We start from the raw sequence: 144179 nt of genomic DNA on the forward strand, positions 1-144179 counted from the left end.
TGCTATTGGTACCAATGTTGAATGCCTCTCCAAATAACTGGGTGGGTAGTTTACTCTGGATAATTTAGACAGGGCCCTGGGATGAACAATGATCCTCAGGTGCTTTAGCCCAACTGCTTCCCATCTGACTATGGAAATCTCCCTCATTCTCACAGAGTGAATCCTCCTAGCGCCCATGATCTTCCGATGATTGATCTGGTGGCAATGTCGTGATGGGTCAAATTTGTAGAAAGTTATCTTGGAGAGAAACAGTCCACAAAGGTCATTGACAAACAGCAATAGTTCATTGGTGGATCAAGTGACCATGGGGTAAACGGTAAATGATAGGGAGGGAGAGGAGGTGGACAGTGGCAATCCGACATTTAAATCAAGCTATTCCTTAGTTTAGGGTAGGCCTGCACTACCTATTTCTCCTCTGTTCAGAAAGGCAATTGTTTGACTTGAAGGGAGCTGCACCATGAGCTGTTGAGTTTCCTAGTGACGTCATGAATCTGTTTGCAACCGATGACCTTATATTAGTACTGTAATTTTGAAAGTATAAAAAGTTCTGATGTGATTTTGTTTTTTCTGCAAAAAAATGGTGTCCCAGGTATTTATTATTCATTCATGGGATGTGGGCTTCGCTGGCTGGGCCAGCATTTATTGCCCATCCCTAATTGCCCTTGAGAAGGTGGTGGTGAGCTGCCTTCTTGAACTGCTGCAGCCCACGTGGTGTAGGTACACCCACAGTGCTGTTAGAGAGGGAGTTCCAGGATTTTGACTATGCGACAGTGAAGGAACGCTGATATATTTCCAAGCCAGGATGGTGTGTGGCTTGGAAGGGAACTTCCAGGTGGTGGTGTTCCCATGTACCTGCTGCCCTTGTCCTTCTAGACGGTAGTGGTAATGGGTTTGGAAGGTGCTGTCTTGGTGCATTCCTGCAGTGCATCTTGTAGATAGTACATACTGCTGCTACTGTGTGTCAGTGGTGGAGGGAGTGAATGTTTGTGGATGAGGTGCCAATCAAGCGGGCTGCTTTGGCCTGGATGGTGTCAAGCTTCTTGAGTGTTGTTAGAGCTGCACTCATCCAGGCAAGTGGGGAGCATTCCATCACACTCCTGACTTGTGTCTTGTAGATGGTGGACAGGCTTTGGGGACTCAGGAGGTGAGTTACTCACTGCAGGATTCCTAGCCTCTGACCTTAAGTTAGACAAATTCAATCCAGCACTGACTGAATGAATAAATGAAGTAAAAAATACCTGTATTTAGTTGTTAACATTTTAACTCAGACTAAATTCACAACCGATCACATTGAACAAACCCAGGTGGAGAAAGGACTTCATAACACCTTGTTAGAAAAAAACTTAAGCACAACATTAATCACCACATAATAAAAACAGAATGTGCTAGAAATACTCAGCGGGACTGGCAGCATCTGTGGAGAAAGAAACAGAAGAACTGAAGAAGAGTCATATTTGACTCAAAATGTTAATTGTTTCTCTCTCCACAGATACTGCCAGTCCTGTTGAGTATTTCTAGCACATTCTGTTTTTATTACATGCACTTTTTGTCTTCACTTCAGATTTCCAACATCTGCAGTATTTTGCTGTTATACTAATCACCATGTGACTGAGTGAGAAACTTTAGTTTATTGGAAGAACAATACAATAAAAATTCTGCAACCGAACCAATCACAAATAAATACAACACATGACACAAGGATAGTTTTTAATCAGTGCATTCACTTATACTTGTCGATACTTTACAGAAAATCCAAATAAAGATACAAGACGAGGAATAAATTAAACAGTAAAATAATCAAAACAAATGTAAAAAGCAGCAATATGTAAACTAATTTTCACCCAGAACTAAAATGCTGTAAACTGGTTTTGCTAAGGGAGATAGAATCAGGAGTTTCAGGAGTTGCATTATGGTGTTACACCTGACAGATCCCCTCTTTAAATATTCAGATAAGCATATTAATGATGATCTTTCAATCTGACTTGAATGGATTTTTAAAAATGGATTAATCTTTTCTCAACGCTAGTCTGCAGTTAGTAAAAAAGAGTGCTTGGCCCAGTCTTTTAGGTTTGCCCAGAGCCAAGCTAATTACTTTTAATGAGCTCTGGTCAGTGGTCTTTGTAGAATCTCCAATGTAGAAGTCATGGCTTTCAATCCCATCTTTACTGGGTATGTGAAATTGTAGGACTAGTTCTGTAATATGCTGGGGCTCTCTGCTGTAGATGCCACTCCAGCTAGATTGCAGGACAGAATCCACAACACTGATGGCTACAGAGAAACACAGCTTAAAAACTATGACTAGCACAGATGGACTGAGGGCATGCCTACCCAGTGCCACAGATGGACTGAGGGCATGCCTACCCAGTGCCACAGATGGACTGAGGGCATGCCTACCCAGTGCCTAGAGAAAACAACAGCTGGCACTGCAGGGGCTGAACTAGCAAAGCTGCATCGAGAAACCAACCCCCCCCCCTCCGCCTCTGAGCTAGTTCTCCACGGCTTAGGCAGCAGAAGCCGTATTAGAAGATACTGCCATTGGAGCCCAGGTTGCTATTGATGGTAGTACTGGGATATAATATAATACAGCTTTCAGAAATACTTGAGTTGTCTAACTGATTATTCAGTCGACTAAATTTATTACATATAAAAAATGCTCAATCCTTGAAACATCTGTGCTTCCCCTAAACCTTTGACCTACTTATAAATCTAAAAGATGGTTAGAAAATGCCATGCAAGTCAGACGCAACCATCCTTACTGGACACTGTGGGTCAATTTTTATTGTTCTCAAGTTTCATAAGGACATTTGACAGCATTTCACACTATAGTTACCATTATAATAAAAACAGAATTTTCTTTTAAGAATGAATTGTTACATTTGCCTCAACACGACTGCCCAGAATCAGTGGAAACAATCCCGCTTAAGTGCTGTGGGATCTACCCAATTCCACTTCCAGTGATTCAGGGCTATAATATTGTACAATTCTACTTTTAATAGTTGGTTTGTGCCATAATTCCTGTTTTGGGCTGGTGATGTAGCCATCACAATTATCTCTTCACAGCTCAAGGCTCATGTTAGGCAGGAATGTCTGCATTTCTGGCTGGAACCTCCTTATGTCAGACATGGAGTCGCATGCTAATGAAACAATACATCAAGATCATTCCAACTCTGGGTGTTACCTCATGGACTGCTCTTCTGTGCATGAGGCTGGGGAATGAACCTTCCAGCTGATGGATCTTCACAACACATACGAAGCAAGCAAACATTTCATGTCAACTTGCCCCAGCAAGGTTTCGCTCCATCTGGTTAGTGTCTTCAATATACACAACGACATTAATAGTGATAACCCAAAAGATTACGACTGCCATTATAGGCAATGCGCACACATGCTCCTCTACCAGTTAGAAAAGACACACGGCCTACTTTTCCCCTTCCTACAAGGTGGCATTTGCAGTGAAGACAAAACGAATTCAATGCCAATTTTTTCTACATGTTTAAACAGATTGCAGATCCGCACTTTGTGAAATGCCAGTTCCTGGATGAGGTAACACAGCTGTTGTACCACTTAACAGAAGTCGCACTCTGACAACTATTCGTGAGTTAGTGAAGAAGTGTGTGCTGTTAATACACAAGAAATTCCAAGTTGAAAATCATTAAACGCCCCTCCATTTTAAAAAGAGGGAACAATGAGATCTGAGGTATGGCTACATAGCTACAATCTACTTGTGGAGGTAGCTACAATGCATTTTTTCATTATACACTTAAAAAGGTACATTATTGCTTCTGACATACTAAAACCCTTTTACAACAATACAGTTTGCAGAGAAATTGGGAAGTAGAGAAAGTTGTAGTATCCATTTTGACCACTTTAGAAGATTTCTTTTTTGTTTTCCTAAAAGTGCTGGTATTGACTTTAATACTTTAAAACCGTGCACATGTCGGGTTAACCTGACTGAGTTCGCCACAGTATCTAAGAAAAGTTCAGCTTTAAAAGAGACAGTATCCACCTTACTTATTCTATGGATTATGTCAAACTTAGAGATGGTTTCAAAAATTGTTCTTCTTTGAAAAAAAACTACAGCAATGAGTCAATGTTGACTTTCCGATTAATCATGGGTTGAACTTTTACTCTGAAAGTTCAAGACTGTCTGCCTATCGCCTGTGCTTGTTGCCTAATTAAAATATATTAAAAAAAATACGAGAATTTACTCCAATTTCTGTAGTTTCTCGTTGCTGTCATTATTGTTTGTAGGTCATAAAAATAGCGAGCCCTGTCTTAATTCACTTTTCATGGCTCAATAGTATAATAGGGCACCAATATAGGAGGTTTCTTGATTCAGTTCCACAAGAGGGCTCTGGTTGACCTCCAAATGAACGGTTTTTAAGAAGTGCAACAAGAGAATATGCAGCTTTGTCGAACAAGTGCACCTTCCAAGCTATGTAAAAGTCTGTCTCAATAAGGGACAGTAAGCCGATAAACCATAGCTTTTGAGTACAGTTTTCAGATTGCAGCTTTTTTTTCCCCAAAGAACAGATTAAGAGTTTATAACAACATACAACAGAATGTAAACTAACAGGGTACAGAGTTTCAGAGGAAGCATTTTTCAGCTATCAACAGGGCTTGCCCTTTGAGATTCAACTTTAAAAATTAATTTTGTTCATCTTCGCACTGGGCTTAATGCAATTTCCCAGTCTGCATTCAGGTCGACTCTACTTCTTATTTTGCCACAGATAATCTTGAATATTTGGGAGAAGGATTTTTTTTTTTTTCCTTTGATCTTCAAACTGGACTTCTCACCTTTCCTTTAACCCATGCCGTGAGTAACTTGTGGATCTCCTCATGACCTTCAACAAACTCAGTCACCAACCTATTTAAAAGAGATAAATGACATCTTGAGAGGTGATAGACAACATTTCTTTTAGACTGTGATATGTACCTTAGTGGTTTATTATCTCCGTTTCAGGGATCAGAACCTCTTTAAATTGCCATTCTGAGGTGGGGTTAGACCAGTTGTCTGTTAAAGCTGTGGAGATTGCTATTTCTGTCTTTTGAATTGAACCTGTGTAACTTCCTGCCACAACTTGTTGTGTATTTCCATCAAACCCAGTGTGGAGTCACATTTATTTGTGTAAAAATCCATAAATATAACCCCTTTTCACCACATTTTCCTTTCCTCTAGGTACTCTCCTCCTTCAGGCACTGGCCACCATGGACTTCCATTGGATTAGTCCATGATTATGCTTGGCAAAGTACTGCAGTGGTTTACTGTTGCCTTCTGCAGTATGGCTGACCAGGAAACTCTATGACTCTCACCACTTGCTGTCAGGCATACTGGAAGGATTTACAGGCTGATATTCAAACTGTTTAGCCGCATTATGAACACACATCCCACAGCCCTCAAGTGGGGCTTGAACTAGGGCCTTCTAGCCCAGAGATAGGGACGCTACCACTGCACCACAAGACCTCCCCTAGATACTCTACCTAAATGTAATGGTAAACAGAAGTCATTGATAACTTTACAACTGACCATTTTTGAATATTTGACCATCTTGAGGTATCAATAACTTAATTTGGGGTTAAAGTTACTGCAGGTTGGAATTCCAAAGATTGCAGCATCGAGGGAGAATTGCTAGGCTCAAAGTCACACACAAACCTATTTCCAGTTACTCCTTACACTTTGGATAATTATTATGGGAGAACACATTTTACAGTCAACTAATTGCTTTAATTCCTCAGTCTATAATGAAAGGTCCCATGTTGGAACAAAAACAGGATTTGTTGCAGCTTATTTTTAAAAAATAAGACAATGTACTGAGGATTAAGTAATCTTTAATCATGGTTTCCCACTTCAGAAGGATGGCTTAAATATCCTTAAAGATTTCCAGACTCTGACAAAAGCACCTCTCTTAACAGAAAATGATAACAGCGTGTGTGGGCTTTAAGTAACAAATTGCTTTTTCAGAGAAAGAGTTCGGAGTGAAAACTCTATTATTCAGGAAACTACATTTACTAAATCTTCACACTAAAAGTAGCCATCCTTCTGCAAAGACCTGCAATGTCCTATTGTCCTTATAGTGCACATCTACAACAAATTGTCGAAGCGTATGCATGAAGTGCAGTTTTGAAAGTGCCAGAACGCGCCTCAGCATCCTCATCAGTATTCAAAGAAATCTGTACTTTCACATCACTTTCTCTCAGGAGTAATTCCTCAGGAAGGATTTTTGTTTTGGGGTCAGGTATGCTGGTATCAAATGCAGGTCCCGACTACAGTCTGCGTCAGAAACAGTCACCTGACATGCTTTTCCAAGGAACAGCCAACTAATGGTTAGAGGCTACGCTCGCCATCTAATTAATGATGGTGAGCGGCCTCCCAACGTGGGGTGCCAAAATGAGAGCGGCAGCCTGCTGCTGGGGGAGAGAGGGTGTCTCAAGATGGAGGCACCCTTTCAGCACCTTCAAAAATATTGTAAATAAAAATGGCCACGACTGCCAGACTTCCCTCGTGGAGGGTGAACTCCCCCCCAACAGAGTGGCCTGCAGTTGCAGCTGTAGCCATCTTCCTGTACTGGCAACAGGGTGGGGAGTGGTGGGAGGGGGGAAGTGATTTTAAAATATTTGGGAGAGTTAGGACTACTGGGTCTGCTTCTGAAGGATTCCTCCCTTTGCTGGCCATGTTTTGGCTAAATTGAGTGGCCTGTCTGCCGACTAGAAACTTTCAGTTGGCATGGGTAAACGCTTAAATTAGCTACTTGTTGGCAGGTAACTATTGCCCCTTGACCCGGCCTCCTTGAAAATGGCTTGGAGGTGGGAAAATGCCTGCAAACTGACACACTGCTCTCTCACGGGATTTTCCTGGCCCTCAATTCTCAACTTAAAAACTTGCCTGAGCCCATCGACTACAGTTAAATGAAAGTGGAAGGATAGGCATGTGAGTAGATAGAAAGGACCCACTTGCCTTGAATGCATATGCATAATAAATATGTTAAGCAGCGTAATTTAATAAGACAGCGTCTAAGCTCCACAATTGAAGTCATTCATTTCATCGTTAATACCTTTCCATTTATTTAAATCATGCTATTTTACGATGACAAAACTCATCAAATTCTGTTTTTTGTTTATCTACTTGGAATTTCAGGATGGCTAGGCAATTTGAGAGCTGGTGCATTCCACAACTGGTCAATAATTTCGCCAACCTCAATCTGTTTTTGATCCCTTAGCTCCTCTAATTTGGGCCATTTGAATTTCCGTGACATCTTCTGTTTACTTCCCAGAGCTATAAACCAACAGCAATTACCGTGATAAGCATTCAATTTTACATCAGTTTCATTAAAGTAATGGAAACTGCTGGGTGGGCGGGTGGGATAGCAATCATTGGATACAATCTAGGATTATACAATCTACTCAAATAAAATGTCCTCAGGAGTTCACGAGGCCTAAAAATTGATCATGGAACTCTTTGCTCAAGGGGATAAGAAAATAACGGACACCCAGTGCTAGAAATTAAATGGAGAAACAAGCAAGCTTTAGAACAAAAGTAATAATGACTTCAGCGCTGACTTGCTACTTCCTTTAAGAGACCTGACATTTTCAAAAGACTGCAAAGATTCTGCGTCCGTGCTATGAATGTTTAGTTTAGAAATTATCTTCATATCCCGCTGGACATAAATAATAGATTTCTCTGTGTTTTTCTTTTCATGTTCATGGCTCAAGACTAATGCTGGCAATGGTTGAATAGTTGAAACCAGTCTGCAAAATGATATTCAGCCTGGAAAAGCAATGTCCTTTCTATCAATTTGGATATGATGATGCTGTAGTGATTACATTACTGCACTAGAATTCCAGACGCGGGCTGAATTTCCGCACGTAGATGGGGTTGGAAGCGGGACAGCCGGGAAAATAGGGTGGAGTCACGTCAGGATGGCTCCCTCACCACACATTCCTGCCTCTGGAGGAGCTTCCCACATTGGGAAGGGAAGAAATTTGGCAGCCCACTCCAGTGAGACAAACAATTACGCCACTTAAGGGCCCAATTTGAGGCCATTTTCTGATAGAGAATAGATCTTCCCGTCTTGCAACCCACCCCTGCCTCCCCACCCCAGCTGTGTGCAAAGCCCACCAGCTCTCTAGAAGCGGCCTCCTAGTCGTCAGAGCTGGTGGCTCCATATCTCAATAAAGTTGCCACCAAGACACAAGGCCAAAACCGGACGTGGAAGATTTTCCTCTCCACACCAATGGCCTTACCTGCTATGGGCATCTTCAGAACAAACCAGATGTGCTCTCAAGGTTTCCTACCTGTCTCACCAGCGCCCACCTTTCCTGATGGGGCTGCTGGCCAGACATCGCTGCAGGCCCCCTCATTTGGTCTCCTGCTTCCTTAATCCAGCTGCCATCCTTAATTGGATGGGGCTCCTGGAGGCAGTTTCTTAGTTGATTGCCTCTAGGAACATCACAAGCCATGTCTCGTCACAGCCACTTCTGGGTTCCCGACCTGGAATTGAAGCTGACGTTGGTCAGATTATGAACTAAGTGGGGAAAAGCCAGCCCAATTAGTTCAAGCTTATTTTATTCTTTCACAGGTTGTGGGCGTCTCTGGCTAGGCCAGCATTTGTTGCTCATCCCTAATTGTCCGCAGTTTGGCAAATTTTTATGCAAAGGTTTATTAGAATATAGGATGCATTACCACCATTGGCCACTAGAGCTGAATCAATTGCAAAGTTCATGGTCAGGATCTTCAGGTCGGCGAGTGGGGGCGGGGCCCGCTCACCGACGCATAAAATGATGCGGGATGACGGGCAGAACCCCTGACGTCACCCCGCATCATTTCCATTTTCAGGTTGGCGGGGGCGCAGCCGAATCAGCTGTGCGCCCGCCGACCTGTCAACGGCCTGTTGAGGCCATTTAAAAAGTACTTAATGTAATTAATGGACCTGCCCATCCAACCTTAGGGTTGGCGGGTAGGCCGGGAGCCCTGGCGGGCTTCAGAAAAAGCATGAAACCTCATCCACGGGCAGGATGAGGTTTCATGAGGGTTTTTAAATATTTAATAAAGGTTTCACTAAAAGTGATGGGCATGTCCCAACTCATGTAACAGTGTCACATGAGGGGGCATGCCAGGGAAATTTTGTTTTTGTCTCTTTAACATTTTAAAATTTGGAGCCGATCTCCCTGAGGCAGCACTTAGCCTCAGGGAGATGAGAGCGCTCTTCCGCGTGCATGCGCGAAAGAGTGCACTCTCGGCTGAGGGAATCTCCTCCCACCTGCACAGGGAGTGCATAGAGTTTCCTGGTGGACGTCACGATGGGCAGGCCTTAATTGGCCCGCCCATGTAAAATGGCAGTGTGACCCAATCGAGGGCACCGATCAGAGGCACGCCCGTTCCTGCATTTCCCCCCCGATGGAGGGAAAATTCTTCCCAGGAGGGCAAAACCGTTGAAGAGGAAACATAGCAAAAGAAATGGGAAACAGCTGGGAGATGAAATCTGATGTGTAGACAGCATTGACAAAGGTGCAGAGCATGAATCATTTCTATGATTCCCAACCTACTGTAAATTACAAAGTAAGACACGCAATACTTGTCTGGTCAGATAAGTATTGTCAAGAGTTTAAAGCTTTAGCATTTCCACAGCATAGAGAGGCAACTTTTAAGAAACCACTTCCTTAATGAAGTAACAAACTGGCACACAAGACCCCACAAAACATGGTTAGTGCAGGTTGAATTTGACCAGGATATCCAGCTACTTCCCTTCCATAACATCATTGGGACGTTTAGCAGTCGCCTAAGCAGCTGGATTAATGTCTCATCCGAAGGACTTCCTCAGTACTGCACAGAAATCTTAGCTTAGCTCGTAGAATCATAAAATTATACAGCACAGAGGGAGGTCAATCTGCCCATCATGCCAGTGTGGCTCTTTCAAAGAGCTATCCAATTAGTCTCAAGTCCCTGCTCTTTCCTCACAGCCCTACAATCTTATTCTTCTTCAAGTATTTATCCAATTCCCTTTTGAAATCTATTACTGAATTTGCTTCCACCACCCTTTCAGAGAGTGAATGTTAGACCCTAAAAAGTCACTACATACATGACTTTTTGTACCTCTGGTCACCTCTGGTGCGTCTGCCAATCACCTGAAATCTAGATCCTCTGGTTACTGACCCTTCTGCCATTTGGAACATTTTCTCCTTATTTACTCTATGGCCAGAATTTTACATTGATTTTACAGCGTGTGCCTGCCCCGAACGCACGTGAAATTGTGCGAAATTGCGTCGGCCGTGTGTCCTGACGTCATCGCGCACGTGAGCAATATTGAGGTTGACGGGTGTACGCAGGAGTTGGAGTCACACCCGCTGACAATTAAAGGGCCAATTAAGGCCATTAAAAACCCAATTGTCCACAGTTTTACGTTGCCCATGTGTTTTTGCGCTTGTCGCACGGGCAAAACAGGCAAGCGGGCAGCCCATTTTTAATAAAACCTCATCCAAGGGCAGGATGAAATGTCTGGGGTGAAATATAATTAAAAAAGATATCTGGGGACTGATGTTTTTTGCAGTTCTGCTGTCAGGTGCCTGAATGTGTTGCAAAGACACAGTATGGTGCATTTTTTTCCTGTTATTTAATCTGTCCAGGTCTGCAGCTCCTTGAGGCAGCTCCACAGCAGCTGTCTGCCTTCAGGGAGCTCGCTAGAAGCGCCCACCCGCACCCTCACTTTTGTCAGTGCCCGCCCTCTTCTTGCCCCCACCCTCCTTGGCAGCGCTGAGGCTTTCTCAGCACGTGTTTCACACTGGCTGGCTGTTAATTGGCCTGAAATGATGTTCGGGAGCCAATCGCAGGAGGAAGCGCATTTCACATCCGCTTCCAGGCCTGCTGACTTGGCGCACATGCTGAGCGTGAAATTCAGGGCTCTGAAAACCTTTCAAAATTTTGAACGTCTCCTTCAAATCTCCACTTAACCTTCTCTGCTCCAAGGGGAACAATCCCAGCTTCTCTAATCTCTCCACATAAAAGCTGAAGTCCTGCATCCCTGCTACCATTCTAGTAAATCTCCTTTGTTTCCTCTCCGAAGCCTTGACTTCCTTCCTCCAGTGTTGCCCAGGATTGAACACAATACTCCAGCTGGAACCTAATCAATTGGTTCAGCTCAACTTTCTTGCTTTAGTACTCTATGCCTCTATTTATAAACCCACAGATCCCATACACCAAACTTTTGTACACAGCCTCCTCAGCTTGTCCTGCCCTCTTCAAAGACGAGTGAACATGCAGATCCCAGGTCTGTATGTTCCTGCACTTAAAATTATACCATTTAGTTTATATTGTTTGTCCTCCTTCTCCCTGCTAAACTGAATTACTTAACACTTCTCTGCATCAAAATTCATCTGCCATGTGTCTGCCCATTTCACCATTCTGTTTATACCCACTTGAAGTCTGTTACTATCCTTCTAACTATTTATGATATTTTAGAGGCTATGGGCTGCATCTTCCGTTTGGCAAGCGGGGGGCAGGGGTCCGCGTAAAGTGACGTGGGGTCACGTCGGGCGGGCATCCCGCTGTCACCCCGCATCATTTCCATTTTCAGGTTGGCGGGGGCGCAGCCGAATCAGCTGTGCGCCCGCCGACCTGTCAACGGCCTGTTGAGGCCATTTAAAAAGTACTTAATGTAATTAATTGACCTGCCCATCCAACCTTAGGGTTGGCGGGTAGGCCGGGAGCCCTGGCGGGCTTCAGAAAAAGCATGAAACCTCATCCACGGGCAGGATGAGGTTTCATGAGGGTTTTTAAATATTTAATAAAGGTTTCACTAAAAGTGATGGGCATGTCCCAACTCATGTAACAGTGTCACATGAGAGGGCATGCCAGGGAAATTTTGTTTTTGTCTCTTTAACATTTTAAAATTTGGAGCCGATCTCCCTGAGGCAGCACTTAGCCTCAGGGAGATGAGAGCGCTCTTCCGCGTGCATGCGCGAAAGAGTGCACTCTCGGCTGAGGGAATCTCCTCCCACCTGCACAGGGAGTGCATAGACGTCACGATGGGCGGGCCTTAATTGGCCCGCCCATGTAAAATGGCAGTGTGCCCCCAATCGAGGGCACCGATCAGAGGCGCGCCCGTTCCTGCATTTCCCCCCCGATGGAGGGAAAATTCTTCCCAGGAGGGCAAAACCGTTGAAGAGGAAACATAGCAAAAGAAATGGGAAACAGCTGGGAGATGAAATCTGATGTGTAGTCAGCATTGACAAAGGTGCAGAGCATGAATCATTTCTATGATTCCCAACCTACTGTAAATTACAAAGTAAGACACGCAATACTTGTCTGGTCAGATAAGTATTGTCAAGAGTTTAAAGCTTTAGCATTTCCACAGCATAGAGAGGCAACTTTTAAGAAACCACTTCCTTAATGAAGTAACAAACTGGCACACAAGACCCCACAAAACATGGTTAGTGCAGGTTGAATTTGACCAGGATATCCAGCTACTTCCCTTCCATAACGTCATTGGGACGTTTAGCAGTCGCCTAAGCAGCTGGATTAATGTCTCATCCGAAGGACTTCCTCAGTACTGCACAGAAATCTTAGCTTAGCTCGTAGAATCATAAAATTATACAGCACAGAGGGAGGTCAATCTGCCCATCATGCCAGTGTGGCTCTTTCAAAGAGCTATCCAATTAGTCTCAAGTCCCTGCTCTTTCCTCACAGCCCTACAATCTTATTCTTCTTCAAGTATTTATCCAATTCCCTTTTGAAATCTATTACTGAATTTGCTTCCACCACCCTTTCAGAGAGTGAATGTTAGACCCTAAAAAGTCACTACATACATGACTTTTTGTACCTCTGTTCACCTCTGGTGCGTCTGCCAATCACCTGAAATCTAGATCCTCTGGTTACTGACCCTTCTGCCATTTGGAACATTTTCTCCTTATTTACTCTATGGCCAGAATTTTACATTGATTTTACAGCGTGTGCCTGCCCCGAACGCACGTGAAATTGTGCGAAATTGCGTCGGCCGTGTGTCCTGACGTCATCGCGCACGTGAGCAATATTGAGGTTGACGGGTGTACGCAGGAGTTGGAGTCACACCCGCTGACAATTAAAGGGCCAATTAAGGCCATTAAAAACCCAATTGTCCACAGTTTTACGTTGCCCATGTGTTTTTGCGCTTGTCGCACGGGCAAAACAGGCAAGCGGGCAGCCCATTTTTAATAAAACCTCATCCAAGGGCAGGATGAAATGTCTGGGGTGAAATATAATTAAAAAAGATATCTGGGGACTGATGTTTTTTGCAGTTCTGCTGTCAGGTGCCTGAATGTGTTGCAAAGACACAGTATGGTGCATTTTTTTCCTGTTATTTAATCTGTCCAGGTCTGCAGCTCCTTGAGGCAGCTCCACAGCAGCTGTCTGCCTTCAGGGAGCTCGCTAGAAGCGCCCACCCGCACCCTCACTTTTGTCAGTGCCCGCCCTCTTCTTGCCCCCACCCTCCTTGGCAGCGCTGAGGCTTTCTCAGCACGTGTTTCACACTGGCTGGCTGTTAATTGGCCTGAAATGATGTTCGGGAGCCAATCGCAGGAGGAAGCGCATTTCACATCCGCTTCCAGGCCTGCTGACTTGGCGCACATGCTGAGCGTGAAATTCAGGGCTCTGAAAACCTTTCAAAATTTTGAACGTCTCCTTCAAATCTCCACTTAACCTTCTCTGCTCCAAGGGGAACAATCCCAGCTTCTCTAATCTCTCCACATAAAAGCTGAAGTCCTGCATCCCTGCTACCATTCTAGTAAATCTCCTTTGTTTCCTCTCCGAAGCCTTGACTTCCTTCCTCCAGTGTTGCCCAGGATTGAACACAATACTCCAGCTGGAACCTAATCAATTGGTTCAGCTCAACTTTCTTGCTTTAGTACTCTATGCCTCTATTTATAAACCCACAGATCCCATACACCAAACTTTTGTACACAGCCTCCTCAGCTTGTCCTGCCCTCTTCAAAGACGAGTGAACATGCAGATCCCAGGTCTGTATGTTCCTGCACTTAAAATTATACCATTTAGTTTATATTGTTTGTCCTCCTTCTCCCTGCTAAACTGAATTACTTAACACTTTTCTGCATCAAAATTCATCTGCCATGTGTCTGCCCATTTCACCATTCTGTTTATACCCACTTGAAGTCTGTTACTATCCTTCTAACTATTTATGATATTTTAGAGGCTATGGGCTGCATCTTCCGTTTGGCAAGCGGGGGGCAGGGGTCCGCGTAAAGTGACGTGGGGTCACGTCGGGCGGGCATCCCGCTGTCACCCCGCGTCATTTACATTTTCAGGTTAAACTGTCAACAGCCACTTAAAAAAGAACAATAAAGGTGGGGAGGCCAGGCAGCCTTTAGAAAAAACATGAAACCACATCCACGGGTGGGATGAGGTTTCATGAGAAATTTAAAATGTTTATGAAAGTGTTGAAATTGGCATGTCACATGAGGAGACATGTCAGGAATTTTTTTCCCCACTTCCACAAATTTTTTAAAACTTCCAGTGATCTCCCTGAGGCAGCACTTTGCCTCAGCGAGGCCTGTGCGCTCTTTCGCAACACACTCCCAGCTCAGAGAATTCCTCCCCCCGCCCCCCTCGCTCGCACAGGGAGCGCATAGCGCTTCCTGGCGGACGTTACGCTGGGCGGGCCTTAATTGGCCCATCCACATAAAGTGGCATCGTGCCCCCAATCGGGAACCCGCCCGCCCATGCCCGCTCCCCCCCCCCACCCCCCCCCCCCCCACTACCCCACTGACAGGGGGAGAATGTTGCCCTATATGCTTAAGTCCTAGAGCCTTCTAATTCATAGACTTCCCTTAAACAGCTCTTTTAAACATTCTTCCCAATTAACATTTCCATTATTTCTGAACAATATCCACCCCCCCCAAAATGAGGAAATTGTGCAAATGGGCACTACTTAATTTCCAATTTTAGTACACTGAATATAACACTTGGGAGAAGACACAAAAATGATCACAGGACAGTTCAGAGCCCCTGTTTGGATTGTTTATAACTATTCCATTGATCATCATTGAATCTCCCGCTATCAACATCCTGGGGGTTACCATTGACCAGAAGCTTAACTGAGCCAGCCATATAAATACTGTGGCTACAAGAGCGAATCAGAGGTTTGGAATCCTGCAACACATAGCACACAAAGCCTGTTCACAATCTACAAGGCACAAATCAAGAGCGTGATGGGATGCTCTCCATTTGTCTGGATGAGTGCAGCTCCAAACACTCAAGAAGCTCAACATCATCCAGGACAAAGCAGCACACTTGATCAGGACCCCATCCACCACTTTAAATATTCACATCCTCCATTACCAGTGGCAGCAGCATGTACAAACTACAAGATGCTCGCCTTACAGCAGCTTGCAAAGGCTCCTTCAACAACATCTTCCAAACCCAAACCTCTACCTCCTAGAAGAACAAGGGCAGCAGACTCATGCGAACACCACCACCTGCGGGTTCCCCTCCAAGTCACAAACCATCCTGACTTCAAAATATATCGACGTTCCTTCATGGTCACTAGGTCGAAATCCTCGACACCACATGGACTGCAGCGGTTCATGGCTGTGGCTCACCAACACCTTCTCAAGGGCAATTAGGGATTGGCAATAAATGCTGACCTTGCCAGCAATGCTCACATCCAAAAGAACGAATAAGAAACACCTCCCAAAATATCTTTGAATCTTTCAAGGTGACAGTAGCCCTCGGTATGTAACATGGGGCAGAGATTTTCACTTAGCGGGCAGGCACGCGCCCGACCTGCTCAAACGTGAAATGGCACACATTGACGTTGGCCGAGTGTGCCGACATCAACGCGCAGTTGCGCGATAATTCAGTTGGCGGGCACACACCGGAGCCGGCAACGCGCCTGCCGGCAATTAAAAGGCCATTAAGTAATCGTTTAAATTAAATTTTTCGCTGCCCGTCCAACTTAACGGTTGGAGGCCAGGCGGCCTTTGCATTTTTTTGGAAACCTCATCCATGGGCGGAATGAGGTTTCCAAAAGCAAATTAAAAATAAAATAAAAGGTTTAATTTTTCATTAATAACATGTCCCTGCTCATTCGGACAGCCCTTGCATACATGATGGGCTGAACGGCCTCCTTCTGTGCATTAACAATTCCGTGATTTCATGAATTCTGTGACTGTGTGTGTGATGTGCGGCTAACGTACAAACTACCTTGAATCAGCTGAATTATTAATTCAGTTCCTTCAAAGGTAATTAAGAAGCCAAATCAGTCCTGTCCAGATCAATTTGTGATACTCACTGTTCGACTGAGTTAAGTAAAGTCTCACGGTTTTGAACATAGGCATTTTGACTCTGAACGACCACAATGGGCCATATTTCACAGAATCACAGAGTGCAGAAGAGGCCCTTCGGCCCATCGAGTCTGCACCGACACGTGAGAAACACCTGACCTACCTACCTAATCCCATTTACCAGCACTTGGCCCATAGCTTTGAATGTTATGACGTGCCAAGTGCTCATCCAGGTACTTTTTAAAGGATGTGAGGCAACCTGCCTCCACCACCCTCCCAGGCAGTGCATCCCAGACCGTCACCACCCTCTGGGTAAAAAAGTTTTTCCTCACATCCCCCCTAAACCCCTGCCCCTCACCTTGATCTTATGTCACCTCATGACTGACCCTTCAACTAAGGGGAACAGCTGCTCCCTATCCAACCTGTCCATGCCCCTCATAATCTTGTACACCTTAATCAGGTCACCCCTCAGTCTTCTCTGCTCCAACAAAAACAACTCAAGTTTATCCAACCTCTCTTCATAACTTAAATGTTTCATCCCAGGCAACATCCTGGTGAATCTCCTCTGCACCCCCTCAATTGCAATCACATCCTTCCCATAATGTGGTGACCAGAACTGCACACAGTACCCCAGCTGTGGCCTCACCAAGGTTCTATACAACTCCAACATGACCTCCCTACTTTTGCAATGGACAAGCTCAGTGAAGAACTCCTTCATTGGAAAGTCTACTGGGGTTAGTGGTGTAGATCAAGCAGGTCACTCCTTTAGATTGCTTGCATATCCCCTGTTTGCTAATGGCAGCCACCCATGCCTCTTGGGGCTCATCCAGAGCACCCACGTAACCAATGGAAGTCAGGAGGACAAGATGGCTTGGGGAATAGTGAGAAACCAGTGGGGGAATCCAGGACAAGGGGGTAAAACCTTAAAATTAGAGCTAGGCTTTTCAGAATTTATCCACTTCTTCACACAAAAGCTAGTGAAAATATAGGACTCTCCCATCAAAAAAGCAGTTGAGAATGGGCCAATTGAAAATGTCAAATCTCAGATTGATAGCTTGTTGTTAGGCAACAGTAATAAGGGCTATTGAACCAAGGTAGGCACGTGGAGTTAAAATACAGATTACGCATGATGCATCTGAATGGCGGAACAGACTCGAGAGGCTGTGGCCTCTTCCTGCTCCTGCATCCCCATCCATGTTCTTTGTTTATTTGCAACTGATGGACAATAAACAGCAATACAAGCCCTTAACGAACAAGTGGGTGAAGAGCTGTACTAAGTTGATATTACAGAAATGGACCCAGACATGATGGAGTTGTACATCTGGTCCAGACATGAAAGTCAAATACCCCAGTGTTTCTCTCTTCTTACCTCTTGCTGATTGGCTGAGTATTTTGGGCATTTTATCGAAATACTGCCCAGCAGGGATTTACGACCCACCTGCTCATCACAGGTAGTTTCCATCGAATCAGTGTCCTTTAACTCAGGCAGAATTTTTTCATCAATTAAATTCTGTTTCTGCTCAGGAATTTGAGCGACACGAAACCTGGTACAGTAAAAAAAAAAATTGAAAATTTGGAAACTGTGTTATGTTGAACCATGACCTGATGTCAGAAGTACCACTTTGAATTAGGGCTATTTTATTATGATTCTATTAGTCAGAAATTCAAATGATGTAGACAAATGCACTGTTATAATTTATATATTACACAAAAAAATCTTCAAGCACCTTTTACTGGAAACATATAAATAACGTTTTCTATAAGTATACACAGAAAGTGACCTAATTCCAATCAGTAGCTGAAAAACCTTATTACCTTCTGGGTGGTGGGGGGGAGGGGGGAGAGAGTGGGGGGTGAACAGAGCTTCCAGTCAGCATATTTCCTGCATTTAAATGCCCTGAGGAATTAGCTGGTTGCTGATGATGAATTAATGTACTCAGTCCAAAGTGAAACATATGGGACAAAGGATTTTGGAAAATAATTTCCAGTCCACAGCTATAGGACAAAAGGAGTGCTACAGTCCTGTCTGGTTTCAAGACAAGACTGCAGACATTAAAGAAAATGACTGTTTTGTGTATTCTGTGTAGTGCCACAGTTACTTTGGGCTGTCTCCACGATAGTGTGGAAAATCAGTGACTGGACATCATGAACAATCTCTACAACAGAACTATAAAGAAAATGACATGTTGAAGATGGCCACTCACTCCCTGAGAGACATGGGTTGAATTATACAGGGCGCCCTGGTCCCTGCGCACCCTTCCCCCACCACTTTAATGTTGGGGACTGGGGGGGCACGGGGGCCGCCCAGGGGAAGAACAGTTGCCTCACAGTCATTTAATGGCCAATTGTCCGTTAATGGATTTAAGTCAGCATTTCCACTCCTCAGGGACAGGAAGTCCCGCCTCAGCCAGCTGTCGGTCAATCGACATATCGGTAGTGCCATCGGGAGCGGTGGCCACTGCCAGTACTGCACTCAGGCGATGAGGCAGCAGGCTGCGACGGATCGGCATTTTGTAAGCGTTTGGGGGTCATCAAGGGGATGGGGATCAGGGTTTGAGAGGTCATGGGAGGGCAGCAACCTGAGTGTTGGTTACACCTTGGGATTTCTTTGATGGGCCCAGGGGGCCAGTTAAGGAAGGACCACCCCAACCACCAGCGCATGCAGGGAATCTTGTCGGGTTGGCCCTTGGCATGGGTCTCTCATGCTGCCAGTTATATGCCGGCATTAATTGCCCACTTAAGGGCCTCAATTGTCCCACTGGCAGGTGGGATGTCCAAAGCCACCTCTGCCGCTGGTATATTTGCAGTGGGGGGAGGGGTGGGTGGGTAGATGGCAGGCAGGCCACCCGCTGGATTTAGCGTGCCCACTGCCTTCAAACCCACTGGCGGGGAGTGTTAAATCCAGCCCATGAGGTGGGAAATTTCCTGACCAGAGAAATATTAGTCCCATAATTTTCCAGAATAGAAATACAATGTGTGTTGAATCTCTACACTGAGGTCAAGTAATTATTTTTGGGGATGTGATGATGTTTTTGAAGAAGGTCCTTAATTTGAGACACCAGGTTGTGATTATTGTAAGCTGGTGCATAAGACACGGGAAGCAGGAGAAAGATTAATTCATATGTCTGCAATCAGATATGTGTACATCCAAATACTGAAATGTATTTCACACTCTGTGCTGACTAAGCGTCAAGTATTTTACTGGCAATGGGATGAAATGTTAATCTAATTTAAGTGAGAACAGTTGTCATGGTCCCACTTCTCTTGTCCTGATTGTGAAACTAATTAGCATGTCCCTTCCGACCATTGCCTAGTGATTTCTACTGGATTATGTGTGTGTGTGTGTGTGTGCGCATGCACCTCTCTCTCTAGGGCAAAACTTGGGGAAGGATTTTCCCCTCGTCGGGCAGGCCCGGGAGCAGCTGCGCAATGGTCCGCCACCCACGACCGGGCCCCAGCCGCAATTTCACACCAGTTGGCCAATTAACGGCCAGCCAGTGTAAAAGGCACGCTGAATCACTCAGCGCTGCCGGGGTGGGGACGGGAGGAGGGCAAGCGCTGAAGTGTGCGCACGCGCTGGGGGTGCGCTCAGGGAAAGCTCCCTGGAGGCACAGAGCTGCCTCAGGGAGTTGAAGGTTTTTAAACATTAAAAATAAAGACTGAGAAAAAAAGGAAAGTATGTCCCCACATGTGACTCTGTCACATGAGCAGGAACATGTGAAAAAAATGAGTTTTAAAAATTTTTATTGCTTTTTTTTAAATCACTGTTTGGAACCTCATCCCACCCGTGGATGAGGTTTTGCAAAAAAATGCAAAGGCTGCTTGGCCTATTCGCCCGCCCGCCAACCAAACAGCTAAGCGGGCAGCGAAAAACTCACTTTAATTAATTACTTAAGGACCTTAATAGGCCTCTTGTCGGCGGGCGTGCCGCCGACTCTCGCTCGCGTCCACCGACTGAAAAAAACGTGAGTGTGCGCGATGACATTGGGACGCTCGCCCGACGTCATCACGCACTATTTTACGCTCGTGCGTGTCAGGCCTCATGGCTAAATAACCTGTCGATGATCATTGCCCGGACTCACACGAGAATGATGGCACACGGGTGAAGTACTGGGAGGGTGGCTGACACCTGTGAAAACATACCTCAACCAGAATCAGTGACTTCATGGGAAGGAAGGACTGAACGAAGGAGGGGAGAGGGTGAATAAATAAATCTAATTAACAGTAACTAACAAGTCCAAATAAACATTTTTGAATGATGAACAGACTTGTGTGGAAGGTGGGGTAGTTTGGCCAAATGGACTGATTCTGCGCTGTGAATGTTATGTAAAATTCACGTCAACATGGTGGACAATTCATAGACAAATTGAATCTCTATTGTGGCATAGCGTACATTTGAATAACTTTCATGCTGTAGAGAATTCATGGATATTCTCTGAAAACAATGCAATCAGAATATACTCTGAAGAGGACTCATACGGATTCGAAACGTCAACCTCCACAGATGCTGTCAGACCTGCTGAGTTTTTCCTGTATTTTCTGTTTTCAGTCAGAATATACTGTTGAGTGCAGCTGCTTACCTGCCGATAGATAAGATAGTGATTTCACTGGGCCTGCTGTTCCGTGTTCCCACTTTGACAGGTTTTGTGATGTTCCGGGTGGTCGGATTAATCAGAAGTTCCGGCCACTTCTTTTGACTGCACCGTGTACAGCTGGATCCCAGCAGGGTTGCTGAGGTCTGCACGGTGTGAACGTGATGGTGTTTGCATAGCTTGGGAATGTTTAGCAATGGAGCAAACCTGTAGACAAGGTGAGGGAAAGGAGAAATCTGTTAGAATTTACTTTACTGGTAAAGCTAATAGCTTGGGTGCTGAACATGAGGGAAATGTAGGCAGGGTTCATGCTGACGGTAGAGAAGAGGCTTCCTGAATAGAACTTGACAGTGATATGACCATTGTCCAACAGAACATTGATATATATCTACACACACACTATATATTGGCAAACTGCTGTTGCCAAACTGTTCCAAGATCCTTGGACGAATCTCAGCCAAACTAGGTGGGATGATACCTTGGAACAAGGGGTATGTTGTTGGGGAGTTGACATCTAACCACCCCTACCGGGATGGGGGGTGGGATGGAGGCATGGTGCTTTGGCCTCCTTGCGGCCCTGCCTACACTATGGCCCCACCGGCACCGCTTTAACCAACCTTAACTATACATTGCAAGAAAGAATGCAACAAACCTATGTTGTAAATCTCCAACTTTCTTTCATATTTCATTTGGTTTTTTTTTCCCCTCCTATTTCATTTGTTTCAGGCCCGTTTATGTTCTGAGATAATTCTGCACATTATTACTTGGCAAGGGAAAGCGACAGGCAGGACACAGAGCCAGGGAAGATGAAGAGGCCAGAGCAAAAAAGGCAAGAAGTTGACAGAGAGTGACAGAATGCAAGAAAAAAACAATGCTGCAATTAAAAGACAGACTCTTTAAGGAAGCTTTCATCTCTCTGATCCTCATTATAGTAATGAGTCAGAGCCAGAATATGTTATTGGCAGTCGGTCAGAAGTATGTGAATGTTGGTGCAGAAAATGGAAAAAAGAGCCACCTTCAATGTATTGCATGAATGGTAAAGTACAATTACTGCCCTGGAGCGAACCACAGATTGTTGCTGTTCCTATAAAGAAAACAAAATCAAAACACTTTTGAAAAATTTCAGAAAATATAACAGCTGGGTAGGATTGCCAAGGAATCTCATTACTTTGGCTCAAGGTAGATAAACTCCTAATCTGGTCTATCATCAAATGTTCAATATTTCAACCAGCACTGAAAGTGCAGACAGTGACACTGAACAGATGTTACCTTTCACACTGATAATGAAATATTCAGAGGCCTGAATTTCACGCTTGGCGTCTGCGCGAAGTCGGGGAGGCCCGGAAGCAGATGTAGAATCCGCTCCCGATCAAGATCACGTTTTTAACGCGATTTCACGCCGGGTGGCCAATTAAGGCCCGTCCAGTGTGAAACGTGTCCTTTCACTGGTCGGAAAGGCCGGGCGAGGGCGGGGGCCTGTCGGGCACCGGGTCCAATGGTGACCCGGTAGGGGATTCAAAAGCAGTAGAGGCAGCTCCCTGCCAGGGGGCACAGAGGAAGCTGTCGAGTTTGAGGAAGAAAAATTTGTGTGGAATAGCAATGGCATCTGCACCTGCTGGGCACACCAGGCTGGTGGGCAAGTCCAGTGGACACTCGCTTCCCCCCACCCCCCCACCCCGGTTCTCGGATGAGTGCCTGGGAATCCTTGTGGAGGAGGTCCAGTGCCAGGCGGGACAACTTGATACCCAGGGATGGCAAGAGGAGGCCACCACACCTCACCAAGAAGCATGGGCAGAGGTGGCAGCCCAGGTCAACGACCATGAGGTTGTGCGGCGCACATGGGTGCAGTACTGCAAAAGATTCAACAATCTGCTGCACTCAGCAAGGGTGAGTACTGAGTTGGTATGGATCTGTGTGGAGAAGTGTTAAGGGCTGGCCCTCCCCCCATGGTGCTCAGGGGTGTAAGAGCCTGAATGCCGACGATCACTGACATCAGTGCCAGCCAAGGCTGTGAGGTCTGGCTGCTTGGTCTGATTGCTTTATGGGTTGAGGGCCACGACTCAGATGTGCCCTGCAAGGTGTTCCTCAGGTGGAGTTGGCCAGGCTGCAAAGGCGCTGCAGGTAGAGAGTGGACTAATCAATGCTCCTCTGTCCTTTCAGGAGAAGAGAAGCCATAACACCATCGAGAGGTTAAGAGCAGGCGGAAGCCCCCCAAACTTGATGATTCTGATGAGGTACAAGATGGATGCCCTGGAGATGGAGTGTCAACGCCCAGCTTGGTCCACTGGTCATAGAGAGGCAGGGGTCTCTGACGAAGGTAAGAGTGCAATGCAGAGATGTGAGAATGTCAGAGTGAGTAAACATTGTTGTGTTGTCTCATCTGTAATGGAAACCTCAAACCTTCAGTCCCCATTGTTCATTGAAAGAAGATGGCGTCATGATGCAGATCTCCATTGTCTCACCAGCCCGCCTAGAATGCACAGTGATGGTGTGATGACTAGTACTAATGACACATTGTTTTCGCCCCGAGAATCGCAATCCAGCAAACGATTGCAGGACCCAGTGGAGCCACCCTTGGCACCAGAGGACCAGTGCCCGTCGGATGCACCTACGTCACACCCCCTCTCTGCACCAGGCACCAGCGCAGATACCAGCACCTCGGTGGTCATTAGATTGTTGGTTACAATGTCAGCGCACAGTGGGGAGGGCACAGCACAGTCACATGAGGAACTGGTGGAGGCACATAGCGCCCAGGGCACCAGCTGTCAGAGGACTGCTGGAGACCAGGACGATGCTGAGTCCAAGGCAGATGATGATGAGCCTCTGGAGTCGTCTAATAGGTGGCCGTTGCTGGATGTCCAGCGGGATCCAAAGGAGGATCTGGCTGAGATTCCTGAGGGTATATGTGCCACGGTCTCTGTTATGGAGGAGTCCATGTGGAGCGTGAGCACTGCGTTGACCCAGAGCACACTGCTTCCTCCATTGACAGAGTGGCGACTCTCATGGAGAGGCAGCTCCAGGAACAGAGTCAGGGGTGTCTGGGGTTGCGCTCGAACCTGTAAGCCCTCACAGAGGCAATGGCCTCAGGTCACTGCCAGTGTGCGAGATGGGTGAGGCACCTAGTATCTCTGCTAGGTGCCCTTCCATCAATGGCAAGCAGGGAGGACCAGACTGACCGCATGTTGGAAGATGAGCTTCGTGCCGTCTCTGCGGGCTCCTCTCGGGGTGCTCTGGGTGGCGACAGCAGCTCCTCCGCCTCTCTGCCAGTGACCGTGTCTCTGATGAAGCCGCAGTGACTGAGGAATGCCCAGCCATGGTGCTGGATGCACTCTCACAGGTAGTGGCTGTGCAGGGTCTGCTGGCCAGAGGACGACCACCAAGGTCATCAGGGCTGACACAATTCCTGAGTCAGCAGGTTACCTCTAATGCCATTGGCAGCAAGCAGGGGCGGGGGGGTGGGGGGGGGGGCACCAAGACATAGCACTTGCAAATGTTCGTTTAAATCACCGTGAGTGCTAGAGGGACTTTTCATGGGTGATCTTCTGTTCTGTCATTATTTGTTAAGTTGTTTACTGGTGTGACTGTTAACACCTTATAATGTTATATTCATTGTCTGTAAGTGCCAAGAGCATATAAATATTGCTTTTGTGTTAATGGCCTGAGTACGCTTCACTTGTTTTCTAGGTGCAGGATATGCCAGTATTTCATACTAGACATGAGGGGCTCTAAACTTTATTGCACAGGTACCGAGTGGACTTTGAATTCAAATATCTAGTTAAGGGGCGACGCCCTTGGCATGAGGTGGAAACAGTGTCTTGGCAACCTAGCTGAAGATGCGCTGAGTCATAAGCCTTCCTGGTGTCCCTGAAGGCTCCAGAGGTCAGCCCCCACGTCCTCACCATGTTCTTCCCCAGGCTCCACTGGCCTCATCCTCTGCGGCCTGTGGAGCTGCCTTGAAATCCTCATCCTCCAGTGGGTTCCCCCTTGCCAGAGCCAGATTGTGGAGGGTGCAGCATGCAACGACTATAAAAGAGATACACGCTCTGGAGAACATTGCAGTGCTCCCCCTGAATCTCATTTTCAGAAGACCTATGGTCCTCTCTATCACCACCTTTATGGAGGCATGACTCCTGTTATAACGCTGTTCTGCCTCTGTTCTTGGGTGCTGGAGAGGCGTCATAAGCCACCTTGTCAATGGACAGTCCTTGTCACCCAGCAGCTATCCACCCAGTTGAGCTGGAGCCATGAACAGCCTTGGCACCTGGGAGTGTTGGAGGGTGTATGCATCATGGGAGCTGCCAGGGTACCTTGCATAACCTGCATCTTGTGGTCACAAAAAATCTTGCAAGTTCATGGAGTGGAAGCCCTTCTTGTTCACAAGACACCCGGCTCAGCGGCTGGCACCTTGATGGCCATGTGTGCAGTTGATGGCACACTAGACGTGGGGGAACCCAGCAATCGCTGCAAACCCTCTGGCTCACTCAGCCTGGCTGGCCTCGTTCGCCTGGAAATGAATAAATGTCATGACCCGCCTGAACAGAGCTTTTGTCACCAGCTTCAAGCGACTGTGGACAGCTGATTGGAAGGCTCCACACAGATCCCCTACTGAGCCCTGGAAAGAGTCAGAGGCATAGAAATTGAGTGCCACTGAGACCTTCAGAGCCACTGGCATGGGGTGTCCACCCACACAGTTGGAAGTGATCTCTGGCCCAATCATCTGACATATGGAGGTCATAGTCTCCCTGTAGAGGCAGAGCCTCCTTCAGCGCTGTACTTCTGATATATTGAGGTAGCTGCATCGTTACCTGTACATTCTGACAGCAGAATAGTGGCCACTTCTGCGGCCCCTTCTGCCTTGGACTCCCTGCCGGCCCTGCGCCCCCAAGCCTGCACCTCTCCTCCCACAGGTCGTTCCCTTGGATGCTGCCTGCGGACACCTAGCCTTCTCTCCCTTCAGCCTCTCTCTTCCTCAGAGGAGGAGGTGCCTCCAGTGAAGTACACAATCCCCAGTGCCAGAGAAACAGAAGGCTGTCAGGTGACCAGAAGGGTCCACACGGTATAAATCTTCCAGGGGCCTTGGAGACACCAACGAGTCCTAAAATGAAGGCTAGCAATGCAAAGACTGAAGCTAAAAACAGAGATAAAGGTGTCAAGGTTCAATAAGCAACCAGCAGCAAACTATCTCCGAACTCTTCACTACTCACAATGGCAATGCTCCAGACCCATTTTATCCCGCCCTTGGATCACAATTTGATAAAAATGTGCTGCCGGCCTGCCCGTTTTGCCTGTGCAATGAGCGCAAAATCTTGCAGGCAACGCAAAATCTCGATCAATATTCTTTTTAATGGTCTTAATTGGCCTTTTAATTGTCGACCGGCATGGCTCCGACTCCTGCACGCACGCCAACCTCAATATTGCTCGCGTGCGTGATGACATCAGGACGCATGCCCAAAGTTATTTTGCGCAATTTTACGTGAGTTCAGGTCAGGCGCGCACCCGACCTTGGAACGTAAAATTCAGGCCAGAGTACGATCGAACATTGAGGAAATAGCTGTAGATGTAGACTTTGAGCCTGAGGATTTTGAGAGTGACACTCGGGATGTAGAGAATGATTAGTAGAAACCATACAGAAAAATGGTCAATCTAATTAAACTAGAGTCAAGCCAAGTAAAGCAAATGAAAGTAAATTCATTGTGAAAAGAAATATTTTTTGTCAAATATTATTTCTGAGTATAATTAGTGTGAATTTAGGGGTGTGTGTGAAAAAAGGTAATTAAGTGAACTGCTGAATCAAAGCTGTTGGATATAAGAAATGCTTCAAATAAACTACTTCATAGAAACATGTTCGTGGTCTGAATTTCAGCTTTAAGACTCATTTCATTCAGTCCATATTCCCGCAGGGTGAATATCTCAGCTTATTACTTCATAAAAACATATTGGTTATCTTATTTTTTAAATCTTATTTTAACTTTCTTTCCCTTATTTCCCAAATGTAGGATGGGTAGCCCAGCTTATCAATTAATAATGACCAAAATTAATTTTTCAGTGAATGAGTATTTCAGTATTCTGAATACTCAATGACGAAAAAGGTGGTGATCAATAAATACGACAGACATAAGTGAAACCACGGGTAAGAACAACAAATTATAAGATTTGAATGATTCAGTATACAAGGGCCAGCCAAGAACAGGACCGTAATCTGCAGACTGGTGAGAAAGCATCGGTCAAAGATTTCACTAAATAAATAAGGAGGGCGTGTAACCATCAAGGGCCACTTTAAAATGGAATCGTCACAAAGAAATATGAATAATATTTTCCTCTCTTTGTGTAGTCAGGAAATGACTAAGTGATAACTAGTTTCTACTAAAATAAGTGGGAAAAGAATTGGATATGAATCCGGCAAATATTTGTAAGATAGGATGATCCTAAGTAAATTTGCTTTTGTAGATTAAGCAATGAGTGCTGATGACATCATTGGGTCAGTGGCTACAGGGTTTTCTAAAGTCAACTAAATACTTATTCCAGGATTTAAAGTCAATTTTCAGACTCGGGGGAAGCATTTAGACGAAACACAGCATGCTGTTATAAATAACTGAACAATAGCAGCTGGTGGAATTGGCTTTAAATTAAGAAGACACTAAGTTTACTGAGGCGTTTTTTTACAATACACACAATCACACAAAATCCTTCATCGTATTACTTAGAAAGGCCTGATAACGAATCACAATGAATGGTAATGGTGTCTATCAATGGTGCATGTTTTCACTGCTCCACCTGAGTGTGTGTGCATTCAGCAATCTATACAGGTGCCAGCCATCTGATACAATCTTCCATTCTCTTCAAGTAACCCACAGGCCTGTGCTTCTGCGCCAAGGTCACCAGAGACAGGAGGCCATCCATCTAGTCTTCAAGCATCTTGCTTGTGACTGGGTGGTTGGTGATGTGTCCAATGATTAATCACACTAAAAATATTGCTGCTGTTGACTTTACGGCCAACACCCTGTTTGAAGACGCTCTCTCAGAAAATAGGCACATAGACATTAAAAACAAACCAAGCAATCCATGAAAAAATAATTGACGAGTCGCTCATCTCTTGACTGTATTTTAAAATGTTGCAAACTTAAGCAGGGTGGTGGAGGGGGCTGGTGAGTTCACCATCGTTCTGCGTTGAATTTAGATTGAGCTAAGGTTTCAATGTTGCCAAACAGATGCTTTCTTGTCTGTTTGCATCAACTCTGCAGATTCCTGCTGAGTGTGCGACAGGATGAAATTATTCAGCTCACAAGTAGGATGTGTGCGGGTGGAGTGGGTGGGGGGGGGGGGGTGGGAGGGCAAGGTCATAATAGTTGATCATCAGCCAGTTCTACAGTTCTAATATGCCCAGCCAGCGAGGATCTGAGCTTGCAAATTGACAGGGCAGTTAAAGGTGAGAATACAGCTTTCTTTTCTGTGATTAAACTTCTTAACAGCAACGCTTGTAGTGGATTCAAAACAACCTCTTACTTTCCTACTAATGATCATTCGGTATCCAAAACCTAGAGGCCATTTATATCTTGGATTTAAAGAGAGCAGGATTTGAAATTTTGGAAATTCCCAAGCTCAAAAGTGGGCAGCATAAAATAATGAACCAAAAAAAAAAATCAATTTATTATGAATACTGCTTTTGAGGAAAGGAAGAGCTCTTTGAGAAGGCATCTAGGCCTGGCGATTATTTAGGCAGACCAACACCTAGGGCTTTTCACGCCGTATCGTCCCAAACTAATTATGCATTCCTGGGATACACTGCTCGATGGTGAGCGGGCTCCAATTCGCCTGCCACTCCGTCACCTCGCTGCTTCATCACACCAGGCACCACATTTAAAGTACAGCTGCGCTCAGTGCTTCCAGCCCAGGACTGCAGCAGAGAAGACATTGCCCGAAAGGCAAGAAGACTGCAGCCCTCTAGTGCCTTTTGGATGCCGTGGAGGCCCGCTGTGATGTCCTTTACCCCCGCTCTGGCTGCTGGAGGGGCAGCAACATTACCACTCCGGCTTGGTAGGTGATGGCAGTGGTGATCAGTGCCAATGCTGCACAGAAGAGGTTGGCCATCCGGTGCAGATAGAGGATGAATGATCTCATCCATGCAGCCAGGGAATGGCAACAACCTCATCACTCTAAACTCACACACTCAAGCTGATCACACATTCACTGGCATCTCATTCACTGCCAACTCAAGGTACATCACCACCCATTCTCACACCCTCATATCTCCATCAGCCCTCATCTCCTCTGGAGACTGCCTCCTCAGCCCTCACCATCTTGAGGCCACCTGAACAGATCAACATATGCCCCACATACACCTTGGGATACCCTCCCTCCCCATTGCAGCTCTAATCCTGCAGCCTCTTCCCTTGCCTGAGGCCACTTCTCCTCCTTCCCCAAGCAAGCCCTAGCCCTGCAGCCATTGAAAAGCCACCCATGAGCCCCCCTAAAAGTGATGTGGTGCTGTTTGTGAAGCCTGGCACTGATGACTGCGAGTGCTGACCAAAGCAAGGTAGACAAACAAACCTTAAAGTCTTGAGTGAAGTGCAGCCCGCCAAGTGCACGCCTTACATATGCTGTTGTGAAATGCATCAGTGTGTTTTCTTGCTGACATGGGCAGGCAATTCCAGCGGGCACAAATGAGCCCGGTGGGCTGGCCTTATAATGATACGCTGATGCATTACAATGAGGTTCCCAAGGTCCCATGGTGGGGAACGCGGCCCACCATTGGTAGGCGGAGTGGACGATTGCAAGGGGGCGGGGGGTGAATGTTTTTTGTGGATGTGGTGCCAATCAAGCGGCTCCTCTGTCCTGAACAGTGTCAAGCTTCTTGAGTATGTGGGAGCTGCTCTCATCCAGGCAAGTGGGGAGTATTCCAACACACTCCAGACTTGTGTCTTGTAGATGGTGGACAGGCTTTGGGGAGTCAGGAGGTGAGTTACTCGTTGTACGATTCCTAGCCTCTGACCTGCTCTTGTAGCCACAGTATTTATACGACTAGTCCAGTTCAGTTTCTGGTCAATGGTAACCCCCGGGATGTTGATCGTGGGGGATTCAGTGATGGTAATGCCATTGAACATCAAGGGGCGACGATTGGATTCTCTCTTGTTGGAGATGGTCATTGCCTGACACTTGTGTGGCGTGAATGTTACTTGCCATTTGTCAGCCCAAGCCTGGATATTGTCCAGCATTTGGGCATGGACTGCTTCCAAATCAGTGGAGCACAGCAAATACCACAAACCCAAATGGTTCAGAATCTGTAAAGTAGAGTTCCAACCTTCCAGGATTGGCCTGGAGTCTCCAGGAAGTGACAATCAATCTCCAGGACACTGCTGTGTGCAAATCATCGGGATATTAAAAAAGATTGTATTTTTTTTGCCATTTCCTTTGAACATTTCTCTTTACCAGATATAAAGATATTGAAAATGGGAACAAAATGCTGTTTGGCTGACAGGTAATGTGTCCTTTTCCTTTCCAATTGGCGTAGGAAGGCAGTGCATCAGGAGGATGGAGGCATTGGCCAACTAATGGCAAGAGCGTGGGGCAAGTCATGTGACAAAACCTCCAGGAATACATTTAATCACAGTTGGCAACCCTAAAAGGAAGCCACCCAGATGTTGCTACCCCTGGGTAATGCAGATCTAGGAAAGTCTCCCCTAACTGCTCAGCTCAGTGAGGCAGTCCGGCCACTGAACATTAAACAGAGGACGGATCTTCCATAACAGGGGGGGTGGAACACGAGGTCGAGCATAACTTGAGAAGAGCGGTTTCATTTCTATTTCCATTTCCATTTGATGTTTTATAGAACAATTGAGAAGCAGCTTGTTAAACAGCGGCATCACCAAGGCAACACAAGGCATGGTGCTTGCACATATCATCATTGAGGGATTGCACTGATCACTTCCACTAAAAGAGATTTTGATCAGCATTCTGGGAGGTACAACAGTACCTTTCAGATTAGTTGGTACCCGTGAACTAAAACTGTGTTTTACAAAAATAAACTGTGCTCAAGGCAATGGATATTAGTCGTGGGAAATCGAAAAACATTCCAATTTGAGGCCGCCATTGGGAGCATCAAACATTGCCAGGTCTGGTATAAGATACTCTACAGAAAGATGGTAAGATTTTCACTGTGTTATTTACTGTGAAACTGTAAACATGTATAGAGAATACAGTTATGAGTTTTGGAATAAGTTGTTGAAAGACCGGAATTCTCCCCTCGAGGATCCCTTAACCCAAGATCATTCCTTAATTCATCAGTGTCACATATTTTCAGATGAGCCAAGCTTCAGGTCTCTCGGGGTCATTTTGTTATGGGTTTGTGTTCACTAATACACTTTGAATCAGTCAGCAGGCAGATGAGACTTTCATCCCATCAGACTGGTCTGGATTTGAACCCAGGCCCCAGAGGCAAAAGGACAATGTGTTAAGTCATTCAATCCACAATAGGACTAGAGCACGTGCAACCACAAAGACGATCTCAGACTGATTTGGAACAAAAATAATAAGCATCAGTAGAGCCATTCCAATGAGGTTCTACAACTCTAGCACATTATTACTCTGAAACACAGCTCTCAATGACTCGTAGGCTTACCGAAAGAAGAGAAGAGAGAATTTGTTTTAAGCAGAAGTTTGTTAAGACAAGAAGTCTAAATCCCGTGGAGGGGAATCAGTCTTGGAATGTCTTATCAGAAATAATGGTGGAAGCAAAATCCATAATAGTCATTTGACAGGAAGTGGATAAACATTAGCAAAAAAAATTTAAAGGATAGGAAAGAAGGGCATGGGATTGGGATTAAGTGGAAAGCTCATGCTGAGAACTAGTATTTATGCGTTGGGATGAATATTCTTTTGCTGTGCTATAAAATTCTATAGCCTCGATTTTAATCCGATACACCTGACAGGAATTGGGTGGGTTCGGGTCAGACACCCATTGTAAACACTGCATAATTTTACCTGTCGCTGATTTCAACGGCAAGTAAAATCAAATGGGGGCACAAAACGGGCATCCAACTCAATTTTCTCCAGATAAATCCACAATAGGACTAGAGCACATGCAAAATCAGATCTTTTGACCCCAGATTTGAACGTATGTACGTGAAAGAAAACTTACTTTTCTGCCATATTCTTGTTGGTGATTTCTGCCATGTTGTTGTTGGTGATCCCTTCCTTCCTCTCATACTCCTTTAACATCTCATCCAAGGCCGCAGCATTTTCTGTCGTGAAGAAAAGAATGTAACCCTGGCTGCATATGAAGTGCATTAATAAATTATCCAATGCTATTGACTATGGAAGAAGGCCTCTAATGTGTTGCTTCTCAATGATAAAGGCAGATGGTTAAGCCCACAACAGGAAGAGATCTGTTGCACTATTTTATACTGCACTTAAAAACCATCCACAGAAATGAATGGAAACGCAAATACAATTGTTTGAAGTTGACGTTTCACAAATGAATCTGGAACCAGGTTGGGCTTTAAGTTCTTGCACACAATGAACAAAACCCGTCTACACTCAGTACTATTGGGAGTTAAATTTTATAATTAAAGATAGATTTTCCTCTGGTTGCTATTTGTAGCAATATCATTAAAGGGGTCTGAAAATTTCCTCAGTCCTGTATTTCTAAAACATTCTTTCAGGTACAGTTTGTGGTACTGAACAAGTATAATCTTCACAAACACAGAGCAATCAAGGGAAATTCTTACCAGACAGGTTACACATCTTTATTTACTGGATAAACAGGCAAAGGTTTCATCGTCTCCCTCCCATGCTCTTTACTTTGTGAAAATCAACACACAGGTGACTGTCAGATTCCCAGAGCTGGATTTTACCATGGTCTTCGGGACCCTGACATTGGGACCAAATTGTGGTCTCGATCCTGAACTTGCTGGGAGCTAGGCCGAAGGAGCTGTTCTTTCAGAGGCGGCTTCCTAATTGGTGCTTGCCATCCAATCATAGGGCTGGCCACCCTGGAGCCTCAGCCGCCTTACGGGAGTGATAGGCACTGCCCAGGCAGGTAGGAGAACTCGAGGAAGCCTCAAAATGGAGGTGCCCTCGGAAGCGAAATCAAATTAATTATGCAGCATGAGGAAGGCAGAAGGCCCCGCAGCAAGGAAGGGAAAGCCCGATGGAAGAAACCGCAGGGCTGTGGGGTCAGCCATTCTTCCTTGGGCCCCTGTTAATGGGGCTTGGAGCGTCTGGCTCCAATGGTCCTCCCGCCTGCTGTGGGGAGGCTACTTCCATTGAGGCTGTCTCCACAGGGAGCAGGAAAACTGTGTCACATAAGCATCTGGTCTGTGAGCTGCTGGCTTGTGTGGCTGTCAGAGAACGGATATCTTTATCCAATTTCCCTGAGCACTGGGCTCCAGGACAGGACATGAAGGAGTAAACAACAACAACAACAACAAATCTTTATATAGCGTCTTTAACGTAATGAAATGTCCCAAAGAGCTTCACAGAAGCATTATGAAACAAAACATAACACCAAGCCACCCAAGGGGACATTAGGTCAGGTGACCAAAACCTTAGTCAAAGAAGTAGGTTTTAAGAAAGCGAGGTAGAGAGGCAGAGAGGGAATTCCAGACTTTGGGACCTAGGCAACTAAAGGTTGGGCCACCAATGGTGGAGCAATTATGACTGAAAACGCACAATTCTGTCCAGAATTAGAGAAGTGCAAATATTGTTGTAATATGGGTTCTTTAGATCTGTGATGAGATCTTGAGACTTGTATATTTAAATGTGAACCGTTTATTGTTAACCTTTAACCATTTACAGATCCCAAGTTACTGTCATACAGGGTGCTGTTATCTCCATGCAGGTTGGTTCCAGAGTGTTCTCTCTAGCCTGGTCTCTCAATCTATTACCATGTGACTCTATACATCATCCAGTGGGCAGTGCTTTTCACCAATCCCACATTAACACTTGCTCTGCTGAGCACCTTTACATTACAATAGCATGCAGGCGCCACAACATCATACAACATTCCCCTTTCTTCTCCAAAGAAAACGTTCCTTCCCAACAAAGTGTAACTATTTATTTGCTATCCCTGCTCCACCATCTCAAGTCTCTGACTTTATAAATTCAGACGGTCTTGAGGCTTGACAGTTCTTCCACATCCCAGTCTGTCACTTTTGGAGGAATGGTGGTAGTGCTCTGTGTTTCTGGTACTTGGCTATCTCCATTTGATTCGCCTTTTGCACTCTTTTGAGCTGAGTTTCTCTTTATTAACAACTCATCTACTTTTTTCTGATACGATGGATTTTTCAGCTGTCTTCCAAAGGGAATGTGCTTTCCGTTCATGCTTACAGTGGACTCAAATTTTCTTTTTCCGTGACATCCATCATATTCGTGCTGGACGTGGATGTTTTGCATAATTTCTACCTGTTTCACAATTTCAGCAAATCCTTTGGCAAGCTTATGAATCTTTTCATTCAGCTCAGCTTTTCATTCTCCTAGTGCCTCGTGCTTCAGTGTTGGATTTACATTTTCCGATCTAATTTCTGTCTTTATTTTTTGTCTGCAACAGAACTTTGTCGTTGTCCTTCATTTTGGATTCATTGTTGGCCAGGTCAGTCTCCGGCAAAGTCTTAATTTGCCTCAGTCCTGTAATTGTATAATTCAGGGTGTCATTATCCGTTCACAGTTTGGAAAGTTCTATGGCTTTTCCTTTCAACGTCTCCTCTTTTCCATTCAACTGTTTCTTCAGCTAATCAGTCTGTTTCCTGTAGCTTTCGGCTTCCTCTTGGAATATTGAATATTGCTGAGTCTTCTCTGCCAACTGGTTCTTCGGTTTTTACAGGGTGGTGCTCAATTCATTTTGCTTCTCTTTATAATTTTCCAGAAGAGCAAACTATGTCTTAAGGGATTCTTGAAACATGTGAAGGTCTTTCAACAGGTTTTCCTTTTCTTTGCAAAGCTTGAGCTTTCCTGTAATTCATTAAAGTCTCTTCGAGCTTCTTCTGCTGTCCTTCCATTCTGCTATCTTCATTTCTTCATGTTGCTGAATGGTTATGCATTCCTTTTGCATTTGATCTTGAAGGACAATCAGTTGTTCTTTCAACTGTTTATTTCTTGTTGACCTCTTGCCAATTCACTCTGGGCTTCAGTGCATAGTTTCATTGCTACTAATAGTTCCAACGCAGCTTTTTCTGAAGTAATATTCAATATTCCTTTTAGCTCCTCATGTTTTTCCAGGGCTCCATATTGATTCTTCAAGGAGTCTTTCAGGGTTGCAACTCCTTTGCATGACTTTTTTGCCTGCGGTTTTGTCTGGCCGTACATCTGGTTGAGTTTTCCCAACTCTTGCTTTGATTTGCCAACTGTAGAACTGAGGGTCGTTATTTCCTCCTGATACCTTTGTGTCATCTCAGAGATTTGTTTGTTCAGATCTCGAACTGTTTGGTTCTTTGAAGACTTCAGTTTATCATGCGTTTTCAGAGGTATATACTCAGCTTGAATCTTACGTTTCAAAGCTTCAGTTCAGCTCTGAAATGAACATTTTCCTGTAGAACAGCTTTATTTACTTTTTGAATAGTTTGCTTCTTCTGAGTTATCTCAGATAGCTTTTCTTCATTCATACCCATCTGCTCATTCTGCACTGTCTCCCTCGCCCTGGGGTCCTTTGACTCCCTCGCTTTGGGGTCCTTTGACTCCCTCTCTCTGGGGTTTCTGTTGCCCAGCTCTAGAGTCATTTGTTTCCCCCTTCTGGGGTCTTTTGCTGTCCCTGCGCTAGAGTCTTTTGTTGCCCTCCCTCTGGGGTCTCTTATTGCCCTCAGCACTTTAATAGGAGTTTAAAAAAGCAACTGAAAATGTTGTCGAGTATGGATCTATATGTTGGCTGTGGAGATGAATAAAAAATGATCAACTTGTATTTCTTCTAATTCCTTATTTAATCTTGTATTTCTTCTGTAAATTAAAAATTGTCTTCTCCAAGATTCCCATTCTTGGGTCTGGTTTAGCCTTTTCCATAGCAAAAATGCGTTTGGTTCTTCTAACTTGCTGTCCATGGCTGTTTGTGTTTTCTTGTAGTTACAGTTTTAAATTTCATTACCCCTTTAAGAGCTGTCAATGCAGTAACCGTCTTTTCCCCCTCTCTGGTTGTTTCTGCAGCTGTCAGTTTCTCTGTGTATGTTTCCCGCACTTTCCCCAATTTTGGTGGACTCCCTGGCAATCATGGCCCTTCTTTTTTTTTTAACCCTGTTTTAAACTTCTAAGGTAGGAGCATTTCTTTTCTGGGTGATTTTTTCCTTTTTTTTATTCTGGAATGGCTTTTTTGAATGTGCCAAGCTGTGGGAGTTTTGGCAGGCTCGTGGTCCAATTGGGGTCCATTTCTTTTAAAACTTAAAGTGACAAGACTTTGTTCTTAAAATCTACAGGTTTCTTTTTTATTAAACCTGGCAGATTCTGCTTAAACCTTTGACTCTGCCAGCTGATTTTTTTTTTACAGGTTGTTTTTAAGCCTTTGTTTTTTTACTTGCAGCTGCTGCCCTGTAGATACTGCGCTCTTTAGACTGCAACCTATTCTAAAATGTATTTTTGTTCACCATCTCATGAACTGTGTCACTTGGGTTCTTGCAATTTTCTGAAATGGACTTGCACTCAATCTGGGGGACTTCTCACTTCCAAGTCTTTAGTGAAGCTTCTTTAACTGTTTCTTCAAATTTTCTTCTTAGGTGCGCGTCTCTCTAGTTAGACTTCAGTTGCTTTTAGTTTTTCGTACCTTGGGATGCTGTTCTGGGCTCATTCATTTAGCTGCCATCTTTCATTTCACCATGGGTCACCATGTTGGATTGTGTTACTATCTCTGATGTGATATCTTGGCACTGTTGCCAAGCACGTTGTGCTATGCTGGTGTTGCTGATATCCCACAGCTGCCAGCAATGTTCCATTAAGGGGTTCTTTAGATGTCTCAATGGATGAGATCTTGAGACTTGTATATTTAAACATGAACCCTTTATTGTTAACCTTTAATTATTTACAGATCCCAAGTTATTGTCATGCATGGTGCTGTTACCTCCAAGCAGGCTGGTTCCAAAGTGTTCTCTCTAGACTGTTCTCTCAGTCTATTACCATGTGAGCCTATACATCATACTGTGGGCAGTGCTATTCTCCAATCCCACGTTAACCCTTGCTCTGCTGAGCACTTTTACATTACAATGACATGCAGTCACCACAACATCAGGTAACAGATATCACAGAAGGTTATAGGATTGGAGGGGATAAAAGAGGCAGAAAAGGCAAAGAGGTATTAGTGCATCCCTCCCAGACCTTTCGCTTTGAAACACATTGGTGTCAACTGGTATATTCACTTATGTAATGATGGCAAACACTGACAGATTCAGCACCATTACCAGCATAAAATCCAGGCCATAAAGTCTAATAAATAACAGAACACAAACCGTTAAAGAAGAAACAGCAAAAATTAACAGACTTCTCCCTTCACATCTGTGCCTGAGGGTCACTGTGACAAAGTCTGAGTAGGAGGAGGTGAAACCTGTAAAAGGGACCACCCTGCATTCCGTGGACCTCACTCTGGTGCCAAGGGAATGACCTCTGTCTTGTCCATTGACCATTAGCTCGGAACTTGGAGTTGGGAATAGGGAGGCAGGTGCAGTGGCGTGGGGTATGGGGAAATGCTGGAGGCCAAGCTCTGACCAACAGAGGCCGAGATTGGAGGCTGGGGAGAGGGGGGTGCCGATGACAGGATTTAGCAAGGCTGCTATGCTGCATCCAGTAGGTAAGTGGAAAGGAATTTACCTCCTGGATCCAGCAGTCCAGCTTTCCTTTAGCTGTCGGGCTTCCCAAGGGTCGGTAAGGTGGAGTTAGTGTAGAAGATCAGCAGTGATCTTATCGAATAGCAGAACAGCCTCGAATAGCCAACCCAGATTTCTTATATTAATATTTAGAAACTATCATGTGCCTACCATGGTGGTTTGAATTGATGAGAATGAAATAATTGCATGCCAACCTTTCTTCTCTGTGATCAGCCGCACCAGGACACCAATGGTGTCTTCATTGGTTTCATCAGACTTGAAGGGATCTCCATTAATAGCAGCTGTAAAAGAGAAGAAAATGAAGAGAGTTCCTGCAGAATTGAACTGCTTTTAGCAGCAGCTAACCTGTTCACTGCAGGGTCTTTCTGACTGTCTGACTTTCTAGGGGTGATTCTCTGATTTGCTGCATTGGGTAGCTATGGGTACATAATGCCTGTAATTTCCCAATACAATATCTTAGTGTGGCTAACTGGTAGGAGCCCAAAAATCACAGATTCCTCCCTCCTACCTTTTTACTTCTTCCCCAATCCAGGCTGAATACTCCCACAGACTTTCCTGTAGCTGAGAAGATGAAGAGAGCAGTGATGCTCACTATAGAGCCTAGGGGCCAATTCCAACAGAATTTCACTTCACCTCTGGTTCTCAACAGAATTGTCATTCCTTGTGTTTCTGGGTCTGTGTTCAGAGCCTGACAAGTGACTACACTTTTTTAAAAAAGCACTTCGTTGGATTTAAAGCATTTTGGGATGTTCTGAGGCCATGAGAGATGCTACATAAATGTATGTCCTTTCTTGAATAAGACATTTCCTGTGACCATTGAAAGTGGAGAGTTTGTGTGCTTATGGTCAATAGCAATACATTGTCAAAATGGTGGATGCTCTTTGGTGAGGACTCCTCGTGTGGGGAATTCATTTTTGCATACTGTGAGAAGCAATAAGTCAGCAAACAGCTGCAGTGATGAACATTTCACACTACTCAAACAGCTAAAAGCTAACTGAAGTGATAAGGTAACCAACACCGCTCTGCAGATTTCAAATCAGCAATATTGTGCCTTCCTGTCAAAACTGCAGGGCCCCATGGGACCATGCAGGCCTTGATGAATAGTCCCATAGCCAGATGTGATTCTTTGTTTGGAGTTTCAACCATGAAGGTCAGGAACCAGATATCATGGCAACAAGCTCCTAGTAATTTAGCATCATGACCGCAACTTGGAGATACTGGAAAGAATTGTTTCAAAACTTCCATGAGCAGAAAGAGGGCATGGAAATAAATACCGCCATTGTACAAACATTGTAAATAAATGGAGGCTAGTTAAACAGGAGCATGGGTTAGAGAAAGGCGGAGAACAATACAGTCTGAATTCTTAGAAGTACTTCTCACACAACACAGACCCAACTAATAGAAAGGAATGATGCAGAGGTTTCCTTAGCTCAATGATCAGTAATTTTGCCACTAAGCATTGATGACTAGTAATGTGTTCTCTGGATTTCCCTGTAAATATAACCACTGAACAGTGGAATACTAAAACCACAGAGCGCAGAAGGTCCCATGTTCAATTCTCAGTTGGTGCTGACTTGATGGAGCTCAAAAAGGGAAAAAAAAACTTGCATTTATATAGCACCTTTCATGGCCACTGGATGCCCCAAAACTCTTTATAGCCAGTGAAGTACTCTTGAAGTGTAGTCACTGTTAAAACACTGCAATCAATTAGTGCAGCAAGGTGCCACAAACAGCAATGTGATAATGACCAGATATTCTGTTTTTGTGATGTTGGTTGAGGGATAAATATTGGCCAGGATGACAGGGATAACTCCCCTGCTCTTCTTCAAAATAGCACCACCGGATCTTTCACATCTACCCGAGAGGGCAGGCCTCAGTTTAATATCGCATCCGAAAGACAGCGCACCTGACAGTGCGGCACTTAGTACTGTACTGGAGTGTCAGCATTGATTTTTGGGCTCAAGTCCTGGAGTGGGACTTGAACACACAACTGCCTGACTCAGAGACAAGAGTGCCACCCACTGAGCCACTATTGGCTAAGGTAAGAACCACTAAAATTGATTTTAGCACATCTGGGATACAGAGGAAAATAAAATCTACAAGGATTCCTGCCCCAATCACCACTGAATGGCTTAATGTAAACTTAAGGCAAGAACAGAACCTGGCTTGACCGTGAAGTCTCCACTGTGAAATAACCTGTCAACATTTACGGTCAATGTGCACATTTGAAAAATAGTCATTGTAGCAAGATAGACTACTGGTGCCCATGGAACCATGCCTTAGTAAGAGTCAGTACCTTCAGGCAAGGACAGAATAGAAAGCACCAAATATATGGACACTAAATAGATTACGTTCAAGGCTACTACTGAGGATTATGTAAGCATTTCTGAGCTCAGTACCTTTGTAGAGTTAAGGATGTATTGAGTGCTGTTCTCTATGATCAGTCACTGAGAGGTACAATGGCATGACTAATTCTTGGCTTCTATTTTCTATTTGATCTTACGATTTAGGCAAAACTGACAAGTCGGTACTTATTGCCCATCCCTAGTTTCCTGAGGGCAATGTAACAACTATGTAGGGTGGGACTGGCATCACATGTAGGCCAGACCAGGGTGCCAGGTTCTGAAGGGTATTAGTGAGACAGTTGGGTTCTTACAGCAGTATGGCAGCTTTCATGGTAATTTTTCCGGTGCTGGGACATAATTTACCAAAGTTATTGAATTCACAACTTACCAGGGTGGAATTTCAACACTACGCCTCTGGGTCACACATCAGATCAGACTATGGATCTCTAAAAAGCATTGTCATCTTGCCTCTCTGGACAAAGAATTGCTTTGAAACACACCAAAACCTGGGTCAAACCTGAAGTAAGATATTTCCCAATTGTTTCAGAAAAAGAGGAAAGAGTCTTTCTCATACAACTCCTTAGAATGTTGACAAGTCCATAATTCTTTGTTGACTCTGCTTCTACGTTGCAGTCCATTATCAATGGATCCTGCAGCTATACACTACTTTCATACTCAGGTGACCTTAGGTCAATGTATTTGGCAAGTCATCACACTATGTCTGCTTTCCCATTATACAGAGACCGCAATCCCATAATACCCTGGAGGTTCAAAATTCTATTTGCGCCATTGTGACCTCGGATAAGACAGTAATTATTCCCCACTAGATTTTCCATTGCCTAAGAATATTTTAAGATTACACCATTGCTGGGTGGGAATTTTACAGAATTAATACTGGTTTTCACTTCTCTCAATCACATAGCAAAATGTTCTTCAATTGCATTGGCCATGTTGCATCATAGATGGATTGAGGCAGCTGTTAATATTTGTATTTTTAAAAAAACATTATTTTAACCTAAATTTTTCACCTCCTCTGTTAAAGATTCCTGATAGGTTACAGCAGCCCAAGTGACCATGATTCATTTGTGAACCTGGACAGCAGCTATTTTATCATGGTACTAAATATTACAGCAAACCATGAATTAGTCATTGATAACTATTAGGAACAGAAAACATGGTTGATAATTTTTCTCTCTCTAGCTCAGGGTTGCTGAGCTGACCTGGATCACCCTCTCTGCCGTACCATATCAACTAGTTCTTCCTAGTGCATGCGGCTCAGCATACGCTGCATTTACAAACTGAACCAGTTTGGGACCCTGCTTTGACTATGGGTGGAATCGTCCCAGATTTGCACTTAGTACGGTAGCGGGTGTGAAAAAAGTCATTTTACCCGCCTGATGCAAAATGTGGCTTTTTGCAACGTACCATTCCATTCCAGGCATGTCCCGTCTCAATAATAGTGCATTCCCGGGAAACACACCAGTCCCAGGAAACACACCAGATCGCTGGTGGGGTGGCCTCTGATTCACCCGCCCCGCCGTCAACTCAGGCCATCAGTAATCCGGGTGCCATATTTATAGGGCGCCCCTGCACAGAGCCAGCACTCTCTAAGAGATCAGAAGCTGCTGCAAAGTCATGGCTGCCAAAGGGAGGAAACATGCTGCCCCAAAATGTAATGACGCCTCCCTCGGGCACCTACTGAATGGAGTGGGGGCCCGCCGTGAAGTCCTCTAGCCCCAATCTGGTGAAGGCCAGCAAGCAAGGTCATCAATCCAGCATGGGAGGCGGTGGCAACGGCGGTCAGCACCATTGCCCTGCAAAAGAGGACAGCCACCCAGTGCCGAAAGAGGATGAATTATCTCCTCTGTTCCGTCAGGGTAAGTCATTCTGCTCATACTCTCAGCTTACACACTCACAAACCCATCATATATCCACAGCGACCTCACTTACTGCCAGTTCAAGGGACATCACCACTCGCTCTCTCACACATGCCTTCATCTGCTCTGTGGATCAGGTCCTCATCCCATCCATGGCACCACTCACCACCCACACATGCCAGGCATCCTTCTCATCTGGCCTGGCAGGTGTCCTGCTTACACTCTCTCCATCTGTGTTCATGCAGGGCAAGCTGCCACACAACAAAAGGGAGAGGTCACAGACAGTGGAGGAATGATTGACATCAAGGTCCTCACAGGCTTTGAAAATAGAGTCATCCAGCTGGCCGACGACAATCTGGACCATCCCTGTGCTGACGGTGAGGTCGGTGGTGCTCAACCAAGTGAGGATCCAACAGTGCAACATACATCAGACAACCATGCCATGAGTCACTTCTCCTGTTCAACAGTTCACTGCCATGTACTAATTATCTCTCCTTGCTTTTGCAGGCACATCTGGGAAGATGAGGGGGGGTCACAAGCCAGGTCCTTGACTCAAACCACAAAGAGACCTCAGAAGAATAATCTTGTAACACCCTAAATGAAGTCCCGTCACAGTGCTCACCCACACCCTCCACCAATGCAGAGACACACACCTCGGTGGGACCTAGTTCTAGAATAGCTTCGGAGTCACAACCTGGTGAGCACATCGCACTGTCTGCAGGAGGAGGCGGGGACTGCCTAAGTGTCCGGCACTCGGAGGATTGCTGGAGGCCAGGAATCTGCTGAATCCAAGCCAGATGAGGAGCTTCTGGACTCGGTCATACCTCAGTTGCTGGAGCTGCAAAGGCAAGCTCAGGAACATCAGGAAGGGATGTCTGCTGCACTCCTCAGATTGCAGGGCACGATGGAGGAGTCCGTCTGCCTTCAGGCTGAGGTGATAGCGCTGGCATGCCAACGCACCAAGGTCAACACTGTTAGGATGGCGACTGCCATGGAAACCTGTCCTGGTCTACTGCACGGGCTGAACTCCACCGCTGACACCATCGTTGGCCTCCAACAGTGTCAACTTGAGGGGTACAGGGCAGCATGATCTCACTCCAGCTACCCCTTTTCCTCAAGGACTCAGCCAGGGGCCCTCAAGGAACCCTCAAGGGAGGAGGATCAGCAGATGCACACCCCAGGGCCATCCACCCAGGTGACTCCAGGAGTGTCCGGTCCATCCGAATCCCTGTGACCCCAGCAGCTCCAGCTCCGCTGATAACAAGATGCTAAAATATTGAAATTAGGTTCCCGCAAATTGGGAAATGCAGCCCGCCATTGGAGGGTGGAGCAGACGATTGCAAACTGGTTTCACAATGGCATGCAACCAGTTTTTGGTCTTCTCACCATATTTCACACCCCACCCCCGCCCGTCCATCATGACAGCCGACGCCAATGGGAATGGAAAATTCCGGCCTATCACTTTACTAACTTGCAGGAACCGGAGCTAGCCTCAAACTTTCCTCTATGCTATGAGGTAAACACACATGTTTTCTGTTACTTGCTGAATCTATGTTGATCAGGTTAGAAACCTTTGATTGCAGTCTGAGTAATTGTAAAACCAAAAAGCCTGAACTTTTATGAAGTTACAACTCTGCAAGTCAATTGAAACACACACATTAGGGGGAATTTTATGACCCCACCACCAGCGCACTTAAGGCGGGCGGGGGGGGGGGGGGGGGGGGGGGGGATAAAATAAATAAATAAAAGTAAAATAAGTAAAAAGTAAAATAAAACAGGTGCCCAGCCCACTGCCTTCCTGCCCACCCCTGAGTTGTCCCCCATATTACAGTGGGTGGATAAAGCCACTGAAATATGGCCATAGTGAGGCCCTTAAGTTTCCAAGTAAAGGGCAGTTAAGGGCCTCTTTCCACCTCCAACTCCATAATACAGTGGGTGGGGAAAGGCAGAAAGAAAGTGGCCAGCACACAAATTTCCCAAATCAGGGTAAAGGTCAGAAAGGAAGGGGTGTTCCTCCTTTGGGGAGTCCCTGTGCCTGTCAGGGGAATCACCCCAAGATGGTACTCCCTTCGTACCTCCCCCCACTGACCTCTCAAATGCAATGTCCCCACCCCCCTCGCTGGGATCCCCAATCCCTCCACGACCAAAATGTCTGACCAAACTTACCTTGAAGTCTGTTATTCATGGGGCAGAATATTACGCTGGCCGTGTGGGCACGCGCCCAACACACCTGAGCGTATGACGCATGATAACATCGGAAGAGCGACTCTGGCGCGCACCCGCCGACAATTAAAAGGCCTATTAAGGCCATTAAGAAGCTAATTAAATTCAAATTTACGTTGCCTGTCCAACCTAACGGTTGGTGGGCAGGCGAAAAAGCCAAGCAGCCTTTATGTTTTTTAGGAAATCTCATCCACGGGTGGGATGAGGTTTCCTAAAGCAAAATAAACATCAAATAAAAATTTTATTTTTGAATTAAAAACATGTCCCAGTCATGTGACAGAGTCACGTGAGGGGACATATTTTATGACAATTTTATTTCTTTTATTTTTTTAAACAGCGCTTCATCTCCCTGAGGCAGCTCCATGCGTGAAGTTCGAGCTAGGCCCGCTCGCCTTCCTCCCCCCCCGCCCACACAGGCAGCGCTGAGCGCTGCCACTCACATTCCCGCGCTGAAGGGGCCTTAATTAGCCCGCCCACGTAAAATCCCCGACTGCCCGCCGAGCTCCCCCGCCAAGGGCAAAACCCTGCCCATGATTTTTCTTCACGGGACTTCTTGTAGTCCCAGCAGCGGCCACTGCGGCGCTCTGGCGCTGCTGGGGCTACTCAGCTGCCAGCCAATCAGATTGGCCTGCAGCTCTTGAGGGTGGGGCTTCCTGACCCTGAGGGGTGGGGGTCCCACTCTCACCTCATTAAGGTCACCCCTGGCAACTTATCACTGCGGGGCAGCCTGTTTTGACTATTCTTTGCATGTGAATCCATGTCAACAACAGCACTATTACAGCTAAGTGCAGCCTGACTCAGTCTTTATTTGACTTTCATCTATTTACACTGTCCAGCAGCAATCAGGAAGTTGCTTATTCTTTCCTTTCCCTGTGCCAGAGAATTTTACTGCTGCCATCATCAGCCTAACCAAGATCAGTACAGACCAGGTATTGAGTATAAGACTTCCCTGGTTCACATGTCTCATACTACACCAATGCTGAAGCTTCTGTAGATTTGATCGGACTAAGAACCAATTTTCCAGTTGATGTGCTGAGGAGATTCTTGAAGGAGTCTGCAGTCAGGTGGCGAAAGAAGATTTCTCAGTGCTGTGTCAAAATCCTGGAGCTCCCTCCCTAATAGCAATTGTGGGTGTAGCGGCACCACAGGGACTGCAGCGGTTCAAAAGGCAGCTCACCGCCAGCTTCTCAAGGGCAACTAGGGATGGGCAATAAATGCTGGCCCAGCCAGCGACACCCACATCCCGTAAACAAATTCAAAAATGAGCTCTTCACGACCCCATGCTTTGCAATGTTTACTTCATGAAAACTGCATGTTTAGCCAAAGGATCAAATAACATAAATTTTTTTTCTTCAATTGAACTTGTTTCAGTTCTGAAGATCTGTGCTGGTTAAATCATTGTAACTTTTAGGGCTGTTTTTTTTGAAGACACTAGTCACCAATTTCCAGACCTTTATTAACCCCCCTCTCTTCCTTGAATTTTCCCTGATGACCCAGGCAGGTTGCTTCCTCCGAACAATCCTGTGACGAATTGAAGGTTGTCACAGTTGCTTAATGAACAGCATCCTGTAGTGAGCAGTGAAACAGTGAGTAATCTTTGAAAAACAGCCACCAGGGATTACCAAAGTCAAATATGTTAATGTATGATTTTGTTTCTATTCAGAGTGCAATAGTTTCCACATCGTCACAGTTAAGGCTGGACTTGGGATTTTTAAAAAATACCAAACTGGTCACAACACATTCAAATGAAGAACCCTCAGAAGAAGAATAGGGGAAATGAGTATATTTATATTTTGCCTTGTGCAGTGTTACCTGGATTAAGACTGCCAGAATTTGTGCTAAACCCTCAGTTTAAGAGAGGCTCCTAATCCCCATTTTGCACCATCGTCAAAATATCGGAAATGAAACTTCAGTTTTGTAACAAATTTGGAAACATGCTGTATCAAAAGGGGAAGCAATCCAACATCAAACACTCCAGTGGAACTGGTGACAAAATTCCTGGTAACTTCCATTGTTTAGCATATAACATTTACAAATACTGCAGCCTGATTAACAAGGCAGATATTATACAAAATGTAATAAGTCTTCTTTCTAAGAATTATTGACAAAAAAAATTAACAAAATAACCCTCTAAAACTTACTATTTTGTTATTTATTTTTGTTGGGGGAGGGGGTGGAGGTAAGATTTTAACAAAGCTTTCTCCAGACGTCTGTTACTGAGCTACAGATTATTCTCTAAACAGTGATGGGCAAGGCATTGCCGAGATAGATATAGATTATTCAAGGCAAATAAAAAATATAGATTCTGTGCCACACCAACTGAACATTTCCAGACTGCCAAAGAAGATGGTAGCATAGTGGTATTGTTGTTGGACTAGTAACCTAGAGGCCAAAATTCAAATTCCACCACAGAAGCTGGGGGAATTTAAATTACATACATACAAATTAGGAACAGGAGTAGGCCATTCGGCCCCTCAAGCCTGCTCTGCCAATGGAATGGAGATTTTGGACGGCTCTTGGAGGAGTTAACAGGTAGGGAGGCGAAGGCAAGGAGATAAATAAACACTTCAGGCAGAATTTTGCCCTTGGTGTGAGGGCTTAGCGGGGGGGCGGTCAGGAAGCCGACCACCACCCACGATCGGGCCCGGAAGGCAATTTCATGCTGGCAGGCCAAATAAGGCCCGCCCAGCGTGAAACGTGTGGCAGCACTGAGCGCTGCCTGTGAGAGCCGGGTGAGAGTGACCTTCGCGCATACGCACGAGTGTGCGCTACATAATCTTCCTGGAGGGAGACAGCTACCATGGGGAGATGAACTGATTCAGATAAAAAAATGAAAGATCTTATAAATGTTATGAAACATTACCCTTTATGTGACTCTGTCACATGGGCAGGGGCATGCTTTTAATTCAAGTGTAAAATTTTAATGTGATTTTTATTTGCTTTAGGAAACCTCATCCCACCTGTGGATAAGGCTTCCTAAAAAATTTAATGGCCTTTTCGCCTGCCCGCCAACCGTAAGGTTAGGCAGGCAGCATAAATTTGAATTTAATTAACTTTTTAATGGCCTTAATAGGCCTTTTAATTGTCAATGGGCGTGCTGCCGACTACGGCGCGTGCCTGCTGAACAAAATATTGCGGAACTGCGCGAGGATATCGGGACGCTCACCCGACGTCATCACACGTCATTTTACGCTTGGCCGGGACATGCACACCCGCCCAGCGTAATTTTCTGCCCTTAATAAAGTCTGGAATTAAAACGCTAGTATCATTAATATATGGGGAAAATGTTTTATCCCGGTGGGCAGGCGCGCACCCGACCCACTCGAGGGTAAAATGATGCCCGTTGGATGTCAGGTGAACGTCCCGATGTCAACGTGCAGTCAAGCAATATTTCATTTGGTGGGCACGCATGGGAATCGGCAGCGCGTCCACCGACAATTAAAAGGCCTGTTAAGGCGATTAAAGTCTTAATTAACTTACATTTTTCGCTGCCCATCCAATCTTACGGTTGACGGGCAGGCGAAAAGGCCAAGCGGTCTTTGCACTTTTTAGGAAACCTTGTCCCTTTCTTTCATTATAAAATCACGGAAGTTGCCAGCATAGAGAAGGCCCTTGGACTCTGTGGTGGCTCTTTGCTGAAGCAAATTCCACTGCCCTTTTCCTTCGTCGCCATCTTTTTATCTTCCTTTGTTTCAAACATCAGGCCAATTTTACCTTAAAAGATGCAATGTTCTCTTCCTGAACCATTCCCTGTGGTAAAAGCACTCAAACAGCCTTCTGTGTAAACAAATCCCTATTAACCTCTCTCTAGTTTTAAAAAAAAATCTTGCTTACCTTACAGTTTTCAGTTCTGATGAAAGGTTAACATTAACTTGTCTTTCTCTAAACAGGTGTTAACTTGCAGTTCCAATATCCTATGTTTGGAATTCAATGGGATTTATAATAGGAATAGTTTTCTTTTAAATGGTAATTTTATAGTTAGTGCTCACCAATGTTTCCTCGCCACTAAGGTCAGTTTTGTGCTATTTTCAAGCACACTGCACTTACCCTATATTTCTGTCTACACTATTTTAATGTAGCCGTTAACCCCTTTAAAATAAGTAGGTTAATATAGTAACAGCATTAAAACAGAGCAGGGGTAGGAAGTTATGTGAATGCAAACCAGGATACTAATATAGGTGCAGAGGTACAATTAAACCTACAGAAGTCTCCATAGCTTGCAAATGGTACTGCAAACTGAAAGTTCATTATTGGAAAATTCACTGAAGTGGACGTGTTCTGAGCATGCATTAGAAAGAGCCTCACTAAGGTCTCTGTAGCAACAGTGTGGGTAAACAAACCACATGTTGTGGTTCTAAGCTGACATACGGCAAAGTGAAAAGATCAATACTTGGTCCCTGCTGGGTTAGCTGATCTTAGTCAAGTCGGGATTCCTGTATAATTGGCCTTAGTGCGAAGAGTGGCTTAAATCGAAAGAAAGCAAATGTCTAGCTTTAGTTCACTCAAGCTCAGCGGTAATGAAGTTTGATAGGTAGAACAGTGAAAGTCAACAAAGCAAACAGCAGAGAAGGAAGAAAAGAGAAACAACAGGGGGAATGAAAAGAGGAACACTGTCAGTAGAAAAGAATAGAATGGCAAAAGATAAAGAGAGAAAACAAGGCAGTAACCAGAAATTAAATAAATGTCCTGTGAAAACACAGGAGGCAGTTTGATTGCTCATTGTAGTTGCTTCCCACCTTAAGCACCAACTGCAGCACATAAGTTGTTCTTAACTCATTTTTTTTAAAAGTAGGCAATTTTATCGTAACTATCATTGGGACCCATTCGCACCCAACGTAAAATGACGTGCGATGGTGTCAGGCGAGCATCCCGACGTCATCACGCACTCACGCGATATTTCGGTCAGCGGGTGCATGCCTGAGTCAGCAGCACGTCCGACAATTAAAAGGCCTATTAAGGCCATTAAAGTTAGAATTGAAAGAAACTTTTCGCTGCCAGTTGGAAAGACCAAGCGGCCTATGCATTTTTTAGGAAACCTCATCCATGGGCGGGGTGAGGTTTCCAACAGCAAATAAATATAAAACAAAAATTTTAACATTTCATTAATAACATATCCCTGCTCATGTGACAGAGTCACATGGGGGGGGGGCATGTTTTATGACATTTTAAAAATCTTTATTTTTAATTTTTCATATCTTCATCTCCCTGAGGCAGCTGAAGCACGTTTCACGCTGGGCGGGCCTTAATTGGCCCACCCCAACACGAAATCAAAGTCCAGCCCCGATCACGGGCAGCAGTCAGCTTCCTGACCGCTCCCGCCTGCCCTTCCTGAGCGTCAAAACTCTGCCCAAGATTTTAAAGGCCACCTGCAGATGGAAAAGCAGTAAAATAAGATGCCATGCCATCGACAGCATATCCGACGCCTGCCCGCCCCATCCCAATGGCACAGGAGTTTCACTCCAACAAAACGTCTTTGATCTGAATGAAAATATTGAAGGTGAAGAGATGGGATTTAGTGGAAAAATGGAACGTGTGTAAAATGGTGGAATACCACATGAAGGAAAACAGGAAAGTCACCCTATTGTTTAATTTTTGACAGATACCATGGTATAGAAATTTGTTTGTGCCAGCCTGCAGCCAAGAACAAGACATTGAGAACTGCCCCTGCACTGGAGCGGATAGGCCCAGAACCCACCCGATATTGGGCCGTGAGCTTCGTTTATGGGTGGACTGCATGTAGACTTCATTTTCCTGCATGTAACTGGTGCTGGGAATATTAATTTAGCAAAACGAGGTATCAAACAGACATTAGTACTCTAGCACATGCAAAAAGAAGCCCTGAACACTTCTTTTGAAGTCTGGTGCGGAATGTGCATGCCCTCGTCACCTGTCATATTGAACATTTTGCTGCCCATTGCACGAGTGCAAAATAGGTGCAGCATCTGCAAAATTTCTTCGCCCATATCTACCATAGTCAGTGTGGTACAAACAAAAGCTACAGTCAAGATTTTTTTTTTACCAAGTTTCTCAGTGGAGCTCTCCTCATCAGCTTCTTTCTCTGAGGTGCAGCGGTATCCCTTCTTCTTCAGGAAGTTGCAGACAAGAATTCCAAGCAATCCTACAATGCAGAAGACAGGCACCAATGCAAGTACAGCGTATTCAGCATGCTTTTCCTCTTGTGCCCCCTTCTTGCTATTGCTGGAAGACTTTGAGACGTTCACTCGATCTGTAGTCTGGATATCTCTTGCCACACGCAAAAGTCGGGAATAAAAACCTAACAAGCATAAATGTTTTTAAGTGTGGATTTTGTTTTATGGCTCCTTGAGATAATAAGTTTGTACATTTAACTTTGTTCGATTATTTTGTACACAATGAACCTTTTCATTTAATCATCCCAGCATTGCTATGGTGCAAATTATAGGAAATGTTGGATGATGTATGCCTGTCACCTGCAAGGCTGTATTTGGGCAAACATATTCCCAATCTCTGGTTTAAATGGTTTTTCTCCGCTCAACATTGTGGATCTACAAGCAACAATTAGGAGAGTTACTTGTCATTTTTCAAGCAGTCTAACCATTTCCCCTTAACATTCAATGGTATTACAATTGCTGACTCCCCCGCCATCAACATACTGTGGATACCATTGAACTGAAACTGAATTGGGAATTCTGAGGCAAATAACTCACCTCATTGATTTATTCTATCAATTGCATAACATCTATTTACACACGGTAAAGAGGTGTCAAGTGCTTACAGTTTCTGTTGTTGATACTTTAAATGGTCTGGATGATTGACACTTATAGGGCTGTAGTAAAAACAGTTTTTTTTAAGAATGTAGAAAGCTATGAATGAATGATGGTTTTATTTATAGCTTTTTCACACATCATATTGTCACTATAGGGTTCATTGGTTCTGTACAAAGTTTACAGAGGGTGAATGGGCATTGAAATTCTATAATGCTGATGTTGTAATAAAAAACAGAAAATGCTGGAAGCATTCAGCAGGTCAGCAGCATGTTTGGAGAGAGAAAAGTAGGGTTACCAATTCAAGTCTGATGACCCTTCCCAAGTTTCAGACATTGAATAAAAAACTGGGCACGATACCTAAAGGCGGAGGAGGAGGTTGTATGATGAGGATATAATACTGCAATGCGTTTCCGTTGCCTTCTGCAGTATGCATAACCAGGAAACTCTCTTGCTCTTGCCACTTGCCATCAGGCGTATTAGAACGTTTTACAGGCTGATTACTGTTTGGCCACATAATGAGCCACTTTCTATGGGCCTGAATCTTACACTAGTTGGGCGATCGGCGGGCCCGGAAGCAGACGCGAAACGTGCTTCTGTCCGCAACCGGCCCCCGGACGCAATTTCACGCTGGCTGGCCAATTAACAACCAGCCTGCGTGAACCTCGCGCTGAGAAAGCCTTAGGCACTGCCGGGGTGCGGGAAGAGGGCGGGCGCTGAGAAAAAGTGAGGGTGCGGGTGGTTGCTTCTCGTGAGCTCCCTGAAGGCAGACAGTTGCTGCGGAGCTGCCTTAGGGAGCCGCAGACCTGGACAGATTAAATGAAAAGAAAAAAAATGCAGCAAACTGTGTCTATGCAACACATTCAAGCACCTGACAGCAGAACTCAAACAACATCAGTTCACAGATATCTTTTTTAAAAATTATATTTCATTCCGGACATTTCATCCCACCCCGGATCGAGGTTTCAGCGAACGTGTAAAGGCTGCCTGGCCGATTGGCCCGTCCGCCAACCGTAAAAGTGGACTGGCCACGTACAATCGATTACAATTGCCTTCTTAGTGAGCTTAATTGTCCGCTTAATTGTCAGCGGGTGCACTTCCGACTGCCACCCATGCCCACCAAGCGAAATATCATGTGAGTGCGCGATGACATCAGCCATGCACCCGGCATCTTTGCGCACGGTTTCACGCACTGTCGGGTCAGGCGCACTCCTGTACAACCAATGTAAAATTCTGGCCATGGTCATCAAGTCCTGAAGTGGGACTTGAATCCAGAGCTTCTGACCCAGAGGTAGGGACACTACCACTGTGTCACAAGACCTCCTTTCTGTGGCATTGCAACCTAATTAATGAACCCATCAGATGGGGATCACAGATCATAGCACCTTCCAAACTCATCCCTTCTAGGAGAACAAGGGCAGCTGGTGCAAGGGAACACCATCACTTGCAAGTTCCCCACCAAGTCACTCATTATCCTAACTTGGAACTATACCACCATTCCTTCATCACCACTGGGCCAAAATCCTGGAACTCCCTCCCTAAAGGCACTGTAGGTGCATATATACCAAGACTGTAGTGACTCAAGAAGGCAGCTCACCAACATCTTCCTAAGGGCAGTTAGGGATGAGCGATACCCACACCCCCTAAACGAATATAGAAAATGCACACATGCCCTACCAATTGATGGGAGTCAAATAACTGAAGCCACCCAAAACCAATGCACCAGTTTCTCTTTACTCCGGTATGAATGATCATTTCTCCCATTACTGCTCATGTTGTTTCAAAACCTTCACTTCCCTCCAAAATAGATCTCTTCTATTCACTTATCCTTTGTGTAGCACCAGCCTCATTATCCTCTTGTAGCCAGCAGAATTCAAAGCAATATTTGTATTTCTATATAGCATCACATCACATCATTGAAACATCTCAGGGTGACCGTGGTTACACAGGTAATCTAGAGAACACTCAAAAATACCCGGCCTTTGGCCTATCTATTCAAATAACTCCATCAAATAATCCAGAAGGTGTAATATATGTGCCTAGAAAAGAAAATTAAAATTTTTGTCTTGTTGTACAACAACAACTTTCATTTAAATAGCGCCTTTAAGGTAGTAAAACATCCCAAGGTCCTTCAAAAGAGAGTAATTAGACAGAAAATTGATTCCTAACCAAAGGAGACATTAGGACAGGTGACCAAAAACCTGGTCAGAAATGGAATTTAAAGGAGCAGTGCGAGATGGAGGGGTTCGCTTTTTTTATGGTGTCATGTAAGCTGATGGTGGGCATGAGCCTCTTTTTAGTTTGATTGGCACTCAACAAGTGGGCGGGAAATCTAGCGATTCCTCCAGGGAAGTGAGCTAGAAATCAGATTTTTTTCTTTTGGAAGGGGGGGTGCGGTGGCAGGTAGTGAAGCAGAAGGAGCAAGATGGGAGGTGCAAAATGATAGATTTTCACCTGACAGGTGTTCCAAATTTGAAAAGTTTAAATATTTCAGAAACTGCTGCAGAAATCTGTGCCTGGCACTAGCATGAGGCAAGGACCCTAGTGCTCCCGGAAATACCCCCAGGAACCTGCCTCCAAATGGCACTGAGCCTGACCCCACATTATCTGCAAGGTTAAGACAGAATAAAGCGCAGCAGGCAGGTGCAAAGCCCATCCCGACACTGGTGTGGCAGGATTGCCCCGGTCAGAACAGCCGGATCACTGTCACCAGCGACAGGAGTTTCAGGAGAGTTGCCTTGGCTCACTTCACCTCAGAATGAGCACACTTAATATCCTTTTAGCAAAATAAAGGATTAATGAGTTGAAAGCAGTTTGTACTTTTCAGCTTGTTTCACTCCCTAACGTGCAGCTGCACGCATTCCTGTGTGTAAAAACAAGAGTCTTTGCACCATTTACCAGTGGGGTTTGGATAATAGCTGAACTAATCCACCCTTATAAGTTTGACAGGTAGTGTTGGTTCTCAAGAAAATGCAGATTTGCTAAAAGCTGACACAATAGGCTGCTTAAATAAAACAACACACACTCCGACAGATGAATAAGCATTTGAAATATCTATAATGCACTAATAGAATCTGACATGGTCCTTTGATTGCATGTTACACTGGATGGAAGGAAGGAATTGAAGGTCTTTTGTTGTGTGTGGTCAGATCAGGCCATTGTGTCCTTTAATGCTTGGATCATTAGATACTCATCTGTGCAGTTGTGCCAAGCCAGTGAACAGCAACACAAAGTGGCAGCTGCTGTGCTGCTCCACAGTATGGCACGTCAAGTTATTTTGGGATCATGTCTGTAGGCCTTGATTACAAACATCCTAATCCTTTGTTCGTGAGTGCTAATTATTGAGAGAGGAGAAAGGTGAACCTCCTTCCAAAAACTCAGCAAGTTTATCCAGTGAACAGATGAACCACATAGACCGGAAGGGTCATGTATTTGAGTAGGCTGATCTCAGCTGGGGAGAAATGGAGGGATCATCTTTCAATATAGGACAAAATCATGAGTATTGAAGGTCAGGTACTTGTACAAGGTCCAGAAGGTAGTTAGTGCTCATGAAACCGCACCCCAGCTTGGCAAATGATGAAAGATTTCTCTACTGTCTGTGAGCCCCAGAATTTTAATGTAACAACTAAATTGAATTTTAGTTCCACTTGGTTGAATTATTTCTTATCCCTTCCATTAAGACATTAGTAGGCAGCAGATCACGAGGAAGCTAATGGGGAAATTCAGCCTAGCCCCACCTGCCTCTCCATTAGGCAAAATGAAGAGGAAACTAAAATGGGAGAAAACCCTTTGGCAATTGAGGTTCCCCCCTGGACATACTTTGTATAATTTGTGCACAGTCTCTCCCAAACATAGGCTTGAATTTTTGCTCCCGGCTCAGGAGCGCAGATTCGAGAAAATTCCTGGCTCTGCAAACCAGACTCGGGAGGAAATGCTCCAGATGGTTAGATTTTCGTTCTGAGGTGGGGGGGTGGGTGGGGTGTAGGTGTTAATGGGAGTTGGGCCCACCACCCCCAGAAACAGTTGCTGCCGGGTGTGGAGCCAGGCTGGGCAAAAGGCCGGCCTCAATGATCCGGCACTTTGTCCCAGCTGCAAAAAAAATTAAAACAAAAACAGCCCTCTAGCCCTCACCCTCTCACCGCCCACATACTCCCCATGCCCCATCCAAGCCAACTCTTGTCACCTCATGACCCCCTACCAACCCTGCATGGACTCTCACATCCTCCATGTCAACCTATACACCTCCACACACTCCCATAGCCCTTTATAGCCCCTATGCCAACTTAGTACCAACTTATGCCAAACTATGCCCCCACCCAACACCCTTTGCTCTTACACCCTCCGTGCCAACTCACCAAGTATCCACCATCAGCAGACCTCAGGACTCATGCTCAGACAAAATAGAGTTCTAAGTGTCTATTGATAAATTCACTATTTAAAAAAATACCCATTGATAAAAACCCTTTCGCTACATTTAAATTAATTCAACTACTTAATCCTTTATAAGGACAAGCATGTGTATTCAAAGAACCAAATCAAATACTTTAAAGCCAGTTGGGGCTGTCAATCAAACTGTGAATGGACAGGCACCCCAAAGTGATCATGATGGATTGTGAAATCAGTCATGCAGCACAAATCCTATCATTATTGCCCTTAGGTTTATGTCAACAGACAGTGAAATAGAAAATATGTCTTTTTTAAACTTGCATATTGCTTTTTTTTCCAAACTTAAAGACCAGGAGAATTAAATCTCTTGACAGCTTCCTTGACAGTTCCCTGAACAGCTTGACAGCCCCCTTAACCACTTGACATTTCCAATGAGCTTGACAGTTCCAATGAGTTTATCACTTTTTATGCACAGTCAAGTCTGATTTTAACAATCCCAAAGAGCACTTGACCTCTCCTGAAGGGCAACTTACTTCTCTCAAAGGTGTCCATGGACCTCTCCAAAAAGATACTCTACCTCTCCAAAGAAGTCTGCTAACTTTAAACTTTCCCCTGCTAGGTCTAAAGTGCACAAGTTGTATTTTGGACATCTGACTGAAGGCAACTACACTTTAACATTGCAGTTGTCTCCGTGAACTACGGACGTGCAAAGTACAACCGGCACCCATACTCCACCCCCTGGCCGCAAATATGGCGGGTGCCAGGTTAGGGGGAAGGATTTTCAGAATTGGGCCTTTGTCTTTGGCACCATTTTGGATAAGCTGGACCTTCTCTGTCATTGCGAAAATTCAGGCCATAATGTTCTGAGGGTGAAACGACAAGCGAAACTTCCAAAATCTCTCTAGAAAGGTAATCCATGGAAAACTCCAACATATCAGTCTAACACTATGATCCACGCTACTTAGCTCTGATCTATTGTACTCTACACATCCCTTCCTATAGTCTGTAGGTTGTTTTATAATCTTAGTTTATATTTACCATTATAACCTTTAATCACTGTCTTGAACAGATATTCATCTAGTTATGTTTTAGAAGCAGTTATCAATATAGCATTCATTTATGAACATCAATTTCATGTGTAATATCTAGTTCTGTATGATCAAACTCTTCTGATGACTAATCTTGCAATTTTATCACCATGTCCTTCCCTGCCTGACAGAACATGCAACTGTAAATGTGATCTCCACACTGATCAAATATCAACTCATTGTGGCACCAGACCCTTTATCATGTACTTTTATAGTAATCACATATCAGCTTAAAACAGCTTGCAAGTATCCTGCCAACATGCTACTGACAACAAGCAACATCACCACCAACCTCCATGCTCACTGATCTTAACAAAAACACGATAGGGACATGACAAAGTGATGGCACAAATACCCATAAACGCAATTTTTCTTGGCCTGTCCAACCTTGGTGGATGGGCCAATCGGCCAGGCGGCCTTTACATTTTTCATGAAATCTCATCCAAGGGCGGGATGAAATCTCCGTTAGGAAATAAAATAAAAATTCTGGGGACAGTATTTTGATGAGGTATGCTTTCAGGTGCTTGATTGTGCTGCATGGGCATTTTTTGCAGCTTTTTTGCGCTTTATTTTATTATTTGCAGGTCTGCAGCTCCCTGAGGCAGCTGTCTGCCTTCAGGGAGCTCTCTCGCAGTGCTCCCTGCGCACGTGGTGACATCGTCGCCCGCCCTCTTCCCACCCCCATCCAGGCAGCACTTGAGTTTTAATTGGCCAGCCAGAGTGAAATCGCGGTCGGGGGCCAATCGCAGTTGGGGGCCTGTTTCTCAACCACTCCCGGGCCCACCAATCCCGCGTGCCTGACGAGGGAAAAATTCCGGCCTGGGTGTTGCTGTGTACTCAATTGTCTTCCAGCAGCTCCGGACTAACCTGCACATTCCACAATTCCTATTGGAGCAGAAGAGCATGGAAGACATTCCACCACACCAGAGGATCCTTCAGCTATTGTGAAATGCCTGCAAAGCAGAACAAAAACATAATCAATGAAATAGTAACACACAATAAAAAAATATTGATTATTACATGCCCTGTACACTCAGATGATTCTGCAATTATATTATAATGCCAACCTATGTTTATATAATGCCTTTAACCTGATGAAATGTTTCACAGGAGCACTATAAACAAAGTATGACACTGAGCCACATAAGGTGATATTAGGTAAAATGACCAAATGCTTGGTCAAAGAGATAGGCTTTAAGAAGTGTCTTAAAAGGCGCAAAGCAAGGTAGAGAGGCATAGAGAAGGAATTCCAGAGCTTGGGACCTAGGCAACTGATGTCAAGAAATGCAAAAACATTAAAAGTATTAAATACAAAACGGGCAAGCAGAGGTAGCTGCAGCATAGCTCTTTAAGGAATCCCTGGAGTGGGACCCAAAGACACAAGCGGATATTCTCTTGGAGCTGCTTCTTCTCTGCTCCCACAGCTTCGCTGACAGAGAATCCATTTACACCTATAAACAGGGTTCCCACCGCAGTTTAAAGCTACGCCGAGAAAATCCCAGCCTGTGCCTTTGAAAGCAGCTACAGGGGAAGTCCTCACCAGAAATTTAGATTGGTAAAAAGTAAATATTAAATAAACTTTTTGACTAGAGTGTTAAAAGCCTGGAAGGGTATATTAGGCTAGGTAGGACAGGCAAAAGACAGGGGTGACAAAAATGCAACTGGATACAGTAATAGGAGTTAGGCTACTAAAAGGATGAGTTTCAAAGCTCATGGCCCTTCTTCCTCCTTGGTTTAGCTACTTATTTCTTACGAGCTATGTGAGATGGCGATGAAAAACAAGCCATCAGGAAGATAGCATCACTATCTGCAGAAAAAAAATAAGATAAGAAAAGGGGGCCACATAGTCAGACCTGACAACAGTCTGTAAAGTAGAGCCTGTGTCAAGTGGGGAGAGGGAGTCTTTATTCCATGTGTTACCTCTTTTTTTTTCTTTTCCTCTCCTCCTGCCCTTGCATTTAGATTTGTTTTTCTTAGGACTCTTATATTGCGAGAGAAAATCTCACACCCTTCCCCAGGGCTTTAGTTAAGTTAAGGACAGATTCCTATGTTTGGTAAACTCTGTCCCACCCTAAATCATAAACAGCTGCACTAAAGGTAACTCTACTAACTCTGGAATTTTTGAGGTATCTTCATGCATGGCAAAAACGCTGAAACTTTACTTACGAAAATATGAGCATTTCCTTCCTTGTTTTGAATTCTACATACTGTGAATATTATCAAATTTATATGCTAGTTACCACTTCCCCTTTGCGCATTGATGAGGTCATTTTCAGCCACACTCCTCTACCAAGACACAAAGTCATTCAATGGAAAGAGGAGAGCATCATCATCTGGACAGCAATCCTGATCTTCTTAACATTAGCCTGAATAAGGGATTCAACTGCTGTCGGAATACTAAAAGTAGTTGAGAATGAATTTCTTATAGATTCCATATAAACTACTTAAGTCAGTCAACAGCAGTGTTACATTTAAAATAAAATACTTCCCTTTTTGATATCCTGCTCCCATTTCAGAGTCCAACCCATCGGAAATCGCATTTTAATTGGTAGAAAATTAGGGACTGCACAAGCGCAATTTTCTGTTCTGTGCTCCCGGCAAATGAACCTTAACACAGTGAGTGCAGAATTGGAAAAAGTCCCAGTTATAAGACTTAAATGCAGTCTTGAGGTATTATAACATCAGGAGCTAGCTTTTCAGCAATTTGATGAACTTTCAAGTTGCTTAAAATAAAAATGTAGGTTATCACGATAACTCATCTTGGATTTAGAAGCCACCATCTGACAATGTTAGGGAGAGATCAGTTAACTGATTTTGGAATTATTGTAAATGAGAAGCATTAGATCAGGTTGTTCTAGCTGGGTCTAGACATTAAGGTTGGAAACACCTTGTGTGGGGCAGTAAGCTACTTTTGGTCATAGATTTATGCAAAAAATGCATACTTTCTGCTGACCCATTGGGCTGGATTTTATGCTACCCTGTTAGCATGTTTAAAGATGGGGGGGAGGGGGGGGCTCGTAAAATCCAGCAGGTGGACTGCCGATCACCTATCTGCCTGCCCACGCCTGTCTGAAATTTTACAGGGGGCAGGGGAGATGTCTGGCGGCCTACACACCTTGGGCCTATTGAGGCCGTTAAATGGCTAATCATTTAAGGGCCTCATCCCATCGCTTTGGTATTTTACCCATGGCAGGGGGAGGCCCACGCCATGTGGGAAGCCTGGCAGCTTTAGCTGTGCCTGCGCAAACTGCTGTCGGGCAAAGACTCGAACTTCACTAGGGGGCCCCTGGAGGCCATCAGAGGCACTTGCACCAGGTCATCTCGCCACCCCCCATCCACCCCCATTTAATCCACACCCGCCCCCAACCCCCACATCCCCCCCCGCCACGACTCCACCCCGGCCTCCTGAAATCAGCCTCTCACATCCCTCCAGCCCTCGTCAAAAGATGAGCCCAACCCTGGACCTACTTGGGCTCCCTGGTGGTCAGACTGCCTCTGGTCCCAGCAGCGGCTACGTACCCACTTGGCACTGCTAGGATTACATTCGATTAGCTGGCAACTCTCTAAGGTGGGACATCCTCCCGAAAAAAGGGCAGAAGTCTCACCTTAAAGCATTTAAGGCTGCTCCCAGCATTAAATTGTTGCAGGGAGGCAATGGCATAGTGGTAATGTCGCTGGACTAATAATCCAGAGACCCAGGATAATGCTCTGGGGACTGGGGTTCAAATCCTAACACGGCAGATGGAATTTGAATTAAATAAAAATTTGGAATTAAAAGTCTAATGATGACCATCATCAGTTGTTGTAAAAACCCATCTGGTTCATTAATGTCCTTACCTGGTCTACATGTGACTCCACAGCAACTTGAAATGGCTGACAAAGCCTCAGAAAAGGAATGAAACTGGATGGACCACCCAGCATTGACCTAGGCACCGGAAACAACAACGGCAAACTCAGCCCTGTCGATCCGGCAAAGCCCTCCTTACTGGGGGTTAGCCCCATTGGGAGTGCTTTCTCACAGACTAGTCAAGCCTGACATAGTCATCCTCACGGAATCATATCTTACAGATAATGCCACTGGTGGTGGAACAGTCGGTGGGGGAGTTGCCCTGGGAGTCCTCAACAACGGCTCTGGATGAAATTTCATGGGCAAGGAAACCACCTGCTGATTACCATGTACTGCCCTTCCTCAGCAGATGAGTCAGTAGTCCTCCATGTTGAACACCACTGAGGGTGGCAAGGGCATAAGGTGAGGGGCTTCAATGTTCATTACCAAGAGTGGCTGGGTAGCATCACAACTGACTGAGCCCTAAAGGGCTAAGATTGGGTCTGTGGTGGTGAGGGAAAAACATACTTGATCTCATCCTCACCAAGCTGCCTTCCATAGATGCATCTGTCCATTATAGTGTCGGTAGGAGTGACCACAGCACAGTCCTTGTGGAAACAAAGTCTCACCTTCACATTGAAGATACCCTCCATCGTGTTGTGTGGCACTACCACCTGGCTGAATGGGATAGATTTTGAACAGATCTAGCAACTCAAGGCTGGGCATCCATGAGGCAGTGTGGGCCATCAACAGCAGCAGACTTGTACTCTTAACACAATCTGTAACCTCATGGCCTGGCATATCCCCCACTCTACCATTATCATCAAGCCAGGGGATCAACTCGGGTTAGATGAACAGTGCAGGAGGGCTTGCCAGGAGCACACCTAAAAATGAGGTGTCAACCTGGTGAAGCTAGAACACAGGACTACTTGCATGTCAAATAGCATAAGCAGCAAGTGACAGACAGAGCTAAGCAATCCCATAACCAACTGATCAGATCTAAGCTCTGCAATCCTGCCACATCCAGTCGTTAATGGTAGTGGACAATTAAACAACTCACTGGAGGATGAGGCTCCACAAATATCCCCATTCTCAATGATGGGGGATCCCAGCACGTCAGTGCAAAAGATAAGGCTTGAAGCATTTGCTACAATCTTCAGCCAGAAGTGCTGAGTTGATAATCCATCGCGGCCTCCTCTGGTGGTCTTCAGCCAATTTGATTCACTCCATGTGATATCAAGAAATGTCTGAAGGCACTGGATGGTGCAAAGGCTATGGGCCCTGACAATATTCCGGCAATAGTACTGAAGACTCGTGCTCCAGAAGTTGCTGCACCCCTAGCCAAGCTGTTTCAGTACAGCTATAACACTGGCATCTACCCGGCTATGTGGAAAATTGCCCAGGTATGTCCTGTACACAGAAAGCAAGACAAATACAAAGCGACCAATTACCGTCCTATCAGTCTACTCTTGATCGTCAGTAAAGTAATGGAAGGAGTCATCAACAGTGCTACCAAGCGGCACTTGCTTGGCAATAACCTGCTCACTGATGCTTAGTTTGGGTTCCGCCAGGGCCACACAGCTCCTGACCTCATTACATCCTTGGTTCAAATACGGAGAAAAGAGTTGAACTCTCAAGGTGAGGTGAGAGTGACTGCCCTTGACATCAAGGCCGTACTTGACCAAGTGTGGCATCAAGGAGCCCTAGCAAAACTGGAGTCAATGGGAATTAGAGGGAAAACTCTCCACTGGTTGGAGTCATACTTAGCACAAAGGAAGATGATTGTGGTTGTTGGAGATCAGTCATCTCAGCTCCAGGACATCATTGCAGGAGTTCCTCAGGGTAGTGTCCTCAGCCTAGCCATCTTCAACTGCTTCATCAATGACCTTCCTTCCATCAAAGTCAGAAGTGGGGATGTTCGCTGATGATTGCACAATGTTCAGCACCATTCACAACTCCCCAGTGCTGAAGCAGTCCATGTCCAAATGCAGCAAGACCTGGACAATATCCAGGCTTGGGCTGACAAGTGGCAAGTAACATTCGCGCCACACAAGTGCCAGGCAATGACCATCTCAAACAAGAGTGAATCTAACCATTGCCCCTTGATGTTCAATGGCATTACCATCACTGAATCCCCCACTATCAACATCCTGGGGGTTACCATTGACCAGAAACTGAACTGGACTAGCCATATAAATACTGTGGCTACAAGAGCAGGTCAGAGGCTAGGAATCCTGCAATTAGTAATTCACCTCCTGACTCTCCAAAGCCTGTCCACCATTTACAAGGCACAAGTCAGGTATGGAATACTCCCCACTTGCCTGGATGAGTGCAGCTCCTATAACACTCAAGAAGCTTGACACCATCCAGGACAAAGCAGCCTGCTTGATTGGCATCACATCCACAACCATTCACTCCCTCCACCATTGAAGCACAGTAGCAGCAGTGCGTACCATCCACAAGATGCACTGCAGGAATTCACCAGAGCTCCTTCGACAGCACCTTCCAAACCCACGACCACTACCATCTAGAAAGGACAAGGGCAGCAGATAGATAGGAACACCACCACCTAGAAGTTCCCCTTCAAGTGACTCACCATCCTGACTTGGAAACATATCGCCATTCCTTCACTGTCGCTGGGTCAAAAGCCTGGAACTCCTTCCCTAACAGCACTGTGGGTGTACCTACACCATGTGGACTGCCGTGGTTCAAGAAGCAGCTCACCACCACCTTCTCAATGGCAACTAGGGATGGGCAATAAATGCTGGCCCAGCCAGCGAAGCCCACATCCCATGAATAAATAAACAAAAGGGAAGCTGTTTGGGTTGTAAGTCATCTCCCCCGCCCCCAGAATTTTTAACCTCAGGGTTGGGGACCACAGCACCCTCTAAAATTCAGCCCATTAAGTTCAGCATGATCTTAAATTCCTATATAGTAGCTTGGTGCCATGAGCATCTTAAGTCACCCATTTGTACTGATTATGTAGGGTGAAATTCCAGTAAATGCCCTCTTTCATGCTGGTTCATTGGACTGTGTATCTTACAGCAAGCAGATAGCAAGTAGCATCTCAACTCAGAGTTACAGGGAAAGAATGTTGAGTGGGATTAAAAAAAGGAATTTATACATTAGTCCAACAATTTATTTGAAACAAAGATATTCCAGAATCCTTCAAAACAAATGTTGTGCCAAAATGTCTGGAAAGAGATAGCTGGTAGGATGTTCAATATTGCCAGCATTCCCAAGAAACGTAGAAAAAAAATCCCAACTGAATCAACATAACAGACACAATGAAAAATTTACCCACTGTATAGTTCTCAAAGAAATGCCAAAAGTAATTCAGTGAAAACTGACTATGGATAGAGAATAATCATTTTAAACAATGGAAGAGGTGAGATCAATGCCATTATCTCCTTGTATTTCAGTACATTATAAGTACATGATGTTGATGGTCTCTAAAACAGCAAGCTCAGACTAAGAAAACCGAACCTTAAATTGATTAACAAGCCAATTAGAAGGGAAAAGGTCTTGTACAAATTCTGTAGGGAGCAAGGAGGTGGAACTCACTGGGCTGAATAGAATGTTCTGAATACATAGTTTATAAGATTGTTATATTTTGGGACTGTCTCTTTAATTCCAGGTAAATTGGAGGAATGAAGGGGATCATGTGACCTGTTCTGAATTCTGCCCGATAACAGGCCTGGGTAGCTTGCTTATTAAAGGTTAAGGGGTGGTGTGGGGGGAGGCGGTAGGACTGGGGAGGGGGGGGTGGTGTCCCAGGTTGATTTACTAGGGAACAGGGGGCAAGATATTCACACCTGTGTACAATAGCAAGAGAAATTTTGCTGACTTTGGTTAGTCTCCAAGTCTCACAGGAAACTCTTTCGAGTTATCAACAGTCACAGATTGCAACCCTTTCGAGTACAATCACAGTTCTTGGTTTCCGGGAGTGGGACATGAACCCACAACCCTCTGATTCAAAGGCGAGGGTGCTATGAACTGAGCCACAGCTGACACCTCAAGTCTCACAGGAAGGTGTTAAGGTTGTCAGATTTTATAAATTGTTATACCTTAACTATCTGTTTAATCCCAAGATAGAATGGAATTGGGGTCTGGAAGATAGCCAATTGACACTTCTACCTGTATACAAGGCCTATGTGGTTCACGATGCCTTAGAGGTGAGCTTTGAGAGGGAAAAAGTGAATAGCAAGCCATTTGTAGTATTGGGCTGTGGGTCTCTTAAAGTATCATTGAACCTCACAGACACAAGTTGGTCTGAAGCCATCTGAGAGGCAGAGAGCAGGAGACTTGTCCTGCACCTGAAGCAGAGAAAATGCTGACCCTATTTTTCACCACGCACAACACAAGTGGAATCTCATGCTCAAATTGAAGAGACCAAGTTTGTGAGGATTTAAAGGAGGCCAGAAGATTCATCTAGCTTGGGCTAGATGGAAAGAATCTCCGGTGTAATCCTCACAATGAAAGTCAGTTCTGGAATTAGAAGTTACCCAGCTGGGAGAGGGAAAAGGAAGCGGGCCATCAGGAGCGGAGAATAGCGTCGGACTGGTTTTGGGACAATGAAGTGTCTACTTAAGGGACAGTGGAAAGTATAACCATTGCAGGGTTTCTGGTCATACTAAAAATGAAATAGAGAGTTTCTTTTCTGTAGTTTAAAGTATGAGTTGCCTACAAAATAATGTTTAATGTTGCTTTTAGTTTGTTTGTTACAGTAAAAGTCTTAAAACTTGACACCTTGACGAGTGATCCTTTCAGTCGGCCGGTAGAAATTCAAATCCCCTTTTAAAAGTTATTGGCCTCGACAGGGAATGTAACAAGAAGAAAACACAGGAACGCATCAAAAGGGTGATCAGAGGAGCAAAGTGAAACGAGGAAAAACAGACACCACAGCAGAGCTACATATAATGGTAACAAAAATGTTTCAATATCAAGAAAACAAGAAACTGGTCATGGAAGAAATGAAAACCATAAGTCACACACAGGCTTGAACCTGAGGATGAGTATAATATAGTAAATATTCTAAATGATCATTTTCTCCAAATATTGACAAGAAGAGACGTGAAACACATGCCCTCTTCAGATAAAAGATATCTTAAGTAAAGTAAGGATATAAAGTAAGATCTAAAGTAAGTAAAGATATCTTAAGTAAAATCATTTTACTTTATTATAAATGAGCTGGAAATTCTAGATAGGCAGAATGGACTCAAAAACAGATAAATTGATGATAATTATCCCAGAAAGACTAGGAAGGTAATTTGTGAAGTATTGAGAATCATTATCATTACAGACCCATTAGTCTTATTTCCATTCCATGTAACATAATGGAATCAAGTACCCTTAGTAACTCGAGCATCATCTGCACAACAATAATTTATTTATCAGCAGTCAGTCATGGTCTAGAAGGGAACAAACATGCTTACCCAACCAGCTGGAGTTCATTCGCAAATCGCCCACCCAAAGGAACTGTAGTAAGCCCTAAGACATGGTGTGCCTCAACTTTTAAAAGGGTTTGACAAGACTTTGCATGTAAGGCTATTAAATAAACTGCGGGAATTCATAGTAAATCCTGAGAATGGGTAAGAAGTTGGTTTAGGGGTAGGAAATGAGTGCCAATTAGAGGAGTTATGTCAAACTAGGTGGAAGTATTGAGTGGAGTACCTCAGGGCTCAGTTTTGGGAATACAGCCGTTCCTAATTTACATAAAAGACCTGGATTCTGAAACTCCATGCAAAGTGATCACATTTTACAGATGTTACGAAAATTAGGAGGGGCAGCTGATTTGGACAAAACATGGAAGGGGACAGATGAAATTTAACGTAGGCAAATCTAACATGTAGGAATGAAAAGGAGTAGCTAAAGATGAAGCTGAGAGAGATATGGGAACTTTAGTCAATTTTCACTAAACATGTCCAATCAATGCAGAGCAGCAATCATCAAAGCCAATGAAATGTCAAACCACATAGCAAAAGTAACAGGATGAGAGTGAGATCAAATACTATAGTGCTCTGATCAGGCCACAATTTGAACGATACATCCAGTTTTCGTCATCAACAATAAGAAGAGATGTTTAAGCACTGGAAGCGTGATAATGAAAAGCTACACGGCTGATCCACAGCGCCAGGGGTTTGAGTTATGAGGGAAGACTGGAGAAACTTGGGTTTTTAAGCCTAAACAGAGGTGACTGGAGGGTGAGGGGAGGGGAGGGGAGGGGTTCTTATCAGAGATAAACTAACATTACAGAAAATTGTATTTTAAACTAAAATGCTGAACTGGAACTAGAGGACACGATCTCAAACTAGTAATAGGTAATTCTAGAACTGATATCAGAAAATCTTTCTTCAAGAAACAGAGTGATAAATATGTGGAATGTCCTTTCAGATACAGAAGTGGCAGCAAAAACCCTGGAACCATTAAGAAATAGTTAGAGGCTGCAACGGGGAGGCATTAGAATCTCAATGGATGAATGAATTAACATAGACCAGATGGCCTTCCTCATCCTTAATTATCTAGCGATTTTGTGATACATCATTTACTCCATACAACCATAAACGACATGCAAGGTAGGTAAACTTAATATCAGAAAAAATTGGCTTTCACTATCCTTTCATGGTTGGGAACTGGCTTTGTGTCCAGCCCAGAATGATGGGATGAATATCTTCAATGCATGTTAGGTGCAGGCAGCTTAGTGAAAGGGCATCCTCAGTGCCTTCCTTTGAGGCAGAGCACAACTGACACAATACCATCGGATGGAGGGGGGGATGCTTTTTGTGGGAAATAGAAATACCCACACTTAGTCAGAGTTACTTTTCTGCATTTGGAAATTAAAGTAGCTTGTTGGGGCGGGAGTTGTGAGAATTTCACTGTTTATCTGATGCATGCTCCACCTGATTTTAGGACGTTTGATGCTCACACTGGATGCCCAGAGGGGGAAATATTGCAACACTGACATTCATCATCTTGAAGAACACAAAACGTGAATGCCAAAAATGTGAAATGCGTTCCATGATCATGGTTATGGTGTGCTGTAATCCATATATAGCGCTGTCCATAGTTTTCTTGTATGCTTCTTAAAGCAAAGAGCTGAATCTTAGGCATTAGTCTTTTAAAAATCTCATCAGCAACCAGTTCTCCAGAGTTCCTACGTTCGTATATTTTCCTAGGAATCACCCAAATCCAAATAAGGCCTAACTCTGGATAAAGAACCACACTATTGATTCTGTGGAAGAGGGGGTGGAATCTGCCAGGATTGCCAGATCCAGCTTTAACTAAGTGAGATAAAAAATAGATAGAGAGAACATGTCCTTTAACTCAGCTTCCTCCACAGGTCACCCTCACAAAAAGCTACAGTCACCCAAAACACATGAGGCAGCAGCTATAACTACCCAGAGATACTCAGACACACTTTTCTTACATTCATTCATGGATTCTGGACAATGCAGGCAAGGCCAGCATTTATTGCCCATCCCCAATTGCCCTTCAAAATTGTTAAACCATCTTCTTGAACACAACTGAATGGCTTGCTAGGGTATTTCAGGGGACAGTTAAGGGTCAAACACATTGCCGAGTGTCAGGAGTCATATACAGGCCAGACCGGATAAGGGTGGCAGATTTCCTTCCCAAATGGACGATGGTGCAACAGATAAGTTTTTACGACAATCCAGTAGCTTCACGGTCGCCATTGTTGATACTTGCTTTTTATTCCAGAAGTAGTTAATTAGCTGAATTTAAATTCCCCTACTGCCGTGGTGGGATTTAAACTTACGCCTTGGGATCATTAGTCCAGTAACATAATTACTGTGCTGTGGTACCCTTCCTTCTAGCTTCCTTTGCCAACAGTTAGGGAGTCCTCAGGACTCATAGAACAGAACATGTTACAGCTCTATGATGGCTATTACACATAACATGCACAATGACATAATGTACCTGATTCAGGTTATACAAATAGGGTATGCATTGGAACATCCCAAAATGTTTCACATTTAATGAAGGTATAGGTTGAGGTGTCATGATGATTAATGATCTCACTTCAATTAGCAGCTGAAATTATGCAGGTTAATTCCTGAGAATCTGATTCATCAGGTTTAAAATTCAGCGCTGCTTCGAGAATTAGGAGAAAATCTCAGTACTGACTATGTTTTACCATATATTGCATTAAAATGCTATGCAATTTATTCATAGATTTAGATCTGAAGATTTGTAAAATTTTTTTGATCACTTTTGCATTCAGTAATTTTTCCTTAATGTTGGAACACACTTTCTATTTTATAATTAAAACAATACTGCAGAAATCATTCTGGGCCTGTGCCCAATTCTTTTGTTTTCACTTTCGGGAATGTTCGGACATATTTAAAGGATAAAATTACTGCTTTAATCTTTAAGCCATTATATTTTGACATCTGCCTACAGTTGATGGCAAGTGCAGGAACTTTTGATTTACAAACTACAGTTTGCAGAAGCTGAAGCTAATTATATTGTATTGATAAAGGATATATAACTGTTGGTTTTTAATTAAAGACGTGCATGGTAAAGCCAATTACATTGCACTCTGCTTGTGAAACAGTGAAGATGAAACTGTTAATACGGCAGCATCTGAATCCAATGACAGACCGATATAGATAGTTGTACTCATTCACATAGTAATTAATTATGTTCATGGCTTCCCAATGTTTTGGCCATTGGTACATTACTAATGCAAAATCACACTAACATCAAGGTTGTTAACTGGGTACCCGATCTTGTGGTGTTGAAGGGTTTCACTTTGTGAAGTCATATAAAAAGTGCTGGATTCTCTTCATTTGTAGTAAACACTTTCCCAAACCTAATGCCAGATGTTGAGAAGCCTGTCTCATTTGCATATCTTTTCAACATCAGTGGGGACCTCAAGCTCACTTAAAAGTTGGTACATCTCAATAATTTGTTCACAGATATATTAATCCTTGACATTCAGCTGGTAACACTGTAATTGATGTGACAGCAAACAAACACACACATGCAATCCCCAATTTTGTATAAGTCACATTTTATGTATAACTGTGCACCACAAATTGCAGCTGGAACTGTCCCAGTCACTATGTATGATCCTTTACTGGATCATATTAAGTTGATGTCTGATTCAATTATCACTTATTTAGGCATTTTTATAAATGTAGGATTTTGCAAGATGGTTATGTTCTAAAATGTCTCCTTTAACTTAAGGCGAAACAGAATATTCTGGATAGGAGGATGGCGGTTATACTAAACCTCTGCCCAGAGAGAGGCCCATGTGATTTTATCCTCAAGGGGCAAGAAACCCAAACTGAAACCTATTGAAAATTAAGTGACGGTTTTCAGATCTTGACATGGAAAATGGAGAACAGAGACACTGAGATAGGGGCAGAGAGACAATGCAATTACTGCTGTGAAGAGCAGGAAAAGATTGTTTATGTGTTAGCAATCAAGCAGGATGCTGGTGAGAGATGGAACAAACAGGACCTTTGGCGATTTAAGGAACAAAGAGTCGCCAACATGGGTCTTGCTGGTGTAAGTGGAGATGGGAGACTCAGGCTGAGTGAAGAGGCCTTTGAAGGACACTGCAAGTTGCAACCTAGCGTGGCAGGGAGAAGTAAGCCTGCTGGAAAGCTAGCAGTAACTTGGGATGTGACCTTGTAATGTTATATATCTGCCAGAAGTGCAGTGCACAGCGAAAGGAATAGCAAGATGTATCTCAATTGCATTAATTAATCATTTTCTTTAGTTTGGTGCATTTGTTGCCTGTTGAGTAGTGTTTGATTTATGTTGATTTTAGTCTGTTTGTTACAGTAAACGTCTTAAAATGTGAGGTCCTGTCCCTCGGTTTATTTCCATTGGTCACTGGGAAATCCATCTTTCTTTTAAAAGTTAGCTGCATCTCCCAGGATCATGACAGCGTACAAGTAGAGGGATAGATAATAGTTTAGACAAACACAAGTTTCCCAACAGATGGGCATGCTCTAGAATTTACAAGATGGAGAACGGCTGAGTAATTACCCTGGCAAACAGTGCCCGCACACAGCATCTGCTGTGTTTGTTCCCTGATGGACAAAAGTCATCCTCAAACTGGCACAGTCTGTGTGTGGTTTACAGGGCCCAGAACCATGTGTGTCTGAAAAGGTGGCCGGTGCGCAGCTTCTGCAGTTCATTTTGATGCCTTTTCCGTAGTCACATTCCTAAAGAACAGAGATTACATTTTACCACAGTAAAAAGTAATTATCCTTCCTTGTCTGCAGTCCCGAAGCAGCTTTCTTTTTTTACATCTATGTCATTAAGCCAAAGGCACAATCATGATGCTTGCAAAGTACTGGGCCAATTAAAATTTTACTGTATTTTCTGTCATTACCGAAGGGCTTTTAAAAGAGTAGGGCCAAAGCGACTATTAGACGGTGACAATACAGTATTCATGAGCATAAAAAGAGTTATATTGATATTTTCAGCACTTTAAGATTCCATGAATCCCTTTATTTTTCAGATGAATCAAATTCTTCTGTCCAGCTTGATGAGATTTATCTTGACCACTATTCTTGCTGATTGGTCAGTGAATAATGGGATTATTAATTATTAGAGAGTGGTATGATTAACGCTTAATTTCCATAACACGGTGCACTAGTACACATCACAGTTAAATTGTCCAAGTAGGTAACGCGGATCTTGGGCGATGTTGTAAAATGGATACAGTGAATTGGCAGCCTGTTTCGCATTAATCCTGATTATCATTTCCAAAGACGTCAGCCAGCAAAGATGCAATCCGAGACAAGAGGTTGTGAGCATTCCCTTGTGCCTCATTTAGGTAGCTTTATTCGGTCCGTGACTCCTGGCATCACTAAGAAAACTGCCAAGTGAATCCTGGTGGGAATGCCTGTGGCGTGGTTGGGGGAGGCCATCCTTCTCTGGCATCCTGAGTCCAAAGGGGGGGATCCACTTGTGGAAACAGAAGGACCCCTGCCCTTGAAAAAAAGCCCCCTCATCCGCCCCACCCTTGCTAGGGCCTCCCTGACTGGACCTGGTGATCCTGTCCCATTCATCTGCACTCAGGGCTATAGCGATGATCCCTCCACTAGGCCCCATTGCAGTACCGGCAGTGGACACTGCTCCAGTGGTGCTCAAAGGGGAGATGTCCGCCCTGCACTAGGAAGCCTGGTGGGAAATTGCCCCTGGTGGAGTCAGCAATCCTGACGGCAGCCAGTGGGCTTCCAGATCGAGACTTAATTCCAACAGGGCTCCTGGGAGTGGCCATGTCAGGTTTGTCATCAGCTTGGCAGCTGGTGCACATGGGCCCACCACTGCAAACATTAAATTCTGCCCACAAAGATAAAGAAGGACCCCACTGGCTTTGGGTGGCTATCCTGCTCAGGTGGATAGATGGGAGGCTGGCAGTTCTAGGGTAGATAACTAACCCATTACATTTCACCACCAACACCTCTGGTTTCCTCTGGGCTTGACAAGAGTTAAAAATCAAAAATCAACATAAAACCCCTTGTGATCATCAACTCTCAAAGTTTTTGCTGCATGCAGTCATCAAGAAGATCTTCCTGCTCTTCTTTGAAATAGAGCCTTGTTATGTTTTATGTCTACCTAAGAGGGTGGAGGTGGCCTCAGCGTAACATCTCATTGGAAAGACAGCACCTCTTGAGTCAGACTTGAATGCACAATTTCTGATGTAGAGGCGAGAGTGCTACCAACTGAGTCACGGCTGGCATGGGTTAAAAAAAAGCACGGGCGGAATTTTACGGCCCCTTCCGCCGGCCGGATTTTCCGGTCCCGCTGAATCCAATGGCCTTTTGATTGGCTCGTCGCATTTTATGGCCCCACCCCCACCGCGATGGTGCCGTAAAATTCCTTCCTACATGTCATTACAAACTGAATGCAGCTTGGGTTATGACCCAAGCATACATACTAACTTAACTTTTAGGCATTAAAGATTGCATTCGTTACCTTGTCGGGTTCTTGTCCTGGAGGACAGTGGAAACAGGGTACACACTGACCTTTGTTGTCCTCAAATTCCTGCTCACCACACTGGAGCATTGTCACACTTTCCCAGCTCAGCAGCTATGAGAGTACAGGCACGCTGTTAGTGACACATTCAATCTCCTCACTAGTAACACTTAATGAATTGCTCATTGAAGCAGCTCATAAATGCTATGGAATTATAATGTCACCTTCCGGCAAACAGCTGACTTATCATTCCATTAACCCTTCATGCGCAGAAATCAGAGTTCCCATCAGGAACCCAATTATTGTAAACGGGATGCCCCCGGGTGTTAAAATAATGCCAATTGGAAAACCTAAGCTTGAACGTCATGTCTCGGGTGAAATATAAAATGGGGGAAAGATGTAGAACAGTCTCTGTCGTTTCACCATCACCCATTCACAGTAATGCACAAAAGCCAGCAGCGAAGGGTGAAACCTTCAATTTCAGCTGGTTCAGTCAGCCACAATACACCACAGCCGATTTCCCTTTCCATTCACTGCTGTTCACAAATGGATATGGACAGGTTAGGTGAAAGGGCCAAAATTTGGCAGATGGAGTTTAACGTGGATAAGTGTGAGGTTATCCATTTTGGTCGGAAGAATAAAAAGGCGACTTATTACTTAAATGGAGAGAAACTTCAGAACGCTTCAGTGCAGAGGGATCTGGGTGTCCTCGTGCATGAATCGCTGAAAGCTAGTATGCAGGTAATAAGGAAGGCAAATGGAATTTTGGCATTTATTGCTAAAGGAATAGAGTATAAAAATAGGCAAGTGTTGTTGCAACTGTACAAGGCATTGGTGAGACTGCACCTGGAGTACTGTGCACAGATTTGGTCCCCTTACTTGAGGAAGGATGTAGTTGAACTGGAGGTGGTTCAGAGGAGGTTCACTGGATTGATTCCAGAGATGCGCGGCTTGTCTTATGAGGAGAGATTGAGCAGTTTAGGCCTATACTCGCTAGAGTTTAGAAGGATGAGAGGAGATCTAATTGATGTATATAAGATGCTAAAGGGGATTGACAAAGTAGACGTGGAGTGGATGTTTCCCCTTGTGGGGCATTCTAGAACGAGAGGCCATCGTTTTAGGCTAAGGGGTGGTAGATTTAAATCAGATGAGGAGGAATTACTTTTCCCAAAGGGTCGTGAATCTATGGAATTCACTACCTCAGAGTGCAGTGGATGCCGGGACGCTGAATAAATTTAAGGAGGAGATAGACTGATTTTTAATTAGTAATGGGTTGAAAGATTATGGGGAGAGGGCGGGAAATTGGAGTTGAGGCCGAAATGAGATCAGCCATGATCGTAATGAATGGTGGGGCAGGCTCGAGGGGCTGAATTGCCTACTCCTGCTCCTAGTTCTTATGTTCTTATGTTCATGTCCTGCCCCACCAAAACTGAAATTCTACCCCTAAGACTTGCACAATTCTACACAGTTGAGGTTGTGCAAATGGAATGAAAACACATGGCGCAAAATTAATAGGAAATGCAGCAAAAGATGTTTGTGTAAAAATAGCAGACCTGGGAACTTCAAAACACAGTAATGCTTCAAAACTAACAGCAGGAAGTACAGTTTCAACCAAAAATGTTTCAAATCAGAGAAGGATTAGTTTATACTTCAGATAAGAGCCATTGTCAGAACAGATGCACAGTCGGGGGAGAGCCACTTTGTATTATTGATGCTCTTAAGCTCTTCAAATGCTGCAAGACTGTTTCATTTTTCCTTCCTATCAGTGATAATTAACACCAAATCACTTACTTGGTAAATTTTGATACTGATTACTATAAATAAAAGCTACAGGACATTGGGTCACATCACAGAAGTTTCACAATGTACTCCTGACCTCATATCTGCTATCAGGCCTATTTGCCAACAGCTTTGTGCTTTATTCCACTTTTTCAGCTCTTTTCTCCCAGGCTCCCCTTTGCCTGGACATCCTTGGAGAGCGGAACAGCAGTGGCTCTCCCTCCCCTCTCCCTGATTCTTCATAACACTGAGGCCAGGATCAGTAATTCAAGGCATGAATCTACATAACCATTCCTTGACTCACCACACTAACACATCAACAATCTGTCCCTTTGGCAGATTTCTAATATACTCAAATGTGCATTGCTGAAAGTCATTTCCTGTTTTTAAAAAAAAATCCCCTGGTGTCATAAAATGGGTCAGAGGCACAGAAACACTTTGTACCTCTTCAGCTCTGCAAATTCTCAGATACATACGAGAGCCACGTCACTTGCTTTACGTAGTGGCGCACAAAACACCTCAGCGGGTTCACCTGTTCCTCCTAGGGATTGCGATGGGGCTGAATTTAATGTTCCCTGAATGTCGCCATTGAGCAGCACAAAGATTTTTTGCTGCATCAGCACTGAGAAGAGAGTGGCATGCCAGTGCCAGCTCACCCAGTGTGAATCAGGGGGCATCGTTTTCACCGACATCACTGTCGTGGGTGACAACTCCAATTTCTGGTTTCTTTCCCCCATTGCTCCTCATGGCGCCGTCACCTTCTGAAGTGCAGCTCCTTGGGCGTTGGTAGTCCAGTCATACTAAAGCCGGCTGGGATGGGGGTTAAGAGAGGGTATAGAGGAGATTATCCTGGAATGTTTGGATGGTGGTGGTGATGGAGATTTCTGTGCTATTGAATTAGCAAGTATCAAGCAACTCTCAGTCCCCACTACAGTAACATAGGCCACGTAAACGATGCTGTAGAAAAAATATTAGTCATGAAGCACAAGAAGAGTTTGTACATTCACAGCACGTCATAAGGATCGGTCAAAGATGTAAATGAGAACTAATCACAAAATAATTTGTACCTAAAATTTGTTTGTTTGGAAGCAGGCAGGAGGAGGAAGAACCCATCCTCTTGGTTCAAAATAAAAATATCAGATAAGGCACCCGGTTCAAATCAGATACTGGACAGTAGGCAGACCATCCGAAAAAGCAGATTGTCCAGCATAAAAATCCGACAAATGGCTGAGTCCAGCAATTTTCAGAAAACCAGGTAGGTTTAAAATCCCAACTAACTTACCAGCCATTCAGGTGGAGTGAAAATAGGGTCAGTCCCATTTTTAGGCATCCCTTCCTTCCTGATATTCGTAGCATCCATGTGACACCTTGCACATGGGCATAGTTCCAGCAACCTTACCCTTGTATAACTCCATTCCTATCATGACAACTGTTGTCTCTATCACATCATTGAGCTCAATGAAACAGCCACAAGAGGATTATAATGGACCTCTGTAGTATTATTCCACTCCAGCCCATCACTTTGCTGCCCCATCCTCTGAATGTTGCTTCACAAAGGGTGGATTTAGTGCAATTAAAAATTCATAGGATCGATCACTCACTTAATAAACACCGGTTCTTCATCAGGGTTTCAGCAATTTACCGGCCATCCCTAGAATTTGATTTTAACAAGCTGCCCGCACAGCACTTCTGACCTGTTATTGCCATGAAGTCTGCCAAAGTAGTGATTCATTTTCTAAATTAGGACTTTCTTTTCACCGTTCCTAGGTATAGCACCAAATCTACCATAGAATGAACTATTCCATTTCCACAGACGCCTGATCTGTTAATAGATCGTCAGCTCTGAAGAGGGGTCATACGGACTCAAAACGTTAACTCTATTTCTCTCCCCACAGATGCTGCCAGACCTGCTGAGTCTTTTCCAGCATTTCCTGTTTTTGTTTCAGATTTCCAGCATCCGCAGTATTTTGCTTTTACCTTTCTCTCGCGGATACTGACTGACCTGCTGTGCATTTCAGATTCCCAGCACCCCAGTTGCCTTTAATTTGAATCTCTAACACAATGTGCCCACTCAATAACAGATTTACAGCGCTACAATATTCAGAAATGGCAGTTCTAACATTTGCTTCAAAGAAAGCTTGCCAAGAATAATTATGCCAGAGACTGCACTATACACCACATGAGGCTAACATTAAATTATGCCGTGCAGCATTTTCACTGAACTCTGGTCCTGCAGGAACAAACAGTGACGAAAACAAAAAAAAAAAAAATAATAATTGGGAGTCTTGCTGAAAATGTCACCATAAGATATTTTCAAGAACCCACCTGTACATGTGGGAATTTGCACTGACTCATTATTCTGCGCAGTGTTATATGCTCTAAAAATATACATTCAGCTCAAATACTGATCATGCTGGGATAAAGCTGATCTATCCTGTATTCCTTCCTTCCCTGATGCAGGAAAGTCAGATTTGTGGTCAATGGCCACTACAGGACCTTCACTGCAGTCTGCTGCTCGGTGAACAGCAACACTCTAGAGGGAGTGGGGGGGATAATGACCAAGCAAATCACTTAATAGGCTGTCGCTCCCATGATTTTTATACAAACTGCCTGCTGCATGTCAGTTGCCAGTGGCAGTGCAGGGTGTCAGAAACACTATACCAAATTTCTGATTGCAACAGGCCTAGCGCTCTTCTGAAACTCATACGGCTTGTGGGTCGAATTAATTATTTAAAATTTTCCTCACAACTCATGATAGCACTGCCGAGTTTATGCATACAATGTGTCTAAATTTATCCTGCTGATAATTTTAAGGGAAGAATTGTTGGGAATCCAGAGCAAGTAATCTTGATACACTCACGGCAACATTTTCGATAAATAATTCAACAGCTGGAGTATGTCCCTCAGGTCTGGCACTTGGAACTGAAGTCTTTTTATGTTTTAAACATTTCTGTGCCTTCTCAAGCAAAACTAATAGTGTTAAAGGTTAATTTAAAAAAGTCTGCAAAACAAATGAAAATTTCAACCTGGATCCCCTTACCCCATCCAGTTTTGGTCCCGTCAAAATATGACAACCTGATTCCTAATGGCTCTGAATCCATGCTGTTCCTCTACAGTAATGTCAGTGGAAGCCCTGTACAAACAACTGTTTGCTCATCCAAACTCACCTGTATCTTAGCTTGCACCAAGTCCTATTTTCCTATCTCCTCTGTACTCATTGACATACACTGCTGCCTAATCATGGAATGCCCCAAATTGAAAATACTTGCCCTGATATTCAAATCCATCTATTGCCTCCCCCTTCCCTATCTCCATAACCTGTTCCAGCACCACAAAAACCCCCCACCCCCACCCCCAGCTTCCCTGTGAACACAGCGTTCCTCCAGTACCCTTGTGCATCCCTGAGTTCCTTTGCAGCAGCATCATTGGCGGCAGTGCCTTCAACTATCTGGAATCCCAGTTCTAAGCCACTCTCTCTCCCCCCTCTAAGATGCTCTCTAAAGCCTAGCTCTTTGACCAAGATTTTAGTCTTCTGCCACTTTACCTCGGTGCCAATTTTTGTCAAAGTGCCTTGGGACATTTTACAGCACTTAAGGTGTTGTTTAAATTCAGGTTGTTGGTGTTGATACCAGAATTCTGAATTCATTCAAGTTCATCACACACTTGGCATGCGACCTAAGCCAAGTTCATCCTTGGTGACTAAAAGGATCCATCACAGAATCCTGAACTGTATATGCAAAAAGTCTACCTCAGTGATTCCAAATCAATGTAATCCTTGCACAATTCGGTCTCACTCTGCAGTAAACATTTCCCTCCTGTCCTTTCTTTGGAAGTATGACCAAAGTAAATATACTTTTATACAAAAAAACTTACTAATAATATTTCATGTACATGAGAAGCCTGTGTATAGAATGAGACGGAACACAAAACTCTCGTTCAAGGTCAGCACCCTTATTTCCTGATCAGACAAAAAAAAATACACACTTCCCTTCCTCCGATTTTCCAGGACAATCTTCGGATGGAGGATCCTGCAGAACTGAGTCAGTGCAGGAAACCGTGGAGGGAGAAATGGAGAGAATCTGTGCAGAAACCACGCTCCCTTTTTAAGGCACCAGCAGCTGTATTCTGGAAGAGTTTAAATGTCCCAAAGTTTCTTTGAAAAGCAACGGAGAGAAGGCGAGTATGTAAGGGGGTAGGGTGGGTGAGGGTGTAGGATGGGTAAGGGCATAGGGTGGCAGATGGGTGAGTGGGTAGTTGGGTCAGGGGGTAGTGGATCAAGTCAGGAGGGGATGTCGTGTCGGGCGTTAATCAGGTTAGGTCAGGGGGAAGTCAGGTGTTGGGGTCGGGTCAGGTCAGATCAGGGGTGAATCAGGTAGTGGGGGCTAATCAGTCAGGTCAGGAGCTAGTCAGGTTGGGTCGGGGGTGGGGTCAGGGTGAGTTGGGTGGTCGGGGCTAGTCACGTTGGGTTGGGGGGGAGGTCGGGGGGTCGCGGGGTGGGGCTAGCCATGTCAGGTCAGGGCTAGTCAGGTTGCGTTGGTGGGGAATGGGGGTGGGGGGGGTGGAGAGTCAGGTAGTGGGGGCTAGTCAGGTTGGGTCGGGGGAGTGGTCGGGTGATGGGGGCTAGTAAGGTTGAGTCAGGACGGAGTCAGGGGGTCGAGGGGGGAGTCAGTGTGAGTGATTGGGAGTTCAGTTGTATAGTTACCTAGGAGTTAAGCTCTATGTTTTTTTGGTCTAACGTTTCCTGGATAACTATACAGCTAAGTAAGTTGAAACTGTCCAAAGTCTCCGACTCTAACTGAGAGGTGGAGACTTTTTTGGAGGGTTCCAGGGAGCAGGGGAATTACCCATTAGAAGTTCAAACTTTTGGGTAATTCCCATGGAGTCCAAGGGTTCCTGTAGCACACCTTCCGGTGTACATCCAGTCTCCGACCATCCGGAGATCGGAAAATCGGGACAAAAGCATTTCCCTCCAATCTTTCTTGCCTTTTCTGTTTAAAAACTCCAGGTTTCTTCAAAGACACATCCAACTTTTACTGCACCAAAGTGAAATGGAACATTTCCACCAGGGTCATTGTCTGAGCTGAGGGTGTATTATAACTTATATAGGACGGACTCTATGGCTTGCTTCAGCCAAAGGTCATGAGCTCCTTTCATGGTTGCCCTACCAGTTGCATCTAAAACAAACACTCAATGATGAAATATTCATCTGTATAAGAAGATACTCACAGTGATATAACAGAATAATGAACAATAAAGGGGGTTCCTCATCATCTTCAATGTGCATCAGCCCTGATAAGAAGAAAGGCACAATGAAAGGTCAGGATCAGACATTTAGCGCCCATTTCAGCAATGATTTGTACACAAGTAAATCTCAGGTACAGACCTGGGCGAGCCTTTGCCTGGCAGAAGGCCACAATAGATATGCTGTTCACTAGCAGGAGTAACTGTGTTCTTCAACCTCAGTCTAATTTCTCAGCTATGCACACATTCTGTTTTCATTGACACAGCTGCACGGCACAGATTGACAATGGGTACACAGCTATGGAGAAGGGAAAATGGAAGTAATAAGTTAATGGGTGGCCTACTCTGCTCACCATGCTTTCTCTTGTTAATTGTCATCATGACCATGCCATGGAATTTTCTATCAGCCTTTGTGAAACACAGAGCGCCCGACTCTTCCGCTTTCCGTTTAAGCTTCTTTTGCTGGTTCCCCCCTTCCCGGGTGCAATTCTTTACATGCTCCGGCAATTGAGTGTGGCTGGGAATTCAAAGTCAACAACTTCTCCACAATGGAGAAAGCCAGTGCCCAGTTGTGCTAATTAGTCCAATCCAAAACTAATCAGATAAAGCAGCACAAGACCAGATCCAGATGAGTCCACCTAAACTATCACATGGTCATTTCACCTTTAGAACTTTGCTTCGGTTCCAGCCTGGCTGATGGGGTGAAAATCTCTCCTTGATGGCTGCAAACGTATTTCTTAATACGTTTATAATAGTATCTTAAATGTATTATGTGAAACTTATGTTAGTGCAGTTGCAACCCTGCACCTAGTGATCAGCGGCTGTTATTTTTAAGCATTGTTGCTTAGAAGTGCACGTTGATATCTGTTACTAATTAACAGAATATATATCCAAATTAACGAGAACATTGATTTAAACTTTGTATAGGGGTCTTTTTTTTCCCCCACAGTGCACTCCTGCCAGGGAGCTTCACCCAGATAGTTTCAAGTGTGGGAGAATCGCTAGAAGATACTTCAGTAAACTCAACAAATTTCTTCGAATTTATTCATCTGTTTGCAGGAAGATGAGAACAGGTTGTGTTATAGGCTTGAGTTTCCAGACAGGTTTCTCATAAGAAGCAGTGAACTTTATCACAGGGCTTCAGCAGGAATTACACGCTTCCATCAGGATCCACAGCTAGACACCAAGGTTCCCTGTCACGTGATACTACACAGTACAATAAGTCTTAAAGCTACAGTCACTACATTCCTTAAAGCTACAGTCACTACATTCCTTAAAGCTAGTTACCTCAGGCTGCCTGTCTAATCTTGCAGCCAGAGCAGACGTGTGTTACAGCAAGATCAGAGGTGGAGAAAATCGCTTGTAAAACATGAGTAGAAATAATACGTGGCCTAGAAGTTAGAAGAACTATAAGAAGATAAGAGAAAATAGATGCAAGAGGTGCATGGAGGAGCAACAGGGATTTCCATTTCTCTTCAGTCTTCCCTTTCTAATGGTTTTTTCTCCCCTCCAATAGCTCTTTGCTTTGGCTTACACATTAAAAAACAAAGATACCCATCAGTGAGCTACCAGGACTGGACATGGCTGCTCATGCAGTCAAATAACTTAGGATGAGCTACTACCTCCAGAAGAAAGGATATATTAGAGGATTTTCGCCTTTAACTATTATGCACCACAGCAAGTGATTAGTTTTATGATTAGTTCATGAATAATTCATTCAGAATGCCAGTAGAACTCCTGGCTTTTCTTTGAATCATTCCACAGGGCTGTTTACATTTGGCACCTCATTTTAACATGTTGTGTGAACAATAGCACCTCTGATAGTGCAGCACTTCTGCAGTGCAGCATTGAAGTCTCAGTTCTGGCATTGAAAATTTACATGAATAATAATGATGGAGGTATAATGAATCAGAGCCAACTAGTGACTATAATGTGATCATTATCCATAATTTTCTGTCAAAATAATGCCAAGGCTAATGGCGCTTGCCATTACTTATGTGCAAATGCCAAACCAACTTCAGATGAGGCAGATGCACCTGTCACAAAGCTAATGACCGAGCAGTGCATCTCATTGCCTGGCGCACCACTGAAATGCATTAAGCAGCATGAAGTTACTGTATATGCCTGGCAGATATGGTAAACTGGCCACTGAGTAACAACCTATTGGGCGTCCATACCTCCCCTAGAAGGACACCTGCAAGCAAGATATGAAGGTGGCAGACATTGACACTGACAATTGGGAGATAGTCACCGATGGCCATGACTTCTGGAGGCTGGCTGTTTGGAAGGGCATTGGAAGAGGCGAGCAGGAATGAAAAGCTTAGCTGGCCAAGAAGAGGACCCAGAGAAAACAGAGACCAGCGAATTGTGCACCTTCTCAGCCCACTGTCTTCCTCTGCAGCAAATGTGGCAGAGACTGCCATGCCAGAGTGGGACCCCTGAGCCACACCAGAGGTTGCTTAACACAAGAGTTGACCACCAAGGTGCAAATCATCATCATTTGAGATGGAAGGCTGCTACCACGACAGAAACAATTCAACTCGCCACAAAAATTTAGAGCTGGCCAGAAGTGACACAAGGAGCCTGTTTTGGTGATATGTAAGGTTTTAATTGTTGTCTATTTTAAAAATGTGAAATTTTAAATTGAAGAAAAGTGTTTTACTTATCTGTTCCGTCCCTTTTCTCTCCTTTAATCCAATCTCGGTAACTGATTTGGCATTGAATTCAGCCATTCAAATTTACACTTTCTATCTCAATCCCACCCCCATTAATTTCACAACCCTTCTATCGAATTGGTTAAGGAGATACACAGAACCTTGCAGTTCACTCCCAGCTGACCAGCTTCCTTCACAATTCAGTCCTGCAGCAAATGAAGGCCCATTATATTTGAGAGGCAAAAAGGAGAATCATAAAGCAAGGTTTTCAGTTTAATAAATTGACTAGAGCAAACTGGGCTGAACTGTTAATGGATAAACCTCCAAACAATGGGAAGTATTCAAAGGAGTGTTTGGTGCAATACAATACCAGCACATAGCCCGAAATGCAAAGTCTCCACTTTTGTACTTCGGCAAACCATGGTCAATAAATGAGGTAAGAGATGGCATCAAGCTAAAAGAAAAGGCTTACAAAGATACAAAGAGATGTAGAACAGGCTGGAGGAGCTAAACAAGATACAAAGAAAGTAATAAGAGGTGCCAAAAGAGAATATGAATGGGCAGAATTTTCTGCCTGTTGGGCGGGCGGAGCAGGAATGGCCGCGGGCGGGCGTGGGCCCGATCGGCACCCGCGATCGGGTCCGCGCTGCCATTTTGGGCAGGCTGGCCAATTAAGGTCCGCCCAGCACATTTCTGACTCCCGTGAATAGCGGGAGTGTGCGGGCTGCAACGGGCGTGCACAGACCGCCAGGTCCAATGGCGACCCGGCAGTCTGTTTAAAGGAAGGCCTGGCAGCCTCCTGTAAGCTGCTCACAATGGCCACTTCCAGGTCACATCACAGGGGATTGGCTGACCAGGGCATGCTGGAGGGAAGGGCAGAAGGCCAGGGCAGGCTGCAGGGTAGGCCGGGGTGGGGGGGGGGGCGGGCTAACGCACCCCTCGCTTTCCTGATGACTGCCTTACTGCCCTCCTCAAGGAGGTGGCAACACGGCGGGAGGTGTTGATCTCCCAGGATGGGAGCAGGAGGACCGCCCACATGACCAAATGTGGCAGAGGTGGTGAGCTCTCATGGCCAAGAGCCATCTGCTGCCATTGATGCTGCACGTAGTTGCGCCTCCTTGCAATGGGAGCAAAGACCGTGTGTGTCCAAGTGATGGATGCAGGATGTGTCTAAGTTGGCCATGGGGGGGTGGGGGGGGGGGGTGGGTGGGGGTGGAGAGGTTGGGAGCAGGTGTACACCACCAAGGTGCAAATCATCATCTTTTGAGATGGAAGGCTGCTACCACGACAGAAACAATTCAACTCGCCACAAAAATTTAGAGCTGGCCAGAAGTGACACAAGGAGCCTGTTTTGGTGCTATGTAAGGTTTTAATTGTTGTCTATTTTAAAAATGTGAAATTTTAAATTGAAGAAAAGTGTTTTACTTATCTGTTCTGTCCCTTTTCTCTCCCTTAGTCCAATCTCTGTAACTGATTTGGCATTGAATTCAGCCATTCAAATTTACACTATCTTTGTGTGACTGATCAGCAGTAGCGGAGAGAGGAGGCACTGGAGGCCTGATATGGGCCACTATGGTTGGGGTGCGGCGTGCAGAGTCCATATGCAAATTGCCACAATGAATGGTCTTCTCTGTTTTTCAGGAGAAGAATGCTCACAATGCGTCGAGCGCTCGATGACTGGAGGCGGCCACGCCCAGCTGCTGATGTTAAGCCACTTTGAACAGGAGGCCCTGGAGCTTGAGAGGCGCCATGCACCCAGGTCCACTGGTGTTGGTGAGGCTGAGGTGGAACGGCCTGGTATTTAAGGTCAACAGTTAGGTCCGCTATGTCCTCCCAACATCCAGATTTGTTATTGTTGCAACATTGCTCGGTCACAGAGTGATAGAGTCAGAGGTGTGGATCATAGAAAAAGGTCCGTCAGTCATTTGAAGGTGCGCACGTCAAACACCTTCCAAAGTCGCCTTATCCCATTTCCCAGCACTATGCCCATGGCCTTGTATGCCATGGCATCGCAACTGCACATCCAAAAACTTATTAGATGTTAGGAGGGTTTCTGCGCCCACCATCCTTTCAGGCAGTGCAGTCCATATTCCCAACACTGTGTGCAAAAGTTGCTCATCACATCATCTGTCAACCTCATGCCCCTTACCTTGAATCTATGCCACCTGGTTACTCATCCCTCCGCCAAGGGGAAAAGTTCCTTTCTGTCGACCCTATCTATGCCTCTCATAATGTTATAAACCTCAATAATGTCACCCCTCAATCTCCTCTGCTCCAGGGCAAATAACCCCAGTTTATGCTATATCTCCTCATAAGTTAAACTCTCCAGCTCAGCCAGCATCCTGGTCAGCAACCTCTGCACTCTCTCCACTCCAATCACATCCCTCCCATGAAGCACATTTCACAACTGCACTCAGAACTATAGCTGTGGCCTAGGCAGCATTTTCTGCACTTGGAACATTACCTCCCTGTTCCTATATTCTATTCCTCAGCTAATAAAGGCAAGTATGGCATTTACCTTCTTAAAACACCTTATATACCTGTCCCGCTACCTTAACAGGCCTGTCGACATGCCCAGCCAGGTCCCTCTGATCCTCTTTACTTTCCACGGTCCTACCATTCATCACGTATTCCTGTGCCTCGTTTGTTCTGCCCAAGTGCATCACCTCACACTTATCCACATAACATTCCATTTGGCATTCCTTAAGCCATCTGACCAGCCCGTCTATATCCGCCTGTAATGTAAGGGTTTCATCCTCACTATTTGCCACCCCACCAATATTTATCTCCATAAGTTCCGGAAGGTTGAGCGCATAATGAGCCAGGGGGAAAAGGATGAAGTGTATCAGTGTGCACGTTAACTGATCCACTGTCCTTGTTGTTCATTTCAGCATCATCAAAGCATGACTGCCAGGAGGAATTGCAGATGCCCCCTGTCACACCTGAGGGCCCTCAAGTGTCACCTACGTCACACCATTCCTGCGAGGCAGGCACCAGCGCAGATACCAGCACCTTGGTGGGCAATATCGGCTAGTGTCCCGGGGCACAGTGGAGAGGGCACTTCACAATTGCTGGAGGAGTTGGCAGAGACAGAGAGTGCCGATGGCGCCAGCAGTCGGAGGACTGCAGGGGACCAGGCACACGCTCAGTCGGTGCCTGATGATGTGCCTCTGGAATCGTCCACGACACAGCAGCTGCAGGAAATGTGGTCGGGTGCGTGGGAGCATCTGGGAGTGTTACATGAGACTAAGCTTCGCTTGGTATCCGTGGTGGAGGAGTCCACATGGAGCATCACTGATGCAATGAGCCTCATGGCAGAGCGTCAGGCTTCCTCCATGGAGAGAGTGGCGACTCTCGTGGAGAGGGGCCTCCAAGAGAACAAGCAGGTTCTCCTGGGGTTACGCTCAAGCCCTCACAGCAACATTGGCCACAGCTGGTCAGTGCCAATGTAGGAGATGCTGTGGGCTTCAAGTTTCCCAGCTCATTGCCCATCCATCGACGGTGAGCAGGGAGGTCCAGGGTGACCTCACATCGGCGCAGCAGCTGCCTGTCATATCTGCGGGCTCCTCTCACGGCACTCCGGATGAGGACAACAGCTGCTCCGCCCCTCTCCCAGTGACCACTTCATAGGGTGCAATGACTGGGGTGATGCCAGCTGTGGAACTGGCAGCTCCCTCCCAGGCGGGGCCAGCACAGGCTCCATGGGCCAGTGGACGACCGCCAAGGTCACAAAGGCCAACAGGACAGAGTCAGCAGGCTGTCTCAGATGCCACTCCGAGCGATGGGGCGGCGCCAAGACGTAGCACCTGGAAATGTAAGCATAAGGCACCTTAGGCACACCACGGGTTTCTCACCGGTGCCTTTGTGTTGCCCTAGATTAGATCCTTATTATTTGTTTCTGTTTGATTAACGTTTTGTTTTGAATTTGTAAGAACTTCTGATGGTGAAAATTAAAACCAAATGTGTTACCATGGCTTAGGGTGGCTCCTTTGTTCTGCATTTTTATGTTTTACTTACATGTCATGAGTGTTTGAGTCGACATTGAAGCTTATGTCCAAAGCCCTTAGTTGCAGCTGATGAAGTGGCAGATGTAGCACTTAAGTGCCGAGTGTGGAAGCACCAGGCAAGGCTGGTCCTCCTGATCCATTTATGTGGAGCTAGCTGAAGATTCGTTGGATTAAAGTCTCCCAGGTGTAGCTCCGGATCAGAGTTTAGCCCCTCAGCATTCCCCTGTGCTTCCTCATCCTCAGAATCAGTGCTGGACTCATCATGTGCAGCCACATCCACTGCGTCAATGTCTTCATCATCTGCTGTGTCCCCCCTTTCCAGCGCAAGATTGTAGAGAACGCAGCATGCAACCACTATCACCAACACACGATCTGGGGGGTACTGGAGTGCGCTCCCTGAGCGGTCCAGGCATCAGAAGCACATCTTGAGAAGGCCAATGGCTCTCTCCACCACAGCCCTTGTGGAGACGTGGCTCCTATTGTACCGCTGCTCAGCTTCTGTTCTTGGGTGGCAGAGAGGCGTCATGAGCCACCTTCTGAGGGGATAGCCCTTGTCACCCAGCAGCCATCCATCAAACCGAGCCAGAGCACAGAAGAGCCCTGGCACCTGGGAGTGTCTGAGGATGTAGGCATCGTGGGAGCTGCCTGGGTACCTTGCACAGACTTGCAGAATCTGCATCCTGTGATCACACACTATCTGCGCGTTCAAGGAGTGGAAGCCCTTCCTGTTGGCGAAGGCACCGGGCTCACCTGCTGGTGCCTTGATGGCCACATGTGTACAGTCTATAGCACCCTGGACACGGGGGAAGCCAGCAAAGGCCACGAAGCCTCTGGCTCGCTGTATCTGACTTGCCTGGTCCCAACAGAAATGGATGAAGGTTAATGCACGCCTGAGCAGAGCATCTGTAACCTGCTTGACACAAGTGTGGACAGCTGATTGGGAGACACTGCAAAGATCACCCACCGAGCCCTGGAATGAACCAGAGGCATAGAAGTTGAGGGCACCTGTGATCTTCAGAGCCACTGGCATGGGGTGTCTGCCCACACAGTTAGGAGAGATCTCAGGGCCAATCATCTGACAGATGTAGTTGACTGTCTCTCTTGACAGTCGGAGCCTCCTTCAGCACTGCACCTCAGTCATATTGAGGTAGATGCTTCGCCGCCTGCATACCCTGGCAGCAGCATAATGGCGTCTTCTACGGCCTCTTCCACCTTGGACTACATCTTGGCCCTGCGCCCCTTGTGCATGCGCCTGTACTCCCAAAGGTGGCTCCCCTGGAGGCTGATTGTCCAGTCCTGGCCTCCTCCTTATTCTAGTCCTCCCTTTCTCCTCAGAGGAGGTGCCTCCAGTGGAGATGTCAGAACCCATACCCTGGCTAAAGGGAGGCCTCCAGAAAGCTGCAGGCCCGATAAAGATTACTGTCTGCAGAGTGCTGACCTGAAAGTTCAAAATACACAAAGCTGCTGGAATTCGTTCTGAACTGCGACAGATCACACAGGCAAGTTTAAAAAACTTTCTGCAATAAAGACTCACAGACCAGATTGATGACCCCACTGAGCACTCTTATCCCCCTCCCCGTGGATGAGTTTCATTAAAAAGCCTTCACGTTGTGCCTGTGCGCCGACCTAAAGATCGCACGGGCACCTGAAAAATCGCCGTTGATTGACGATTTAAGGACCTTAACAAGCCCGTTAATTAATGGCGGGCGCACATCAAATTTCATCACGGGCCCGCCCAGCGAAATATCGCAATGGTGCGCAGTGACGTCGGGACGCTCACTCGACATCGCCACGCGTGATTTTACCCTGACATGCTGGGGGTGGGCAGAAAATTCTGTCCAATATAAGCTTGCAAAGGTGTCAAAACGAAAAAGTTTCTATACATATATTAAGAAAAAAAAAGTGATAAAGGGCACTTCGGACCAATTAATGACAGCTGCAGGTGAGACTGACTGACTATAAGAAAGTGGTATATTGTTAAATTGGTGCTCAGTGTTCATTATCACGGTAGAGAAAGGAAACAATTGAACCTAAAAATTAAATCAAGGGGAGGGATGTAGAACATTCAATAGTAAGTTTGAAAAATGGTTACGGGGCAAAAAATAGATCTTAAAATAAGCAAATCTCTAAGACCTGGTGGTTAACACCGGGGTCATTAGAAGTAATTGGTGAAGAAATTGAAGACCCGAAGCTCCTAAATTCAGGAATTGGATTAGAAAATTGCAAATGTCACACTTAAAGATGTCAGGAAGAGAGAAACCAGGCATCCACAAACCCATTAGTTTAACAATGGTTTTGAAGAAGCTACAGAAGTCTGTTATCAAGGACAGGGCGAGGGTTGTTACAATATTAACTTCTTGTTGTTGAAGCAGAGTCCATTAACTCTTTGAAAAGGGATAAGATAGCTGCTTGAAAAAGGCAATATTGACCAAATGGATCAGGTGGAGTAAAACATCAGGACAAACTTGATAAGTCAATGCCCTGTTTCTAAGCTGTAACATTCTATTGTTCTATGATTCTTTAAGTAAAAAAGAAATAAACTAATTTAAGAAAAAAACACAATTAATACTTCCCCTTGATAAAATCTTACCGTAGTAGTATGAATAGGTTGAAAGTTGGTTCCCAAATTGTATTGTCAGTACATTGGTTCCATACTGATCAGTACAAAGTATTAGTTTTGTCTAATCACTACCAACTGCAGTATAACTGCAATCCGACTTTTGGTTCACCATCGTGTGTCTCAGGACACCTTGTACAATGAATGACACTACAGCACTCCAGTACTGTGTATTCTAAAAGATAATCTAGGCATTAACAGTGCTCATTTTTTAATGTAAAGCCTGTATAATTAGCCTGATTTGCAAAATTTGTTTTGAATATGATTTAACCCCTCCAACAATGGGATAGCCAGACAATGGACAGAGGGTGGAGGGCTGAAGAAACACAGGTTCACCAAGATACTGCCTAGTATAAGAAAATACATATGTAAAAACATATTTGAAAACTGTTACTTTTTAAAAATCTGATCAACCTGGATTACAGGGCAATATAATAGAATTGTGGAAAAATATGAAAACATTGAGAGCAGACTTTCCCAGTTGTTGTGGGATCAAGGATACAGGGCCATAAATGTAAAATATTTTGACCAGAGTGCAAGAGAAATATGTTTATATGGAGAGTTGTAAGGCTGTGGAATTCACTACCATAGTTAGTGCATGAGACAGAAACTATGTCAACACACAAGATGGCTGGAGGAAAAGGAATTGAATGGATATGGAAGCAGGGTAATTAAATATGATCAGGACTATTTGCTCAAGTAGGTAAATGCTGACATGGACCGATTGGACCAAAGACCTGGTTCAGTCCTGTAAACTCTATTTCTATACAAACTTATTGTGTCAATTCCTTTATCACTTAGGCATAGGAATAAGGCAAATGTTTTTTGGCCAATTTAAAAGCTCCTCTCTCTCTGGGTCATCAGTGGACAACAAAGGATGTCTGCAAGACCAAATTGTTTGATTTGTCAGTGGATAAGATAATGAGGAACCATGTTTGTATAATAAACAGATACTCACTATCAGCATTTCCTAGGTATGTCACCATATATACTTATAAAAATTGAATTCTTGAGACCAATTTTTTGGGGGCCTTTTTCACAGGTAATGCTTTTGATGGGTTGACATGTGTTTGATTTAGGCACAAGTGAAATCCACAGGAGACCATCACAACAGAATAAAGTAAAAACCATCAACACTAAAAAATTCATATGAATTCTCTATCATTTATTTATTTTGTAACATATTAATTATCTAATGTCTATTCATTTTATGACATTATGAACCACATATATTCCATTAGTATTTATATATGTACGATGAAATCAAATAATTAACATCTCCAGGATAATATTTTGGTTCTGAAATTTTTGGGCTTTGATCCCTGACAAACTGAAGTCGACTTTTAAACGAGGTATATGAAAAATTGTGGGTTTTTAGGCCAAAGGTCATGGGGTCGACTTTTATATGAGATTGACTTTTACATGGTAAGCACTTGTTTCATCACTCATTAATATAGTAAGTTATTATTATGTGTCTTGGTTCTAATTTTGATTCACAGATCCTCACCCTGAAATGGACTGAACCTGAAAATAAATGTCACACTTTTGCTGCTTCTTTATTTCAGTTATCACAAATTATTACATATAGAGGTCACAGAAGCAATGCAACAATGGACTGTACTTTTATAAAACTCATTATTGTGCTTTCAGGAAGTGGTATTAAGAACACCAGTTAGTGTTGTATTACTATTTTCATCTAATGGTTTATTCTTGTTTTTATGTATATTTACTTCTCAAATTAATAGTGTAGTCTGAGTTAGAAGCTGCCAGTGTGGTGATTTTCTTCTGATTCAGAGAGGAGATTATGGTGGTGTCATATACTATTTTGGATGCTTTCCTCAACGGCTCATTATTCTCCCTGCTAAGAGCAAGCTTCAGTTCTTTAGAAGCATAGACTTGTCTATGGAAGCTAACCTTTGCAGAGAATATGAATAAAGTGTAAATGCTGGAAACACTCAGCATCTGTGCAGAGAGAAACTGAGTTAACTTTTCAGGTCGATGGCCTTTCATCATCCAAGTCCATCAACCTGAAACATTAACTCTCTCTCACTTTCTCCACAGATGCTACCAGAAAGCTTTATCCAGAATTCTCTGGTTTTATTTCAGATTTCCAGTGTTTACAATATACTGTTTGCATGATTAAATAATATTGAAAGTGACCCAAATTGTAACATGGGATGAAAGCAATGTGCAGCCCCAAATATCTTTGGTATTGTCTGTGTTCCCCACTCCAAAAGTTAGATTATGAGGAAATTTTACACAAATTAGGCCTGTCCTCCCTTGAACATAGAGGCACAGATTTTGCTGTGGTAATGTTGGCAAACCGGTCAGCATTCACCATCATTACTCCACTCAAACTGACAGCAAATTCTGGAGCCCGCACAAATGCAGAAGAATACAGAAGCTGTTGTCAGTGATTACATAGAAACTAGGAGCAGGAGTAGGCCTTTCGGCCCTTCGACCCTGCTCCACCATTCATTATGATCATGGCTGATCATCCAACTCAATAGCCTACTCCCGCTTTCTCCCCATATCCTTTGATCCCTTTCGCCCCAAGAGCTATATCTAACTCCTTCTTGAAAACATACAATGTTTTGGTTTCAACTACTTTCTGTGGTAGCGAATTCCACAGGCTCACCACTCTCTGGGTGAAGAAATTTCTCCTCATCTCAGTCCTAAATGGTCCATGCCATTTCCTCAGACTGTGACCCCTGGTTCTGGACTCCCCCACCATCGGGAACATCCTTCCTGCATCCCCCCTGTCTAGTCCTGTTAGAATTTTATAGGTTTCTATAAGATCCCCCCATATTCTTCTGAACTCCAGCGAATATAGTCCTAACCAACTTCTATGCTTCTTCACAGGATGCACTATTGAAGCACCTCCACCACCCGTAGCAACCCCCCTACCCCACTGCGCACCCTGGAATGGCAATCTCAAAGCTATCAGTGAAATTGACGAAAACTTCCACTGTTTGTCTTGTAAAATTCTCTGTTGAATGAGGTGAAATTATTTTTAATGGTATACTACCTTCAAAATTATAGTTAAACACTGACCCTGAAAAGCCAATTCTATATTTGTGGAAATTAAAGTTCCCATGATAAAAAATTCACATTTTTAATATAATAGAAATATCTTTACCTATAACATTTTAGCTTCTATCTTAATTCAATCATAATCATTTATTCTGAAATATAAAAATTTAAAAATGAAGAATAATCAGTGCTTTGGACTTCCTGGCTTGCTGTCTGTGTGGATACTTCAATTTAATTGGTGGATTGCCCTGCTTGCTGGCATCACTGAAGATCCCCTTGACGTGGTACCCAGATTTAATCTGATGCTAGGAAAGGGGAAATCCATGCCAGAGGGATCACTAGATCTTTGTGGGCAGCTTTTTTTTTGAGGTCAGCAGTGAGCACCAAATCCGGCCCATAAAGTCAAGGGGTGATTTGGTTAAGAGTTTTAGGATTTTGAAAGGAATTAATCGGGTAGATAGAGAAAAACCTTTTCTGCTGGCTAGAGTCTAGAACAAGATGATATAACCTTTAAATCAGAGCCAGGCCATTCAGGAGAGTAAAAACAAAAATAGCTGGAAAAACTCAGCAGGTCTGACAGCATCTGCAGAGAGGAACACAGTTAATGTTTCGAGTCCGTATGACTCTTCATCAGAGCTGAGGGCATATAGGAATGAGGTGAAATATAAGCTGGTTGAGGGGGGTGGGACAGGTAGAGCTCGATAGGGGGCCAGTGACAGGTGGAGGCAAAGGAGAGATTGCCAAAGATGTCATAGACAAAAGGACAAAGGGGTGTTAATGGTGGTGATATTAGCTATGGAATGTGCTAATGGTGACATTCAGGAGAGTAGTTAGCAAACACTTCTTCACACAAAGAGCCTTAGAAGTGTGGAACTCACTGCAACAAGAGGCAGTAGATGCTTGCTCAATTAATATTTCTAAATCTGGAATTGATAGATTTTTGCTAGAGAACGTTACTAAAGGATATGGAGCTGTGGCACATTGATGGGGTTCAGATACAGATCAGCCACAATCTGACTGAATGGTGGAACAGGCTTGATGGGCTGGATGGCCTACTCCTGTTACCATCTTTCAAATTCTACAATTGCCCAATGTCCATAGTCATAGAGGTCTACAGCACGGAAAAAGACCCATCGAGTCTGCGCCGGTCATAACAAGTACCTAACTATTCTAATCCCATTTTGCAGCACTAGGCCCATAGCCTTGTATGCCATGGCATCGCAAGTGCACATCCAAATACTTCTTATGAGGGTTTCTGCCTCTACCACCTCTTCAGGCAGTGAGTTCCAGATTCCCACCACCCTCTGGGTGAAAAAATTCTTCATCACATCCCCTCTAAACCTCCTGCCCCTTACCTTAAATCTACGCCCCCCTGGTTATTGATCCCTCCACCAAGGGGAAAAGTTCCTTCCTGTCTACCCTATCTATGCCCCTCATAATTTTATACACCTCAATCATGGCCCCCCTCCAGGGAAAATAACCCTCGTCTATCCAATCTCTCCTCATAACTAAAACTCTGCAGCCCAGGCAACATCCTGGTAAATCTCCTCTGCACTCTCTCTAGTGCAATCACATCCTTCCTATAACGCGGATTCCACTCTAACTCTTCATATTTCACTGCACCTTTTCTGGGTGAAGCTCGGCAAATGCACAGAGTTCTTTCCTGGGCATGTTAAGAAGGGGTCCAGAAAATGGAAAGAGGGTATTCCTGGCCAGACCAATCACTGTAACTTCCCTTCTTTCTGTCATTGTATACACAGGGTTGAAAATTAGGTTCACTATGGAAAACCAATACATTAGCCCAGAATGTAAAACATTGCGCGTGTTCAGATGTCCTGGGGAAGTGCCGAGCCATTCAAGTCAAACCTTGTGGCTTTTATATCTTGAGTTTCAGAAGCACATTTCTTAAAAGTATTTTTCAGCTGCTCTTGTTCAAAGTGGATAGTCCCTCTGAAGCCGTTAGAGAGGGGGATGGATAATTCAGGAACTCCATGAGCAACAAACCGCCAAGTAGGAGTTATTTACTCAGGGAGTTTGTGCCTGATCCAGTTTACACTGGAGGAAATGCTGGGAAGGTTAGTCACCGCTAGTAACTAGTGTGACAAATTATTTCTGTTCATTTAATCATGTCTTGTTCATGTCTGGCCGTTTATAGTCTAAACCGTGATCCAGTGAGTGTTTATTCTACGACATTAAGTTCGAGGGGATGCGAGGACGTGTGCAATGAGCAGCTTAAAGAGAGTTCAAAGCGAAGAACTGCGGATGCTGGAAATCCAAAACAAAAACAGGAACAGAAATACCTGGAAAAGCTCAGCAGGTCCGGCGGAGAATGTTGAAGGGTCATGAGGACTCGAAACGTCGGCTGTGCCGGACCTGCTGAGTTTTTCCAGGTATTTCTGTAGCTTAAAGAGAGTGTTCTCTGTGTTATAATCACTGCTAGCCTGTAGAAGTGCACACCAGATCCGCAGGGAGTACAGCACACCTGGGAGAGTGGTGTCAGACAGCAAAGCCCTGGAGGGGGAAAGTGCTGCTTGCTGAGGCTGGTTCTCCAATGCACCAACACAGGCAGCAAGGGAGGCTTCATCCCACTACTGCCAAACTTCCTGTCACCCTTCGCTTGCCTCTTAAGTGCTGCTGATCATCACATTATTCTGCGTCTTTAACCGACCACAAAGTGGCTGCATCTTATCTTGGTTGCCCATATGGCACGGCAAATAAACTGTGTTCTTTACCGGGGGAGCTGCCCTGGTTAACCTGTGAAAGCAGCTGGCTTTGTTTGTTGACCTCTCACAGTATATCGCGATATGCTTTCCAGTCAGCGGATGTGCTCAGGGTCATGTACGAGCAAAAATTCGGTCTTTCCTTCACTCCATGCAAAAAAAAAACAAAGTAAAGCACCAGAAATCTGAAGTAAAAACTAGAGAATTGCCCGGGAATACTCAGCAGGTGGAGGCCGGGATAATCTTACATGAGATCTGTCCTAATGAAAGGTCCCAGACCTGAAATTAGCCGCGTTTCACTCTCCACAGACTCTGTCAGATGAGTATTCCCAGCATTTTCAGATGAAACCAGATTAAACAGTCAGAACAAAGTCTCCGTGCGGTCAAAGCGATTAAATCCATCAAGAAAATACATTTGCTTTGGGGGGGAAAAAAAAGTGGTTAATCTTAAATAAAAATACCTGGAAAAGCTCAGCAGGTCTGACAGCATCATTTTTTTTGCTTTTATCTTCAGGTTAATCTTGCTGAATTGGTTAACGGGGTCACCCTTCGCTGTTTACATACCAGAGCAGAGAGAGAATCGAATTCTTTCCAATTAATAATTCCAATTTCCAATTGCAACTGACTAAATTCTGTTTAAAACTGCAGCTCGAAGGTATTTTACAACAGGAACTGATTAATCTCTTTGTCCCGGTTCTGAGTCAGAACTGAACATAGTAACAATGAACATTTAAAAAGACACAAACTCGCTCGACGTTTCCAAAACAGGATGAGGGCTAAAATACCTTTCAAACTCTCCGACCGAAGGACTGAGGGGTGAGAATCAACGCGACAAGAGGAGAGCCCCCGGACACACCACTTTCCACCTGGCTCACCGGTATAACTCTTAACTGCGGATCACTGAAGGCTGGATGTCATGGGGCGGGGGGGCCCTGTCCCTCCCCCACAATCTTCACCCTCCATCTGCTCAATTCACTCCCATCACACACTTTACAATTAAATCATACCCTCTACAATCAACTCACCTCCAAACTTTGCCTGGGTCACTGTCTTTCATTCATTCAGAGAGCAGGTCGCTGTAACAATAGTAAAAAAAAGTATTTATTTAAAACACACTTACCTGTGCATTTGTTAAGAGCTGTTGTTTTCCCCCATCGCTCCTCTATTCAGAGGTTGCACTGCCCCCCAACTCCTTGTCCACTGCTGCAAGTCACTGACTTGCTTTGAAAAGACGTCCGGGAAAGCTGATGAAGCCTCCAGTGACGTCAGTCCCCAATGGCCCCGCCTCCCTCCCGCCCTAAACCCCGCCCCTTTCCCCTTCCTTCCAATACGTCATCACAGTGCTCCGCCTCCTGGCTGCCTGGATTTTCAACATCTTTGTCAATCACAGCTCATAAGTTTTCCTATGGCATCAGTGTTCATGATGCTGTGACTCACCCTCTGTTAGGGGTTTTACAGGGTTTTCTTTCTTATCTATTTTGAACTATGTGCTTTGCCCCTGCTGGAAATTAGTTAGAAACTTTAATTTAAAAAGAGTTGTAGCCATATAACTCTTTGCAACCCCTGAACTACTTTTCTACATCAAGTTATGGGCAATGGTGACCGAGACCAGTTCAGAGGCTAGGAATCCTGAGGGGAGTAACTCACCCCCTGACTCCCCAAAGCCTGTCCACCATCTACAAGACACAAGTCAGGAGTGTGATGGAATATCCCCACTTGCCTGGATGTGTGCAGCTCCCACAACACTCAAGCAGCTTGACACCATCCAGGACAAAGCAGCCGCTTGATTGGCACCCCATCTGCAAACATTCACTCCCTCCACCACCGACACATAGTGGCAGCAGTGTGTACCATCTACAAGATGCACTGCAGGAATTCACCAAGGCTCCTTAGACACTACCTTCCAAACCCATCGCCGCTACCATCTAGAAGGACAAGGGCATGAGAGACATGGGAACACCACCATCTAGAAGTTCCCTTCCAAGCCATCCACCATCCTGACTTGGAAATATATTGCCGCTCCTTTACTGTTGTTGGATCAAAATCCTGGAACTCCCTCCCGAACAGCATTGTGGGTGTACCTACACCACATGGACTGCAGCGGTTCAAGAAGGCAACTCACCAGCACCTGCTCAGGAGCAATTAGTGATGGGCAGTAAATGCTGGCCTTGCCAGCAATGCCCACATCCCATGAATTAATAAAAACAAGTGGTAATGTCATAATCCAGAGGTCCAGTCTAATGCTTTGGGGACATGGGTTCAAATCCCAGCACTACAACTGGTGGAATTTAAATTCAATTAATGAGTCTGGAATATAAAGCTAGTCTCAGTAATGGTGACCATGACAGCTATCATCAATTGTTGTAAAAACATCTGAATTCACTTATGTCCTTTAGGGAATGAAATGTACCATCTTTATCCGGTCTGGCCTAGATGTGACTCCACAGCAATTTGGAGCAATTAACTGCCTGCTGAAATGGACTAGCAGGCCACTCAGTTCAAGGGCAATTAAGAATGGACAACAAGTCCTGGTTTTGCCAGCGATGCCCATGAAAGAATAAAATATGTCACTGTTGCAATGTAGGAAACACACCAACCAATTTGAGCACAGCAAATGCTTGTAAACAGTAATTATTAGAGTATGAGAGAAAGCTAGCTAGTAATTGTCATGAAGCTATTAATGCATATAATACTATCGGAAAATATTTTTCTTTTAAAATAGAGGTTTCGTCTGTGGGTGTGTCTTAATTGGATTAAAGCCAGCTAGACTGGGTGCTTTGATGTGTACTAGTTTTGATATGTAAGAGAGATAGTGTGCAATAGCAATTTTTGATCAGAGCATTCAAGAAGTGGGGTGAAAACTTGACACCTATGTAGCCGATATCAAGCAGTATGTTTATATTACTAATAAAATGGGTACTATGACGGGGGTTTTATCATTAGAGAGGTTTAGCTCAGAGGTTGTTGATACAATGAGAATTAACATTCAATGGGCAGTGATAGGTATAACGAGATAACTGTTTTGGGTGTGCAGAGTAGAGACAATGTGAGATCAAAAGGCAGCTGTAAGCCTCCAACTGGCTCCACAGGTTTTGAATTCATAAGATGAAAATGCTTTGCCTGGTGTTTGGTTAAGTCTATGGGTTTCTGTTGCCTTAATGGAGATTTGTTTGGGAATTTGTTAAAAGTTATGATAGTAGTAATTTGTAGCCATGTGTATATATATTTTAATCTCTGTAAATTAATAAAATGTTTCATTTAGTTTAATGTAGAACCTCAAGAACTGGTGGTCTGATTCCTGAATTTAGAGTTGCATCTCAAACATAACACTTAAAATTGTAGGTTATGACAGTTGTTTAAAGTTTCCTTCTGGGATTTTTAAATAACTCCGCTTTACCAACTGCATCAGTCAGAACAGTAATATAAAGATGGATAATAAGAGTTTCTATAGCTATTTAAATAAGAAAAGAGTTAACAAAGTGAGCATTGGTCCTATTGAGAGTGCATCTGGAGAATTGATAATGGAAAGTAGGGAGATGGTGGAAGAATTAAACAGGCATTTTGCTTCGGTCTTCACTATAGAGGACAAAAGTAACACCCCAGAAATAGCTGTAAATCAGGAAATGGAAGGGAGGGACAAACTTGAGAAATTACAATCACAGGGGCTGTGGACTGACAAATCCTCAGGTCCAGATAGACTTTCACTCTAAGGTTTTGAAAGTAGTGGCTAGTGAGATAGTTGATGCATTGGTTTTAATTTTCCAAAATTCCCTAGATTCAGGGAAGGCTCCATTAGATTGGAAAATAACTCCTTTATTCAAAAAGAGAGGGAGACAGAAAGCAGGAAACTAGGCCAAAATAAAAACAAAAAGCTAAAAGCTACTGCGGATGCTGGAAATCCAAAACAAAAACAGAATTACCTGGAAAAACTCAGCAGGTCTGGCAGCATCGGTGGAGAAGAAATCAGTTAACGTTTCGAGTCTTCATGACTCTTCGGCAGAACTGAGTATAGTTAGGAGAAAGGTGAAATATAAGCTGGTCTAAGGTGGGGGGGGGGCGGGGGGAGAGAGAAGTTGAGGGTGGGATGATTGTGGAGATAAGCAAGCAGTGATAGGAGCAGATAATCAAAAGATGTCACAGACAAAGGGATCAAAGAGGTGTTGAAGGTGGTGATATTATCTAAGAAAAGTGCTAATTAAGAATGGAAGGCAGGATACTTAAGGTACAGCTCTAGTGGGGGTGGGGTGGAAAGACTAACAAAGTTTTAATTTTAGATTTAAAAATAATGGAAATAGGTGGGAAAAGAAGAATCTATATAAATTATTGAAAAAAAAGGGAGGGGGGAGAAACGGGGTGGGGATGGGGGGAGGGGGAGTTTAAGATCTAAAGTTGTTGAATTTAATATTCATCCCAGAAGGCTGTAAAGTTAACTGATTTCTTCTCCACCGATGCTGCCAGACCTGCTGAGTTTTTCCAGGTAATTCTGTTTTTGTTTAGGAAACTAGGCCAGTTACTCTAACATCTGTCATAGGGAAAATGTTAGAAGCTATTAATAAAGATGTTATAGCAAGGCACTTGGAAAAATTCAAGGCAATCAGGCAGAGTCAACATAGTTTTATAAAAGGGAAATCATGTTTAACCAATTAATTGGAGTTGTTTAAAGGACTCACATGTGCTGTGGATAAAGGGTAACCGGTGGATGTACTGTACTTAGATTTCCAGAAGGCATTTGATAAAGTGTCACATTAAAGGTTATTGCAGAAGATAAAATCTCATGGTGTAGGGAGTAACATATTGGCATGGATAGAAGATTGGCTAGCTAACAGGAAGAAGAGTGTTGGCATAAATGGGTATTTTTCTGGTTGGCAGGATGTGACAAGTGGTGTGCCACAGGGATCAGTGCTGGGGCCTCAACTTTTCACAATTTATATAAATGACTTGGATGAAGGGACCGAAGGAATGGTGGCTAAATTTGCTGATGACACAAAGGGAGGTAGGAAAGTAAATTGTGATGAGGATGTAAGGAGGCTACAAAGTGACATAGATAGGTTAACTGAGTGGGCAAAGATCTGGCAAATGGAGTATAATGTAGGCAAATGTGAGATTATTCATTTTGGCAGGAAAGATAAAAAAGAAGCTTATTATCTAAATGGTGAGAGATTTCAGAGCTCTGAGATTCAGAGGGATCTGGGTGTCCTAGTGTATGAATCACAAAAGTGTATGCAGATACAGCAGGTAATTAGGAAAGCTAATAGAATGTTATAGTTTATTGTAAGGGGAATTGATTACAAAAGTAGGGAGGTTATGCTTCAATTGTACAGGGCATTGGTGAGACCACATCTGGAGTACTGTGCACAGTACTGGCCTCGTTATTTAAAGAAAGATGTAAATGCATTAGAAGCAATTCAGAGAAGGTTTACTAGACTAATACCAGGAATGGGCGGGTTGTCCTATGAGGATAGGCTGGACAGGTTAGGCTTGTATCCACTGGAATTTAGAAGAGCAAGAGGCAACTTAATTGAAACCTTTATGGTCCTGAGGAGTCTTGACAGGGTGCATGTGGGAGAATTTAGAACTAGGGGGTCACTGTTTAAAAATAAGGGGTCACTCATTTAAGACAGAGATGAGGAAAAATTTTTCTCTCAGAAGGTTGTGAGTCTTTGGAACTCTCCTCAAAAGGCAGTGGAAGCAGAGTCTTTGAATGTTTTTAAGTCAGAGCTAGATAGACCCTTAATTAACAAGGGGGTGAAAGGTTATCAGGGGTAGGCAAGAATGTGGGGTTGAGGTTACATTCAGATCAGCCATGATCTTATTGAATGGCAGAGCAGACTAGAGGGGCCGAGTGGCCTACTCCTGCTCCTAATTCATATGTGTTAGTGTGATTGTGGTGTTTGTTGGGGGGTAAATATTGGCTAGGTCACTAGACATTGTTTCTCTGCTCTTCTTCAAAATTGTGCTGTGAAATCTTTAATGTTCCCCCTGTGAGGACAGACGGGGGTCTTGGTTTAAAGTCTCATCTAAAAATGGCACCTCCGACGGTGCAGCACTCCCATTGTACGCGCTGGAGTGCCAGTCTTGAGTTTTGTGTTCAAGTCCTCCATGTCACGAGATAGAGGAATATGTGGAGAAATAAATGGCCCTCTATTTTTAAAAATCAAAATTATGGTGCCTTGTGTACAAAATTCTCAGGCAGCTCAGCCAGAAAAAGAAAATGACTGACAACAGATGGCAATCCTAACTACTAATCCCAAGAGCCTTTAAAAAAGAGTAAGAGGACAAACCCGCTAAAATTGTCATGCCAGAGAGCATTTCCCATGCCATAGTGATTTGAAATGTATTCAACATATTGCAGCCACACTTATGTATGTTGAATGTTTAGCATATGGTGAGACCACCTGGTTGGGGTAATTACATAACATTTTGGCTTCACTCAGGTGGCAGGTGGCCAACTACATGAATAGCGACAGCTATTTTGTTAACTTATCATGTGCGGAGCGACACTGCAAATCATTTGACAGGGCAGTGGACAAATAGGAAGCCAAGAGAAGGAGGGGGAAAGTGGGGGGGAAGGGAGAGTGGAGAGGGAAACTTGGCTAAAGAGAGAAGGCTTAAGGAGATTTTTAAAATCACTGTTGTAATGTAGGAAATGTAGCAGCCAATTTGCACACAGTAAGCACCAACAAACAGCAATATGATAATGACCAAATAATATGCTTTGTAACAGTCATTTGAGAACCACTCCCTGACTTATTCCTCAGGGCAATGCCTTGACCATCAGGGTCAAGCTGCCTAGTTTAAATTTCAAACAATGCTTGGCAGTTAACTGTCAGCCACCATCACTGGTGCATTCTCCTGGCAACGCCTCTACCAATCAGAGTCCACTTGCCAACCAACCAGCACTCTCTTCACATGCAATATAAGTTGTAGTTTTTTCCTTATATTGGTGTTCTTGTGAAGTGTCCTGATGAGTGTAAGATGAAAAGCTTCGACATGTCTCTTTTTTTCAGCAGTGCTCATGTAATGTTGATTGAGGGATAAATATTGGCCAAGACACTGGGGATAACCCCGCTGCTCTTCTTCAAAATAGCACCATGCGATATTTTCTACCCCCTCAAGTTGGCAGGTGTGACCTTGGTTTAATGTCACATCCAAAAGACGGTACCTCTGACAGTGAAGCATTCCCTCAGTATTGTGTTAGAATGGCAGCTTTTATTTTTTGTGCTTAAGCTCTGGATTAGGACTCAGATGCAGAACTTTGTGATTCTGAGGCTAGAGTGCTACCAATCGAGCCACAGCTCTCATAATGTGCAGCTGAAGGAAATGACTGAGTTAGGGCAGAATGAATCTCTGGAGTGATATAAAGGTGAGGATAAGGATCTTCACGTCAATTCCTGGGGAAGGGAACTTGAGAGACAATAGAAAGTGGTATGGGTGAAAACATGGGTTGTGGCATTTTCAATGAAATACTGGATCCAGTGAGGAGAACACTGGAGACATCAAACCTACAGGTAATATAGGTCAGACAAGGTTTCCAGCAGGAGGACTGCAGAGGAAAGGTAGGCAATGTTATATGGATTTTAAAAAGTAGTCTTGGTGACAGATCAAACAGGGGGGAAGAGGCAAGACTCGAGACTGAGCAGCATAACAAGGTTCTGTACTTTTGGTCTTAGTCAGAGGTGACAGCTGGGGATATTGATGGAGCTGAGGCTGCTGAAATTGAGGATAATGGCTTCAGTATTTTTTTCCATATCTGCTGATGTTTCCATATTTTTCCAGACTTGCTGCTCACCAAGTGTACTGAAGCTCACAGATGTGAGGCCACCGAAGCTGCTGTTGTACCAAGAGTGGTAGAAGCAGTGACACGTCCCCGGGATGTCTTTTGGATGCGTTGGAGGCCCGCTGCAATGTCCTCTACCCCAGCTCTGGCCGCAGGAGGCCCGTCAGATTCACCACTCCAGCTTGAGAGGCGGTCAGTGACAACGCTGCACACAAAAGGTCGGCCAACCAGTGCAGAAAAAGGATGAATGATCTCATCCGTGTCGCCAGGGTAAGTCAACCATCTCATCACTCTAAACTCACACACTCACAAGCCCATCACACATGCATTGGCGTCTCACTCATTGCCAGCTCAAGGGGCATCACCACTCACTGTTTCACACACACCCTCACATCTCCATCCGGCCTCATCTCCTCTGGAGACTGTCTCCTCATCCCTTCCAGGGCCCACTCAGCACGTATTCATGCCTGGCAACTTCTCATGTTCACATTTTTTCCATCTGACTTTATGCAGGACAAGATCACGCACAATCAACGGGAGAGATCCTAGACCAGGGCTGGAGTGCCGGACATCAAGGTCCTCACTCCATTCGATAGTCATGAGTTGCAGCTAGCTGGAGAGGATGTGGGCTGTTCCTTTTGTGATGGTGAGGTCAGCAGCAAACATCCATGTGAGGATCCTGCACCACATCATCCCTCTGACAACCCTACTCTGAGTCCACTGTTCTGAGTGTGACATGGCTGCTCCACAGGCCAAGGAGGGTGCACCTGGCCCACAGCAGGGTACCCAAAGCAGGCCTGGGCCCTCCACATCCCGGCCCTGCAGAGGAGGCATATCAAGGTCATCACAGACAACAGGGCGTAGCAGTCAGCAGGCTGCCTCCACCTCTGCTGAGGATGTCGGGGGAGCACCAAGGCATAGCGGCAGGGTTAGGAAGGTTAAGAAGATGTAATTGTACAGCCTGTTAATCACATGTACATAATGTTCACTATTGTAAATAAACTCCCAAGAATGTCTCCTTGTCTGTGGCTCCTTGTTATGATGAGCAGTGTCTGCGTTGTTCAGATGTGAAACCTTAGTTCCTGCACAATATAAAGGCAGGTGTCTTAGTCCAGGGTCTCTTCCCTGTGCAGTGTGTAACAGTGGTAGTTATGGTTTTATCTAATGTGTGATATACCTTTAAGAAGAATGTTATAAAGGAAGATCACATGATCTTAGTCACCAATGAAAGAGTAGTGCGGGCCACCTCTAGTTAGCAGTCAGTAGTATGGAGATAGGGTTTGAAGTGAAAGCACACATGTAGTTGCTGCTGAGTACGTTTGTAAATAAACATAGGGCAGCATTTTCCCGTCGGCGGGTGGAAGGCGGGGCCCGCTTTCCAACAGGTAAAATGATGCGCGGTGACATCGGGCGGGTGTCCTGACGTCACTGCGCGTCATTTAGATTTTCAGTTTGGCGGGCGCGCAGCCAAGTCGGCTGTGTGCCCGCCGAACTGTCAAAGGCCTATTAAGGCCATTTAAAACCTAATTAACTCAATTTAATGAGCTGCCTGCCCAATCTTAAGGTTGGCGGGCAGGCGAAGAGCCCAGGCGGCCTTTGCACTTTTCATGAAACCTCATCCACGGGCGGGATGAGGTTTCATGAACTGTTTTAAAATCTAATAAAAATTTATACATTTATTCTTTGACGTGGCCCAGCTCACGTGATAGTGTCACATGAGGGGACGTGTTTTAAAAGCTTAAAAGCCCTTTATTTAAAAGCTTAACACTGAAACAAATCTCCCTGAGGCACCTCAGGACCTTAATTTGCCTGCCCACGTAAAATGGCGGCGCGGACCCGACCAGGGGTGCCGATCGGGTTCGCTCCCGCCCGCCCCCGCACAACCCCCCCAAAGGGGGGATATTTCTGGCCATAATGTTTTCCACCTAAGGAGTGCCTGCTGATCAATTCTATAGTACCAACTCAGCCACGACTTACAACAAGGATCTGTGGGATCTAACAAACTGGCGACGAGGATAAAGCGAGGATAAAGTGAGGATAAAACAAGTTAACGGAAGAAATCAAGAGAACAAAATTGGGCTGTACCTCGCACAGTAATTGCAAGTAGAAGTTCCGTTCAAATCAACGAAATTACTCCCTCTCAGAATGCCGCAGTTTGGAAGAATTGATCCTTTTGATCCAGCCACGGACGATTGGTCTCATTACTTTGAATGCCTTGCATTCTTTTTCCAAGCGAACGAGATTACGGAAGAGAAGAGGCGAGCAATCCTCTTAATTACATGTGGGAATAAAGCCTACGGCTTGATTCGAAGTTTGATGGCACCCAGTGCCCCTGATTCAAAACGTTTTGATGAATTGGTGGACCTTGTGAAGGGTCATTATCAGCCAAAGCCCTTAGTCATGATGCAAAGGTTCAAGTTTTACTTGAGAAATAGAGCTCCGGGGGAGACAAGCTGCATGCTCTATGGCAAGCTTGACGTAGTTAACGGAACATTGAGAGTTCAGTACGTCTCTAAACAACATGCTCAGAGATCGTTTAGTATGCAGTGTGAATGAGGACAAAATTCAGAAGAGATTGTTACCTGAAACAAATTTGGAGTTTAAGAAGGCGCTAGAGATAGCACTGGCCATGGAAAGCACACTAAGGGATTCAAAAGCCATACAGGAGGTGCAAAATGGCGCCGTCCATACTGGGTGAGAAGCCCCAGCCAAAAAGGGCAAAAAATGCAAGGCTCTGCCAAGAAACGGGAAACAGCCCCCACTAGCTGGAAAATGAGAAAAAATGACTTAGCAGCGAAAACAAGGAATCATTTCAATAGAGGTCAAAACAAGCAGTCTTATAACGATTGGCAGTTTAAAAAAAGCGAATGTTTTTATTGTCATAGAAATGGACACATAATGAGACAGTGCAAGGAAATAGTCAGGCAGATTTTCAAACTAAAGGAAAAACCCAGCAAGATCTACAATGTAGAAGAGCCTGAAACAACAAATTCAAGTACTTATTCATTGTTTAAATTGAAGGTTGGGAAGACAGAACCAATATATGTAACAGCGAAAGTAAATGGCAGACCTGTTATAATGGAAGTGGACACAGGAGCTCCCGCCCCAGTAATTGGGGAACATACCTTCAGATATCTGAATAATGGGGAACATCAATTAAATTTAGAAGAAACTGATGCCGAACTAAAAACATACATGGGTGAAGACATTCAAGTCAAAGGCATAAACAGAGTAACTGTCCATTATGAAAGCCAATCAGTAAAGCTACCCTTGATGGTGGTAGCAGGTGAGGGGCCAAGCTTCCTGGGGCGAAATTGGCTAAAGGAGATTAAGTTAGAATGGGCTGAAGTTTTCCAGTTGAGAGCAAGTGGGTTACCAGAGCTGCTACAAAAGTATGCCACAGTCTTCAGGGGCGAGCTTGGGAAGACCCAGGGGCTCCAAGCAAAAATTCATATGAATCCAGAGGCAACCCCCTGATTCATGAAGGCGAGACCAGTACCTTAAGCACTGCGAGAAAAGGTCGACGCCGAACTGGACAGATTAGAGAAACTGGATGTTATACAACCTATGCAGTTCTCAGAATAGGCAGCACCCATAGTCCCCCCCCCACCCCCACCATCCTAAAACCTGACCAAAGCATCCGAACTTGTGGAGACTCCAAATTGATGGTTAATTGATGAAGCAGTCCATGTTCAATTGCAGCAAGACCCGGACAACATCCAGACTTGGGCTGACAAGTGACAAGTAACATTCATGCCACACAAGTGCCAGGCAATGACCATCTCCAACAAGAGAGAATCTAACCATTGCCCCTTGACATTCAATGGCATTACCATCATTGAATCCCCCACTATCCTGGGGGTTACCACTGACCAGAAACTGAATTGGACTAGCCATATAAATATTGTGGCTACAAGAGCAGGTAGAGGGTGGGAATCCTGCAACAAGTAACTAACCTCCTGACTCCCCAAAGCCTGTCCACCATCTACAAGGCACAAGTCAGGAGTGTGATGGAATACTCCTCACTTGCATGGATGAGTGCAGCTCCTACAACTCTCAAGAAGCTTGACACCGTCCAGGACAAAGCAGCCCACTTGATTGGCATCACATCCACAAACATTCACTCCCTCCACCACCGATGCACAGTAGCAGCAGTGTGTACCATCTTCAAGATGCACTGCAGGAATTCACCAAGGCTCCTTAGACAGCATCTTCCAAACCCACGACCATTACCATCTAGAAGGACAAGGGCAGCAGATAGATGGGAACACCACCACCTGGAAGTTCCCCTCCAAGTCACCGACAATCCTGACTTGGAAATATATTGTCATTCCTTCACTGTCGCTGGGTCAAAATCCTGGAACTCCCCAACAGCACTGTGGGTGTACCTACACCCATGGGCTGCAGTGGTTGAAGAAGGCAGCTTACCACCACCTTCTCAAGGGCAACTAGGGATGGGCAATAAATGCTGGCCCAGCCAGCGAAGCCCATATCCCGTGAGGGAATAACAAAAATAATAAAATAGCCAAGCTAGACAGACACCCTATACCAAAAATCAAATACCTGTATGCCAACTGGTAGGTGGAAGAACCTACACGAAGTTTGATATGAGTCTTGCTTTTCAACAACTAGAGTTAGAGAACGCCTCCCAGGAATTTCTCAATTAATAACCATAAAGGGTTGTACCCATATAGTCAATTACTTTTCAACGACTCCTCAGCTTACGCCGTCTTCCAGAGAACAAATGGAAAGTTTACTGCAGGGACTACCCCATGTTGTAATCTATTTAGTTGATGTTTTGGTGATAGGATTCACTGAAAAAGAGCATTTGGCGAACTTAGAAAATGTCTTAAAACATTTCTTGCAGGCTGAAGTGCGTTTAAAAAAAGATAAGTGCATGTTCCAAGCGAGGGAGATAACCTATTTGAGTCACCAAGTAGATTCACAGGGCCTCCGCCCAGTTGAGGAGAAAGTGAGAGCTATAAGAGAGGCAACTGTGCCAAAGAATGCCTCAGAGCTTAAATCATTCCTGGGAATGATCAATTATTGTGGGCAGTTCTTACTCAATTTGTCTACAGTGCTGGACCCCCCTTCATTATCTACTCAAAAAGAACCAATGTTGGTCTTGAGAGGTGCCCCAGAAAGAAGCTTTCATAAAGGTGAAACAATTGTTGTACTCGTCCAACCTATTAGTGCAATATAACCAGAGGAAAGAATTGGTGATGACATGTGATGCATCCCCTTACAGAGTGGGAACAGTGCTCTCCCATCGGATGGGTGATGGCACGGAACAGCCTATAGGATATGTATCAAGAACACTCACCACAGCTGAAAAGGGATCTTTGCAGATAGAAAAAGAAAGCCTGTCAATCATCTTTGGTCTCAAGAAATTTCACCAGTACATACACGGTCACCATTTTACGATCCATTCAGACCACAAGCCATTGCTAGGATTGTTCAGCGAGGACAAGGCTATACCACCCATAGCCCCGGCAAGAATACAACTTTAATCCTGGCGGCATACGAGTATACTTTTGTACATAGGCCTGAAAATCAAATTGCAAACGCCGATGCACTTAGTCGTTTGCCTTTACAAGAAAATGATGAGGATGTCCCAGTTTCACAAGAACTTGTTTTACTGTTAAACTTCTTAGATTCCTCACCAGCATGCGCTCAACAGATCAGACACTGGACAAGTCGGGATCCAGTCCTATCTCAAGAACGAGAACAAGTGATTCATGGTTGGTCACAAGAGCCCATATCTGATGAAAGGAAACCGTACTTCAACAGAAGACATGAAATAACCAACCAGGATGGCACCTTATTGTGGGGAGCACGAGTGATAGTTCCTCCAAAGGGAAGAGAGCCACTGTTAATTGAACTACACAGTGCCCATCCAGGAATTTCCCAAATTGAAGGCCATAGCACGCAGCTATCTATGGTGGCCTGGGATGGATGGTGAAATAAATAGTTTAGTGAAGAATTGAGTGCAATGTCAGAAACTGCAAAAGTTGCCTTAAACAGCTCCATTACACCCTTGGGAGTGGCCAGGAAGGCTATGGGTACGATTACACATTGACTATGTCGGACCTTTCATGGGAACAATGTTTCTACTCAATGTTGATGCCCACTCAAAATGAATGGACATATATAAAGTGAAGTCACCAATGTCTTCTGCTACAATTGAGAAACTACATCAAAGTTTTGCCATTAATGGACTACCAGAACTAGTCGTTTCTGATAACGGCACCGCATTTACAAATGTTGAGTTTCAACAGTTTATCAGCCTCAACGTTATCACGCATGTTAAAACTGCACCGTACCACCCTTCCTTAAACAGACTGGCAAAAGGACGGTTCAAATGTTCAAGATAGGCAAGAAAAAGTTAACTGGAGATTCCTTAGCAAATAAGCGATCCACTTTCTTTTTTATTATAGGACCACCCCTCACACAACAACAGGTGTCACACCTGCGGAATTATTGATGAAACGCTGTCTCAGGACGAGATTGAGCTTAATAATGCCAAATTTAGGGGGGGAAGGTGGAAAGGAGTCGGGGAAGTCAGAAAACTAGACATGACTGGCGTGGTTGTGAGAGGAAATTTACCGTAGGAGAAACAGTATTCTTGAAGAACTTTGGAGAAGGACCAAAGTGGTTACCGGGTGAAATAAGTGCAGTGACTGGGCCTCTACCTTACCACATGAAGGTGGAAGGGTGAGTCATCCCGAGACATGTGGATCATTTAAGGAAGAGAGAAACAAATCACCAAGAAATTATTCCACCAGTGTTCACGACCGGGTCAATGTTTCTTGTTGAGAGAACTCAACCCAGGACAGACATGTCTGATGTTCCTGTAAGAGTTGAGGATACAGAACTGCTGGTGTCCACCAAAGCACCTGATGTTCAGACAACTCCAGAAAAGGAAGTTCCTGACAAAGCATCTGAAGTTGTAGAGCTGAGACGTTCTACATGCCTAAGGAAACCTCCAGAAAGACTGAATTTGTAAAATTACTTACCAGTAATTTTCCATCTTGAGAAAATTGTACTTGTGAATATAAAATGTATTTCCGAGTAAAGTGGGAGGGATGTGGTAGTTATGGTTTTATCTAATGTATAATATACCTTTAAGAAGAATGTTATAAAGGAAGATCACATGATCTTAGTAACCAATGAAAGAGTAGTGCAGGCCACCTCTGTAGTTAGTAGTCAATAGTATGGAGATAGGGTTTGAAGTGAAAGCACACATGTAGTTGCTGCTGAGTACCTTTATAAATAAACATAATTTCCACCTAAGAAATGTCTGCTGATCAACTCTATCTATAGTACCAACTTGGCCACCACTTACGACAAGGCTTCCCAAGATCCAACAGTAACCTTCAGAGCAAAGTGGTGGTCCAGCTTTACACTCACTGGACAGTGATGCCCATACCTGGACGGTGCTTGTCATTGCTGCCAGAATGTCGTGGGCAGGCGTCACAGAGTTCCGTCATTCTCTCTGTGTGCTCTCAGCACCTTTGAGGTGGGGCTGGCCCCCATCTCTTCAGCCTCTTTGACCGGTGACACTTTGCTCCTGAGAGGGTCAGGTGCTGAAGGCTGCCAAAGGATCGGGTACACTTAAAGTTTCATGGCTGCATCTCCATGATATGACCCTGATCACAGAGCTCAAGTGAGCTGCCCTCGGCCAGACAGGAGTCAGACATTCACAGAGGCTATGTGAAGATCTATGGAGTGTCCTCACTGCATGTCGTCATCATCCTCCTTGAATCTTGTGAATATTAGGGCCTCCACTGCATCTCCATGACATGAGCCTGAGCACTGAGGGTATGTGCACTGCCATCAGCCACACAGGAGTCAAACGTTCACAGATGCAAGATGAGGATGTCAGGACTGTCCTCACTGCATCTCATCATCATCCTCCATGAATCTTGCATATGAGGGCCTCCGAATGCGTCTGCCTCATTGGCCAGTGCGATAGCCTCATCGCCAGCATCCTCACCTTCGAGGACCTCATCACCTCATCCCCTTTGATGTCCTCCTCATTGGAGGAGACGTGCAGCTCTTCCATCTCCTCCTCAGCCAGGTTCTCCCCTCGTTGCAGCGCCAGGCTGTGTAGTGTGCAGCAAGTTACAATGATGCAGGACATCCTCTGGGGACTGTATTGCAGTGCTCCACCAGACCTGTCGAGGTACCAGAACCTCATTTTCAATATGCCTTTCGTTCGCTCCACCAAAGCCTGGGTCGGGGCATGAGCCTCGTTATGCCATCGCTCTGCTGCAGTCTGAGGCCACCGCGCGGGCGTCATCAGCCATGTCCTCTGTGGGCAACCCTAGTCCCCGAGGAGGCAACCCTGCAGCCTCGCTGGACCCTGGAAGATTCCAGGGATCTGAGGCCTGCTCAGGATGTAGGTGTCGTAGATGCTCCCTGGAATCGTGTGCAGACCTGTCGGGTGCATTTGTGGTCGTTGCAGACCAGCTGAATATTCAGCGAGTGGAAGCCCTTGCGGCTGAAGTAGTTGACTGCTTGTTGCCATGGAGATCTAAGTGCCACATGAGTGCAGTTGATGGCACCCTGCACCTGTGGAAAACCAGAGATCACTGCAAATCCCAGCGCTCTTGCTTCCTGGCTTGCCTGATCCTGGTGGAAATGCACAAAGTTCTGTGTCTTCGTGAAGATGACATCGGTGACCTCCTGGATACACTTGTGCATGGAGGCTTGCGAGATCTCACACAGGTCACCTGTGGAGCCCTGGAAGAAGCCACTGTCGTAAAAATTGAGCACCGCAGACATTTCCACAGCCACTGGCAATGGATGCCTTCCATGTCCCCTTGGTGCCAAATCCTGCAGCAGGTAGCATATGTGACATCCAGTTCCCTAGACGTGTGCAGTCTTTGGCCACACTGGTTCTCAGTCATCTGCAGGAATGACACACGCTCTGTGGATCTTCAGCTGAGTGTGCAGGAGGTCCTGCCGCACCTTCATCTTAGGGGTGGGCTTCTCCCATTGGTGAGCCTGGCACCTCCATCACAATCTTCTACTTCTTCTCTGCTCCCTGTAAGCCAGGAGGCATACCGTTAGATCACCAGGTTCCATGATCCTCATGTTCTCCTGCAGGATCTAAGAGAGACGTTTGCGTTAACATATATGTTCTAGGGACCTCTCTTGATTAAGTCTCAAGGCCCCTTCACAAATGCTGGAGAGAGCTGGCCACCACTTACATGGCCAGTGTGTCGTGTGCTTCATGGCTGTCCAAAATCCCACCACCTCCGCCCCACTCCACTTGACCAATTGGCGGCAGCTTCGGCCACTGGACTGCATGCTGTGCTCTCAGCTCGGGCGCAGGCATTCTCTTAACCCGCACTGTAAGGCTGCGCTTTCCACAGGTGCAGGGAGTCATCGACTGCACTCATGTGGCGCTTAGATCTCCGTGGCAACAAGGTTAGCTTGAACAATAACGGATACCTGTCCAAACCTTAGTAAAGACATTGCAAGGGGCTGTGAGCGCCTCCACCAGCAAGGGGATTCTACAACTTGCCCAGTCAGCCAATTGCTCTGCTGCCCCCTAAAATGCATATTAATTTGCAGTCTGTGCGCAAAGGGTGAAAAGTTCTGGAGCATTTGGTGGCCCTTTCATGCTTTTGTGTTGCTTGAGTGGGCAGAAAAGCTTCAGAGGCCTGACTGCAAGCGTATCAATGGAGCTGCAGCTGAACAGCCTCAACCGTGGAAGAATGCTCACTTTTAACAAGCTTTTCCAAGTGCGTGGCAGCTTCCCTCACCCTCCACCGCCCGCCCCGAACGCCGACATGTGTACATTGTGTACTTCCTTCAGCCTGTGCTGCCTTGCACCAACCCCGGCCCCACCAGCAAAGGAGATCTTGCCCCGGCACTGCACTGAAAGCCAGCCGGGATAAAGCAACTTGCCTGTGCACCCCTGAATGCACGGGCGCCTCTTCCCTGATGTCCTATGGGCAATTCTTGCAAGTGCTGTGCAAGGTTGTGTACGCTCATCTCTGAGTTCCCCTCGAAGTGCAACTTGCCAGGTGCACGCCCCTTAAAGGCACTTATAAATCACACCGTCCTGAAGTCACGCCGACGTGAGAGGTAAATTTGACGTGGGGGGGGTGTTGATTCCAGCGTGCGGGCATAATGATGAAATGCAAATACATTAAAATTAAGTTCCCGATGTTGGACAGTGGGAAACGTGGCCTGCCAATGGCCGGAGAAGCGGATGACTGCAAACTGGTTTCACGACAGCATAAAACTGATTTGTGGCATTCTTGCCATATTGTCCGCTCATGCCCGCCATGACCCAGCCCCAACGGGAGCAAACAATTCTGGCCTATGCCTTTGTGAAGCATTTTGGGAGATTTTTCTATGTTAGGACAGGTTAGGCTTGTATGCACTGGAATTTAGAAGAGTAAGAGGCAACTTAATTGAAACTCTTAAGATCCTGAGGGGCCTTGACAGGGTGGATGTGGAGAAGATGTTTCTTCTTGTGGGAGAATCTAGAACTAGCTGTCACTGTTTAAGAATAAGGGGTCGCTCATTTAAGACAGAGGTGAGGAGGAATTTTTTTCTCCCTGAGTGTCGTGAGTCTTTGGAACTCTCTTCCTCAAAAGGCTGTGGAAGCAGAGTCTTTGAATATTTTTAAGGCAGAGCTAGATAGATTCTTGACAAACAAGGGGGGGTGAAAGGTTATCGCGGGTAGGCAGGAATGTGGGGTTGAGGTTACATTCAGATCAGCCATGATCTTATTGAATGGCAGAGCAGGCGTGAGGGGCCGAGTGGCCTACTCCTGCTCCTCATTCATTTGTTCATATATTCGTAAAGGTGCTATATGAATGAAGTTGTTGAGATGAGGGAGAGTAAAGTCAGCTTTCTAACAAGAGTTCTGACAGTTTCAAATTTCTATTAGCCAAGACCTAATAGGAAGGATAACTCTTTACTAACATTGAACATCTCATCAGTGAAACAACAGAGCTCTCTGCGTGACCCCAACTTTAACACTGAATGGGTTTTAGACCAATTGTTGATGAAGTGAGTTGGAAAATCACTCGCTGCTCCAGAACTCAGGCCAGGATTATTTTAACCCTTTAAATCCATCTGATTAAGCCAATGGGAAGTAACGGTAAACTGGGTACCTCAGAATCAATCTGCTGAGATCTGGTTCTGGGGGCATCTCACTTTTTCAACCTTTTTTAAGGCTAGTCCTCTTCTATCCTGTGTTGATCTGAAATCAGTGGAAATAACATATCCAGAGAGAGGTAAAATGGGCTGCTGACTCACTCCCACCTGTTTACATCAATGTCAAGATGAACCCCAAGGTTATATAATAGTTCCAACACTGATTTCTTCATTACTGACTCAACTAACCTGCTTAACTATATTCTGACTTGGAATCCATTCCACTTTCATACATTTTCCAAAATGTTAGGATGCTAATGTTAAGGTCTCCTGCTATCTGAGAAGATTAACGTTTGAAAAAAATGTATTTAGCTGAAAAAATACAATAGCTGCTTAATAAAAAAAACAAATGAAATGATTTGATCCAACCATTGAAATTCAGGCTCTCTTCAATTATTAGAGAAAAGAACATTTTTTTAAGATTGTGATCATGCATTGGCACTGTTGGAATTGCCATCTGTGGGTGGATAGAGGATTGGTTAACAGATAAAAAACAGAAGGCAGAATTTTACGTCCGATCCAATCGGACATGAAATTGTGCGAGATGATGATGGGCGAGCGTCCCGATGTCATCCTGCGCTCGCGCGATATTTCGGTTGGCGGGCAGGTGTGGGTGTCAGAGCCACACCCACCATCAATTAAGAGGCCAGTTAAGGCCATTAAAAAGGCAATTGACCAAGATTTCACATTGCCTGTGCGATTTCGCGCTCGTCACATGGGCAAAACGGGCAGGCGGGCAGCCGACAATTGGCAAAACGTCAACCAAGGGCAGGATAAAAAGGGTCAGCAGCGTTCCCAGTGTGAGTAATGAGGAGGTTTGGAGATAGTTTGCTGCTGGTTGCTTATTGATACTTGGCAGCTTCATCTCTGTTCGGGGCTTTGTTCTTAGCATTTCCAGGCTGCGTTTCAGGACTCATTGGTGTCTCCAGGGCCCCTGGAGGATTCACACCATGTGACCCTTCCAGGTATCTATCAGCCTTCTGTGACCCTGGTGGTCTTCGCTGGAGGCACCTCCTCTGAGAAGGAAGAGAGGGGCAGAAGGTAGAGGAGGCCAGATGTCCCAATGCAGCTTCCAGGGGAGGGGCCTGTGGGAGGAGAGGCGCAGGCACAAGGGGCGCAGGGCCAGCAGATAGTCCAAGGCGGAAGGGGCTGCAGAAGATGCCACTATTCTGCTGCCAGGGTTTACAGGCAGCGATGCAGCTACCTCAGTATGTCAGAGGTGCAATGCCAAAGGAGGATCCGCCTCTCCAGGGAAACAGTGAACTCCATTTGTCCGATGATTGGGCCTGAGATCACCTCCGACTATGTGGGGCGACACCCCAAGCCAGTGGCTCTGAAGGATACAGTGGCCCTCAACTTCTATGCCTCCGTCTCTTTCCAGTGGTCAGTGGGGGGGGATTTGTGTGGAGTCTCCCAATCAGCTGTCCATAGTCAAGCTAGTGACAGAAGCTCTGTTCAGGTGGATATTGTCTTTCATTCATTTCCATACGGATGAGGCCAGCCAGGCCAGCCAGGCTGAGCAGGCCAGAGGCTTTGCAGCGATTGCTGGGTTCCCCCGCATCCTGGGTGCTATCGACTGCACACATGTGGTCATCAAGGCGCCAGCGGGTCAGCTGGGTCGACAGGAAGGGATTCCACTCCATGAACGTGCAGGTAGTGTGTGACCACAGGATGCATTTTCTGCAAGGTACCCTGGCAACTCTCATGACACTTACATCCCGAGACACTCCCAGGTGCCGAAGCTCTTCCGTGCTCCAGCCCGAATGGATGGATGGCTGCTGGGTGACAAGGGCTATCCATTGAAAAGGTGGCTTATGACACCTCTCCACCACCCAAGAACAGAGGCAGAACAGCGTTATAATAGGAGCCATGCCTCCACAAGGATGGTGATAGAGAGAACCATAGATCTTCTGAAGATGCTCTTCCGATGCCTGGACTGTTCAGGGGGAGCACTACAATACCCCCCAGAGTGGGTGTTACTGATCATGGTTGCATGCTGTGCTCTCCACAATCTGGCACTGGCAAGGGGGAGCCCACTGGAGGAAGAGGATCTTGCCGCAGCTCCACAGGCCACAGAGGATGAATCCAATAGTGAGTCAGAAGAGGAGCACAGTGAAGAGAACGCTAAGGGTATGGAGGCAGACCTCTATAACCTCCAGGGAGGCAGTTGATCCAACGCTCCTTCAGCTAGGCTGCCAAATAACATGCCCACCTCATGCCAGGACTGCCACCTCCAACCAGGATGTACAAAATGTCCCTGTCATATGAACCCAAAGTCCACTCAATGCCTGTGCAATAAAGATTAGAGCCACCCATTACATACTTTCGCACCCTGTACCAAAAATAAAAGCATACTCAAGCCATCAGAACCAAAGCAAATTTAATGTTATTGTCACATTCAAATCACATTGACTTGACCATTACAGCTGTTGATGTCTACACCAGTAGATGTATAAACCAAACATAACTGAACAGAAGATCACTCATGAACGTTCCCTCTTGTGCTCATGATGCCCTAAACTTACGTTTGCGAGTGCTACAACTTGGTGCCCCCCCTCGCTGGGACCGGCATTGGAGACAGCCTGCTGACTCTGCTGTCTTGTTGACTTTGATGATCTTGGCGGTTATCTGCTGGCCAGCAGAGCCTGTGCTGGCTCCACCTGGGAGGGAGCAGCCAGTGCCACGGGCTGGCATCGCCCCATCATCACAGCCTCATCAGATGCCATGGTCACTGGCAGAGGGGCAGAGGAGCTGCGGCCGTCATCCAGAGTGCCCTGAGAGGAGCCCGCAGAGATAACATAAAAGCAAAAAACTGCGGATGCTGGAAACCTAAAACAAAAACAAAAATAAAATCAAAAATAAAAATAAAAATACCTGGAAAAACTCAGCAAGTCTGACAGCATCTGAGGAGAGGACAGCATCTCTGCAGAGATAACAATCGGGTTGTGCGCCAACATGAGGTGGCTCTGGTCCTGCCTGCTTGTTACTGATTCAACCCAGCATCATCCTGGTCCCCAGCAGTCCTCCGACTGCCGGCGCCCTGGGCACTCTCTGCCTCCGCCTGCACCGATGACCTAACGTCCACTGAGGTGCTGATATCTGTGCTGGTGCCTGGTCCTGAGTGCGGGGGTGACACAGGTGCAGATGAAGCCCGGTGGTCCTCCAGCATCAGGATACCTGGTGCCTCATCCATCTCCCAAACTGGCATTGACCACCTGAGGTTAGTGCCTGTGTGAGGGCTTGCAGGTCCGAGCGCAACCCCAGGAACCCTTGATTCTGTCCCTGGAGCTGCCTGTCCATGAGAGTCACCACTCTCTCAACGGAGAAGGCAGTGTGCTTCGCCATGAGGGTCAACACAGTGCCCCTGCTCCGCACGGACTCCTCCATAATGAAGACGATGGCACACAGACCCTCATGGATCTCCACCAGATTGTCCCGGACATCCCACTGGATGTCCAGCGTCTGCCGCCTAATGGATGACTCCAGAGGTTGATCATCTGCCTTCGACCCAGCATCGTCCTGGTCCCCAGCAGTCCTCCAACTGCCAGTGCCCTGGGCACTGCCTGCCTCCGCCTGCACCTCAAGCAAGTGTGAAGTGCCCTCATCAATGTGCACCGACATTCTAGCCGCTGATCTAATGCCTTAACTGGTATCTGTGCTGGTGCCTGGTTCTGAGTGCGGGTGTGACACAGGTGCAGATGAAGCCTGGTGGACCTCCAGTGTCAGGGGTGGCCCTTCAGGGTCTGGAGAATGAGTGCGTGCTGGCAAATCTAAGGGAGATCAAGGACATGTCATTAGTTAAAGTCATCACACTGTCACTGTGCATGCCAGGCACCCTGGTGAGACAACGGTGATCTACATCACAGTTCCATCGTCTTTCAATGATCAATAGAACTCCAGGTCTGAGGCTCCCATCAATGAAGAGAATACACTAGAATGGTTGCACAATCCAAAACTCTCACCTCCGTGCAGTGCACTCTTACCTTTGTCTGACACCCTAGCCTCTCCACACCCGGTTGCACAGAGAGCATGCCAGTTCTCCAGCTTAAGGGTGTCCTGCTCAAACCTGGTCAGCAGCAACACGTTGGGCGGGTCTCCGCCTGTCCATGACCTCTCCAATTGATTATGGCTCATTTTCTCCTGAAACAACAGAGGAGCATGGATTAGTCCACTCTCTACCTGCAGCGCCATTGCAGCCAGGCCAACCACAGCTGAGGAAAACCTCGCAGGGCACATCCGAGTCATGGCCCTCGAGCCGCAAGGTACTCAGTCCAAGCAGCCAGGGCTCGACCCCTTGGCCAGCTCCAGCGTCACTGACAGCTGGCACTCAGACTCTAACACCCCTGAGCTCCACGGGGAGGCTGCCAGCCCATAACACTTCTGCATACTGATCCATGCCGACATGGTACTCACCCTTCCTGAGTGCAGCAGGTTATTGAACCTCTTGTGGCACTGCACCCATGTGCGTTGAACCACATCATGGCTGCTGACCTGCACTGCCACCTCCTCCCATGCTTTCTTTGTGAGGTGCGGTGGTCTCCTCCTCCTATCTCTGGGGACAAGGGTGTCCTTCCTGGCAGCCACCTCCTCCAGGAAAATGGTGAGGCACTCATCCAAAAAGCAGGGCGCCGAGTGCCCACTCGACCTGCCCTCCTGTCTGACATCTCCAGCTGCACTTGGTTCCATAACTTTACTGTTGAAAATGCAGAAGACACGTCCTTCCATGTCAGCCTTCAAGGGGCTGCCTTAGCTGCTTTTAAACTGGCCACTGGGTCACCATTGTACCCAGCGACCGTCAGGCCCCCGCCCCTTCCTGACCATTGGGTAGCCGCGTCTCACGATGGACGGGCATAAATTGGCCCGCCAGCGTGAAATTGCAGTCATGGGCTGATCCCGGTTTCCCGGCGGATCCTGGGCCTGTCAATTGCACCCACCCGCCGACCAGAAAATTCTTCCCAGAGAGTGGACATAAATGGAGCTTTTTCAAGCTGTCAGGCAGTGAATAGTGGAGTGCCGCAAGAATCAGTGCTGGGGCCTCAGCTATTTACAATCTATATTAATGACTTAGATGAAGAGACAGAGAATAATGTATCAAAGTTTGTGGATAATACCAAACTAAGTAGAAAGGTAAGCCGTGGGGAGGATACAGAGAGGTTGCAAAGGGAAATTGACAGGTGAAGTGAGTGGGCAATAAAATGGCAGATGAAGTGTAATACAGGGAAGTATGAATTTATTCACTTTGGTTGTAAGAATAGAAAAGCAGAATTTTTTTTTTAAAGGTGAGAAACTTGTAAGTGTTGATGTTCAAAGAGACTTGAGTGTATCGGTGCAAGGAATGCAGAAAGTCAGCATGCAGGTGCAGCAAGTAATTAGGAAGGCAAATGGCATGTTGGCCTTTATTGCAAGGGAATTAGAGCGCAAGTATAAATAAGTCTTGCTACAGTTGTACAGGGTTTTGGTGTGACCGCATCTGGAGTACTGTGTGCAGTTTTGGTCTCCACATTTAAGAAAGGATATACTTGCATTGGAGGCAGTACAGCGAAGGTTCACTAAATTGGTTCCTGGGATGATGGGGTTGTCCTATGATGGGAGGCTGAATAAGTTGGGTTTATATTCTCTGGAATTTAGAGGAATGAGAGGTGATCTCATTGAAACCTACAAAATCCTGAAAGGGCTTGATAGGGTGGATGCTGAGAGATCGTTTCCACTGGTCAGAGAATCTAAAACATGGGGGCACATTCTCAGGATAAGGGGCCGATCATTTAGGCCTGAGATGAGGAGAAAATTTCTTCACTCAAAGGGTTGTGAATCTTTGGGTTTCTCTACCCCAGAGGGTTGTGGATGCTCCATCGCTGAATACATTTAAGGCTGGGATAGACATATTTTTAGTGTCTCCGGGAATTAAGGGATATGGGGGAGTGAGTGGGAAAATGAAGTTGAAGCCCAAGATCAGCCATGATCATAATGAAAGCTGGAGCAGGCTTGGTGGGCTGTGCAGTCTACTCCTGCTCCTATTTCTTATGCTCTTACAGCCATCTGGTGAAAATGTACTTAATGATTTTTATGTGTACAATGTCGAAATAGTACAGAATGAACAAGTTCATTTTTAATGCTGTTTTTCAAATCAAGCAGAAAGGTCTTCCACATCCAGTACATGTGATGCTTACATCTGTAAGCTCCTGCTACTTCCTCTGTTGCATCATGTAAATGTATTGGCAGAAGCATGTAGCACAGTAAACAGTTAGATCCATTACCATGACAAAGTCAGAGCAATGGAGTTATTCCTTATGTTCACTGCACTTCTGGTCACTCACATGACCACTTGGACTTTTAATTCAGAAAACATTGTCCAATTTGAAGAAAAAAATGACTGGTAACAACAGGATCCAGCTGTATGTCATTCCCTGTAGAATCAAATAAAAAAACTGTGTCTCGTTTTCCAACATTGATTTATCTACACTCAATGAATAAAAGACTATATAGTTTGTTAATCAGGATTGAATGAATGAAGAACAAGCAGGAATTAGAATCACAGAACCACAGATCTTACAACACATAAGGAGGCACTTTAAACAAACTATCCAATTAGTCCCATTCCCCTACTCTTTCCCCATAAATTTGTGCAATAGCTAAGCTGTTTAGTCAAGTTGATAAAGAAGAAATCAATGTTAGGATTGTACCATGATCCCTTGTGTATAAACTACAAGGTGAAGATCCTACAACACAGAAACATCCAAATCAAGAAAACCTTCTAAGCAGCAAGAACAAAGACAGAAGAGCTTACAATTCTTCATTTTTTTTTTGATTAGTAGATATCCACTTTGTCGAAGAAAATGCCTGAAAGGTGGAGATTAATGCCATTTCGAGTAGCAGCAGGCACACTATGTTGAACTAAAATAGTTACTCATGCTATTAATTTCCAAAGTTTTCTAATCTTATTTATATTGATCAAGGTATTCGCCAACAGTGCAAAATGGAACACACTCTGGTTTTATTTCCAGAAGCAAGCATTCTCAGACACTACCACATAGTGAATGCTGAGTAAAGTATCCCTACAATAGGGGAAGAGTTCCTCTGATTACTATTTGTAGTAAAATCATAAGGTTGTATATAAGGAATGACTTTATTTCCTTTAACAGTGCTTTGCTGACACAACCTTGATGTGGAAAATTTAATGCCATGGTGACGCCAGCAAATTTTCTACTGTATTTAAATGTTGTCAACATTATTGCCACATGTGTTGTGGGTCTAGGGCGGCAGAAGTAGAATAACTTCTCTCTAGGGCTCCAACATCAACAGTAGCTTAAAGGGCCAGGCAGCATCCCAAATGTAATCAATGCCCCTTTCACTGAAGATTGAAAATTAAGGCATTATGAAATGTATGTTGTTCATTCCCATATTCATTAATATACCTGCTTTGGCCATTTAAATTTTCTTTGGTGCTCCCCATGGCCTAGCAACAATAGACAGCTGTTGTGAATAGGTGTAAGCTACATCCAGCATTACTAAGGTGATAATAATGGGGCATAATGTCATTATTACAACCTCATTTAAACTTTATTACTTCAAGTACCTTATTAGTTTGAGTCTGCTTTGTGTGTAATTATTGGAAGTCTCAAATAAGAATATTTAGGAACATTTGCACATTCTTTTTGGATAGATTTCAAGTCCTTCCATGCACCATGTCCTTTAATTGCATCTCACAGAATCACAGAGTGCAGAAGAGATCCTTCGGCCCATCGAGTCTGCCCCAACATGTGAGAAACACCTTACCTACCTACCTAACCCCATTTACCAGCACTTGGCCCATAGCCTTGAACGTTATGATGTGCCAAGTGCTCATCCAGGTACTTTTTAAAGGATGTGAGGCAACCCGCCTCCACCACCCTCCCAGGCAGCGCATTCCAGACCGTCACCACCCTCTGGGTAAAAAAGTTTTTCCTCACATCCCCCTAAACCTCCTGCCCCTCACCTTGAACTTATGCCCCCTTGTGACTGACCCTTCAACTAAGGGGAACAGCTGCTCCCTATCCACCCTGTCCATACCCCTCATAATCTTGTACACCTCGATCAGGTCGCCCCTCAGTCTTCTCTGCTCCAACGAAAACAACCCAAGTCTATCCAACCTCTCTTCATAACTTAAATGCTTCATCCCAGGCAACATCCTGGTGTATCTCCTCTGCACCCCCTCCAGTCCAATCACATCCTTCCCATAATGTGGCGACCAGGACTGCACACAGTACTCTAGCTGTGGCCTCACCAAGGTTCTATACAACTCCAACATGACCTCCCTACTTTTGTAATCTATGCCTCGATTGATAAAGGCAAGTGTCCCATATGCCTTTGTCACCACCCCACTAATATGCTTCTCCGCCTTCAGAGATCTATGGACACACACGCCAAGGTCTGTTTTTTCCTCAGTACTTCCTAGTGTCATGCCGTTCATTGAATACTTCCTTGTCAAATTACTCCTTCCAAAGTGTATCACCTCACACTTTTCAGGGTTAAATTCCATCTGCCACTTATCTGCCCATTTGACCATCTTCCTGTAGCCCAAGACACTCAACCTCAATGTTAACCACCTGGCCAATCTTTGTGTCATCCGCAAACTTACTAATCCTACCCCCCACATAGTCATCTATGTCGTTTATATAAATGACGAATAATAGGGGACTCAGCACAAATCCCTGTGGTACGCCACTGGACGCTGGCTTCCAGTCACTAAAGCATCCTTCTGTTATCACCCTCTGTCTCCTACAACTAAGCCAATTTTGAATCCACCTTATCAAATTACCCTGTATCCCATGTGCATTTGCCTTCTTTATAAGTCTCCCATGTGGGACCTTGTCAAAGGCTTTGCTGAAATCCATATAAACTACATCAACTGCACTACCCTCAGCTACACACCTGGTCACCTCCTCAAAAAATTCAATCAAATTTGTTAGGCCTTCCAGAGTGGCCACTTGAATGAGAATGGATGCAGAGACTTACTGGGATGGCACCAGGGATGAAAAGCTTCAGTTACTTGGAGAACTTAGAGAAAGTGAAGATCTTCTACTGAGAGCAGAAAAGGTTAATTAGCGATTTGATGGGGGTGTTCAAGATCATGAAGGGATTTGATTGAGTAAATAAAGATAAACTATTTCCAGTGACAGAGGAGTTTGTAACTAGAGGTCAGAGATTTGATTTTTGAGAAATTCATCCTAGGGGTGTGTGTAGTTGACAAGTCGCATTTATTGCTCATCCCTAATTGCCCTTAAGTAAATGGCGGTGTGACGTCTGGTTGAACTACTATAGTCTGTGTTAGAATAATATCTCTCAAGGCTGAAGTTTTCTTTTACAAAATGGAAGGACATGGCATGATCTGGATGCTAACCTTGGGCAGTCACATGGGAGAGAGGGAAAAAAAATTAAGTTGTGAAACTACTTGTTTGGAAGGCAGCCATGTTGGAGAACAAGCTGAGGAAAGAAGACTACCTTGACTGGCTGTCTCTCTCTACCTTGTCTAAAATTGTGTGTGGTAATCAACTTGTAACCAGGGAATGCCTCATCTGAGTGTAACCCATCTGCATTTGGACCTGCAAAGCTGAGACCAGTGGTGAGAACGTCTTCCCACTAGAGAACTCCAGGTCGACAGCGTCGAGATCATGCGAACTTTATCCTTTATTTTATTTTATAACACCCATCCTCCAAGGCCCATCTCTGCAAGAGACTCTATCTGTTTGTCCTTTGTTTGTCCGTGTGTGTGTCTGTTTCTGTGCTGAGGGAATTCTTTAGGAAGAGATAGATAGTTATACTTCCTGATTACAATTGTATGTTAACCAGTACTTGCAACTTGTTAAAAGAAGTTTTGTTTTAAAAATAAATTAATCATTCTGAGTTTTCGAAAGAAGCCTGGTCAGAGTCTCTTTTCTTCTGGGTGCTAGAGGTATAGGTACACAATTGGCCATTTCGGTGAGAAATTTAAACATTTAAATTAATGGTACGGCCTGCAGAATAGTGGGGCTTGATAGTTCATGCACTCCTCCCATCCCAGTCATAACAATGTGGTGTAGGTACACCCACAGTACTGGTAGAGAAGGAGTTCCAGGATTTTGATCCAGAGACAGCGAAGAAATGGCGATTTAGTTCCAAGCCAGGATGTGTGTGGCGTGGAGGGGAACTTGCAGGTGGCGTTTGTTATGTTCTTCTTCTCAAGGCAAATGTACCAATCATACACAAGGGTTGGGGGAACAATGATGTGGGTTCTTTATTTGAAGATAAGACTATATACAGACAGTGTTCACTGGGAGGCTGTGAGGCACGTATCTGTCTTCAACCACTGCTGCTTACAGGCTGACTACAAGGGCAGAATTTTGCCCTTGATGGGTGGGCGGGCCCCACCGGCTCGGCGGTGGGCGGGCAGCCAACCGCCACCGTCGAAACAGGCCCCGCCGCCATTTTGAGTGGGCGGGCCAATTAGGGCCCACCCAGCGGGCTGCCTGACAGGAAGCGCTATGGGTGAGGGATTCCCCAACTGTCAAAGTGCGCTCTTACGCGCATGCGCATGAAAGAGCACACATCTCCCTGAGACTAAGTGCTGTCTCAGGGAGATTGGTGAAAGGCTTATTAACTTCAAAAATAGAAAAATAAAAAAATTAGTAACATGTCCCCCTCATGTGACAATGTCACACGAGATGGGACATGTAAATAAAAAGCACAGAAACGTTATTAAACTTATTAAAAACTGACCTGAAACCTCATCCCGCCAGTGGATGAGGTTTCATGTTTTTTCAGAAGCCCGCTGGGACTCCTGGCCTGCCCATCAGCCTTAAGCTTAGACGGGCAGGGTCTTTAATTGGTTCAACTACCCTGTCAATGGCCTCAATTGGCCATTGACAGGTCGGCGGGTGGACAGCTGATTGCGCTGTCCGCCCGCCTTCCTGAATATTTAAATGGGGCATGATGACGTCGGGGGTTCTCCCCGACATTATCCCGTGTCATTTTTGCGTCAGTGAGCAGGCCCGTCCCCAACTCGCCAACGGAAAAATTCAGGCCCAAGTCATGGGACTACTACATCACATCCTGTCTCAAGGTGGTAGTGATTGACAGCAGTTCAAGATATAGTCCCTTAGAGGTACAATCAGGATCACCAAGGAAAAAATACTAGGAAAACTCATGGGATTAAGAGCTGACAAGTCCCCTGGACTTAATGGCTTGTATCCAAGGGTCTTAAAGGGAGTGGCTGTAGAGATAATGGATGCATTGGTTGTAATCTTCCAAAATTTCCTAGATTCTGTGAATGCCCCAGTGGATTGCAAAATCACAAATCTAACACAGCTATACAAAGAAGGAGGGAGACAGCAAGCAGGAAACTGTAGGCTAGTTAGCCAAACATCTGTCATTGGGAAAATACTGGAATCCTTATTAAGGAGATGGTAGCAGGGCATTTAGAAAACTATAATACAATCAGGCTGAGTCAATATGGCTTTGTAAAAGTGAAATTGTATTTGACAAATTTATTAGAGTTCTTTGAGGATGTAACATGCAGGGTGGATAAAGGGGAACCAGTAGATGTAGTATATTTGGATTTCCAAAAGGTATTCAATAAAGTGCCACATAAACACTTACCTTACAAGATAAGAGCTCATGGTGTTGGGGGTAATATTTTAACATGGGAAGAGTTGGCTTAATGGATCATTTTCAGTTTGGTAAACTGTAGCTAATGGTGTGCCACAGAGGTAAGTGCTAGGGCCTCAACTATAACTATCCATATCTGGATTATTAATCCAGTGGCAATACCACTACATCACCACCTCCCCTGATCTTATGATCATATGACCTTATGAAGCCTGAATATCCAGGTCTTGCTGTGTGCAGGCACAGACTGCTTCAGTATCTGAGGAGTTGCAAATGATACTGAATACTGTGTAATCATCAATTAGCATCTGCACTTCTGACCTTATGATGGAGGGAAAGTCATTGATGAAGCAGCTGAAGATAGTTGGGCCTAGGACACTACCCTGACAAACTCCTGCAGCGATGTCCTGGGGCTAAGATGATTGACCCCCAATAACCACAGCCATCTTCCTTTGTGCTAGGTATGACTCCAGCCAATGGAGAGTTTTCCCCAATTCCCAATTACTTCAATTTTCATAGGACACCTTGATGTCTTGCTCAGTCAAATGCTGCCTTGATGTCTTAAAGCTTTGATTTAGGATTATTCACCAGTGAGGCAATGCACAAGGAACAAATGTTTGCAAACTTCCATGGCCGCAACTTACAAACAAGACAAACCAACAAGTAAGACTTGCAACCACAAACAACTTCTAATGATGAATTGTGAGGGCCGACAGGTATGTGCGGTCTATGGCTCATAGTCTGGAACCCTTGACTAAACTCTCTGCTCTTGAGTAGAATTTGACATTGCTATTTGATTGGGTAAGCATTGTTTCAGATTTTTCTGCTTCTTCATTTTTCCTCACTTAAGCCTCACCCATAATTTTATCCCCACCCTACTGATTGCCTCACTGCTGTTTCCCAGCGCACTGATCTCAAAGCCTACACTTACCTGATCCTATCTCTGATCCCAGAAATGTTTGTTTCCTTGCAGTCTTCTGAACTTTACCTTTTGAAGGTTGTACATTGGCTCATCTACCTGTTATAGCCAGTGTCTCATCTTCTAAAGGTACAATGAGTAACCACACACTTCTCATTGCTTCATTGAGATGATTCTCCTATATCATCCAGCAGTTTGCATCTATTTTCAGTTTATCTAAGGACTTCTTTGCTGCACCATTTAATCCATTAATCCCACACCCTGACAGCAGTCAGCATTTCTGATCGCTGACAGAACTCTGTTGTTCTCTGTCTCTAACTATGTTGTTCAGTCTTACTTGGGCCTTGCTTTCCAGCAATGCTGACAAGGGATCTAAATCTAAACGCTTCAGCTTACCCATTTCTTTTTGCAGCTCCTGACAGAAAAGCATTGTCTGCTTTTGTTTCAAAGCAAGTTTTTTGGCAGGTAATTTGCAGCATCAGAATTTTATGTCCCACGGGTGAGCGGGTGCACGCCCGAACTGTGCGGCCGCGAAATAGTGTGAGATGATGTCAGGCGAACGTCTTGACGTCATCGCCCGGTCGCACAAGATCTCGCTCGGCGCGGCAGTCGGGAGCGCGGCCGCCGACAATTAAGCCCATTAAGGAGGTGATTGAAAGCGATTTTCCATGGCCCGTCCACTCTTACAGTTGGCAGACAGGCCAATCGGCCAGGCGGCCTTTACATTTTTGCTCAAACCTCGACCCAGGGCGGAATGAAATCCCTGTGGTGAAATGAAATAGGAAGAGATATCTGGGGACCGGATTTTACTGAGGTATGCTTTCAGGTGCTTGATTGTGTTGTGTGGACATATTTTGCAGCACTTTTGTTCTTTTGTTTATTCTGTGGAGGTCTGCAGCTCCCTGGGGTAGCTACCTGCCTTCAGCGCGCACAGTGGAAGTGCTCACCAGCACCCGTGGTGATGTTGGCACCTGACCTCTTTCCACCCCCACAGGCAGTGCTGAGCCTTCCTCAGCACGTGCTTCATGCTGGCTGGCTGTTAATTGGTCAGTCAGTGTGAAATCACGGGGGTTGAGCGTGGTTGTAGGCCTGTTTCCCGGCCGCTCCCAGGCCTGCCAATCGTGCGAGCCCAACAAGCGAAAAATTCAGGCCAGTATAGCTGGAAGCTAAGATGCAGTTGACATCTGTGGGAAAATAAGGATGCCAGGTATCATCTCAATGCAAAGTAATTTGTTGGTGATATTAAAATGTGATAGTTATTTAAAATTACTGGACCAATTATTATCAGTCTTTTGTTAAATTATGGTGGTAAAAATCACTTATGAATTGGGACTCACCTTCATCTCACTGCAATCCTTATTCTTCAGTTCTTTGCCTGAAGGCAGGTTGAACCCCCAGTGCCCCAAATTCCACTATGAGTAGTCTCTGCCCATCCTTCCTCACCTAACCCTATCAGAATAACCCTCTGTTCCCTTCTACCACATCTGCTTGTCTAGCCTTCCCTTAAATGCATCTATGCTAGTTGCCTCCATTACTCCGTGTGTTAGCGACTTCCATATTCTAACCACTCTCTGGATAAAGAAGCTCCTTCTGTATGGACCCAACAGGGACAGAATGGCTTAGAACAACACTACTTGGTGCATTTACTCACTAATGCATTTGGGGAGCTCAACAACATCAATTAAAATAAAAATTTGGAGGGATGTAAAACAGGCTGCTGATTTGCTATTATCTGATTGCTCAAAGTCAGAATTATTCCCTCCATCTGCAATGGAAAGTGATTGGAATAGTTTAACTATTAGAGTAATTATAGGTAGTCAAGAGACTTGCCAAAGAACCAATTAACTGGTGGGATCTGAATTACTCTTGGAAAGTAGTGTCAACTGATCATGGACCCTGTGGATCAACCACCTGAGTTCACCGTGCCGCATACAGTTTGGATCACTGCAGGTAGCATCAGAATTCCATATGAGTGCTACAACCAACAGCTTACATAAATTTCATGGCTTTGGCCTTCCATCAATGAAAATCTGGCTATTTTTAAGATAGGCAAAAATAGTTTTACGCCTGGGCGAAAGCCTACCCCAAACATTCCAGGATTGAAATTATCGAAGAAGGCATTCATTGCATGTGTATTCTGCCAACTAGAATTAGTCCAGGGTGCATATTTACACCAAATGGAAACAGGGGAGCATAATAAAAAGGGTTTATGTTAAAGAGCTGAGGCTTTTGGAAGAGAGATTACTGATATTCCATTGAATCTAAGTCACAAGATAAGAAATAAGTAGAAATAGAGAGGAATATATTCAACTCATGAGGTGCATTCTTTTCACAAATCATCTGCAACTATCTTAAATACAAACTATATTCAATATATTCAGCCAGTGCACAACACACAAAAAGCCAGGATGACCCAGACATTTAGGCACCAGTAATGCTGAGCAGACCAAGTAATAACTTAGGGCAGAATTTTGCCCTTGTCGGGCAGGCTCGGCGGGGGCGGGCAGGGGCGGTTGGGAAGCCAACCGGACCACAATTTCACACTGGCGGGCCAACTAAGGCCTGCCCAGCATGAAACGCGAGTGGCAGCACTCAGCGCTGCCTGTGCAGCGGGGAAGGAGGAGGGCAAGGGCGAACTTTGCACATGCGCCTGGGTGCACACTTGAAAATTGCCCTGAGGCACAAAGCTGCCTCAGGGAGATGAATAGTTTTCAAAATAAAAAATAATGATGGTTAAAAATGTTATAAAACATGTCCCCTCATGTGACAGAGTCACATGAGCAGGGACATGTTATTAAATCAATTTTAAAGTTTTTATTTTATTTTTATTTGCTGTCGGAAACCTCATCCTGCCCGTGGATGAGGTTTCCAAAAAAAATGCAAAGTCTGCTTGATCTTTTCACCTGCTTGCCAACCACAAGGTCATACGCCCAACGAAAAATGTCTTCATATTACCTTAACAGGCCTTTTAATTGTTGGCAGACTGTGGTGCTCGCCGGCCAACCGAAATATCGCGTGAGTGCACGATTACATCAGGACGCTGGCCTGACGTCAGCCCCTGCGTAGAACTTTCAGTTCAGTGGGCGGGCCCAGTCGGCGGACCCGGGATCGGCCAGGGGACAGACCGCCGACTGAGATCGATCCCTGACCGCGATCTCACGCTGGTTGGCCAATTAACGGTCAGCCAGCGTGAAATGCGCGCTGAAAGGCTCAGCACAGCCGCGGTGGGGCAGAGGTAGGGCAGGTGCTGACATAAGCACGGGCACGGGGGAGCACAGAATGAAGGCTCCCTTAAGGCAGAAAGCTGCCTGAAGAATTTAAAAGCAATAAAGGAAGATTTTAAAATCCGGAAAAAAAATGTCCATGAATCAGAATCAGTCATCTGAATCAGTCATATATGCTGAAAATTCTGTCCATACATTTAAAAAAATTTTTAAATTTAATAACGGAAACTTCATTCCGCCCTTGGATGAGGTTTAATCAAAAATGCAAATTCCGCCTGGCCAATTCGCCCATCCACGTGAACCACAGAAAATCGGGGACAATTGGAACTTTAATGGGCTTAATTGCCCTTTTAATATCGTGCGAGCGTGGGCTGGCGTCGGGATGCTCGCCCAACATCATCACGCGCTATTTTATACTCAAGCGGGTCTGCCCCAGATTTCTAGCTAACCCATTAGAATTAGTTAACAATGACCTGCACTTAGTGACATATAATCAAAGTTGAGTTTGAACATTTGCCAAAATATTAATTAATCCGTATAAAAGTCCTCTCAGTGTTGTTGCACTGCACTGCAACATGCAGGCTTGGCTTGATAAATGTACCTCACAAAATATGCTGAATTTGACAGTTTCAAAGCTTTGCTTTAATAATAAAACTTCTGTGCACCTGTTTGGTTTTGTGGTAAATATGAAACAACATTCAGGTCTCTTCATGTTTTTTGTGTGTGTTTCTTTAAACAGTAACCATCGCTGAACAATCAGTTCCACAAAGCCCAGTGGGTTCAGTGACCTCATCCTCCTTTGCTCATACATGACAAAAATCAGAAATTAAAAAAAAACAAAAAACAAAATAATTGTGCTTATTTTTGTTTTTTAGTCATTCACGGGATGTGAGCTTCGCTGGCTGGGCCAGCATTTATTGCCCATCCCTAGTTACCCTTGAGAAGGTGGTGGTGACCAGCCTTCTTGAACTGCTGCAGTCCATGTGGTGTAGGTACACCCACAGTGCTGTCAGAGAGGGAGTTCCAGGATTTTGACCCAGCAACAGTGAAGGAACGGTGATATATTTCCAAGTCAGGATGGTGAGTGACTTGGAGGAGAACTTCTAAAAGGTGGTGTTCCCATCTATCTGCTGCCCTTGTCCCTCTAGATGGTAGTGGTCTTGGGTTGGAAGGTGCTGTCTAAGGAGCCTTGGTGAATTACTGCAGTTCGTAGATGGTATACACTGGTGCTAATGTGCGTCAGTGGTGGAGGGAGTGAATGTTTGTGGATGTGGTGCCAATCAAGCAGGCTGCTTGATATAGAACCTTTCATGACCGCAGGATGTCCTAAATGCTTTATAGCCAGTAAATTACTTTTGATGTGTAGACACTGTTGTAATATAGGAAATATGGCAGCCAGTTTGCACACAGAAAGTTCCCACAAGCATTAATGAGAATCTTTAATATCCATTTGGGAGGATAGGTGGTTTTAGTAGGTCTTATCTGGGAGAGGGCACCACTGTCAGTTCAACACCCTCTCAATATTGCACTGGAGTTTCAGTGTAGTTCACTGGAGTTGTAGATCGCTGGAGTGGGACTTAAATTCACAGACTTCTGGCTTAGAAATGAGAGAGCTGCCACTGGGCCACATCAAGTGGAGAACATCAGTGATTGAATCAACTGTAGATTCGTCCCAATATCACCGAAAATCATTAATTGCATCAGTGCTTCCTGACATCATGTAACACTGAAGTAGAACACATCCGATTTTCTTTTCACTGATTTCAGTCTACTCAGCTGGGTTATCAGGGCATGTGGTGAAGATAGAAATTAGCACCCTACGTTTTGAGAGTTGTGGCAGTTTACACTAACTGGGAAACTGTATCACCTGCTTCTGTTATGCCAACTGCCACTGCATGGAAAGCAACTGCTCATTGGTGAATAATGTAGAATTTAAGGTTGGATAAATGAACTGGAGCTTCCCTAAGGTCTACAGACTAAATGATTTGAATATTTAACTGCAGCAGCAGTCAGGAACAGAAGGTTCCATGGAACTGAGAAAACATCTCCTAGGTTTGAAATAATCATTTCAGTTAGGTATTTTGGCAATTGAAAAATTTCTTCCTGTGGTGTTCAATGGTCTGATTGATCTGTGTTTGATTAGGTTAGTTAATTATGTGATCTATGTTAACTGTGCTGGATTGCTTAAGCCTGTGGGTGGAGCTAGAAAGTTAATGAGGCAGAAAAGATTCTAAAGAAGGACCTGGGCTCTGGATGAGACCATATGAGTGGAAAATCATGTAAGTTCTGAGATGTTTTAAAGTATCATGAATAAACTGTTGTTGATTTAGAAGTAGAGTCATCTCTGCATTGTTCTGTGAAAAATCAGGCATCTAAGATATCGTTCAAAAAGGTACCATTAAGGGTATTATGGATGTCATTTGCATATTGATAAGCTTACAGCTGTAGCGGAGTCAGAAGATCTGCTCAGACAATGGCTTCCCAACACAAGATCATCAACATGGGTGGTAAATCTTTCAAAAGATAACAGCTGAGACATTATCAGTCCTGAAACCAAAGGCAGTTCCAGACACAAGATAAACATCTCTTTTGAAATCACTGTGGAGAAACAAGATCACATGACTCGAGTAACCATTTTCAAATCTCTATATTCCTTTGAGAACTGAGAAACTCTCAGTCTGCTAAATTACTAGCTAATCAAACAGACCTACAGCAAGGCTCTCAGCTGACCAGCAGCTGGTCACCATGTTTCAACTCCTCAAAGCCTGTTTGATTTTAAAAATCTCTAATCATCACCTGTCAAGAAGTATAAGCACAGAAATCCCATCATGCTGTATTGTCATTCGTTTCAAGGATTTTTGTGTTGCTGTTTCCAATCAGGAACTCATCTGGACTGAACTCCACCATGAAGGAAAGATGCTCTGGACTTTGACTTGTTGGACTCTAGAAATCATGTGAACTAATATTAATTTCCGTGGTTCTTTTACCATTGTTATCTTTAGTTGTAAAAACTCCCTCTTTTCTATTCCTCCCATACTGTATGTGTATGTGTGTGTGTGTGTGTGTGTGTTTGTTGAGGTTGTGAACAATCCCCCGCCCCCCAACCGCCCTTTGAATGTGAAATAATCTAACCTGCTGAGTTAATCATAAAGAGAGTTTGCTGCGTGTTACCTACAAAATTGGACCACAAAAACTGAGGGTTTGGGGACACATGCCATAGCCTACTTCAAAAATAATTCAAAAGCACCTCTACTTACGGACAGACAGGGAGAAGATATGAAGTTCAGTTTGCTTCTCTCCTGTCTGTAACACAGGTCTGGTTGTGGTCTCAATTCCACTTTCCTGTCTGCCCCGCATAACCCTTGATTCTCTTGTCTATCAAAAATCAGTCTAACTTCCCTTGAATAAATTCAATGACCCAGCCTTCACTGCTCTCTGGAGAAGAGAATTCCACAGACTAATAACCCTCTGAGAGAAAATATTTCTCCTTATCTCAGTCTTATTCTTCAACAATGCCCACTAGTTTTAGACTCCCCCACAAGTGGAAACATGTTCCCACTATCAACCCTATCAAGTCCCCTCAGGATCTTATACATTTCAATAAGATCACCTTTCGTTCTTCTAAATTTCAATGGGCTTCAAAACTTGTTCAACCTTTCTTCATAGAATAAGTCCTTCATCCATCACCAAAACATCCATTTCCTCCATGACAGGTGTATCATGGCTGTAGTGTGCACTATTTACAGGGTAGCTGTAGCAACTTGCCAAGGCAGCTTTGACAGCACCTTCCAAACCCGTGGCTTCCACCACTTAGAAGGCAAGAGCAACAGATGCATGGGAACACCATGATGTCCAAGTTCCTCTATGAGTCACACACCATCCAAAATTAATAATACTCAAAATAAAAGTAGAAACTTTAATCAAATATGGCTTCCTTCAGGCTCAGGTAATGGCAGGAGCCATTCCTTCATTGTCACTGAGTCAAAATACTGGAAGTGTCTACATAAGAGCATTGTGGGAGCACATTTAGCACAGGGACTACAGCGATTCAAGAAGGTGACTCACCACCATCTTCTCAAGGGCAACTCGGGATGAGCAATAGCAATGCCCATATATTGAGAATTAATACAAATAACATTGGAACTGCTGGTAATTATTAAACTTTACATTTGAAACAATAGCTTGAGGTGAAATTAAAATGATAAATGTTTGCCAAATAACTTGACATTCTGGGTGTGTGGAGTACAATAATGTTACATCATGTTGTTTATCAATTTACTATTTCACAATGCAGTGGAAGTTGCCTACTCTGCCTACAGGCACAAACTAAATCATCTTGTAGTTTGTAGAGCAATAATTTTTTAAGAGTTTCTTTTCTTTCCTGTACAAAAGGAAGAAACACCTTTTGAAGTTTCCCCAGTAGGTCATACAGTAAATCATACAACCGCACATCAGTAATTTCTATGGAGATTCTCCTGATAGTTCACCATAACTTGGATGGGAGAACAGTGAAAGCTCAATATAAATGGTATATACAGCCATTTAGGTAATTTCTCCAAGCCTTCCACTCACCTTCAGCTAAAGTTGCAACAGGAGATTGGGGACACCCCACAAACCTTCTACCCTGTAGAATTTTTCAGCACATTCAACCCATTGCACCAGCTCTCTGACAGAGTTATCCGGTTAGTTCCATTCGCTGGCCTATTTCCCATTTTCTTTGTCCATATTTACCTACTTCCCTTTAAATTATTTTTCATCTTTAAGAAGGGAAGTGTCACAAATGCAAGGTTTAAAAGATAATTTTGACTGTCTCTTTAATTCAAGGTAAAATGAAGTAGTGAAGCGGATCATGTGATCTACTACATATTCTGCCCGACAACAAGTCGGTGTGGCTTGGTTACCGTGGGAGCCCAGGTTGAGACATACTGAGATCAAATGTCCACCCTGAATAAAGGAGCAGGTGGGTCGACTGTGGACAGGCTTTCTGGCCTGAATTTTCATCCTTGAGGTGGGTAGCAGGAGTCAGGAAAATTCCTGCCTTGGTGTGTTCGCCTTGGGAGAAAGTGCCCACAGAGGCAGGATCATCATTGCTGGGGGAAGGTGGGGCTGAAGTTGAGCCAGCCTACCCAAGAAGAAGTTTGCAGGCAGCCACGGGCTACCAGGTATGGAGGCAGGCTGTTTAAAATACCTGCATTAGTGCTGTGGGACTTTGTCCCAGTTAAAATAAAAACACAAAGGCCCTCCAGCCCTTACCCCTCACACTCCCTCACCATCCAATCACTCGCCATGTTGCAACCATTCCACCTCATGCCCCCAGCAACCCCCAAAGCCCTTCAAGCCCCCATGCCAAGCTCTGCCCTTCCACTCACCACCCCCATGGCCCCTCATGCCACCTATGGCAAGCTCTGTCCTTCCTACCAGCCCCATGCCCCCTCATGCCACTTATACCAGGCTACGGCAGTTCCATGCCCATTGAACCAATGAACCGTATCGTGTATAGTGGGATAAGTAACAAAAAGCTTTTTAAAAAGTAGTCCATTCATAACGTTCTCCTAGGTTCAAAAAAAGTCATTTCACTACAAGTTAATAAAAGTGTCAATCATCCACACCCTTTAAAATATCAGGAACGAAAACTACAAACCCTTGAAAATACAGGGCTATGGGCCAAGTGATAGAAAATGGGATTAGAATAGATAGGTGCTTGATGTCCGGCATGGACACAATGGTCCAAAGGGCCTGTTTCTGGGCTGTATAACTCTATGAGTCTATGACTCTATGACTTAAGTTGTGTAAGCAAACATTGTGAAACTGATAGCAGAGATCAGAGAGGCTGAGCTATCAATGAGCATTTTCTCTGAATGTCTGGGCTCACAGTCAAGCCTCATAATGTATACTTGGCTGAGAGCTCAGACATCCATTAAAATACTAAAGCTGGCTGGATTTAAAAAAAAACTTGGACCCTCTACAGACAATGGAAAATCGTCCAGACTGTTGCAATACACAAAATTTCACATTCCACTAAGTGGGATAAAGACAGACACTCAACCCGCTTGGGAGTGTGAAAGACCCCATCCCTTGTTGCTTCACACCATCCTGAGACTTTTCAAATGTTTCTGAGTTAAACTTCAAAATGCAATTACCTGTTCAGAAACAATAACTGCAGCAGACATGAACTAGTAGAATTTGTCTGGAATATACGCACAGGAAAGTATTACAAGGACCCCCTTACCAAGCAGCAGAGAACAGAAGACAGTGCTGTACTGAACAGGCAGATTGAAGCTGTGTGCCCTCTCTGTTTACCTCTCTCTCTCAGAAGTGCTGCAGCCAGTTTGCAAAGTAACCATCCTGAGAAGAGAAACCAACCGTGAACTGCGATCCTTTCAGTAAAAGAGGAAAAATCTGCCCCATACAATTACACTCAGGGAGACAGCTGAACAAAATGGCCACAATGTGGATACACTGCATCCAGATCAGCCAAGGATCAGCTAAGCATATACTCCTTTGTTTTATCTTTCATGAACTGTTAAAAAATCTTGCCCTGCCATCTGTACTGTGTGTCTATGGCCCCAGACGAATGCGTGTGGCCATACGAATGCTGGTTGCATTTTACTTAGTTTTTTTTAGCTCAGGAAACAGTTTCAATAAACTTATTTTGTTCTTTCTTTAACCTAAGAAAACCTGTCTGAGTAATTCTTTACAATTTCAAAGCATAAATAGGGGGTCTCCTACATAATTACCAAAGCACATCCTCTCTAAATTCACTAAAAAAAAACTGTTATGGTCAACCTAGAGTGGAAGAATAGGGGAGTGATTTCACCCCTCCACACATAGCTGTAACAATAACATCAAGTATTGGACACCATATGGCTATCTGACATTTATTTTTGTCACAAGGTAGCTGGGAGGTACCCATCTGTCTATCTCCAAAGCCAGGCAGGCAGAAACCCCTCTGATCTCCATCACTTGTTCCTCTGTAGCTGTTAGTTATAGGAAGGCTGAAGGGTCACCTCCACTTCTCTGCAAGAATGGAGAGCATTTGTTGAGGGCAACTATCAGGAAAGGGTGAGACATTGCATAAGGATGAAGCTGAGTGTCAGTGGTGGATGCGTAGGTGCGGATGTGAGGAAATGCATAGAGAGAGAGGAATGGGCGCACCCCCAAGGTAAGTTGGTGTGAGGAGTGTTGTGCCGGAGTAGGTTTGAGAAGTGGGATTACACACATCATGATGTGGGTGAATGTGCCATTGTTCTTACCTCGCTTGCCCTGTTTATGACATTGACTGCTTTCCTGCACTGGATCTGGAAACCTGGCTCTCCACCCCTGCTGTTGTCACAGTGTCCGCTACAACTGCACCTTCTTGGTTGCTCCAGCTGGCTTCTCCCCCTTGTTGCTAGGGAATAGCACATCCCTCCTGGTCTGCACAGATCTAGCAACACATCCAAATGGGTGGTGGCGAAGCAGGGAACAGCCTTTGACCATCTAGTTTCCATGGCAACACTTCTGTCCCTCTGCTTTCCAACTCCAACTGCCGTGTTTGGAGTGTCCCCTTAAATACTGAAGTTGAGATCATATGTGCAGGTCATCATTATATTCACTGATGCTAATTGGACAGGACAGTTGCAAATCAGGTGTTAATTCAGTGACTGTATTAAAAAAACAACTGATAGACCTGCTTCAGATATTTCTGAGTTATTCACAATCTATTGGGCCCTCCAACGCAACTCCCCACCACCCCGGCTCCCAGCATGTCTGTACATTAAAATCCACCCCATGGAGTTCAAAAGATGATAGTTGATTTGATCAGACATAGGAACAGAGGTAGGCAATTTAGCTCTTTGAGGCTGTTCTATCTTTCAATTAGACCCTGAAAAGAGACCAAGGTAACAGAGTAAATGCACTGCATTTTTCATTCCAGAGTTGTCATGCCTTTTGCAGGCCAGGAATGAGATGTAAAATAATTACACGTTTGTGATCAAATAGAGCGCATGCCTATCAACAGTACCCCTCACCATGTTTCCTTTAAGATTAAACAGCAAAGCACAAAGCACAACTTCTTCTCATGTTAGTTTGTGCTTATAATTTTGCAGCACTAACATATTAATTACATGATGTCTCCTCCCAGTAAAGCTTACTCATTCTAACATGGTTTTGGATACAGCTTTAACAACAAGGCAGATTGAAATAGTTGCAATGTCTTGCAAAAATTCCTCCAAAGCAAAGCAAACATGTCTGAAATACAGGCATGTATAGCATTGCAGTGGTCATGGAGTCTGCCATCCTGTTTTAGTGATGATGTTTTGAACCAATTCATAAATGGTTCCACATCAAAATTATTTAAAAAGAAAATTATGAAGAAGAGTGGCCTACTCAATGACTGTCATATTGGATCTTCTGATTTTGCCTTTAGCATTTTTACTTTGTGAAACATGAACAGTGAGTTGGGCACTGAACTTCCATTTCTGAGGCCTATATTCAAATCGAGCCCAGAATGATGAAAGCGTTCAATGGCATTTGTAAGGAATCTGTGAAATGAGTTTGAGCAGGCTCACTGCAACTCCTGAAGGGCATGGGCCTACAGAATGAAAAAATCCTAAATTTAGCAATTTCACTCAGTCACTGGGGAGTGGTTAGCGTGGAAAATGAAAAAATGTCACACAGAGGTAGGGTCGGTGACATTCTTTCGAGGTTGGGAATCAGGCGCATCGTTGGTGGAAGAATGGAGAGAGTTTTAATGTGTTTCTAACCATGCTATACTTTAAATGAAAAGTGTTCCATTCTCCATCACTATCCTCCATCATAACTTATAAGCATGATACACCCAGGAATCAATTGGCTGGATTTTCGTCTCCGCGCTGGGTAGCAGGAGTCAGGAAATTTCCCGATTCAGCCCGCCTGCCTTGGGAGAAAGTGCCAGGAAAGATGGAATGTTTGTTCTGGGGGAGGCCGGATGCTAACAGGAATCGGGACCACCACCCCTAGAAAGAGTTCAGAAGGGCGCTGGGTGCTGAGGAGGGCTAGTTAAGAGGCCCACCTCAGTGTTTTGGGACTTTATCCCAGTTATAATAAAAACAATAAGGCCCTCTAGCCCTCACTCCTCACACCCCCACCCCCTCATACTCCACATGCCTCAACCATGCCAACACATGCCACCTCATACCCTCTACCAACCTCCATGGCAACTCATGCCTTCCATGCCAAGCTATGCCCCTCCACCCAGTCCCATGGACCCTCATACCCTCCATGCCAAACTATGGTACTTCCATGTCCACTCACCCACTATACACTCTGTATAGAACCAATGAACCCTACAATGACCGTAGAATGTGTTTAAAAAAAGCTTTCAAAATCCATCAATCATTTATAACTTTTCATTTTCTCAAAACACTAGAACCCAGTAAAAGTGTCAATCATCTAGATTTTTTAAAGTATCAATATCAGAAACTGCAAGCACTTGAAACCTCTTTATCTTGTGTAAATAAATAATGTGCAATTGACAAATTAGATCAGAGAGAAAGAGCTGCCAATCAAGCAATGTTTTCCATAGGGTGCAGCTGTTTCAATACTCTATTGGATATCTAGGCTTTCAGTCAAGAATGCATAATAAGCATTCAACAAATGTATCCAAAATACTGCTTACACTTAAAATGCCTGTTAGTGTTCATTAAAGAGACTATGTGGCATTTTGGTGGTGAGTGCTTGAACTAACACCTAGTTCTAACAGTGACTAGCTAATTTGGAGTAAACACAATGTTGATGTCAATTTCAAACACTACTTAAAGGGACAGATACTGTTTCATGTTTACTGCTGCTGGAACTGTGAATAGGAAATCTAAAACAAATGAGGAGACTTTCTGAGGCACTTTGTCAAGATTTCACCAACATCTGAGCAATATTTATTCCAGAAGTTCTTTAAGGACTTCAACTAAAAAGAGCAAGTGCTGTGCTACTCCACCTTACTGGACACCTTATAGAAGCCACCAGGAGAAAGGGGCCCTTGGTAATGATCATATTGCTCATGAGGAGGGCATGAGGCTGGGGAGAGCAACACCAGCTCCTCCAACAGGACCTTCAGTGCTGCGTCCGAGAATTTGTGTACCCTCTCCCTCAGGCCCTGAGTTATACTGCAGTATAGTGCTCTTTGTTGCCCAAGCACTCCACATACTCAGTGGATGTGTGTGAGAAGCCCACATATATTGCTCCATGAGAATTTTGTTGAGTGCTAAACCTGCAGGTTTCTGATTAGCACCTCCAGGCACGTTTAAATTATGATAATCAGCAATTTAGGGCCAAAATCATATGTTAAATCCAAACTTTCAAACAGGCATGCCTCATTAGCATTTAGTGTTTAGTATTTGTTTTCACCCTCTGGCCAAAATAATCCCCAAAGACATGTAACATTGTATACATATTAGAGGGCAAAGGTTCAAAATGTTTAGGTGACCTAGAGACTCACTCACTCTGGTAGTTTGAAGTAGACCTCAGCAGGTCTCTGGAGGAAATAATGTTTTGAGTACAATGAAGCAAATTTTGAGATATCAGCAAAACATTCCCATCATCAAAGCTCCTTGCAAATACAGCACTCTCAACAGGATCAGTCGATCGGTGTCTGCCTATGCTTATGTCCCTTTGCCTCTTTTATATTGTTGTAAAATAGATCGAGTTCAATGAGGCCGTAATGTCAGCATCCCACTACTACCATTCAATTTGGTTTGGAACGCAGAAAGGGCAGGTACATAAGAAACGCCCAGCCCTACTTCATAGAATCATAGAATGATACAGCACAGCAGGAGGCCATTCGATCCTTTGTGTCCGTGCTGGCTCTTTGGTAGAACTATCCAACAGTCCCAATCCCCTGCTCTTTCCTTGTGGTCTTGTAAATGGTTTTCCTTCAAGTATTTATTCTTTCCCTTCAAGTACCTTTAGACAATTTGTCAGTAAAATGAGGTGGAAACCTGGTAAGGAATAGTTTATCCCCAAAATCCTCTTCAGGAAGAGGTCAAATGCCATCATTTTACGCTCAGCCTCTCTTAATAAATGGAGGTTCAAGGTTTTAATGCTTTTGCGTATTTTTCCATTACCATCCCTAATTACAACATTTTTATGTTGATTCCAATTCATTTGTGAAAATCATTTTAATCTTTCCATAAAATCTGTATCATATAATTGCAAATATCTGCTGGGAGATGAGGCAGCATAATCTCCCTTAAACTGGAGTTGGTGACCCCTTAGAAAAGATGGTCAACGAATGGGCAACCATGATATTTACTAACACTTCGTTAGAATTCTTCGGTAGTATTCCATCACACTCCTTATCTGTGCCTTGTAGATGGTGGACAGGCTATGGGGAGTCAGGAGGTAAGTTACTCGCCACAGGATTTATATGGCTAGTCCAGTCAGTTTCTGGTCAATGGCCCCAGTTACACGACTGGTTCAGGGGAATGCCTCATTACTGCCTGAAAATCCGGGTCCTATAATGTAGATAGGGCCCTGATGTAATTTAGATGAACAACTAGGCCCAGTGTACTAGGTGGGTGAAAAGGAAGTGGCTCCAAAGAATTTTCCAGACTTCACAAGAGTAATGTGCCCACTGCCACGATGGGGTTGCCCTCTACGTTGCTGTTGTGATTGGTTCCTCTCTTCTGGCCCTACTTGCCAGTTGGCCTGGTCAACCTCTGAGCGTTCCAACGTTGCACGCGTGCATCTCACTAGAACGCAGCAAAAGGCTGTGGCCTGCCATCAGCAGGACAGGGCAGGTGTTCTGTTCATTGCTTGCCCATTCCTGACATTAAAGCATACCTCCACTTGCCTACAGGTATAAGTCTTTCAAAGCCCTCAAAGTCACTATAGCCTTTAATTAATTGAGGGTTGATCTGACTGAGGTGCTTAACACGTTAAAAGGATTTGATAGGATAGATATGGAGAAACTATTTTCTCCAGTGGGGGGGTATCGAGAAAAATGTGACATAATCCTAAAATTAGAGCCACACCTTTCCGGAACAAAACCAGGAGGTGCTTTTAACACAAAACATAGCAGAAATTTGGAACTCTCCTCCCTTAAAAGTCAGTGGATGGTGGGACAACTGGAGCTTTCAAGGCTGAGAGAGCTATACTTTTGTGAGGTAAAGGTATCAAAGGGTAAGGAGTACAGGCAGGTAAATGGATTTGAGATGCAGATCAGCCACGATTTAATTGAATGGCAAAGCAAGCCCAAGGGGCTGAATGATCTATTACTGTAATGGTCCTATGAAGTATTTTCTGGACATCACAGATTGCTTGGATCAAAAAAACCTGAAATATGAAAGAGGGGGAAAGGTAAAAGGCAGATAATTACACTTGAACTACTGCCAAAAAGTTACATTTTTTATATCTATATCTATATATATATCTTAGAGTCCCACAATTCCTCAGACAAAATTCATCTCAGACAAAAATTAGCCATCAGACACATTTGTGGACAAAAACCAGAATCCACAAGTGCCTCTAGCAGTCTGAATCCTGTAGAAAATTCGCCCTATAATCTCTGTCTGCACCATGGCTAAAGCTGTTAATTATACTTTTTAAAAGGGTTTATTCCAGTTCAGCTGCAGGGAGTGTTAGTCTTGGGATACATTCTGGTTTCTGTAAAATAAGCAATTAGAAGCTGCAGAGAATGCACAAAGTTGAAGTTCAGTTCTAGTTCAAGGACCGGGATCAGGATTAGTATCTGAACATGTTGGGAATGTATCCAGACTGCAGCCACTTTCAGGAAAACAGCTGGTCGCTTTTCTTCATTTTCCCTAATTCCTTCCTTCTCTCCTGAAAAGGAACTAACTTTCGTATCACCCCCCACTGGTCTCAGTGGCGCTCTGGTACCTCACTATAATGACCATTCTTTGTGGGTATCCCTTGGGATTATGCACAGGAGAAGGATCAGGGGTCGGAGCAATACAAAACATGCAAAAAAAGTCAACAGTTATTCTTACTGGAAAACACGTCGAAGCCTTCAAAATTCTAAAGGTTGATAAATCTGATCCAGAAAAATGATTTGCAGTGATAACTGTTTCAAAAGCAAGACAATACAATTGAAATATTAGAAAATAATAAATAAATAAGGAACCAGAATCAGCTCACACAAAGGAGGATAGACATCAGATTGAACTTATGCCCTGTGGGGAGCTGCATTTGAAGGTGGGTGAAATCAGTGCTATAGTGTTGCTTCCCATGTCTGACGTGCAGCCCCTTCTGAGAATGACCGAGTAAGGGCTGGCTCCTCAACCAAATATTATACCGTTAGTTACAAAATAGCCAGATAAGTTCCCTGGGGCAGAATTTTCTGCCCGTCAGGCGGGCGTGCGCCTGACCCAAACGAGCATAAAATAACGCACGATAACGACAGGCGAGCATCACAACATCGTCCCGCACTGGCACGATATTTCGGACATCAGGCACGCGCGAGAGTTGGCATCATGCCCGCCGACAATTAAAAGGCCTATTAAGGTCATTAACGGTCTAATTGAATTCAATTTTTCACTGCCCGCCCAACTTTACGGTTGGCAGGCAGGCAAAAAAGGCCAAGTGGCCTTTGCATTTTTTGTGAAACGTTACCCACGGACGGGATGAGGCTTCGACCCGTGATTTTAAAAATTCGTACTAATTTCTCTCATGTAACTCTGTCACTTGAGCAGGGACATTTTTTTTTTTAACAATTTGAAATTATTCATTTTTGTTTCTTAAAACCTTCATCTCCCTGATGCAGCCCTGTGTCTCAGGGAGCTTTTCCTACGCGCACTCGCGCGCATGGATGAAGTTCCCCACTCGCCCTCCTCCACTCCCCCCCCCCCCCCCCCACACAGGCAGCACTGAGTGTTGCAGCATACGATTCACGCTAGACGAGCTTTAATCGGCTTGCCAGTGTGAAATCGCAGTCTGGCTACCCGGCTGCTCCCGCCGTCCCCGCCCAACGAGGGCAAATTCCTGGCCCTGGAAAACGAGAGTGGTATAGTTGGAAAAGGAAAGGACAGTAATGTTGCTTTAAGATGATATATTCTCCCCATTTTCTTCTTCCCAAAATGTATCACCTCACATTTGCCCCCATTAATTTTACCTGATGACCCTCTGCCCAATCTATTAACATGTCTATGTCCTCCTGAAGTCACATGCCTCTTCACTGTTTATTCACACCCTCCATTTTATGATCTCTACAAAGTTTTATACTTTTGCCACGTTAAATAAGTAAATAGTTGCTGTTGTTCTTGTGCCCCTGTACGCAAGTTTAGATCAAATAAATCTGTTTGTGTGGGCTTGTTTTTGTGTGGGTTTGTCTGCGTTTGTGTGTGTGTGTGAGTTCATGTGTCTGTATTTATGTTTGTGTGCGTGTGCATGTTCATGTGAGTGCATCGTGTTTGTGTGTGTGTTTGTGTTAATTCTGGCCTCTTGTGCATTGCCGATTTGAATTGCTCCACCATTGACTCTAAGATCTGGAATTTCCTCCCTAATCCTCTCTGCCTCTCTATCTTGCTCTCTTCCTTTAAGACACTCCTTAAAACCAATCTCTTTGTTCAAGATTTTATTCATCTGACCTAATTTGTCCTCATGGGACTGTGTCATACTTTATTTCCCAATGCTCCTGTGAAGTTGTTTGGGATGTTTACTTAAGTGTATAAATATAAGTTGTTGTTGTTAAACCCACTGGTCTGTGTAACTTAGTATTGCACTCACATTGTGGTTGTTGGACGTCATCTCCAACAAGAGAGAATCTAACTATCGCTCCTTGACGTTCAATGACCATCACTGAATCCCCCACTATCAACATCCTGGGGCTTACCAGGGGTAGGTGGTGGCGGAGTGGTATTGTCACTGGGCTGGAAATCCAGAACCTCAGTAATGCTCTGGGGACCCGATGGAATTTGAATTCAATCAATATCTGGAATTTAAAAAGTCTAATGATGACCATGAAACCATTGCTGATTGTCATAAAAACCCATCTAGTTCACTAATGCCCTTTAGGGAACGAAATCTGCTGTCCTCACCTAGTCTGGCCTGCATGTGACTCCAGACCCACAGAAATGTGTTGACTCTTAAGAATGCCCTCCAAGGGCAATAAATCCTGGCCAAGCCAGTGGCGCCCACATCCTACAAATGAATAAAAAAAGAAACTGAACTGAACTGGACCAGCCATATAAATACTGTGGCTATAAGAGCAGGTCAGAGGCTAGGAATCCCGCGATGAGTAACTCACCTCCTGACTCCCCAAAGCCCGTCCACCATCTACAAGGTACCAGTCAGGAGTGTGATGGAATACTCCCCACTTGCCTGGAAGAGTGCAGCTCCCA

General features: G+C 44.7%; 1 protein-coding gene across 1 annotated transcript; it reads right to left on the bottom strand.

Annotated features, from left to right (window-relative positions):
- Nucleotides 1–1609: 1609 nt before the first annotated feature.
- On the bottom strand, nucleotides 1610–95370 carry relt (RELT TNF receptor). The gene is made up of 13 exons (XM_078545236.1): nucleotides 95269–95370; nucleotides 79260–79415; nucleotides 79103–79165; nucleotides 72098–72211; nucleotides 70157–70335; nucleotides 57178–57263; nucleotides 50113–50367; nucleotides 37843–37929; nucleotides 31993–32095; nucleotides 20847–21065; nucleotides 17636–17810; nucleotides 2391–4867; nucleotides 1610–2324 (listed from the first exon to the last, which is right to left on the bottom strand). Exons 3-12 carry the CDS (start codon nucleotides 79145–79147, stop codon nucleotides 4856–4858), a joined length of 1275 nt encoding a protein of 424 aa, XP_078401362.1. The 5' UTR covers nucleotides 79148–79165; nucleotides 79260–79415; nucleotides 95269–95370; the 3' UTR covers nucleotides 1610–2324; nucleotides 2391–4855.
- Between the last annotated feature and the right edge of the window lie 48809 nt (nucleotides 95371–144179).

This window comes from Cetorhinus maximus, chromosome 7, assembly GCF_964194155.1.
Source record: "Cetorhinus maximus chromosome 7, sCetMax3.hap1.1, whole genome shotgun sequence".
NCBI classification, from domain to species: Eukaryota; Metazoa; Chordata; class Chondrichthyes; order Lamniformes; family Cetorhinidae; genus Cetorhinus; species Cetorhinus maximus.

What these genes read in the sequence shown, in the direction of transcription:
- relt (XM_078545236.1), bottom strand. Translation starts at nt 79,147, where the DNA reads ATGATGAGGAACCCCCTTTATTGTTCATTATTCTGTTATATCACT. An exon ending in CATTATTCTGTTATATCACT is followed by an intron (nt 72,212 to 79,102) that starts GTGAGTATCTTC and finishes GTACTCTCATAG; the next exon opens with CTGCTGAGCTGGGAAAGTGT. An exon ending in AACAAGAATATGGCAGAAAA is followed by an intron (nt 21,066 to 31,992) that starts GTAAGTTTTCTT and finishes CCTTGTCTACAG; the next exon opens with GTTTGCTCCATTGCTAAACA.